Source organism: Miscanthus floridulus, chromosome 12, assembly GCF_019320115.1.
Source record: "Miscanthus floridulus cultivar M001 chromosome 12, ASM1932011v1, whole genome shotgun sequence".
Classification (NCBI taxonomy): Eukaryota; Viridiplantae; Streptophyta; class Magnoliopsida; order Poales; family Poaceae; genus Miscanthus; species Miscanthus floridulus.
The window spans coordinates 63,746,983-63,887,454 of record NC_089591.1 but is presented as its reverse complement, the minus strand read 5'-3'; the positions used below and the strand labels follow the sequence as shown (position 1 = coordinate 63,887,454).

General features: G+C 46.5%; 13 protein-coding genes and 9 pseudogenes across 27 annotated transcripts; 6 read left to right on the top strand and 16 right to left on the bottom strand.

Moving 5' to 3' along the window:
* Positions 1-34,141: 34,141 nt before the first annotated feature.
* On the bottom strand, positions 34,142-34,845 carry LOC136498359 (14 kDa proline-rich protein DC2.15-like; annotated as a pseudogene).
* Positions 34,846-37,860: 3,015 nt separating this feature from the next.
* LOC136496000 (uncharacterized) lies at positions 37,861-38,544 on the bottom strand (annotated as a pseudogene).
* A 1,791-nt stretch (positions 38,545-40,335) lies between these two features.
* LOC136497694 (14 kDa proline-rich protein DC2.15-like) lies at positions 40,336-41,083 on the bottom strand. Its single transcript, XM_066493543.1, has one exon. It carries the CDS (start codon positions 41,020-41,022, stop codon positions 40,636-40,638), a length of 387 nt encoding a protein of 128 aa, XP_066349640.1. The 5' UTR covers positions 41,023-41,083; the 3' UTR covers positions 40,336-40,635.
* A 3,808-nt stretch (positions 41,084-44,891) lies between these two features.
* LOC136497198 (14 kDa proline-rich protein DC2.15-like) lies at positions 44,892-45,622 on the bottom strand. The gene has a single exon (XM_066492980.1). The coding sequence runs from the start codon at positions 45,544-45,546 to the stop codon at positions 45,157-45,159; it is 390 nt and encodes a 129-aa protein (XP_066349077.1). The 5' UTR covers positions 45,547-45,622; the 3' UTR covers positions 44,892-45,156.
* A 1,827-nt stretch (positions 45,623-47,449) lies between these two features.
* On the top strand, positions 47,450-48,438 carry LOC136497197 (uncharacterized). Its single transcript, XM_066492979.1, has one exon. It carries the CDS (start codon positions 47,505-47,507, stop codon positions 48,306-48,308), a length of 804 nt encoding a protein of 267 aa, XP_066349076.1. The 5' UTR covers positions 47,450-47,504; the 3' UTR covers positions 48,309-48,438.
* Positions 48,439-53,151: 4,713 nt separating this feature from the next.
* LOC136498383 (14 kDa proline-rich protein DC2.15-like) lies at positions 53,152-53,623 on the bottom strand (annotated as a pseudogene).
* A 2,784-nt stretch (positions 53,624-56,407) lies between these two features.
* On the bottom strand, positions 56,408-57,161 carry LOC136497556 (14 kDa proline-rich protein DC2.15-like). Its single transcript, XM_066493395.1, has one exon. The coding sequence runs from the start codon at positions 57,092-57,094 to the stop codon at positions 56,708-56,710; it is 387 nt and encodes a 128-aa protein (XP_066349492.1). The 5' UTR covers positions 57,095-57,161; the 3' UTR covers positions 56,408-56,707.
* A 3,748-nt stretch (positions 57,162-60,909) lies between these two features.
* On the bottom strand, positions 60,910-61,647 carry LOC136496792 (14 kDa proline-rich protein DC2.15-like). The gene has a single exon (XM_066492551.1). It carries the CDS (start codon positions 61,561-61,563, stop codon positions 61,174-61,176), a length of 390 nt encoding a protein of 129 aa, XP_066348648.1. The 5' UTR covers positions 61,564-61,647; the 3' UTR covers positions 60,910-61,173.
* Positions 61,648-63,573: 1,926 nt separating this feature from the next.
* On the top strand, positions 63,574-64,339 carry LOC136495999 (uncharacterized; annotated as a pseudogene).
* Positions 64,340-69,212: 4,873 nt separating this feature from the next.
* On the bottom strand, positions 69,213-69,615 carry LOC136496791 (14 kDa proline-rich protein DC2.15-like; annotated as a pseudogene).
* An 18,552-nt stretch (positions 69,616-88,167) lies between these two features.
* LOC136496936 (14 kDa proline-rich protein DC2.15-like) lies at positions 88,168-88,580 on the bottom strand. The gene has a single exon (XM_066492716.1). It carries the CDS (start codon positions 88,578-88,580, stop codon positions 88,194-88,196), a length of 387 nt encoding a protein of 128 aa, XP_066348813.1. The 3' UTR covers positions 88,168-88,193.
* A 6,920-nt stretch (positions 88,581-95,500) lies between these two features.
* Positions 95,501-96,189, bottom strand: LOC136496933 (14 kDa proline-rich protein DC2.15-like; annotated as a pseudogene).
* A 3,817-nt stretch (positions 96,190-100,006) lies between these two features.
* Positions 100,007-100,734, bottom strand: LOC136496935 (14 kDa proline-rich protein DC2.15-like). The gene has a single exon (XM_066492715.1). The coding sequence runs from the start codon at positions 100,648-100,650 to the stop codon at positions 100,261-100,263; it is 390 nt and encodes a 129-aa protein (XP_066348812.1). The 5' UTR covers positions 100,651-100,734; the 3' UTR covers positions 100,007-100,260.
* Positions 100,735-102,380: 1,646 nt separating this feature from the next.
* On the bottom strand, positions 102,381-103,119 carry LOC136496934 (14 kDa proline-rich protein DC2.15-like). The gene has a single exon (XM_066492714.1). The coding sequence runs from the start codon at positions 103,033-103,035 to the stop codon at positions 102,646-102,648; it is 390 nt and encodes a 129-aa protein (XP_066348811.1). The 5' UTR covers positions 103,036-103,119; the 3' UTR covers positions 102,381-102,645.
* A 1,733-nt stretch (positions 103,120-104,852) lies between these two features.
* LOC136496932 (uncharacterized) lies at positions 104,853-105,973 on the top strand (annotated as a pseudogene).
* Positions 105,974-106,473: 500 nt separating this feature from the next.
* Positions 106,474-109,611, bottom strand: LOC136496931 (vesicle-associated protein 1-3-like). Of its 5 annotated transcripts, XM_066492713.1 has the most exons (9): positions 109,409-109,607; positions 109,188-109,320; positions 109,037-109,107; positions 108,860-108,941; positions 108,658-108,773; positions 108,411-108,575; positions 108,277-108,324; positions 107,278-107,361; positions 106,474-106,822 (listed from the first exon to the last, which is right to left on the bottom strand). In XM_066492713.1, exons 2-9 carry the CDS (start codon positions 109,234-109,236, stop codon positions 106,703-106,705), a joined length of 735 nt encoding a protein of 244 aa, XP_066348810.1. In that variant the 5' UTR covers positions 109,237-109,320; positions 109,409-109,607; the 3' UTR covers positions 106,474-106,702. The 5 variants fall into 5 exon arrangements, 3 of the variants coding, with proteins under 3 accessions (XP_066348810.1, XP_066348809.1, XP_066348807.1); XM_066492712.1 differs by having other exon boundaries at positions 108,453-108,575; positions 109,188-109,610; XM_066492710.1 differs by having other exon boundaries at positions 109,188-109,607.
* A 1,321-nt stretch (positions 109,612-110,932) lies between these two features.
* LOC136497710 (putative glucuronosyltransferase PGSIP8) lies at positions 110,933-115,453 on the top strand (annotated as a pseudogene).
* A 2,364-nt stretch (positions 115,454-117,817) lies between these two features.
* Positions 117,818-118,556, bottom strand: LOC136496929 (14 kDa proline-rich protein DC2.15-like). The gene has a single exon (XM_066492708.1). It carries the CDS (start codon positions 118,470-118,472, stop codon positions 118,083-118,085), a length of 390 nt encoding a protein of 129 aa, XP_066348805.1. The 5' UTR covers positions 118,473-118,556; the 3' UTR covers positions 117,818-118,082.
* Positions 118,557-120,288: 1,732 nt separating this feature from the next.
* On the top strand, positions 120,289-121,411 carry LOC136496926 (uncharacterized). The gene has a single exon (XM_066492707.1). The coding sequence runs from the start codon at positions 120,441-120,443 to the stop codon at positions 121,239-121,241; it is 801 nt and encodes a 266-aa protein (XP_066348804.1). The 5' UTR covers positions 120,289-120,440; the 3' UTR covers positions 121,242-121,411.
* A 507-nt stretch (positions 121,412-121,918) lies between these two features.
* LOC136496927 (vesicle-associated protein 1-3-like) lies at positions 121,919-125,048 on the bottom strand (annotated as a pseudogene).
* A 1,197-nt stretch (positions 125,049-126,245) lies between these two features.
* Positions 126,246-130,954, top strand: LOC136496925 (putative glucuronosyltransferase PGSIP8). Its single transcript, XM_066492706.1, has 5 exons — positions 126,246-126,785; positions 128,552-128,807; positions 129,132-129,333; positions 129,411-129,558; positions 129,986-130,954. Exons 1-5 carry the CDS (start codon positions 126,526-126,528, stop codon positions 130,554-130,556), a joined length of 1,437 nt encoding a protein of 478 aa, XP_066348803.1. The 5' UTR covers positions 126,246-126,525; the 3' UTR covers positions 130,557-130,954.
* Positions 130,955-134,839: 3,885 nt separating this feature from the next.
* On the bottom strand, positions 134,840-137,695 carry LOC136497451 (uncharacterized). Of its 11 annotated transcripts, XR_010769319.1 has the most exons (6): positions 137,540-137,695; positions 137,205-137,444; positions 136,937-137,088; positions 136,755-136,820; positions 136,550-136,631; positions 134,840-136,061 (listed from the first exon to the last, which is right to left on the bottom strand). XR_010769319.1 is itself a non-coding variant. In XM_066493248.1 (5 exons), exons 2-4 carry the CDS (start codon positions 137,375-137,377, stop codon positions 136,759-136,761), a joined length of 387 nt encoding a protein of 128 aa, XP_066349345.1. In that variant the 5' UTR covers positions 137,378-137,444; positions 137,540-137,695; the 3' UTR covers positions 134,840-136,631; positions 136,755-136,758. The 11 variants fall into 11 exon arrangements, 4 of the variants coding, with proteins under 4 accessions (XP_066349345.1, XP_066349344.1, XP_066349348.1 ...); XR_010769323.1 differs by having other exon boundaries at positions 134,840-135,142; positions 135,307-135,358; positions 135,464-137,088; XR_010769324.1 differs by having other exon boundaries at positions 134,840-135,358; positions 135,464-135,529; positions 135,893-137,088.
* Positions 137,696-140,472: the final 2,777 nt, after the last annotated feature.

The window sequence follows — 140,472 nt, the reverse complement described above, 5'->3', positions numbered from 1 at the left end:
GCATGTGAGGGCGATTAGATGAGTGATCCGGATTTCTTCCACGAATATTTGAGTCGTACTTGAGAAATAAGTTTCAATGTAGAACAGCACTAGTGGCCAAGATTGCTGCATTGGTCGATGCATGTTGATGTTTGTTCTCGCTTGATGGTTGATCATTTATTCAGTTAAGCAACTTGTCATATGGGTTGGCTGCTTGTTTCTTGTAACATGCTCAAGTGCCAAAGAAATGTTTTAGAATGCTTTACGCCTGTCCCTTTACTATTAGTGATACGGGGTCAGCATCTAATTGTCTTCAGTTCGAGCACATAGGCCTGAATCTGCTTGAGAAGCGTGCCAGCAACGACGGTGGGTGCTGCTCTTCTTTTGAGGGTAATTTTGCTCTTTTTGTTTGAACGTTGGTATGCCGCATCAGCAAGAAATGTCCATGTGGCTAGTATGGACCTGCGGTGCACCACTTAACAAGTTTAGGGACCTATAAATGCATTTTCAAAGTTTGTGGATCTAAGTGACACACCCTTACAAGTTTGAGGAACGCTGATGCATTTAACTCTTAAAATTAATTGTCAGTGTCTTGTTATGTGATTCATCTAGACAACATTTTTCATGATTGCTAAACCGTAAAGTTATATAGTTATAACTCATGCATGCATATAAACTTTGTCTACATGATGTATGCCTTTCTTTGAGATAGATTTATATATATTCATAGTACTAGAAGTGAGTACTGATAAACATATATGTTTACTTATTCTCTTTTCATAATAGTAGATATTGATAATATATAAGTAAATTTGAGGGTATTTTTATTTTATTTATTTTCTAATGACAGAGGTGGGTAAGATAGATGCTACTTTAATGGGTTATTTAGACTACCTATTATAATAATAAGAATTGGTAATTTAAATGCAAATGTAAGGGGGTATTCTAGAGTATCTTTCATAAGATAGAGTTGGATAATTATATTCAAATTTACGGGGTTTACTTTAGATTATGGTTCATAATGGCACTTGTGGTAATTTAGTTGCATATTTATGATATCTAACCTAGTTTGGATTTGGCCTATAGTGGCGTAAGTGTCTGTTAACGTGAGATTGTAGTCCCACCATGGTTGTTGATGGCTGGTTAGAGAAACAAATAAAGCGTCTGGAGTCTATACCATCGACTATGGGTTAACCCTTATACATGAAGCAAACATAAAACTATAAGCGAATCAGTGGAAGTGCGTGATTCACTAAACGTGTAGAGTGGATCCAAACCCTTTTTATTCTAGAGTTCTACAATATTTACATGTTTATTATTATTACTTTAATGTCTTTTGTAATGGCATAGGTGATAGATTATATGTAGATTTATGGGGGCACTATATTTTTTGTAGTAAATTACACTGTCGGACACTAGACTGTTACACCATTCTTGTCTAGGTCCTCAACTATTTATATAAGTACTACAATCCCGATTCAAAACAACTATGCTAGGGCCCATTGTTGATGTGGTGCTCTAGGGTGGAAGCGATACATGAGTCTGCACCTAATAATTATATGCACAGTCTCTAAACTGGTATGTGATTTTCCACATAGGTCCCAAAATATAAAACTGTATATCTGGGTTGGATCCTTAATCTATTTAAATGTCATAATCCTGGTCAAAAGAAGCCCATCTAAGCTCATTTGTCGTTGCCTGGCTTTCTAGGAGAGTCTGCGGATATCATCAACTTCTCACCTAGGTGGGAATCACAAAAATTTTATATTATTAGAGAAAGTTTGATGAGCTTTGCTATAAGCCAATTGTCGGGGACCTAATGCTGGGGTACCCAATGAGATGGAGCTAATTACCATCAAGCGTTGATGCTCCCGAACAGGCAAGAATGCAACTACACTTCTCGCCCTGCGCCTCGTCCGGCCCCTAAGGGCTGGCTCCGCCTCGCCCGGCGGCTGAGGGCCGGCTGGCTGCGCCTCGCCCCGACCATAAGGGTTGTGTCTACCTAGCCCGACGGCTGAGGGCAGGCTGCGCCTCGCCCGGCCCCTAAGGGCTGGCTCCGCCTCGCCCGACGACTGAGGGGTGGCTCCGCCTCGCCCGACGGCTGGCTCCGCCTCACACGATGGCTGGGGGTTGGCTTCGCCTCGATCGACATTCCGGGGATGGCTCTACCTCGCTTGACGTCTGCACCCTGCCCCTTCATGATGATGAGCACAAGGTAAGACGGGACACTCTGGTCAACCATAGTTCCGAGGACCATGGCCTGCGCACCTACGAGAAGGTACCATCAGGATACGACGGGACGGGCATTTTAAGCCCTCCCAGGCATGGCAGAGCCCGAATAGTGTTGTAGGCGCCGGCTTTTTCCCCTACAGTGTTGTAGGCACCATTAACTCCCATACGATAAGGCTCCCCCCGCATGCCTCTGGCCATCGACACTGTTGTGGGCGCTCGTATTTAGCGTACCAGGCGAACATGGTGAAACCACTTGCATGCCTCCAGGTATCAACAGTGTGACGGGTGCCGACGTCTGCCATACCCGAAGAAGACAACACAACCTCCCACGTGCATCTGACATCCAACAGTGTTGTGGGCACCTACCATTGACCTGTACCCGCCGGCATGGGCGACAAGGCTTAGAAGCATACGGATTTTCTCCCTCTCACTTGTAAGGGCCATCCCCTTCATCTATAAAAGGAGATGCACTCTCTTCAAACTGGTAGATTTATTAGATGAATCAATTCCACACAACATATAGCCAAGCAGCAACCGAGCTCTTGGCATCCTTTTGACCTTTCCATCAGAGACTTGGGACCTATTTCTCTCTCGACCGTTTGTACCCCCTACTATGAACCTTTTTCGGCACTAATGACACGAGCAGCAGCAAACTAGATGTAGGGACATTCTGCCCGAACCAGTATAAACCTTGTGTCCTTTAGTACACCATCCGAGCCTAATACGCAACAATATAAATTTACTAGTTGGTGTTTGTTCAAAACACGGACAGTTGGCGCGCCAGGTAGGGGCCTTTGCGCGTTCCAAATCAGGCCTCGGATGGCTAACCATGCAATCAGCTAGGTCCTGGGCGCACACATGTGTTTCGGTGACCTGGACTTCATTGTCTTGGTGTTAGGAGAGTTGGCGTTGGCCCACGCCGCCATCCAATCTCTCCCCTCCATTGGCTTCAACTACGGGAGGGTTGGGGGTTAGACCGACGTCTCCCTTAGACCTAGCTGTCTAGGGGGGACCCACGCCGCCTCACCCTCTCTCTGGAACACTCCGCACGGAGCACCCCAACGATGCTTCCATTTGGTCTTTGCAACGCCGTGGCGACCGTTAGCCACCTTGTGGCACAGCGCACGATCCCATCCCCTATGAACAACGAGTTCGTGGGGATGATTGAAAGCATCACAGAATCCCTCCACGGCCTCCTCACGGAGGGGCCAGGGTTGGACTCTAGCTCTGACTCCAGCAGGGGGAGCCATCACCCCTCCCGGGAATGTTTCATGATGGGTACCCCCAAGGGACACGTCGAAAGCGTCTCCACGAAGGAGGCCACCCCGGCAGACAACCTCGGCGGCGAAACCGAAGGGGAGACAGTGGCCCCACCTCGCATAGGGGTAGAGCAACTAAGAGCCCAAAAGTGGGAGATCGATGAGGCTGGACAACAGCTTGTGTGGGAATACGCGGAGGTCGATCAGGAGATCAAATGCTGTGGAGACGGGGCGCGCGCATGCGACGTGGTCCATGATGTGAATCGAAGGATCATCGCCGATGATGAACCCCTTCCTCACTTCGCTCAGGCAAGCCAGAACATCACCGCCGCAATGGCCTTGCTCCATGGCCTTCCAGAGGCTACGACGCCCGAGGATCGTCGGGCCCACCACGAGATTCGCACGCTGCTCGAGCGTGCGATGGCACAGCAGACGGAAAGCTCGTTCTCTCGGCGATGCGAGCTCGACACCAGCCAGCGCACGCACTTGGTGTGCCCCACCAGGGATGCATCAGTCCACCAGGCACCACAAGGCGGTAGGCAGCGCGCTGCAATCCCGATACATCAATGTCTCGGCCGCAACCGCGACGCACGCAGCTCCCTCGACGCCCGTAGACGCACCTACAGTGACCCGAGAGAAGGAGCCCATCATGGCTATCATCCTCATCATGGCGGATGCTACGACAGTGGCGAGGACCGGTGCCCAAGGCCTGGCCTACCAGGCCTTCAGTCGGCACATCCTCAACGCTGCTTTCCCGCCAAGGTACCGACCACCTACCGATATCCCTAAGTACTCTGGGAGACAAACCCCAGACTTTGGCTCGAAGACTATCGGCTTGCCTGTCAAGCCGGTGGTGCGGATAATGATGACTTCATTATCCGCAACCTTCCACTGTTCTTGGCCGATTCGGCACGAGCGTGGTTAGAACACCTGCCGTCCAACGCAATATAAAGTTGGGCGAATTTGAAAGAGATCTTTGTGTGAAATTTCTAGGGCACATGCAAGTGCCCTGGGAACTCATGGGGCCTCAAGAACTGCTGTCAGAATGCCGGAGAGACCCTCCGCGGGTACATCCGACGCTTCTCCCGTTAGTGCAACAAACTCCCTAACATCGCCGACACCGACGTGATAAGAGCCTTCCTGTCTGGGACGACCTACGAGTCCTTGGTTCACAAGCTGGGACGCAGGGGCCCGCGAACTGTAACACCCCTGGTGTTACGAGCTCGTTGAGCACCGTGATTTAGGCCTAAGAAAAATTTCCAAAATGATTTTCTCGGATTTTAAAATTTCACTTATGTTTAAAAATGTCTGATAGCAAATAAAAGGGCGAATAACTTGTTTATTTGATTAAGCATGAAGAATGATTTTTATAAACAAAAATTGTTGAAAGTAAAATTTGCTAAATGATAAAACCGTAGAGCTTTAGTTATGCTTGTAAATGCTTAAAGTTGTTTTAGAAAATGATTTCTAAAAGCTAAAATAATATAAAATATAAATAGGAAAAATCATATCATTAGCAGGATATGAGCATCGTGAATATGATGGTATGCTTGTTCGAGTGTCAATGTGATGTTTGTTAGTTTAAAAATAATAATGAAAGTACCGCTGGCCATTCAGCTCACCTACCTCGCCGGTACGACACGCGTGTTATGTGATTGGACTGAGCTTGCTGGCCGACAGCTACTGCTTGCTGCTACTGTCGGCCTGTGGCTCGCGTGCACCTGCGCCACTGTTCTTCCTTGGGAAAAATTGATTCCAGCTGCTGGCATGCTGCATTGTTTTGTTGACACGAATTTTGGGCTCTATTCAATATATATGAAAATATTTATTCCATATCAGATAAATAATATAGAGGGATAAATGATGTCTATGGTCAAATGTCATCTAAATATCAAGTACACAAATAATAAAATAAGATGGCCAAAAAGAAAAAGAAAATTTATATGATATAATATTTGGCTATGAAATGTAATCCAGCTAAATATACACGGCAAGCAAGGATGTATGCAAATGTACACTCCCATGTGTTGTGTAAATAAAATACTGCATATGTCACGCGGTGAGTATGATTATTAAAAGAAAAAGGTTAAAAATAAATACAGGAACTCGTGCATTCATGTCCATCCATAAATGCATGGTTCAGAGTGATGTTTAGCCAGGAAATAAGGGCGTGATTGGTTACCCGAACCGAGCCATCATTTGGCCCATCCCGCATCCTTTGGTGCATTCGGCTGTGTTTGGTTGTCCTACTCGCATGTTTTCCCTGCTTCCTCCCATGCAGATTCACTTCTCCATCCCGGACGCCGCTGTCTTCTCGATCCCCACTTTCCTCTCGGTGCTTGGCGGGAACCTTCGCGCCGAGCGCGGGAGATAAGGCCGTCCGGGCCATAAAGCGCGCGCGCGGGTCTCGGCTAGGGTTACCACCCTCACTCTTCGCCTCTCCTTCTGCCATTGCTCCGGTGCGAACTCCTGTCTTGCTCCCCCTCGACCTCGGTAGCCCTACCGAGGCGACCCTTGTCGGTGGATTTCTCTCGGTCCTCCGGCGCTTGGACGGTATATATGCCACCTGTGCTCTTCCCCTCCTCTTCTTCACTGTCGTTTTTTTGTTGATTTGTTGGTGGATTTTGCTTGAAATACCAAGAAATTAGGGTTCTTGGTTTGACATCCTCAGATCTATACGATGCTATACCTGATTTACCTATTCCTAGCTCAGATTTGTACATGATGCTTCATTTTTGGTTTATACCTCATGTTTTGTGTAGATCTTGTACATACTGATGCCTATTTTGTTGTACACACTGAGCAAAGTGCCTAGAGGTCAATGATGTTGATTGGTTAACAGTATACGCTGGAGGAGCACCCTTTGGTGTGGCAGCCGCGTCTTTCATTGTTCATTTTGTCTGATTTTTTGCTTGCTAAGCACTACATACCCATGTTGCATGCTCGCTTTCTAATGTTGCCCTCCATCCTGTTGTGGTAGACATGGCGTTTGAAGCTAGGTGAAGGGCTACTGCTGCTGTGGTTGTTGCAGTGGCGGCTTGGTTTTTCATGTGGTTTAGGAGGAGAGTTGAAGATTCGCGCTCAGTCACCTATGGTCCCTTGGCTGAGAGGGACATACAGAGGATGAACAACCTTAGATACATCTATGAATCTGATGATGTACACTGTGTCAACCTTCTTAGAATGAGGAGGGCCCTTTTTTCCAACTTTGTGACCTTTTCTGTAGTAGAGAGCTTGTCACTGACAGCATACATGCATCTGTTGAAGAACAAGTAGCCATGTTCTTGCATGTTGTTGGTCACAATGAGAGGTTTAGGATGGTTGACCTTACCTTCAGGAGGTCCACAGAGACAATTAGTAGGTTCTTCCAGAAGGTGTTATATGCGGTAGGAGAGCTGAGAAATGAATTGATTGTCCCTCCTGCTACCTATGTCCATCCTAGGATCCTTGGTAGCAGAAGGTGGTACCCCTATTTCAAGGTTGGTATCCATAACTTGTCATACATAGGTCTCATGCATTATTAGTTTAGTGTCAATGTTCACTTGCACTTATGTTTTTTTTCAATTAGGACTGCATAGGAGCAATTGATGGTACTCATGTATTAGCTAGAGTGCCTGTGAAGATGCAAGCTGCCTTTAGAGGCAGGAAGCTCTAAAGAATAGATTCAGGATATTGGACAACAAACCTTTCCACCCATACAAGACCTAAGTTAAGCTTGTTCTAGCCTATTGTATTCTTCACAATTGGATCCTCAGGCATGGGCAGGACGAGCATGTGCCTGCTGAATCCACATGGACACCTAACATCAATGATAATGCCTCACAACCAAATCATGTCCCTGACAATGGTACCTAAGCACAATAGAGGGAGACATGGGCTGCACAGATGTGGCAAAACAGGGGGGAATTCTAGGGTGTAGGGGCATGGTGTGTGTACTGTTTAGTAGCATTGGAGAAACTTGTATTTTTACTGAGACCTATGGCACTTTGCAATGATGTAGTACCTATTCCTTTTCTGCCTATTTGATCTGTTCAACTTGTATTTCATACCATGCAATTTGTTTTCCTTACGTACTAGTTGTGGATAGGAAATGGACAATGTGCCTGACCAGGTTGTTAACATTGGTGGTGAGGACAATGCTTGTGTTTTCTCATGTCTTTCATCAAACCGTGGGATACATACATTTCCAAGCAACTGTTGTAGGCATGTCTACTAGATGGCTGGGATGGACGTGTCCCACGGTTCCATGGGAGTCATGAACTTGCCTTAGCAATTTGTGTTCTTATTTGCCACCTGGGATGATTGCAGTTTTTTACTGAGGCTGATACAATTGTGAGATCCTTTTCATGCCTATAAAGATAATAGTGCCAGTTTGAGTAATGGATTATGCACATTGATGACCTTGGACTTGTGAGGTACTGGAGCATTGTTTATTCTATCTTTTGCTTATGCTTCTCATGGCTGTCATCAAACCATGTGAGACATCCATGCCCAAGCAACAGCTGGACAATTCTGATAATCTGATGGCTGGGCTGGATGCCTCTCATGGTTTCATGCCTGTCATGATCTTGGTTTTCTACTTTCTGTTTGAGGTTTGTTGCTGTCTATGTTTCTTAAGCTCCAAGTTCAAGGTCAAATGAAAAGGCAATTAAATCTGAGGCAAATCGATTGAACTACCCCTCATCTTATCAACATCTTATACTTACTTTTATGTGTTTTTTAAGGGGCAAATGGCTTGGTATGTTGTGTACCATGGCAGAGTTCTTGGGGTATATGCAACCTGGGCTAGATGCAATGTCCAGGTAACTAGTTTTAAAAACAACAGCTACAAGAGCTTCCCTAACAAAGAAGAGGCAGAAGCATCATACTTAGAGTTCATGGGTAGTGAAGATGATAAAGTTTTTGTCAATCCTCCACCAAAGGTGCTCAGGAAGAAACCGGTGTTATTTGTTGTGGCTGTGGTGCAGTCTTTTCTGTTGCTGGTGCTCCTGTGGTTCATTATTGCTTGTTGCTATAACTATCTGTGATGCTCAAAATGCCATGGCTTTGTATGTTACCTATCGGGGAAAGGAGCCTAGGGTCTATGCCCTAAAATGCCTCCTTGTAGTGCTTCGGGCAACAAATGAAGCCCTAAAATACCTTGGTTACTGGCTATTGCTTTGGTTCGGTCATTTATTTTGATGATGCTTGAGTTCTTCATTGCTAAGCATTGTTGTAGGTGCATCTAATTGTTTCATATTGCCTGTGATGGTTTCAAAATGCCATGAAGACGTGTGGAGACAATGACCTTGTGAGGAACTATGACTTTTGGGCAACCAGTCACGCCCTTGTTCATGATTTGCTGGGAGTACTATTGTCATGTTTATGTCATTAGAAGCTCCAAGGTCATTGTCAATGCCAAGCTTGTTGAACTGAGGCGAAATTATCTATGTTTCCTTCTATTCTTCTTCATTCTACAATACCTGGTGGTAACCACACCAAAATGGTACACGGGTGCTCACACCCTAGGCCGTGCACCCAACCAAACACAAACGCTACCACCACTTCATACAGCAAAATGATCAATGGGGGCAACCAAACAGAATCATTGTCATCTAGGACAGCTAAGCTAAAGCAAACCAAACAATGGTGGATGAATGCTTTGATGCCGGCTCGGAAGAGCCTGGACAGGGCCACCATCCCGGACCGTCGACCTCGGAGCAACCAATCATGCCCTAAGTGAACGCCATTGTACTGCATGCCTGTGTTCGCTATAGTTGCCGCAGCGCCTATGCCCCTACATGCACTGTCCACGTTGTTGCCCACGCGCGCTCTGCACCCCAGCGCATTTGTTTGCCTACGCCCTATCCTTCTCTCCCATGTTGCGTCGCGTCTGATATTTTTATATGAGCGCCAGTCAAGCTAGTATTTTACAGCACCACCAAGCATTCAAGCAGCAGCAGGTCCTTTTTCTTTCCTCGCTCTCTCTCACGCGCTAGCTTTTCCTTGGCTCTGTCCGCTCTCCCTCTCTTGCTGCCAGTCACGCCTGAGCCACCGCGGCTTCACCTGTTCCCCTGCGTGCGCGAGCCCTATGGTCCCGCACTAGATCCAAGCTCCTGCTTGCCTTCCCTGCCGTGCTACCCCACCATCACAGCGTCCCGCGTGCGACTCCCTCCCTGCTCCTTCGTCGCTGCGCAGCCACCCAAGCTGCTACCTTAGTCGCCGGTGCACGCAATGCCCTCTGCTCCGCAGAAATCACCATGGCCGCGCCCGCCATCGTAGTGTATCGTGTATACCGTCGCCCTACCCCTATGGATGCGCTGGACCAAAGCCCATGGCGCCGACCCCTCCTCTACTCACCATGCTGCATCCCATAGTGCCCCCGCCATGGCTGCGTCCACCGGTGCTGGCCTTTCCCCCGCTTGCCTTGAGCCACGGGTAGCTCTGCCTCACCACATCGCCACACGAAAGACCATGCCGAGGGTAGCCTCTTGGCCACACCTTTCTCTCAGGCTGAGCCTCTCCTGCGCAGCCGCCGCCGTGCTGCGTGTCCCGTGTGGCCTCACCGTGCCCGCTGCTCCGGGCGTTAGCTAGACCTCAGCCATTTCCGTCGCATAGCCACCGCATGTGCGAGCGCGCCCGAGCCCCGCGTCGACCCTACACCACCACCTCACCGCTGGCGCGCCCTCACCCTGGTGCCGCCCGGTTCCTCTGCGTCGGTGCTCTATTTTTGGAGAGGGAGAAGGGTATGGATCCAAGCAGAAACTTTGTACAGGGTCTTTACTGTGAAATACGTGACTCAATTAAATAGTACTATGGACCTAGGGTTGAATAGAGAAGAGCGTAGGGTCATTTTTGCAAAAAAAAAATAGTCAGGCTGAATTGGGCAGGCCGCCGTGCCTGGGCCACTTGTGCCGCGTGCTGGGCTGGCCTGCTCCCATGCATGGGCTGGCCGCTCATCCGCCTAGTGCCGTGTTGGGCACTGGGCCACGCAACCCTATGGGCCGCTCGCGCAGCTACTGGGCCGCCGTGCCGCGTCGGGCCACACGTGCGTCTATGGGCCAAGCTTGGCTGCCCAGGCCGTGTCTTGTGGTGTTGTTTTGCTTTGATAATTCAGTGCTTTTCAAACGTTGAAAATGAAGTGTAGAAAAATCATAAAAATACCAAACCAGTTTTATTGTGTCTCTAAAATCATGATCTACCTGTTAGTATATTTTGTTCACATAGTCTGATAATATTCTTAGAAGCTATATAATTAATTTAAGGTCAGTAATATGGTAAAAATATAAACTTATAGGAATTGTTATGATAAATTGGTAATAATGTTGAATCTGAAATTTTTACAGTAGGCTCCTAGCAATACTAGGTACTCACTGTAATTTTTGTAGCTCCAGAATAATTAGTTTGCTAGATGGATAATGATGCTCTATTTCGAATAATGATTAAAGTGATAGAATAAAATAAAGAAACAACTTGGGTTTGTATAACTAAAACATTGGTTGGGAAGTAACGCCTTATTCGACAACATGGATACGTAGACCAGTGTTAGAGCTATCTCGGTAGCTTGTGTGGCGTAATCGGATTTCTAAGCATTTTGGCTGTCGTTGATTATTTACATCTATGCATTTGCATCAATGCATATCATATAGGTCCGATGATGGATCAACAGATCAATGGAAGGATGATTGGGAATCCGAAGATAGTGTAATGGTATTCTCTCCTGGAAATGAAGCAATGGGCTTTCTATTCAGTTGATGGTGGATGATCTGAAGATCTAGATACTAACTTTTTAATATATCTTACCTAGGCAAGCACCGGTGCATAACCCCTACTTTTCTACAGTTTAAATTTTATTTGTGCATTAAGTTTTAAGGAATTGGATGAAACCCACTTGCATATATATCTTTATCCTATGAGTCTTACTAGTATGATAGGATCATGTAGAATGCAATGCTACAGGACTCCGGTAGAAGTCGAGTGATGGTTGTCACTCACGAGAGATAGAAAATATATTATTGGATTATTATCACTTGGAAAACATAAATGGTGGAAAGGAAAATAGTGATCGGGTAGGGATATGGTTTGGGTATTGGTGGGTGTAAGAGGTTGTGTCGCCGTGGACGCGGGGCATAGCTTAGTTACACTGCTTTCCCTATCTGTGTCGGTTAAGGACCGATCATCGCATAAGGCATCATGGGCAAGTCACAGATTTATTATCCTGAGCACATACTTGTGTATGGGTGCTTGGAAGACTTATTGCTCTCTTGTCGTGGGTTCTGGCTCTTTTCGGACCGACTGTCAGGGTTTCTTTTTGGTGGAGGAGGTCCTTGCACCGCACTGAGTCCGGGACTCAGGGGCGGGGGCTTAGAGTCCCAGTTTGGATGGGGACCAAGGACCCCAAGATAGGAGGGTGATGGGTTGGTCCTACTTGTGCCTGGGGTATAAGCAGGGCATGTGTTTTCAAGGTACCCAGCTGGGGGCATTGATTCATGAATCGCCAGGAGATCCGGTATGGCTTGTTTCATGTCTAGCACCATAGTAAGAACTAAAGATGAAAGATGGAAGATGGAAAAAGGAAATATGATCGCTTACCACTTGCTTGAAAGTAGCACAGGTGCTTACATGGAATGGTTAGTTAATGAACCAATGCGGCTATTAATAAAAATTGAATATAAGGACGCACGCTTAGTAATGCTTCCTGCAAATGCAAAACCCACAAGCCAGATAGCCTTGCATATCCTTGGAGTCTTTTCTTTTCTCCTATCGGGTAAGTCTTGCTGAGTATAATTGAGTACTTAGGGTTTTATTCCCCCTGTTATAAGTGACAGGTGGATGCTAGAGCTGACCCTTGTGTGTGGATACCTCCTGGTGGGATTAGTGAGGATTCCTTTACTCTACGATCATAGTTTTTATTTATAACTCTCACCAAATTCTTTTATAAAGGAAAGTTTCATAATCTATTGTCGTAGTTTATATATCAATGTTTCATCTTGCCATGAATAGATAATTATTTCCGCTATAATTCTGATCACATGTTTATATTCCGCTGTCACATTCAATAGTTCATAACTCTGATAACATGATTACATTCCACTGTTATAATAATAACTACTATACTCTAATGTTGTATTAAAAGTGATGTAAGAAATGATTAAGAATGATGTAAGCTTTATTCTCTCATTTGTGATCCTGATGTAAAAATGTGGATTTTCATGTTCTCCCCTGGGGTGTGCCCGACGGGGCTGAGTAATTTGGTGTTCCCCCTTGAGTGCTTGGTGTCTAATGGAAGACGAGCACTCCTGGGAGGCATTAGATAAGGCGGTTCTGTCACACGAACCACCAAGGAACTCCTGGACATCGCCACCAGCCACGCCTCAGGAGAAGAGGTGGTTGGAGCGATCTTCGATCGCCTCGAGGGCAAGGCAAGGCGGGACTAGGGTACCAGCAAAGGCACCTCCAATCATTCCGCCAAAAGGAAGAATAAAAACCAATGGCATGAGGACTCGCTCATGGCCACTGCTGACCGCAAGGGTGGTCAAAAGCCCACGGAGGGCCCTCCGAACCACTTCGAAAAACTACTCGAGGGGTCATGCCCGAACCATGCCTTTCCTGTTAAGCATCTGCTCAAGGACTATGGCCTCATGCGGCGGTTCTTATCTAGAGGCTCCAACAAAGGGGAGCAGGGGAAAGACCCTGCCCCCACTACGGATGACACCGAGGAGAAGGACGATGGCTTTCCAATGCTAGATGGCTGCCTTGTGATCTTTGGAGGATCAGTGGCCTATGACTCCAAATGCCGTCAGAAGGTCATGCATCACCAAGTCTACACTGCGCAACTGGCCACACCTCCCTTCCTCTGATGGTCGGAGTCCGCCATAACCTTCGATTGGACCGACCATCCGGATACCATCCCACATCCGGGGAGATATCTGCTTGCGGTCGACCCAATCGTAGGCCCAAAGTGACTCACCAAAGTACTGATGGATGAAGGCAGCGGCCTCAACATCATGTACGCCAAGATGCTCGACGAGATGGGCATCGACCGGACACGCCTTCTCCCAACCCGAGCACCTTTTCACGGCATCGTGCCCAGGAAGCAGGCCATGCCACTCGGGCAGATCGATCTACTTGTTACCTTTGGGGATCAGTTCAACTATAGGATTGAGACCCTCACCTTCGAGGGGGTTGGATTCCCTAGAACCTTCCACGCCATCCTAGGATGTCCATGCTATGAGAAGTTCATGGTCATCCTCAACTATACATACCTCAAGCTGAAGATGCCGAGCCCCCATGGGATCATCACCATCAGCACCTCCTTCCAACGCGACTACGAGCGCGACGTCAAGTGCTATGGCCACGCCATGGCAATCGTCGCCTCTAGGGAACTCGTCGCCCTCAAGGAGGAGGTTGCCGAAGAAGCCCCCGACATGAAGAAGTTGACTGGGTCGTTCGAATTGGTAGAGGGCTCCAAGGGGGTCCTCATAGATCCCAATAGCTCCAAGGGTAAAATGGTATGCATTGGTACCACGCTTTCCTCCAAATACGAAAGCATGCTCATCGACTTCCTCTGTGGCAATAAAGACATCTTTATGTGGAAACCCTTGGATATGCTAGGCATTCTAAGGGAGGTCGCTGAGCATACCTTGAAGATTCATCTAGGCTCTAGGCCAATGAAGCAACGCCTACGTTGCTTCGACAAGGAGAAACGTAGGGCCATCGGCGAGGAGATAGCCAAACTTTTGGCGGTCAGATTCATCAAGGAAGTATACCACCCATAGTGGTTAGCTAATCCCGTTCTTGTACGAAAGAAGAGTGGAAAATGGAGGATGTGCATTGACTACATGGGTCTCAACAAAGCATACCCAAAGGATCCATTCCCTTTGCCATGCATAGACCAAATAGTCGACTCTACCTTAGGGTGTGAAACCCTCTACTTCCTTGATGTGTACTCCAGCTACCATCAAATCACGATGAAAGAGTCCGACCAGCTCATGACATCTTTCATCACCCCCTTCGGATTGTTCTACTATGTCTCAATGTTGTTCGGTCTAAAGAACGCTGGGGCCACATACCAGCGATGTATGCTCAAATGCTTTGGGGACCTCATCGGGTGAACCGTTGAGGCCTACGTTGATGACATCATGGTTAAGTCCAAATAGGCTGACCATCTCACTGCCGATCTTGAGCAAACCTTTGTAAAACTCTGAGCAAATGGCATCAAACTCAATCCCAAGAAATGTGTTTTCGGGGTCCTGAGGGGCATGCTGCTCGGCTTCATCATCTTTGAGCATGGCATCAAAACCAACTCGTAGAAGATCTCAGCCATCACAGGGATGGGTGTGGCAGAACCACCCGAAATAGCACACTTACGGAGGCGCTCGTCTTCCACCAGACACTAAGCACCCCAAAAGCAAGCTACAGCGGGCGGTATCCATTGGGCACACCCTAAGGGAGAACCTGAAAGATCCACATTTTTCCCAAGGATCCAATAATGAGAACGAGTTACAATACTTGTCCACTTCATACATCAGAGTTTTCTTAAAAAGTACATTATTACAATACCAAATATCAGAGTGCGGAATGATACATAGCAGAATTTAAAAATATACATCTAGCGATAGGGACGAGGATCCATCTGAGCCCACCAAAAGCCACACAAGGTACTTCTCAAGCATCACCTGCAATAGGGGTAAATAAACGTTGAGTACACAATGTACTCGCAAGACTTATCCGACTAGTGGGAATAATTTCCCGACTCTAAGGAATATGATAAGCTTTAAGGTTCGCTAGTTTCTTTTGGCACAAAACAATACTAATAGTGAGTGCTTATTCATGTATTATTATAGCCATATTAAGTTATCATCTAGCCAGTCTATATCAGCACCTATTCTACTTTCAAGCAAAGGTGGAGCAATCAGTTCTAGTTCTTCTCCTTTTAACTTCCAGTTCTTCCTACGATGCTAAACCACAGACAAGTCATACCGGATCGCCCGGCGATTCGTGAATCAATATGCCTAGCTGGGTGCCCCAAAAACACACGCCCTGCTTGTACCCCAGGCATAAGCAAGACTAACCCATCACTCTCCTATCCCGAGTGTCCAGGTCCCCATCCAAACTTAGACTCCAAGCCCCCACTCCTGAGTCCTGGACTCAGTGGGATGCAAGGACCTCCACCATCTCTGCCTCCAATCAGTCGATCCGGAAAGAGCTGGATCCACGACAAGAGAGCAACAAGTCTTCCCTACGCCCATACCCAATTATGCGCTTGGGACAATAAATCTGTGACTTGCCTAGAGTCATATGCAATGACCGGTCCTTAATCGACACAGACAGAGAAAAAATGTAACTGAGCTATGCCCTGTTGGCCGCAGGACACAACCCTTTACACCCACCAATTCCCAAACCATATCCATGCTCGGTCACCATTTACCTTTCTACCATTTTATCATGAGTGATCATATTTTATCACCTATTTGCGAGTAACGGTAGGTTACTCACGCTACCAATATCCTGAGCATAGCAGCTACTCGACATGTACTAGTAGGATTCATGGGTAGATATATTTATGCATGTAGTTTCCATAAAATGCCTGTAACTTATATGCACATCACACATATATATTCAGTGATCATTAAAATAGGGGTTATGCACCGGGGCTTGCCTTGGGCAGGCGATGGGTCAGTAGGATCAGCACTAACAGGCTCCTGGGCTCCCTCCTGCATGAGGATCTCCTCCTCGTACTCCTCAATCACCTCGTTGTACTCCGGCTCACCGACGGGCACGAAGTCTACCAGCTCGTGATCTACATGCATGAGATGACGATGCAATGCTTAGGAATATAACAGTAGCAACTCTTAAAATAAAAGTACATCTATTTAACTACTAATCTAGTGCTATCGATCATGGTACTAAGCTACCTATTGTTATCGATAACAAGTTTGAAATATGACATTCATTATTACTATAGCAACTACAGGTATTCTTACTTCTAATACCGATTTACGCTACATATGATACAGCAAGGGTAATAGCTACCTTATTTAACAACCCATCTTAAAGCCACAAAATCTACAGCAAGTACATAATAATATAGTGAGCCTACTGTAAAAATTTTATAGCTATAGCTATCACCAATTTCTTACAAAAATTAATCTACATAATACTAAGCTCTCTTAGTTTGGATTTATGAGCCCATTACCATCACAGTAACAGCAATCTAACTGTACTATCAAGTAGATGGTATTTTTACGAACCTAACAAAATTAGTCTCACTATTTTTGGATCTCTACATAATTTACTATAATTTATCAAAGTTCAACTCATAACTAAAACAAATAAGCATTTATATTTTACTAGAAATTAAAGAAACTGAATTCTAACTCGTGGCCCAGCTCACGTGGCTTGGCCCACAACGGCATGGCACGCGCGCCAGCGAAGCGTAGCCCACGCGGGGGCACGACCCAGCCGGCCGACGGCCTGCGACAAGAGAGACCCGTGCACGACGGCAAACATGCAAAAACACCCCTGAGCTACTCTATTTTTACTGCGAGCTCTAAGACACTATTCCTCTAGTCTATGGTTTTACAGCTACGCCCTCCCTTTCTTCTTCTTCACCGCGGCGACGCCCCCCGGCACCCGTGCGTGCACTGGCGCGATGACACGGGCACCGGGCGGCCGCGTTGGCGTCACCCGACCCTCCATGTCCTACTAAGGGACTGATAGTTACCTCAATGACAACACGTAGCGACGGGAAGTGATACGGTGAACAGGGGCGTTGTCCTAAGCTCCCACCTCGGTGGTGGTTCTTTCCCTGCGATGGCAGGTGTGTTCCCATGAGCCACAGCAAAAACGGAGCAAACAAAATAGCTAGCGAGCTCAAGGAACTACCCACGGAGACCATTGAGATGTCGGTTCGGCCAGAGAAGGCCCGAGCCGAGCCGGCTGCGTGCGCATCGACGATGCGGCGGTGCACGGCGGTGGCATGTCCACGTCGGGGAAGGCGGGGCTGCTGTAAAGCTATGACTGAGGTGCGTGGGGCGCTCAGGAGGGTAAGACTAGGCTGGTGATGCAATGAATCGCCACTGGGTGCTCTGAGTAGGCGGCTTGCCCATGGTGGGCACCCGTCCGGTCTCAAGGACCCGGTGGAGCGGCGATTAGGAATTGAGGCACCGTGTAGCAGTACATGCAGCGCGGTGAGGTTGGTTGGGTGACCGGCTACCTAGCGGAGCCAAGGGTGCAACGAATTGGAGTATAATGCTACGGTCACGATGAATTGAAGGAAGGGGTCCGACCGGACATGGCGACAACAAAGATAGGGGAGCTTTGGCACGGCTTGGTTTGGCCCGACTGTGGACATCAACGCAAAATACAAGCACGCACAACTATGGGGAACATCGGGATGTGCTCCAGGCGGCTGTCTGCATGGCCAAACCCACACGCTGACAAAACTCGGTACGGTGCCACAGCAGATAGCACCGAACAAGAGAAACACAGCACAACGTGACGTTGAGGTGATGGTGGAGCAGGCGATCGTCTCACGCACGAGTAGCCATGGTGAGTCAATGGGAGCAGTGTCGGGCATGGCGACTGGCGGCATGCAGTGCAGGACCCGGTGCGCCTCCGACCAAAGCAGGGCAGGGCAGGACATGGTCGGTGACCTAGACGCAGCGCGCCAGCCACGGTGATGCGACCCACGTGCCAGCGAGTGGCAGCAAGCAGTAGTGTCAGGACCCTGCGTGCGATGTGCCTTCATGGCGGCAGTGAGGACGCGGCCGGCACTGGTAGCACGCGCTGGCAAGCCAACAACGGTGCTAGGCTAGCAGGGGTGGTGACCGCGCTCGGGGCTAAACCATGTGCCATTCACGCTTTTTAAAGTAGCCCAAAGACTCGAACCCGATGCCCCGAACGCCAAACCAGTTGTTTGATGCATAAGAGGGTATGTAGGCCTATCGACCAGAGTCATGACATCATGCCACTTCCTAAGCCAAACGTTCTACAAAAATTGCCAAAAGTGGCTTCGTCGACCCCTTTATAAACTTACGCAAAAAGACTTAACTTCGAACGGTTACTCATCGAATTCCAATTTAGACCTACTGGGTATGCTAGCTAACGAACCTCATCCACACATATATCATCGTCGCCTATGGAGTACGTACTACCAACTCTATCAAAGTTCGCATAAACATTCTATAGCATTTTCACTCGATAAAAATTCGCTTAGTATACTAAACAGTATTAAACGACATGAAATGTAACATTTGTTCCTTGTTTCAGATAAACATGTCAAGTGACGTATATTGATCTATACTCCAATTTACACATAAGTATAAACAAGTATGATGCTCATGCAGTGTTTTAACAAAACAGTATAATGTAACACCAAGGGTGTTACAATGGGCCCGATTCAGAACATAAAGGGGGTTCAGTGAATCACAGGGTGCCTCACCGCCCACAGCCGATTCATCTCACACCTCGGCAAATGAGGTCTCCCCCTTTTATCGACTCTTGAAGAAAGTCAACCGCTTCGAGTGGACATCCGAGGCCCAGGAGGCACTTGACATGGTCAAACTGCTTTTGACAAGGCCCCCGATCCTAGTTCCTCCAAGTGATGGAGAATCCCTCCTGCTATACATAGCGGCCACCATGCAAGTGGTCAGCGCCACCCTAGTGGTAGAGCAGGAGGAAGAGGGGCACGCCCTTAAGGTGTAGCGCCCTGTATACTTCATTAGTGAGGTACTATCCGACTCTAAGACCCGCTACTCCCAAATCCATAAGCTTCTATATGCTATCCTCATCACCAAGAGGAAGCTATGCCACTACTTTGAGCCACACCCCATGATAGTCGTTATGTCGTTCCCCTCGGCAAGGTCATCCAGAGCTAGGACGCCATGGGAAGAACCATGAAGTGGGCACTTGAGTTGATGGATCAAGGCATCACCGACGGTCAAGTCCTAGGTATTGGCTGACTTCATCGCGGAATGGAACGAGGTCCAAACACCACCGGCGGTCGTCGATCAAGAGTACTGGACGATGTACTTCGATGGGTCGCTGATGAAGAAGGGTGTCCACACAGGGCTGGTCTTCGTATCACCCCTCAGGGTTCGCATGAGGTACATGGCTCGTCTCTATTTTCCCTCATCCAATAATGTGGTTAAGTATGAAGTCCTCATCAACGGCCTATGAATCACCATCGAGTTGGGCATCCGACGCCTTAACATCCGAGGCAACTCCTAGCTAGTCATCAACCAAGTCATGAAGGAGTCGAGCTGTCACGATGCCAAGATGGCTGCATACTGCCAAGAAGTCTGATGGCTGGAGGACAAATTCAACAGCCATGAACTCAATCACATCCCAAGGTGCCTCAACGAGGCGGCCGATGCGCTTGCAAATGCGGCGTCCGATCAAGAGCCGGTGTCGACGGGTGTCTTTGCCAGCGACCAACATAAACCCTCAGTGCGCTATGAAGGGTCAGAATAGGCCAACGATTGCCCGCCTGATCTAGCCTCGGGGGCTCACCAACCGACAGCTCTGTTTTGCCCTAAGGTCACAGAGCTTGAAGAGGATCCAACGATAGAGCCCGACCCTCTGATCGACTAGAGAACGCTCTACCTCGACTACCTCCTCCGTGACACACTACCGACGAACAAGATGGAAGCTTGATGGCTCATATGCCATGCCAAGTCCTTCGTTCTTGTAGAGGGCAAACTCTACAAACGAAGACACATTGAGATCCTACAGCTCTGTATCCCCATCGAACAGGGGAAGCTAAACCCCATTGGGAGTAAGGTGATGTAACTCCACCTTGTAGTAGTCCAATAGCCCTTAGAGGAATTTGTGGCTGGGGATGGTGAATCCCCGCTCGTGAAAGTGAGCGAAGGATACGACATACCCTTCGGGCGGTGATGGCTCGTCCTCATTACCGTGCAGCTGCCACTCCTCAGCGGCGGGCAATGGACAAAGGAGGCCACAGCGAACGAGGCCCTCCAGGCACTGAGGGCTGATGTCAGATCTACACCATGGCTCCATTGAATGATTGGGAGGGGGGTGGATGCGAGCTTGACAATGGTTGCGATGTGGATGCAAGCTCGGCGGTGGCTGTGATGCAGGTACGGGAGGCTCAGGCGATTGGTGGTGGAGGTTGAAGATGCAAAGGCGAGGAGGCAAAGTATGGAACCCTGGGGGCAAACCCCTTGGTTTTGTAGGGGCAACGGATGCGGGAAGAGCAACCGCCCACCTAGGTCTCCGAGCCTACCACGATACACCACCATGTCATGTCACGGGATATGCACCCGTGATCCCTATTCTTTCCCACCAAAGTTGCGCTGGACATTTCGCCTTCCCAAGCAGACCATGACTCTTTTCCCACAGAGGGGATATGGGTCAAAAACATTTCTTTGGCCCACCCGGGTCTAGGAGTTTGAGAGCCGGCCTAATAGTTTCGATGGTCGTCCCAACGAGGGATGGGCCCGCGAACGGCCAAAACCCAGGTACACAAGCCTCAAAGGAGTCTTGATCCATAATCAAGTCTCAATCAGGCTGACCCTAGATGAATCTCCACGGACAGGATACCTGGGTTCCCTTTAAACTGTCCAGTTGACAAAAACCAAATTTCATAGCCATACCCGCCAAGGGTCCGAAATTACCCCCCTAGCGATTCTACCTGAATCACCCGGGGGCTACACCCGATGGGTGCGCTCGCGCGCACCCTCTGGCAAATCGAAATACCCCCCGGGCGATTCTACCCGAATCACCCAGGGGCTCGGGGGCTACACCCGTCGGGTGCGCTCGCGCGCACCCTCGGGCAAGTCAAATCACCCCCCGGGCGATTCTATCCGAATCACTCAGGGGCTCGGGGGCTACTATCGGGGACCTAATACTGGGGTACCCAATGAGATGGAGCTAATAACCATCAAGCGTTGATGCTCCCAAACAGGCAAGAACACAACTACACTTGCCCTGCGCCTCGCCCAGCCCCTAAGGATTGGCTCCGTCTCGCCCGACGGCTGAGGGCCGGCTGGTTACTCCTCGCTCGGCCCCTAAGGGCTGGCTCCACCTCGCCCAACAGCTGAGGGCCAGCTGGCTCTGCCTTACTCGATGGCTAAGGGCAGGCTGCGCCTCGCCCGACCCCTAAGGGCTAGCTCCGCCTCGCCCAATGGCTGAGGGCTGGCTCCGCCTCGCCCGACGTCTGCACCCTACCGCTTCATGATGACGAGCATAGGGTAAGATGGGACACTCTGGTCAGCCGCAGTACTGAGGACCATGCCCTGCGCACCTACGAGAAGGTACCGTCAGTATACGACGGGACGGGCGCTTTAAGCCCTCTCAGGCATGGCAGAGCCCGAATAGTGTTGTAGGCGTCGGCTTTTTCCCCTACAGTGTTGTAGGCGCCATTAACTCCCATACGATAAGGCTCCCTCGCATGCCTCTAGGCATCGACAGTGTTGTGAGCTCCGGTATTTACCGTACCAGGCGAACATGGTGAAACCCCTTTCATGCCTCCTGGTATCAACAGTGTGGCGGGCACCGACGTCTACCATACCCGAAGAAGACAATACAACCTCCTACGTGCATCTAACATCCAACAGTGTTGTAGGCGTCTACCATCGACATGTACCCACCGGCGTGGGCGATAAGGCTTAGAAGCATACGTATTTTCTCCCTCTCACTTGTAAGGGCCATCTCCTTCGTCTATAAAAGGGGATACGCTCTCTTCAAAAAGGTAGATTCATTAGACGGATCAATTCCGCACAACACACAGCCAAGCAGTAACCGAGCTCTTGGCATCCTTTCGACCTTTCCATCAGAGACTTGGGACATGTCCCTCTCTCGACCGTTTGTACCCCCTACTACGAACATTTTTCGGTACTAATAACACGAGCAGCAACAAACTAGACGTAGGGACATTCTGTCCGAACCAGTATAAACCTTATGTCCTTTAGTACACCATCCGAACATAACGCGCAACAATATAAATTTATTAGTTGGTGTTTGTTCGAAACACCGACACCAAACTAAATCAGCAATAGACTATTACTCCGTAATATATATAATAGACAAGTCATATAACAATGTTGTCTCTTCTCCTATTCTAAATATGATTTTTTTAATTTGTGAGGCCACCAACTCTTCCATTCCCTTCATGATGGAGCACGTGCTAGTGATGGGACGACTCAGCAATAATGCAAGCCAAGCTGACATGGGCATGTTGAGTTGGCTTCTTGGCAGTGTTGTGTTGTGCCTTCAGATGGCAATGGCAGCAACCGAAGTGGCTAGCTTTAAGGCCAACCAAACAGGCTCATGTCTTTTTTAAACGAACCCATAGGAAAGCTACCTGTTATATTAAAAAAGAGAAAGTTAAAGATGGCCATAATAGTACTGTGCAAGGCGATTTAGCAGGCCACATCCCCAATGAGCGCAATTATAAGCCAGTGACGTGGTTTTATTGTACTTACTCTTTGGGATTGCATGAGTAACTGTGAGCCATAGATTGTTGGCCTTTTGTATATGAACGTACTACGCATAGTGATATTAGCATTTTTTCATAGGAGTATTCTGAGATTTATATGGATGACAAAGAAAGGAGAAGACTGAGCTTAAGCTAAACAAAAACAATACCCTTTGCCTACTAGAGCTCTTGATACTGTTTTTGGTCGGTTGGAGATTGCACACAGATGAATCACTACCGGAAAAACGTCCTTTGCCGAGATCCGAGATTTTTGCCGAGAGCAAAAACGCGGGCTCTCGGCAAAGAAAATGTTTGCCGAGCGCGGCTCTCGGCAAACACCGGCCATCGGCAAGTGACAGGATTGCCGTGGGCCAGCACCTCGGCAAGCAACAGCTCTCGGCGAAGTGGGCCGTTTTGCCGAGAGCCGCGCTCGGCAAAAAATGCCCATCGGCAAAATGGTCCTTTGCCGTAGGCCGCGCTCTCGGCAAAATCAGGTCCTCGGCAAAACATTGCCGCGGGCCCATAGCCGTGACCTGCCCTGGCGGCGTCACCGCTTTGCCGAGAGCCCCTCCGTTACTGATCTCGGCAAAACTCTTTGCCGAGCGCCGCTCTCGGCAAATATTTGCCGAGAGCCCCTCCCAGGCTCTCGGCAAATGTGGTTTTTATATTTCATGTGCATGTGTTTCTCTTCTCCTAACTCTCTCCAATTAAATTATTTTTTCTTTCATATGCTCCAAACTTTTTTCTCTATAGACATACTACAGGTTGTACTCAATATTAAAATTTTGTGTATTTTTGCAAATTATTTGCTATATATAATTAATTAATTGTATTTCAAGGAGTTTTTTAATCGATTAAAATTTGAACAGCGATTGATTTAAACACGGGAAAAAATTAAGTAGAAAATGATATTCATGCTATTTATGCATTATTGAGGGCAAATAACATCTTATTGACGTTTTTTTCACCTTTTATTTTACGAATCGAAGACCACGAACATATGTCGCCCAACGATTTAAAAATTCTTAAAAAAGGAAATAAAGTCGGAAAATTGTGATATTTGCAATAAAGTCATGGTATCACACTTGGAGGCTGTGGTAAAAAATTAAAAATGTTTCGCACAAGTGGTTGTGTATGATTCTTACAATCTGAGACATCTCCAAATAAGTTTCATAAAGTTGAGAAGGATCCATTAGGATTTTCAAACAATGTCACGGTCGAATTAGTTTTGAAGTTCCAAACTTTTTGTATAGCCATTAGAGAGCATAAGTTGTAACACGGCAAAATTTCGTATTTTTCCGGAGCCGTTTGCTGTTTATTATTATTATTTTTGGATATTATTTGCCGAGAGCTTCAGGGGATTGCTCTCGGCAAAGGCTCTTTGCCGAGAGCAACTAGGCCCGCTCTCGGCGTAGATATCTTTTTTTACCTGGCCTGGATCAATGGTTTGCCGAGAGCTGGCTCCCGGTGAAGAGGTTTGCCGAGAGCTACTCTCGGGAAAGATTTAATTTTTTTTAGAAATATCATTTTTTGTTTGATTTGCCGAGAGCTACTCTCGGCAAATAATAATTTTTATTTTTTAATATTTTTTTGTGCAGTTAACTAGTTAAAAAATTTGAACGAAATTTGAAAAAAAAAACTTTACCGAGAGCCGGATCTGGGGGCTCTCGGCAAAGGGGAAGGTTTGCCGAGAGCCTCCCAGATCTGGCTCTCGGCAAAGTGGCTTCACCAATTAACCGTTTCGGCGCAGCCCCGCAAGCCCCGCAAGGTGAACCGTTTCGGCCGCAGCCCCGCCGCCGCCGCAGCCCGCCACGCCCGGCCGCGCGCGCTGCCGCCGCCGCCGCAGCCCGGCCAGCCCGCCCCATCCCACCACGTCCGCCCGCGCGCCAGCGGCGGCTGCCGGCCCGCCCCAGCCCCGCCACGCACGGCCGCCGACGTCTCGCCCCCGCACGCCAACGACGCAGTCATTCGTCCCGCCCCCGCAAGCAGAGGGGCGAGGAGGAGTGGCGCGCCGTCCTCTCCCCCAAGCAGAGGAGCGAGGAGGAGAGGCACCAACATCTTCAGCGTGGCTGCAGAGGATATAGGTCTGATCCACAGTACTCTCTCAGGCGAATGCTAGCTTCGTTAAAATTTCTTTGAAATTCCCTGTCAAAATTCAAGTCCCACACCAAGTTCCTCGTCTCACAGGCTGAGATGTATGTCCAAAATTCCATTTGCTTCCTTTTGAAGTGTCAAAACGGCAGTTCTAGAAATCATGTTGTGATAACCTTAACTTTAGGTCCACTACGCCTTTTGATCTGGATCTCGTGTATCACGGCTATCCTCTTGTACTAGAGTCTATATATACTATACTAGAAGCCGCTATTTGATTTAGGGAGCTTATAGAATAACCCCCTTCCCAAAATAAGTGTAAATATATGACATGATTAGTCTAATAATGCTTATTTGGTATCATAATATTAATATTTTCTTGTATATATTTGGTCAAATTTAAGGTTTGTTGGCTTCTCAAAACGTGAGATGTGTATTTTAGAACCAGGCATTATTGCTGCTGATATATGACCAGCACCGGTTGCGCTTTCATTCTTGAATTAGCTCTGATATGTCAATTCTTATCCTTTCTGAAACTACAGGTAGCGCGACAGACAGAATATATGTTTGATAGTGCCAACAGCTTCTTTGTATTGCCTACCCCAACCCCTGAGTAGTTCCTGGTCTTTAAACATATATATTCCTTCATTCCTTGTAATTTTTGTGTTATTTATTTCCAGGACCAAAATAGTATAGCTGAAAACCATACTAATTCACTTACATACCCCACTCAACTGTGTATTCGTCATAGCTAGGTAGGAGTACACTGTTTCTGTTCTTGGCGCCCTATCATTTTCGTTTAGTTCTGTCTTTTTTTCTTTTACCGATGTGAATCAGAATGAATATGTTATATGAAGTGCAAGGTACGCATAGGGATCAACCTATATTGATCTAGTGTACCATGCATGCATCTGCAGACCTAGTGTGCCACATTCATATGCCTGCATCAGATCAGAACGAATATAATGCCACTGCTGCTTCATATGCACTACCGGAAAAACGTCCTTTGCCGAGATCCGAGATTTTTGCCGAGAGCAAAAACGCGGGCTCTCGGCAAAGAAAACGTTTGCCGAGTGCATTAGTTAGAGTAGTAGTTGTAGTAGTGTTAGTAGTAGTTAGTAGTTATAGTAGTGGTATTAGTAGTGGTAATTAGTAGTAGTTAGTAGTTAGTAGTTGTAGTAGTGGTACTAGTAGTGGTAGTAGTAGTTAGTGTAGTAGTAGTAGTTAGAGTAGTAGTAGTTGATAATTAAGCTGCATGTGGTTCCTTGATATATATGTGGTTGTCGGCCATCGTGCCGTGGTTTTCTTTCAGGTTTGGAAACCTCACCGTTCAGGGGAGATGCTGCCGAATTTTTGAGTTGACGTTATTTTGCTTCTTTCTTTCTTTTTGCAGGAGCCGAGTCGGAGTACCCCGGTGTCCCCAGGTCTGCCCGCACCGCGTCGCCTCGCCACTGCACCGACCCGCCACGGCCCCTGCTAGCCTGACTTCACCGCCACCTAAGGTATAACCACTCTTTCTTTATCCTGGTCATGTATCTCCACGTAACCCAGTTAGGTGTCTCCCGTTCGAAAGAGATACGGTTAGAAATATATAGATCTTTGCATATCAATAACCGTATCTGTTTTCGAATTGTCCACGTTTTTTTGGACAGCCCGAGGATGCGCAGATGGTGTTAGTTTCCATGGTCTGCTCCGATCCGAGATAGAGTTTCGACAGTACCTTCCTGTTGTTCTCCGGATACACAATCTCCCTATCGAGACGTGTATTTGGAGAACAGCGGGGAGGTGCTGCCGAAATTATGTTTCGGATAGGACCAGACCATGGGAATTAACACCATCTACGCATCCTCGGGTGGGATTAGGACCTATCCTTACCTATTAGATGGTAGGAACGACGTGTAGATGCAAGTCCATGGTTATATTTAATACTTGGTGATATATATGTTAGAGGATGGATGACCGTGAGTGGATGTACTCGGGCCGCCGGAGCGCCCGTGAGATTACCAGAGAATGGGTCGACAAGACCGAGGCTTTCATCAAGCAAGTATTTGACCAGGCTCCCGAAGAGCGTGCCATTTTTTGTCCCTGCATCAACTGTAAGAACAGAAAGAGGTAGACAAAGGAGGTGATGACTTCACATCTGGCTAGGCATGGATTTACGAAAAACTATACCCAGTGGACCCACCACGGTGAAGCCGATCGTGTGAGAGAGGAGATGGTGAGACCACGTGTCAAGGATTACAATGCTGATGCCGGCGTAGCAGCTTGGTTAGATGACTTTCACGAAGCACACTTCGCTGACGGACGTAGGCAGCAGCAGCAGGAGGAGCTAGAGGCAAGCGCAAAGGCGTATTACGACATGTTGTCTGCGGCAGGGAAACCCCTTCATGGCCACACACAGATTTCAAAGCTTGATGGCATTTCACGCTTAATGGCCTTCAAGTCCCAGTTCAACCTCAGTCGAGAGAACTTTGATGAAATGTTGACAGTTATTGGCTCCATCCTTCCGGTCGGTCACCTTCTGCCATAGAACATGTACAAATCGCAGAAGGTCCTTCATGCACTTAAGATGCCGTATGAGCAGATACATGCTTGTCCGAAGGGCTGCGTCCTCTTTAGAAAAGCACACGCGAATGCAAAGTACTGTCCAAAGTGTAAATCCTCTAGGTATCTGGAGGTAGACTTTGGTGATGGTGAGAAGAGGCAGAGTTCGTACCCCATGAAAATCCTACGGTTCCTTCCATTCATACCGAGGATCCAATGGCTATTCATGACAGAGGAGTCCGCGAAATAGATGATATGGCACAAAAATGGAAAAAGATACAGTCCTGAGAAGATGGTACATCCAGTCGATGGTGAAGCATGGCATCACTTTGATAACATTCATCGTAACAAAAGTGGGGAGGCACGTAATGTGCGTGTTGCACTAGCAACAGATGGGTTCAATCCTTATGGAATGATGGCTGCCCCATACACTTGTTGGCCTGTGTTTGTTATCCCTCTCAATCTCCCCCTTGGCGTCTCCTTCCAACGATAGAATGTGTTCTTGTCGTTGATAATTCCAGAACACCCTGGGAATAACATGGGTGTGTTCATGGAGCCTTTGTTCGATGAACTGGTCCATGCTTGGGACCATGGTGTATGGACATACGATCGAGCTACAAAGACAAACTTCAAGCATGCATGTTTGGTATCAATACTCCATGCATGACTTCCTAGCATATGAGATATTCAGCGCTTGGTGTGTTCATGGGAAGTTTCCATGCCCCTTGTGCAAGGCAGCTCTGCAAGTTCAATTGGCTGCAGAAGGGCGGCAAATATTTCGTGTTCGACAAACATCGACAATTCCTCCCTGCTGAGCATCCATTCAGACGAGACATCAAGAACTTTACTAAAGGTGTCATGGTTATAGACCCCGCACCACAGATAATGACCGGTGCCGAGGTTCATGATCAGATAGATGCTCTCCGGATCAATGAAAAAGATGGTAGGTTCATGGGATATGGTGAGGAGCATATGTGGACTCATAAGTCGCCCTTGATGATGCTCCCCTATTATAATGACCTTCTTCTTCCACACAACATTGATGTAATGCACACCGAGAAGAATGTTGCCGAGGCAGCTTTGGGCAACGATCATGGACATTAAGGATAAGACAAAGGACAATGTAAAGGCGAGACTGGACCTGGCAACGATATGTGATAGACCAAAGCAACACATGCAACCTCCTAGAAGTGGCAAGAAATGGACAAGGCCTAAGGCCGATTACAGATTGAAAACTGGAACAAAAGAGAGAAGTATTAGAATGGTTCAAAACATTAATGTTCCCTGATGGGTATGCAGCGAATCTGAGGAGGGGAGTGAACTTATCTACCTTGCGAATCAACGGCCTGAAGAGTCATGACTATCACATATGGATTGAGTGTCTTCTTCCGGCGATGCTCCGAGGCTATGTCCCTGAGCATGTGTGGAAGACGCTAGCCGAGTTGAGCTATTTCTTCCGCCAGCTTTGTGCCAAGGAGTTATCTCGTAGCGTGGTTGCAGAATTGGAAAAAATAGCACCTGTGTTGCTCTGTAAGTTGGAGATGATCTTTCCACCCGGCTTCTTCAACCCGATGCAGCATTTGATTCTACACCTCCCGTATGAGGCACGAATGGGGGGGCCCGTGCAGGCCCGTTGGTGCTATCCAATCGAGAGATGTCTAAAGGTTCTTCGGAAGAAATGCAGAAACAAATGCAAAATCGAGGCTTCCATGGTGGAGGCATTCGTTCTAGAGGAGGTTACTAACTTCACACAAGCATACTATGGTGACAAGCTTCCTAGCAGTGCATAATCGACCCCCTCGTTACAATGCTGGTGAAAATGAATCAAAACTCAGCCTTTTCCAAGGGCAACTTGGAAGTGCGAGTGATGCGACCTCATTGTTGTTGAAAAACGAAGAGTGGCTCACAATCATTATATATGTGTTCACCAATCTTACCGAAATGGAGCCAGTACATGCAGTAAGTGGCTTCTTGCATGAACTTGTTAATTAAATATGCCGTCAACATTCTGCATCCAACCTCCTTGTTTCTCGTTGTTACAGGGAGTTTATTAATGAAGAACTAGGCATCTATCAAGGGAACCTACCCCGCAAGAACGTGACACCATTCTTCATCAGGGTGCGGGAAATGGAATCTCTGATTTTATTTCTTGGTTCAAACAAAAGGTACTATGCAATTTAGCTCGTTCGCCGATTGACATTCCCAGTTGCTTGTACATTCCAATTTAACGATCTATCCTCCTTGACATTGTAGAGCCAAACCGATTTGACTATGAATCCAGAGTTGAGACAGGTTGCCAATGGCTTTGAACATAGGGTCAAGTCATTTTCTGGTTATGATGTGAATGGATACCGATTTCACACAACAAGACACGAGCAGAGCCGGCCCAATCGAAGAACCACGAATTCCAGAGTTTTTACTGGCGGCCTTGATGGGGCCGAGTATTATGGAAGAATTGAAGAAATATACGAACTTAGGTTTCATGGTCGCAAACCTCTTAACCTTGTCGTATTCAAATGCCATTGGTTTGATCCTCAAGAAATGAGATGAAGTCCTTCCCTTGGGCTAGTAGAAATTCGATAGGATTCCATCTATGGCGGAAAGGATGTCTATATTGTGGCTCAACAGGCCACACAAGTTTATTATCTCCCCTACTCAGTGCCAAAGGGACCCTCGTCTTCAAGGGTTGGGATATTGTGCACAAGGTATCGCCGCACGGTAAAGCACCTTCCCCAAACACCGAAGACTACAACTTCGACCCAAACACATATGATGGAGAGTTCTATCAAGAAGAGAGCCTACAAGGGACTTTTGAGATTGACTTAACCAGGAGCTATGGAAATGGAAGTAGACAATGAAATGGATGTTGATGTGGACGAGGGGGATGAGGTGGAAAATGCGAAGGGACTTGGCGTTACTTGAAGGATTACATATTGGCAATGGCAATGATGACATAGTTGCTCCTTTGGAAAGTGTTGAACATTTCGACATGGCTGATAGTGATGATGAGAGCTATGATCCAGCTAATCCCGATGGGGATGATTATTTCTAATACATGTAATATTATGTTATTTTTTAATTATGCTTTATTTATTTTGCATCTCTTTATAATAATGTCTTGTTTATGATCCATCTAATCCGATCTTATTGTTTATGTCTTGTAGGTGATTGTGCAAAGATGGCGGGCCACAGAGCTTTGCGGGCGGTCAGGTCGCTTTACGACACGGGGGGTAGTACACCAGGGCCCTCAGGTGAAGCTGGGGGGTTGGCACCACCTCAGGGGAGGAGGAGGAGGGCGGCCGGGAGGAGGCCTAGGGCGCCACCGCCTCAGCCTGCAGCAGCAGCAGCACCAGAGCCCGAGGAGGAGCGGGAGGAAGAGCAGGTGGACGAGCAAGGCTCAGCAGGGAGAGGACGAGCTGTAGGCCGAGCAGGAGGCCGAGCAGCTGGACGAGCAGGAGGAGCGGGAGGACGAGCAGGAGGCCGAGGCAGGAGGTTCTAGTTCCACCAGGAACCTCGGGTGTCTACCAACGAGGTCCGGCGAGCCTACCTGAGCGGCCGATACCTGAGGCTCTACGCCCGGTCATTCGACCCGTTGGGCAAAAGTACATAACTTTTATATTTTTCGCTCCTACATATGATAGAATCACAATGGAAACTAACAGTTTTTTTCTTAATCACTTACGCAGGTCTTGGAAGGTCGTGGTCCCAGGTGCTCACAAAAGGTTGCCCAATGGCATCCTGGGTCTTCTCTGCAGGGAACACTTCCCAGGCTTGGTTCGCTACGCCGAAGCTCTGGAGCCGGCCTACACAGTACGAGCACTACGTCGCCGCCCCTAATGCGGAGGACGAGACGGGCCTGCACGTACGAAAGCGTGGCGGAGCGGGTTATGTGCGAGTTTTGGGTAAGTCTTCCTCCCACTACTTTGCTCAATACATTGCATTCGCTAGAGTTTCTTGAACCAGTGTATTGATACATCTTTTCTATATGCAGGACTTCTTCAAATGCGTCGAGGGCTACGAGGCGAGGGCGGCCAAGGCATCGGCCAAATCTTTTAGAGGTTCGCATCTCAGACATGCATTACGAGGCGCGGCTCTAGGCCATCATCGATTACTGTGCCGTCTACGAGCATCGGAAGGTAAAGAAAGAAGATGCAAGATTAATGCATCTGACCAAAGAGCAGTACCTGAAGGTAAATATACAACATCAATATTGATTTCTTCTGAGATTGGGTAGGCTTGAATTGTTCTTATATCTGTCAATGTACTTGATGTCGTACAGGTGCCTCCTGGCTGGTGCGCCAATAAAACGCGGGCCTGGCAGATGATGGTCGATAGGTGGGTGAGTGGCAATTGGGCGGATAACCACACCGTCCTCCGGGAACGACGTTTGCTGATGCCAGGTGTATCACACCACCAGGGCAACCTTAACATCCATGAATTTCGGGGCTAGATGGGTACGTGACTTGGTGTAGCTTCATTTATTCTTTCAGACGTTTATTCCTGCATGATTTATAATCGTCTTGTTGTTTTTCTCGCAGTCGTCTGCACATCAAAACCAGCCATGCGGAGAGCTCAAGTCATGGGTTCTAGGCCCACATAGGGCAAGGCGACAGACAACATCAACTGGAACCCAGACGACCCAGCCGAAGTCGTTCACCAACGAGAGCATCCCCGAGCGCATCAGTCAGTACACCGAGGCGGCAAGGGGAGTCCATGGGGCAGACTGGGATCCGCACACCGCGGACATTGATGGCGACATCGTCATGAGGGTGGGAGGAGGCAAGAAGCATAGGCGGTACCTCATCGGCAACAGCACGCTCGACCCGCACACCACTCCCACTCTCTCACTAGGTCCGGACAAGCAGCACGAGCGGTAGCGTGCCCATACGCCCAAGGCAGGACACTTCGACGCATCGTGTGGCAGCACTACAGGTTATTTCTGTTTTATTCGTCGTTCATTGGTTTTACATTCCTTCGAAATTGCTTGTAACAATGCGGTGAAAAATTATAGGCCCAGGTGCATGCGCTCGAGGAGCATAAGGCTAGGGTGGAGGAAGAGCGACAGAGGGAGCGGGAGGCCGAGCGACAGAGGTGGGAGGCCGAGCGAGGCGAGGTTTGACGCCTTGGCTCAGTACGTGGCAAGTCTTGGCGTCACGATGGGTCGTCCAGCGCCACTAGAGCTGTTCGCTCCTCCACCGCCTTACCCATACCCACCTTACTCATACGTGAGTTCAACTTCTCTAACAAAAGCTCTTTACTGTACATGTCGGCCATCGTGCCGTTGATGTGATGGGAGGCCTTCGTGCCATTGATATATATGTGTGCCGGCCATCGTGCCGTTGGTTTTCTTGCAGGTTTTGGAAACCCCACCGTGCAGGGGAGGTGCTGCCGAAATTTTGATGTGTCTAGGCTTAGATTACAATTTTATACCTAGTTCTGCAAATTTTGACTTGTCTACGCTTAGATTACAATTATATGCCTTAGTATTACTATAATTACTAATTTTTCTTCTCCTTTGTGCAGAATCAATCGGCGGGTTCGAATAATGTGCCTGAGCAGCCGTCGTCGGGAGGGTCGTGGCACCAACCGTATCCACAACTTCCGCCGCATCAGCAGCCGTCGGGAGGGTCGGGGTACCAGCCGTATCCACACCTTCCGCCGCAGCAGCAGCCGCCGTCGGGAGGGTGGGAGCCTTGGGGGTGAGCCTGTTGTTCTTCATCATGTATTAGCACTTTGTGACATGAACTTGTGTGAGATGAACTTAGCACTTTGAGATGGACATGTGTCGTTGGATTTGAGATGTTTAGATGGATTATAATGTGAGACATGTGATGTGGATGACATATTTGTGATATATGTGATGTGGATGATGTGTTATATTTGTGAAATATGTGTTGTTGAAGCTGGAAATATAAACAAAAATAAAAAAAAATGCTCTCTGGACTCTTTGCCGAGAGTAGGGCTCTCGGCAAATCTGCCTCTTTGCCGAGAGCCTACCTCTCGGCAAATCTGCCTCTTTGCCGAGAGCTTGGTGGTCGGCTCTCGGCAAACCTTTTTTTTGTTTGAAAACCACCTCGGCCGCAAATCTTTTTTTAACAATTCTTTGCCGACGGTCGCTCTCGGTAAAGAAGTTGTCACACCGTTAGCGGTCGTTTGGCCGTTACTAGGGCGCGCCAGTTTGCCGAGAGCTAGAGTTTGCCGAGAGCCTTGACATTACTCTCGGTAAATATTTTGCCGAGAGGGGCTCTCGGAAAAGAATCCTTTGCCGGTAGATGTTTTGCCGACGGCTCTTTGCCGAGAGCTGCTCTCGGCAAATAGTTTGCCGAGCATCAACTCGTCTTTGCCAAGAGCTTCGGGCTCTCGGCAAAGGCCGGGAGTCCGGTAGTGAATATTACCATGAATGCTAGTGATTCTACACCTCAAATATGGTTATGGATTATTGCCTCAATTAGTCGTGTTTTAATTTATGTAATATTTACAAATGTGTATGAAATATGCATCATAATAAAATCTGCTATTATATATATATATATATATATATATATATATATATATATATATATATATATATATATATATATATATATATATATATGCATATTTCCAACAAATATAAGCTTTATTCATCAAGCAGACTGCTGGATACAAATAAAAGAATAACAATCCAAATAGTTCTGGGACACTGTCCAAGCAAAGGACGAAGCACTTGCACAAAAGAAACACCCAAAAGCGGAAGCTGTTCATCAAGCCGGCTACATACGTACGTACTTCGCGTGTTCGCCGATGCACGTACTCACGCAGAGCTAGCTAGCACGCGCTTACGTAGCAGACGATAAGACACCAGCTGCCTGCACTAAGACAGTAAGACGAATGGCAAGCCAAAGAACACGCCGGCGGCCGGCCGGCATGCTCGCGGCTAGCTTAGAGGCATTTGAATCCGGTGGGCACGGTCTTGCCGTAGTGGTTGAGGATGAGGCTGAGGTCGACAGGCAGGTTGAGGTTGATGCCGAGGATGCTGCCCTTGATGGCGGTGCAGAGGCACAGTGCGGCCTCGAGGTCGACGAGCCCCTCTAGCAGCGGGCAGCATGGCTTCGTGGGCGGCACGCCCACCTTGGCCTTGATCAGGCCCAGAACATTGGCTTACACGCCCAGCTTGAGCGCGTCGCGGGGGCACTTGCCGGACGTGGCCGGCGTCGGGGTCGGCGTCGACAGGGTGGACGGGGTCGGCGTGGGGCAGTCGCCACTGCTGGCGCTGGCAATGGCGAACACGACTAGGTTCACGGCCAGGAACAGCGCGATCGAGTCCTTGCCTGCCATTGCTACGAGTACTGAAGCACTTGCTTGATCACTAGCAGCACGAAGCAGAGCGTGATTATGGTGTGCCTTCATAATAACTGATCGCTAAGCGCTTGTGATGGTTCGTAGTGGCGCTTGGCTGTTGCATTTATAGGACAACCATCAGTGCAGTGCCAATTAGTTGTTAGTGAGTTCACATTCCCGTGAGCATGTGCATGTGAGGGCGATTATTAAATGGGTGATCTGGATTTATTCCATGAATATTTGGGTGGTACTCCAGAAATCAAGTTTCATTCTAGAACAGCGCTAGTGGCCAAGATTGCTGCATTGGTGGATGCATGTTGATGTTTGTTCTAGCTTGATGGTTGATCATTTATTCAGTTTAGTAACTTGTCATATGGGTTGGCTGCTTGTATCTAGTGCCATGCTTTAGTGCTAAAGATCAGCAGAGGTGCCATGATGATTGACGCCCAAGTTGCTTGAAGAGTTGAAGTAGTTTTTTGTGGTACTTGACGGGATGTCGGGATCAACATCTATTCTGTTCAGTTCGAACATTCAAGTTCAGATTCAGAAGCTTGAATTTGCTTGAGAAGCGTTCCAGCAAACAACGATGGGTGTTGCTCCTATAAAATTTTGTTCTTTTTGTTTGAATGTTGGCTAGGTGATTCTCCTCTTGTTTATAAAAAAAAGTACTAATACATCCACCCGTACTTTTGCATAGGCTAGAAGCTTAAGAGACATAAGTGACGCGTAGAAGCTCATAGATAATTTAGTAGATACAACTAAACAAAACTGCTTATGTTTGTGTTCTTTCTGTATTCATTTTCTAACACAATGCTCGTATAGATACTCTATGGTTTGTATCCGGTTGTGATGGATTTACCAATTACTCAATACACTTTCCATGCATATTCATAGCCCTCCCTGCATTGCACATCTATGAGATACTAATATGTGTTTAATTGTGGCTCATGTGTCTTCAAAATGTCATTAATATTCTGAATTTTGGATTTAATATTTAAATCTTATTGATTGGTATAGTTTTTTTTGGACATTTTAAGTTAAAACTTTAGTATTTAATGTACCTTTTATTTAAACTTTTCTTTTCTATTTTATTCATAAGTTCAAAGTCATAGACTACATTTTTAGTTACTATATTAACATACACAGAAATTTTAGTGCTCTAGGTGATGAATTACCTTTACGATAATTATGTGTGTTAGTATTTTTGTAACAACAGAGTCCCTACAATTAAATGAATTGATAGATATGTGTATTCTCGTAATTACATAATTTGTCAATGTATAAATTTATCTCATCAACAACTTAATTACATAATTGTTTGTCCTAAATTAAAGTACTAATGTAAATTAAAATTAATTGTTAGTGACATGTTATGTGATTCATTTAGCAACATTTTTCATGATTGCTAAACCATAGAAATATATAGTTATCGCTCATACATGCATATATACTTTGTCTACATGTTGTTTGCCTTTCTTTGAGATAGTTTTTTTTTATATGTTTATAGTAGTAGAAGTGAGTATTGAGAAACGTATATATGTTTACTTATTGCCTTTTCATAATAGTAGATGTTGGTAATTTCATTTTATTTATTTTCTAATGTCAGAGGTGGGTAACTTAGATGTTTAGATACAAACGTAGTGGTTATTTTATATTATCTTCCATAAGATAGAACTGCAAAATTTTTATTCAAATTTAGAGGTTTACATTAGATCGGTTCATAATAGAACATGTGGTAATTAGTTGCATATTTATGACATTTGGACTAGTTTGGATTTGGCCTATAGTGGTTCAAATGCTTCTTAATGTGAGATTGTGGGTGTGTAGTTCTACCTTAGTTATTGATGGTCGATAAACATATAAAGCTTCTATAGTTCAAACCACAAACTCTAGATTAACGCTTTTACATGAAGCGAATACACAAGTGTAGTAAGTGGGCTGGTGGAAGTGTATGATTCACTCAGCGTTTAGAGTAGGTTTAAGCCTTTTGAACTCTAAAGTGTTACAATATTATCATGTTTCTTATTATACTCTAAAATGTCACACGAAGCCTCCATGACGAGAGCCTCGAGAGGTTGACACCAAGCTCAAAGACATCGTACGCCCACCACGATCATAAGGAGCAGCTAGCCAGCATGCCCATGGAAGCGCGTTGCTGCAGGATCTATGATGAGGATCGCAACATCTTCGATGCACTAAGTCATGATGGGGAGCTCCATGTAGGCGACATGGCGATGTGTGGAACGAAGCATAGTGAGGGATCGAGCCCTTCCAGCAGCTGAGGTAGATGGATATGCTCTGGACTAGCAGGATTGAAGCACTTCAGTAGATTAAGAACATAGATTTGCAATTTCATAGTTTGCGTACCTAGACGAGAATCACACGACAGTTTAGGGACTACACGTGCAACTATGAGCCGCAGAATGTTGACATCATTTATATGAACCTACTTATAATGTAGGGGCTCTTGCGTTTATACCCTGGTTTTGTATCGAAATTGTGATTTTGCCCCTACTTTTTTTACTTTGTGAATTTACCCCTACTGTGCCATTCACGAAGCATCAGTTTGCCCCTGCTCCGTCATCCACCTCTAACGGTGTTAAACTTTGTACAAAAGGACATGAATGCCCATGCGATTTTGCCCCTGTTTGTTATGCCTAATTGTGATTTTACCCTGATTTGGAATTAGACTTTTTTATTGTATGCCTAATTGCAATTATTTAAACTCAGATTTAATATTGATAAATATTCAAAATTTTGGCAACACCTTTACTATATTTTGCTAGCATCATGACAACAATACGAAGGATACTTCTTACCGAGCAATCATACCAAAAATAACGACGCAAAGGAAAATCCCTATGCTCCAATGTCGTCTAGGAGACTAAGATATCTCCTGCCTTCTAACTGTAGAATTATTCAGGATACCAAAAAACCACCATCCCTTCTGCGTTGGCATACTTCTGTTGATTCCACAGCTTGTAATTTTTGGCGATTTTTTAAATTTCAAACCTAATCCAAAAGAGGAGATACCCCGTGGACTCCCCTCGACACCCGAGAATCAAAGACATTGAACTCACATCTTCGCAGGGATCCAGGAGGACCTGGGCCGGCAAGGCTGGGAGGAGCATGGGGATCGCCTCTTTAGGCACCGACGATGCAAGCTCCCACGCCTTGTGCAGGTGAGCCTCGGCAACAGATGCAACCTTGAAAATTGCGTCTGGCAGTCTCTCGTCCATCCTGACCTCTGATCGGCCACCCTCCCGTGTGAGTAGGCCACATTCCTCAGCCACACTAGCTGGGATATAAGGCGGCGTGATCAGCGACGGTGGACTGTATCCCACCAGCCTGCAGGGTCATGTAAAGGATGGTGGACTGGGTGTCTTCCGCGTACCTCTCCAACTCAGCGCTCGTCTCGGGAATGGTGCCCTCGTCACGGTTGGCATCGTTTATCCTTGCCTCCACAGACCGCTTGAGCCAGTGCTTGCTCACCTTGTGGTCTGCAATGACCGAAGAGGGCGCCTGGGCAACGGGGTGCTCTACCAGCTTGTTGGCAAAGACCTTGTCGACGGTGTCCTTCCACCAGAGGAGGCGCATGAGGCCAGTCCGAGGGTCAGACACGACGTCCATGGCCTTTGCCGTCTCGACATTGAGGGCTGCCTGTAGGCTGCTGCTTGCTGCTGGCGTGCCACTCATGAGCCCTGCCTTCGTGTATCAGGAAGGAAGGTCCCTGCACGACACTGAAAAGGAAATGCAGAGTGTTAGATTAGATTCTATGTATACAACAGCTGAGATTGGTAAACGTAAACCGAACAAGGTATGCTAAGTTACTGATAAAGGAAATGAAGAGGCAACATGAATTGAAAAGGAACCCCTGCTTCAGTTTCAGGTGTTCATAGTGCTAAATATATTAACCAAATATAAAGTAGGGAATTCGCAGGGAATTAAACATGACGTGTGCACCGGTAAATTGCAATTGGTCTGGGACATCCAGTGCGATCAACAATGCAGACGCAGCATATCGAGTGGAAAGAAATGTGGCATCATAGATGGACAAACTAACTGCATTTTTCATTTAGAACGAAATGAACCGCTGCTGGCTGAATCGATGGTGACCCAGCAGTAGCAGGTGGGAGGGCGACTGAGGATGGGAGACCGCCTGGCGTGGTGGCGGCTAGGGAGGTCATTACCGGGCACTGGAGGGTCAGAACCCCGGTGACAGCGGCCGGCCGCCGGAGGCGCACCGCGCAGCGCATGGATCCGCATCCTCAGGCGAACTAAGACTAGCATGTAGAGAGATGCGGCGCGATCCAGTGTCTAACAGAAGCAGGGAAGAGCATAGCAACGGAAAGAGGGAGGGACCCTTCTCTGAAGGGAAGCGTACCTGTGCGTCGCCGGAGTACCGGAGACGGGCGGCGGCGCGGCGCCGATGGGGATCAGCTCTGCCCGTGTTGCTGTTCGGGCGGCGGAGCCCTCGCGGTAGCCGTCGAGCGCGGCAGTGGCCGGCGAGCGCACGGCGTGGGCGAGCCCTCGCGGCCTCCGGCGAGCGCACGGTGCGGGCGAGCCCTCACGGCTGCGCCTCGGCCCGCTCCGCGTCCATGTCGCCAGGCGCCCCGGCAGCCGCGGCCAAGCACCGCCGCCGCCCGCCCTGATGCCGCGACGCCCGCCCCCGCGTCCCGGGCCGCTCCGCGCCCACGTCGCCTCGATGCGGGGTTGCCGGAGCGCCATGACCGGCGGGCGAGGTCGCAAGGGCCACCGTCGTGCTGATGCGGGGTTGCCGGAGCGCCATGACCGGCGGGCGAGGTCGCCGGGGGCCGCCGTCGCGCGGGCGCGGGGTTGCTGGAGCGCCATGGCCGGCGGGCGCAGGGGCGCGCGGCCGCGACGGTGCTCGGCCGCCGGTCTTCTGTCCGCACCAGATAGCAACGAAGAGAACGAATAAGAACGGAGAGGAAGGGGGCATTTTAGTCATTTCGCATCTGATTTTATGTGTTTTATTTTTTTTAAAATCGTTTAATCAGCATCTAATTAACGGACATCCAAACCAGGGGCAAACGGCTCCTTCGATTCAAAATAACAGGGGTAAAATCACAAAGTTGAAAAAACAGGGGTAAAATCACAATTGAACTTCTGGACAGGGGCAAAAACACCGTTTTCCCTATAATGTAAGCGCACTGTGATGTTTTAGCATTTTTTTTCTTTGGAGTATTCCGATATTTATATCATAGGGAACAAAGGAGAAGCTAGGCTAAATAAAAGGATCACCTTCTATCTAGCTACTAGAGATTTTGAGAGTGTTTTTGGTCGGTTGGAAATTGCACACGGATATGAATATAGTGTCATGAATACTAGTAATTCTACGTCTCAAATGGTTATGGATTATTGCCTCAATTACTTATGTTTTATGTAGCATTTGCAAATGTGTATGAAAATGATATATGCCTCATAATAAAATATGATATTAGAGTAATATGCAAATATTTCGAACAATATAAGCTTTATTCATCAAGCATATTGCTGTATTCAAATAAAAGAATATAACAATCCAAATAGTTCAGTGACACTGTCCATGCAAAGGACGATCGAGGCACTTACATAAAAAGAAACACCCAAAAGCGAAAGCTGGTCATCAAACCGGCTACAACGTACTTCGCGTGTTCGCGCGGATGCACGTAGGCGCGGAGCTAGCTAGCAAGCACGTACGTACGTAGCAACCGATAAGAAGCCTGCACTAAGACAGTAAGAGACGAATGACAAGCAAAAGAAGACGCCGGCATGCTCTTGGCTAGCTTAGAGGCACTTGAATCCGGTGGGCACGGTCTTGCCGCAGTGGTTGAGGATGAGGCTGAGGTCGACGGGCAGGTTGAGGTTGATGCCGAGGATCCTGCCCTTGATGGCGGTGCAGAGGCACAGTGCGGCCTCGAGGTCGACGAGCCCCTCCAGCAGCGGGCAGCATGGCTCCGTGGGCGGCACGCCCACCTTGGCCTTGATCAGGCCCAGAATATTGGCGCACACGCCCAGCTTGAGCGCGTCGCGGGGGCACTTGCCGGACGAGGCCGGCGTCGGGGTCGGCGTCGAAGGGGTCGGCGTGGGGCAGTCTCCACCGCAGGCGCTGGCCATGGCGAACACCACCAGGTTCACGGTTAGGAACAACGCGATCGAGGCCTTGCCTGCCATTGCTACAGAGTACAGAAAGAAGAACTTGCTTGATCACTAGCGCGAAGCAGAGTGATTAAGATGTGCCTTAATAACAACTGATCGCTAAGCGCTTGTGATGGTTCGTGGTGGCGCTTGAGCGTTGCATTTATAGGAGAAATATCGGTGCACAGGACCGGTTTAGTTATTTAGTGAGTTTACATTCCCGTGAGCATGAATGCATGTGAGGGCGATTATTAGGTGGGTGATCTGTACTTGTTCCACGAATATTTTGGTGATACTCCAGAAATAAGTTTCAATGTAGAACAGCGGTAGTGGCCAGGATTGCTGCATTGGTCGATGCAAGTTGATATTTGTTCTCGCTTGATGGTTGATCATTTATTCAGTGTCATATGGGTTGCCTGCTTGTATCTAGTAACATGCTCAAGTGCTAAAGATCAGCAGAGAGGTACCACGGTGATGGACGCCCAAGTTGCTGAAGAGTTGAAGTAGTTTTTTGTGGTACTTGATGGGATCCAGGCACAGAGTTATGTATACAGCCGTGGGTACCGGTGCACCATAGTAACTTTTAAATTTCATTCCACCAGGAAATAACTTTAGATAAAATAAAATTGTATGTGGGAAAAGTGATTAAATTTTTTATAAAAGAAAAAATGATTTCTTATAAAAAATCGTTCTAACGATTATTGAAACTCAGCCCCCCTGGACGCTACACATGACGAGCAATCATCCATACTGGCTCTGTTCGCTTATCTTATAATTCGTCTTTTTCAACTTATTTTTTTAACCAGAACAGTATTTTTCTCTCACAACAAATCAGTCTAAACAGTGTTTCGGTTTATTTTTTCAGCGAAGCGAACGGAGCCACTGCCGTTGCTTCCGTCCTATGCCGCCGTCCCGCACGCTACACCACCGCTGCTCCTGTCTCGCGCCGGAGGTGCTCGTGTCCTGTGTGCAGTGTCGCCGCTTTTTCCATCTCACGTGCAGCGCCGTCCCTGCTTCAGTCCAGCGTGCAACGCCGACGTTCATATGGAGCAGTCCTACGCCGCCGCCTCCTAGGGTCCTGCTGTCGCGTTCTTCCGAGAAGTTGGCACCGTCGCATTCTTCCAATGCACTGACATGTTTACTAGCAATATAAAGTCGTCTACTGATAGAACAATTTTCAAAAATCGTTCCACAGAAAATGACCCTAGGTAAAATCACATATTTATAATCACCGGCATTAATTTAGATTTTTTGTGTTTTTTAAAAACAATTTTTGGCCAAACAATTTAATTGAAAACTCATATATAGTATTATTTTTGTAAAACATTTTGTGGCTGGGTTCCATGTATTATTTTTGTAATCTTAAGGGGCCGTTCGGTTGAAGGGGAACGGTCCCTGGAAATATTCCTGGCTGGATTCGTATTCTAATTTGAATAGACGTCGTCGACTGAAATTATTTCTGACCAGGTTTCAACTTAACCGAACTTGCCCTAAAAAAAGTGTATCAGCATGTCTCTTAGACGTTGGAGCAGCACTGCTCTTTCTCTCCAAAAAGGGAGACCCATAGCACATGCGGGAAGGGGCTCTCATCAAGCCATTGCTTGTCCCTTGGATGGCTGAGATGTTGCTACTGCTTAAGTTGTAGTAGTAACTACTACTGCACCCGATCCTGGTCCGCTCTAGCGTGGCAATGATATTACGAGTCTGCACCTAGTAATTACATGGAAAATTCTTAAACTATTATGCGATTCTTATCTCAGTCTCTCAAATAACTATGAGTTGTGGAATGTTGGCATCATTTATTCGAACCTACTTATAATATAAGCGCACCGCGATGTTTTAGTATTATTTCTTATGGTTATTTCGAGATTTTGAGAGTGTTTTTGGTCGGTTGGAGATTGCACATGGATGAATAGTATCATGAATGCTAGTAATTCTACGTCTCAACGTACAAATGGTTATGGATTATTGCCTCAGTTAATTATGTTTTATATAGTGTATTTGCAAACATGTATGAAAATGAAATACGACTCATAATAAAATCTGATATTAGAACAATATGCACATATTGGCCCTGTTCGCTGGTCTAAAACTTGGCTGAAATTGGCCCTCATATTTATTAAAAAAAGTACTAATACATCCACCCGTGCTTTTGCATAGGCTAGAAGCTTAAGAGACATAAGTGATGCGTGGAAGTTCATAGATAATTTAGTACATACAACTAAATAAAATTACTTATGTTTGAGTTCTTTATGTATTAACACAACGCTCATATACAAACTCCATGGTCCATATCCGGTAGTGATGGATTTACCCATTTTACTCTATATAGTTTCCATCCATATTCATAGTTCCCTCCGTTTGAATCGCACATCTATGAGTCTTCAATACATGTTTAATTGTGTCTCATTTGTCTTCAAGATATAATTAATCTAAATATCGGATTTCATATATGAATCTTATTGGTTGCTATTGTTTTGTTTTTAGATTTTGAGTTAAAACTTTAGTGTTTAATGTACATTTTATTTAAATTTTCCTTTTGTATTTTATTGAAAATATAATTTCAAAGTTATAGACTGCACTTTTAATTACTATATTGACATAAAAAGTCATATTAGTGCTCTAGGTGTTGAATTACCTTTCAAATAATCATGTGTGTTAGTATTTTTGCAACATTAGAGCGCTTATAATTAAATGAATTAGTAGATATGTTTATTCTCATAATTACACAATTTATTAATGTATAAATTTATCTAAAGCAACAACTTAATTACATAATCATTTGTCATAATTTATTAATATAATTTAAAATTAATTGTTAGGGTCATGTTATGTGATTCATTTATTAGGCAACATTTTTCATGACTACTAAACCATAGAAATATATAGTTATCGCTCATAGATGCATATATACTTTGTCTACATGTTGTGTTCATTTCTTTGAGATAGTTGTTTTTTTGTATATTTCTAGTAGTAGAAGTGAGAACTTAGAAACATATATATGTTTACTTATTCCCTTTTCATAATAGTAGATATTGATAATTTTATTTATTTGTTTTCTAATGTTAGAGGTAGGTAACTTATAAGCCAATTTAACGGATTACTTAGATGCAAATGTAGGCTTTATTTTAGATTATCTTCCATAAGATAGAACTAGATAATTTATATTCAGATTTAGGGGTTTACTTTAGATATATTCATAATGGAACATAGAGTAATTTAGTTCATATTGAGGACATCTGGACAAGTTTCGATTTGCCTATCCAAATGCTTGTTAATGTGACATTGAGGGTGGGTAGTCCCACCTTAGTTATTGATGGTCGGTTACATAAACATATAAAGCTTTAGAATTCATACCACTTACTCCGGATTAATGCTTTTACATGAAGCGAGCACAAAAGTGTAAGTGGGTTGGTGGAAGTATGTGGTTCACGCAGCGTGTAAAGTGAATCTAAGTCTTTTTGGACTCTAGAGTGTTACAATATTTACATGTTCATTATTATACTTAAGTTTTTTCTTTCATAATAATGTCATAGGTGGATAGTTTAGATGAAGATTTCTTGGGCTACTATATATATTGTCTTTAGTAATTACACCTTAGGTCACTAAATTATTACATCATTTTCATTAGGTCCATCAACTATGTAAGTACTAACATCCTAGTCCAAAATAACTATTTCAGAGATTTTGAGAGTGTTTTTGGTCGGTTGGAGATTGCACATGGATGAATAGTATCATGAATGCTAGTAATTCTACATCTCAACGTACAAATGGTTATGGATTATTGCCTCAGTTAATTATGTTTTATGTAGTGTATTTGCAAACGTGTATGAAAATGAAATACGACTCATAATAAAATCTGATATTAGAACAATATGCACATATTTCGAACAATATGAGCTTTATTCATCAGGCATATATATTGCTAGATATTACAAATAAAAGAATAACAATCAAAATAGTTCAGTGACACTGTCCATACAAAGGACGAGGCACTTACATAAAAAGAAACACCCCAAAAGCGAAAGCTGCTCATCAAACCGGCTACATACGTACGTACTTGGCGTGTTCGCGCCGACACGTACTCATGCAGAGCTAGCTTAGCAAGCAAAGACAGTAAGAGACGAATGACAAGCAAAAGAACACGCCGGCATGATGCTCTTGGCTAGCCTAGAGGCACTTGAATCCGGTGGGCACGGTCTTGCCGCAGTGGTTGAGGATGAGGCTGAGGTCGACGGGCAGGTTGAGGTTGATGCCGAGGATTTTGCCCTTGATGGCGGTGCAGAGGCAGAGTGCGGCCTCGAGGTCGACGAGCCCCTCCAGCAGCGGGCAGCATGGCTCCGTGGGCGGCACGCCCACCTTGGCCTTGATCAGGCCCAGAACATTGGCGCACACGCCCAGCTTGAGCGCGTCGCGGGGGCACTTGCCGGACGAGGCCGGCGTCGGGGTCGGCGTCGAAGGGGTTGGCGGCGTGGGGCAGTCGCCACCGCAGGCGCTGGCCATGGCGAACACCACCAGGTTCACGGCCAGGAACAGCGCGACCGACGCCTTGCCTGCCATTGCTGCACACAGCAGTGTGTGTCCTCTTGACCACAGGCACAGAGCAGAGTGAGCTTCGAGAGGAGCTAGCTCTTGATGGCTCGATTGCTAAGTGCTTGTGATGGTTGGAGACGGTGTTCGGGTGTGGTATTTATAGGTGGCCGCCGGAACGAAGCGCGACAATGATGCGATGATCAACTAGCTAGTTAGCATATGCATGTGAGGTTGAGATGATGGTGCGGGATGCCGATCTGGATGGGTTCAAACTAGCGAACAAGATTGCTGTAGTGGCGGACGCATGTTCCAGTTTGCGGACTCGATGTCTTTTTGTAACATGCCATAAGCCAAAATAATCTCGGTCCATAAGAAGGTCGTGGTGCCGATCGATAATGTCGTTGATGATCGGGGAGCGGAGTACAGCATTGAGAGGAATAAAAACCAGCGGAATCATATGACGCTACTACGCAAGACCAGCTTATCTGTGACTGTGAAGAAGAGAGAGGTGAGAAAAAGAAAAGCTCGATGCGATGGGCAGGGCCGCAGGGGTTGTGCGGGACCGTTATTACAACTTAAGCCCATATAAAGGCCCACTTCTCTGATCTCATTGGAAAATCCTTGATGGGCTAAAACCACACCGCTGGCATGGACGGCGGCCCGTGAAATCTGGACTACTATTTGATGCATCGTTCATCCTCCCTCATCGTTCATCAGGCAAGTCTGAGATCCACTCAAAAAAAAATTCAGGCAAGTCTGAGTAATCATTTTTTATGAGGTGGAAATGTTTTTAAGAAGAAAGGAGTTCTTTGTTAGAAAAAGGAATTCTTATTCCGGGCTCTACAAGAGTTTTATACACAACCATTTATTATTACAAAGTTCGAAACTCTAGCGAAAAAGAAGCTCTCAGAAAAGCAATCGTAGTCTCCCATAGTCAACGTACCAACTTTAAATTGGGATTTATCGGCCTCCTTCTAAAGACCAATTTAAGTAGTTTATCCCCACTAACGCTCTACAAAAAGTAATATTAAGCGTTGTAGTGCTGATTACATATGCAACTGTGATATATTTCTTTCTTCTAATATTATATAGAGATGGATACTAATCTTTAAGTGTGGCATTTCCAAACCATTTATCCTCCCAAAGCCTTACTGGTTCACCTGAGTGAAGGTTAAAGGTAGAAAACTGTAGAAATTGAAAGGAGTTCTAGGCTCAGATTTACTCTAGGTGATTCATATACTCTCTTTGTCCTAAAATAAATGGACATCTCATTTCTCGAGAAGTCAACTTTTTTAAAAAAATTAACTAAAAATATAGAAAGTAGTATTAATATTTGTATCTCCAAACAAATTTATTATAAAAATATATAATTTCATGCTCAATCTAATAATACTTATTATACATTAATTATGAAAGTTAGTATAATTTTGTATATATTTAGTCAAACTTAAAAAAGTTTGTCTCCTCGAGAAATGAGATGTGCATTTGCTTTGGGACATAGTGAGTAATTATTAAATGCCTATAAAATAAAAGAATAGAATTGTGCATTGTATTGAAAAGTGATTGTTTCGTTTACGTTTCCTTGCATTTTAGATTCCCGTAAATAACAAAACAAGGATGGCCTCAACAAAGAGAAAAGACAAAAAATGATGCATCGTTACTTGGCATCTGCAACCGTGCCCTCACACCACCTTCACATGGCGCGAAGCGATCAAATGAGATGAAGATATCAAACCCAGCGGTTACCCCCAGGCGCGCGCGCGCACTCGGACGTTCAGCGAAGCGTCGCGTCGCAACTCGCAACTCCTCGAAACCTCACCCGCCGCGGGGTGCCCGTGCTCAAAAAAAGCCCCACAAGGAAACCGCCGCGCTACTATACTGCACGGGCCGGCACTCGACCCTGGCGTTGCGACACCGCTCCGCTCGTGGCACTTGCGCGAAACCGCAACAGCGACAACGCGCCCACAAACCGGCGGCCCGCGCCCATGGACATGCCGCCGGCGACGCAGGGACGGCTGGTGAGCGCCGTGGTGGACCGGAATCTCGACGAGCTCTGCGCCTCCCTCGACGACGCGCTGTCGTCCAGGCAGCGGAGCCCCTACGCGGAGAAGCAGCTCCACGACAAGATCAAGGCGAAGACCGACTTCCTTCGGCCGCTCCTGGCCGCCGAGGCGGAGTGCCACGGCGGGGCCTGCCCGGTGCGCCTGGCCGAGGCCGAGGCGCGCTTCGCCGTCCTCAAGGCCACGTTCGATCAGTGGGCGCAGCGCGCAGTCGTCGCTGCACCTGAACCAGTCGAGGAGGAGGAGGAGGAGGAGGAGGTGGTGGGAGAGCCTGAGGAGGAGGAGGCCGACTGCTCGGGGTCCTCGCGGTCCACGTGCTCCTGCACCGACTCGTGCCAGGAGGCGACGGAGGGGGACGCCAAGCGCGATGACGTCGTGGAAGCACGCAACAAGGAGGAGGCGTCGGATGTCATCGCCGAGGACAACGACGCCGAGGACGAGACCGCGGAAACACGCAGGGAGCTGGCCACGGATAGTGTTGCCAAGAAGCGGGAGGCCATGGGAACTCGAGAGGAGAGGACGCTAGACGTCATTGCCAAGAAGCGCGACACCGATCGCGAGGCCGCGGCGGAGACGGGGAAGAGGGCCGTCCAGCGGCGATGGTGGAGGCAGAGTGCTGCTGCCTGGTGCGGTGCAGCCTGCGTGCTCGCGGTGGTCGCCGTCGGGTTGGCGGTGGAGTTGGCCGCGGTGGCTCACCGTAATGTCAATGTTTACGTTGTTCCGACGTAAAGAAGACAAAGAAAACTAGATCAGGCAAGTTTTATCTTAGTTCTTTAACTCTTCGCTGTTCGTGCCGAGGTGCTCTTGTACTCTTGTTTTGCTGCAAAACTTGCTTCGACGGCCCAGCCGATGGCTACTTACATTTCTGTGTGATTCGTGTCGCTATTGAGCACCACGTTCTCGGTTCTGTGGGGTACTTTCAGTAATCCAGTTCTGTTGACATGACGATAAGGATTACAGATTTACTGTGTCCCATTTTTATTTGGCTTTGACGTGACGAAATGATAGGTAGTAGTTCTATATCAAACATATCAATATGCCACAGACATGCAACGTCATCTTGTAGTGTTGATTCCACTCCATGTATGGAATGTTTACCTCACTCACAGGCTGTCTATGCTTGCCTGAAGAACATAGGAGTACTTGGGAATCCTGTTCTATGGCTTATCGGTGATGTATGATGCTCTGTACACTCCATTTCGGATTATTTTGACCCGTTAATATCTTTTACAATATCATCAACATAATTCAGAGACACTTTGAACACAAATCCCTTGATACAAGTTCAATGTTCTAAACTTGCATATTTTTTGAATAATTGTTCGTCAAAGTTTGTATAAGTCGACTTTTCCCTGTTTGAAATGTGATTGTCATTCCAAGTCCAAGATAGAGGAAATATCTGTTAAACTGACAGGCCATTGGAAAGTAGTACTGTTAGGAAATCCTGTGGGTTTATACAACTCTGAAGTCTGAACTGCAAGTTCCTGATGAAACCTTTCTATTTCTAGATAGATACGATACTGTGTGCTATTGAGAGTGAAGCTATACCCAAATGCGAATTGAATGAAGAAACAATTTCGGTGGAGAGTGCAATGGTGATAGTGGTTGTAGAAACATACATCTGCCTAAACCATGATGTCATTCATCACGACGCCAAGATGGCTGCGTACTGCCAAGAAGTCCGACGGCTGGAGGACAAATTCGACGGCCTTGAACTCAATCACATCCCAAGGCGCCTCAACGAGGCGGCCGATGCGCTTGCAAAAGCGGCGTCCGGTCGAGAGCCAGTGCCGACGGGTGTCTTTGCCAGCGACCAACACAAACCCTCAGTGCGCTATGAAGGGTCAGAACAAGCCAACGATTGCCCGCCTGATCCAGCCTCGGGGGCTGACCAACCGACGGCTCTGTTTTGCCCCGAGGTCACGGAGCTTGAAGAGGATCCAACGACAGAGCCCGACCCTCTGATCAATTGGAGAACGCTCTACCTCGACTACCTCCTCCGTGACACAGTGCCACGGACAAGACGGAAGCTCGACGGCTCGCAGCCGCGCCAAGTCCTTCGTTCTTGTAGAGGGCGAACTCTACAAACGAAGCCACATCGAGATCCTGCAGCTCTGTATCCCCGTCGAACAGGGGAAGTTGAACCCCATTGGGAGTAAGGTGTTGTAACTCCACCTTGTAGTAGTCCAGCAGCCCTCGGAGGAACTTGTGGGTGGGGATGGTGAATCCCCGCTCACGAAAGTGAGCGAAGGACACGACATACCCTTCGGGCGGCGATGGCTCGTCCTCATTACCGTGCAGCCACCACTCCTCGGCGGCGGTCAGCGAACAAAGGAGGCCACGGCGAATGAGGCCCTCTTGGCGCTGAGGGGTGATGTCAGATCTACACCATGGCTCCATTGAACGATTGGGAGGGGGGTGGATGCGAGCTTGACGGTTGCGATGCGGATGTGAGCTCGGCAGCGGCTGCGATGCAGGTACGGGAGGCTTAGGCGATTGGCGGCGGAGGTTGAAGATGCAAAGGCGAGGAGGCAAAGTATGGAACCCTAGGGGCGAACCCCTTAGTTTTATAGGGGCGACAGATGCGAGAAGAGCAACCGCCCACCTAGGTCTCCGAGCCTGCCACGATACACCACTACGTCACGTCGCGGGATATGCACCCGCGATCCCTATCCTTTCCCACCAAAGTCACGCTGGACATTTCGCCTTCCCAAGCAGACCAGGACACTTTTCCCACAGAGGGGATATGTATGGGTCAAAAAACATTTCTTCAGCCCGCCTGGGTCTGGGAGTTTGAGGGCTGGCCCAATAGTTTCGATGGTCGTCCCAACAAGGGATGGGCCCGCGAACGGCCAAAACCCAGGTACACGAGCCTCAACGGAGTCTCGATCCACAATCAAGTCTCAACCGGGCTGACCCTAGATGAATCCCCACGGACCACCAGGGTTCCCTTTAAACTGTCCAGTGGACAAAAACCAAATCTCACAGCCATACCCGCCAAGGGTCCGAAATTACCTCCCTAGCGATTCTACCTGAATCACCCGGGGGCTCGAGGGCTATACCCGACGGGTGCGCTCACGCGCACCCTCTGGCAAATCGAAATACCCCCCGGGCAATTCTACCCGAATCACCCAGGGGCTCGGGGGCTACACACGTCGGGTGCGCTCACGCGCACCCTCGGGTAAGTCAAATCACCCCCGGGCGATTCTATTCGAATCACTCGGAGGGGGGCTACTGTCGGGGACCTAATACTGAGGTACCCAATGAGATGGAGCTAATAACTATCAAGCGCTGATGCTCCCAAATAGGCAAGAACACAACTACACTTCTTGCCCTATGCCTCGCCCAGCCCCTAAGGGCTGGCTACGCCTCGCTCAACCCCTAAGGGCTGGCTCCACCTCGCCCAACAAACGGCTGAGGGTCGACTGGCTCTGCCTTACTCGACGGCTAAGGGCAGGCTGCGCCTCGCCCGGCCCCTAAGGGCTGGCTCTGCCTCGCCTGATGGCTAAGGGCAGGCTCCGCCTCACCCGACGGCTGAGGACAGGCTCCGCCTCGTCCGACGGCTGAGGGATAGCTCCGCCTCGATCGACATTCCGGGGCTGGCTCCGCCTCGTCCGACGTCTGCACCCTGCCGCTTCATGATGATGAGCACAGGGTAAGATGGGACACTCTGGTCAACCGCAGTACCGAGGACCATATCCTGCGCACCTGCGAGAAGGTACCATCAGGATACGACGGGATGGGCGCTTTAAGCCCTCCTAGGCATGGCAGAGCCTGAATAGTGTTGTAGGCATCGCCTTTTTCCCCTACAGTGTTGTAGGCGCCATTAACTCCCATATGATAAGACTCCCCCCACATGCCTCTAGGCATCGACAGTGTTGTGAGCTCCGGTATTTACAGTACCAGGCGAACATGGTGAAACCCTTGCATGCCTCCAGGTATCAACAGTGTGGCGGGCGTCGACGTCTGCCATACCCGAAGAAGACAACACAACCTCTCACGTGGATCTGACATCCAACAGTGTTGTGGGCGCCTACCATCGACCTGTACCCGTCGGCGTAGGTGATAAGGCTTAGAAGCATATGTATTTTCTCCCTCTCACTTGTAAGGGCCATCCCCTTTATCTATAAAAGGGGATGCGCTCTCTTCAAACAGGTAGATTCATTAGACGGATCAATTCCACACAACACACACCCAAGCAGCAACTGAGCTCTTGGCATTCTTTCGACCTTTCCATCAGACACTTGGGACCTGTCCTTCTCACGACCGTTTGTACCGCCTACTACGAACCTTTTTCGGTACTAATAACACGAGCAGCAGCAAACTGGACGTAGGGACATTCTGCCCGAACCAGTATAAACCTTGTGTCATTTAGTACACCATCCGAACCTAACGCGCAACAATATAAATTTACTAGTTGGTGTTTATTCGAAACACCGACACTAAACTAAATCAGCAATAAACTATTACTCCGTAATATATATAATAGACAAGTCATACAACAACGTTGTCTCTTCTCCTATTCTAAATATGATTTTTTTTAATTTGTGAGGCCACCAACTCTTCCATTCCCTTCATGAGCACGTGCTAGTGATGGGACGACCCATGACTCGAGCAATAATGCAAACCAAGCTGAGTTGTTCTCCTTATTTCTCTCTCTTCCAACTAGGATTGCTGACATGGGCCTGTTCAGTTGGCTTCTTGGCAGTGCTTTGTTGTGCCTTCATATGACAATGGCAGCAACCGAAGTGGCTAGCTTTAAAGCCAACCAAACAGGCTCATGTCTTTTTTTTAAACGAACTGATAGGAGAGCTAACTGTTATATTAAAAAAGAGAAAGCTAAAGATGGCCATAATAGTACTGTGCAAGGCGCTTTAGCAGGCCACATCCCCAATGAGCGCGATTATAAGCCAGTGACGTGGTTTTATTGTACTTACTCGTTGGGATTGCATGAGTAACTGTGAGCCATAGATTGTTGGCCTTTTGTATATGAACGTACTACGCATAGTGATATTAGCATTTTTTCATAGGAGTATTCTGAGATTTATATGGATGACGAAGAAAGGAGAAGACTGAGCTTAAGCTAAACAAAAACAATACCCTTTGCCTACTAGAGCTCTTGATACTGTTTTTGGTCGGTTGGAGATTGCACACGGATGAATATTACCATGAATGCTAGTGATTCTACGCCTCAAATATGGTTATGGATTATTGCCTCAATTAGTCGTGTTTTAATTTATGTAGTATTTGCAAATGTGTATGAAATATGCATCACAATAAAATCTGCTATTATATATAGTAATATATATATATATGCATATTTCCAACAAATATAAGCTTTATTCATCAAGCAGACTGCTGGATACAAATAAAAGTATAACAATCCAAATAGTTCTGGAACACTGTCCAAGCAAAGGACGAAGCACTTGCACAAAAGAAACACCCAAAAGCGGAAGCTGTTCATCAAACCGGCTACATACGTACGTACTTCGCGTGTTCGCCGATGCACGTACTCACGCAGAGCTAGCTAGCACGCGCTTACGTAGCAGACGATAAGGCACCAGCTGCCTGCACTAAGACAGTAAGACGAATGGCAAGCCAAAGAACACGCCGGCGGACGGCCGGCATACTCGCGGCTAGCTTAGAGGCATTTGAATCCGGTGGGCACGGTCTTGCCGTAGTGGTTCAGGACGAGGCTGAGGTCGACAGGCAGGTTGAGGTTGATGCCGAGGATGCTGCCCTTGATGGCGGTGCAGAGGCACAGTGCGGCCTCGAGGTCGACGAGCCCCTCTAGCAGCGGGCAGCATGGCTCCGTGGGCCGTGGGCGGCACGCCCACCTTGGCCTTGATCAGGCCCAGAACATTGGCTTACACGCCCAGCTTGAGCGCGTCGCGGGGGCACTTGCCGGACGTGGCCGGCGTCGGGGTCGGCGTCGACGGGGTGCACGGGGTCGGCGTGGGGCAGTCGCCACTGCTGGCGCTGACAATGGCGAACACGACTAGGTTCACGGCCAGGAACAGCGCGATCGAGGCCTTGCCTGCCATTGCTACGAGTACTAAAGCACTTGCTTGATCACTAGCAGCACGAAGCAGAGCGTGATTAAGGTGTGCCTTAATAATAACTGATCGCTAAGCGCTTGTGATGGTTCGTAGTGGCGCTTGGCTGTTGCATTTATAGGACAACCATCAGTGCAGTGCCAATTAGTTGTTAGTGAGTTCACATTCCCGTGAGCATGTGCATGTGAGGGCGATTATTAAATGGGTGATCTGGATTTATTCCATGAATATTTGGGTGGTACTCCAGAAATAAAGTTTCATTCTAGAACAGCGCTAGTGGCCAAGATTGCTGCATTGGTGGATGCATGTTGATGTTTGTTCTAGCTTGATGGTTGATCATTTATTCAGTTTAGTAACTTGTCATATGGGTTGGCTGCTTGTATCTAGTGCCATGCTTTAGTGCTAAAGATCAGCAGAGGTGCCATGATGATTGACGCCCAAGTTGCTTGAAGAGTTGAAGTAGTTTTTTGTGGTACTTGACGGGATGTCGGGATCAACATCTATTCTGTTCAGTTCGAACATTCAAGTTCAGATTCAGAAGCTTGAATTTGCTTGAGAAGTGTTCCAGCAAACAACGACGGGTGTTGCTCCTATAAAATTTTGTTCTTTTTGTTTGAATGTTGGCTAGGTGATTCTCCTCTTGTTTATAAAAAAAAGTACTAATACATCCACCCGTACTTTTGTATAGGCTAGAAGCTTAAGAGACATAAGTGACGCGTAGAAGCTCATAGATAATTTAGTAGATACAACTAAACAAAACTGCTTATGTTTGTGTTCTTTCTGTATTCATTTTCTAACACAATGCTCATATAGATACTCTATGGTTTGTATCCGGTTGTGATGGATTTACCAATTACTCAATACACTTTCCATGCATATTCATAGCCCTCCCTGCATTGCACATCTACGAGATACTAATATGTGTTTAATTGTGGCACATGTGTCTTCAAAATGTCATTAATATTCTGAATTTTGGATTTAATATTTAAATCTTATTGATTGGTATAGTTTTTTTTGGACATTTTAAGTTAAAACTTTAGTATTTAATGTACCTTTTATTTAAACTTTTCTTTTCTATTTTATTCATAAGTTCAAAGTCATAGACTACATTTTTAGTTACTATATTAACATACACAGAAATTTTAGTGCTCTAGGTGATGAATTACCTTTACGATAATTATGTGTGTTAGTATTTTTGTAACAACAGAGTCCCCACAATTAAATGAATTGATAGATATGTGTATTCTCATAATTACATAATTTGTCAATGTATAAATTTATCTAATCAACAACTTAATTACATAATTGTTTGTCCTAAATTAAAGTACTAATGTAAATTAAAATTAATTGTTAGTGACATGTTATGTGATTCATTTAGCAACATTTTTCATGATTGCTAAACCATAGAAATATATAGTTATCGCTCATACATGCATATATATACTTTGTCTACATGTTGTTTGCCTTTCTTTGAGATAGTTTTTTTTATATGTTTATAGTAGTAGAAGTGAGTATTGAGAAACGTATATATGTTTACTTATTGCCTTTTCATAATAATAGATGTTGGTGATTTCAGTTTATTTATTTTCTAATGTCCGAGGTGAGTAACTTACATGTTTAGATACAAACGTAGTGGTTATTTTATATTATCTTCCATAAGATAGAACTGCACAATTTTTATTCAAATTTAGAGGTTTACATTAGATCGGTTCATAACAGAACATGTGGTAATTAGTTGCATATTTATGACATTTGGACTAGTTTGGATTTGGCCTATAGTGGTTCAAATGCTTCTTAATGTGAGATTGTGGGTGTGTAGTTCTACCTTAGTTATTGATGGTCGATAAACATATAAAGCTTCTATAGTTCAAACCACAAACTCTAGATTAACGCTTTTACATGAAGCGAATACACAAGTGTAGTAAGTGGGCTGGTGGAAGTGTATGATTCACTCAGCGTTTAGAGTAGGTTTAAGCCTTTTGAACTCTAAAGTGTTACAATATTATCATGTTTCTTATTATACTCTAAAATGTCACGAAGCCTCCATGACGAGAGCCTCGAGAGGTTGACACCAAGCTCAAAGACATCGTACGCCCACCACGATCATAAGGAGCAGCTAGCCAGCATGCCCATGGAAGCGCGTTGCTGCAGGATCTATGATGAGGATCGCAACATCTTCGATGCACTAAGTCATGATGGGGAGCTCCATGTAGGCGACATGGCGATGTGTGGAACGAAGCATAGTGAGGGATCGAGCCCTTCCAGCAGCTGAGGTAGATGGATATGCTCTGGACTAGCAGGATTGAAGAACTTCAGTAGATTAAGAACATAGATTTGCAATTTCATAGTTTGCGTACCTAGACGAGAATCACACGACAGTTTAGGGACTACACGTGCAACTATGAGCCGCAGAATGTTGACATCATTTATATGAACCTACTTATAATGTAAGCGCACTGTGATGTTTTAGCATTTTTTTTCTTTGGAGTATTCCGATATTTATATCATAGGGAACAAAGGAGAAGCTAGGCTAAATAAAAGGATCACCTTCTATCTAGCTACTAGAGATTTTGAGAGTGTTTTTGGTCGGTTGGAAATTGCACACGGATATGAATATAGTGTCATGAATACTAGTAATTCTACGTCTCAAATGGTTATGGATTATTGCCTCAATTACTTATGTTTTATGTAGCATTTGCAAATGTGTATGAAAATGATATATGCCTCATAATAAAATATGATATTAGAGTAATATGCAAATATTTCGAACAATATAAGCTTTATTCATCAAGCATATTGCTGTATTCAAATAAAAGAATATAACAATCCAAATAGTTCAGTGACACTGTCCATGCAAAGGACGATCGAGGCACTTACATAAAAAGAAACACCCAAAAGCGAAAGCTGGTCATCAAACCGGCTACAACGTACTTCGCGTGTTCGCGCGGATGCACGTAGGCGCGGAGCTAGCTAGCAAGCACGTACGTACGTAGCAACCGATAAGAAGCCTGCACTAAGACAGTAAGAGACGAATGACAAGCAAAAGAAGACGCCGGCATGCTCTTGGCTAGCTTAGAGGCACTTGAATCCGGTGGGCACGGTCTTGCCGCAGTGGTTGAGGATGAGGCTGAGGTCGACGGGCAGGTTGAGGTTGATGCCGAGGATCCTGCCCTTGATGGCGGTGCAGAGGCACAGTGCGGCCTCGAGGTCGACGAGCCCCTCCAGCAGCGGGCAGCATGGCTCCGTGGGCGGCACGCCCACCTTGGCCTTGATCAGGCCCAGAACATTGGCGCACACGCCCAGCTTGAGCGCGTCGCGGGGGCACTTGCCGGACGAGGCCGGCGTCGGGGTCGGCGTCGAAGGGGTCGGCGTGGGGCAGTCTCCACCGCAGGCGCTGGCCATGGCGAACACCACCAGGTTCACGGTTAGGAACAACGCGATCGAGGCCTTGCCTGCCATTGCTACAGAGTACAGAAAGAAGAACTTGCTTGATCACTAGCGCGAAGCAGAGTGATTAAGATGTGCCTTAATAACAACTGATCGCTAAGCGCTTGTGATGGTTCGTGGTGGCGCTTGAGCGTTGCATTTATAGGAGAAATATCGGTGCACAGGACCGGTTTAGTTATTTAGTGAGTTTACATTCCCGTGAGCATGAATGCATGTGAGGGCGATTATTAGGTGGGTGATCTGTACTTGTTCCACGAATATTTTGGTGATACTCCAGAAATAAGTTTCAATGTAGAACAGCGGTAGTGGCCAGGATTGCTGCATTGGTCGATGCAAGTTGATATTTGTTCTCGCTTGATGGTTGATCATTTATTCAGTGTCATATGGGTTGCCTGCTTGTATCTAGTAACATGCTCAAGTGCTAAAGATCAGCAGAGAGGTACCACGGTGATGGACGCCCAAGTTGCTGAAGAGTTGAAGTAGTTTTTTGTGGTACTTGATGGGATCCAGGCACAGAGCTATGTATACAGCCGTGGGTACCGGTGCACCATAGTAAAATTAACAAAAAAAACAATGATTATGATCAAATATTTTTACTACATATGTATCCCCACAGTAAAACTGAATGCACCCAAAAGGCAATTGCATCCCCCTCAAATTTGTTTTAGCTCCGCCACTGATTGGGATCAACATCTATTATGCTCAGTACGAGCATTCAAGTTAGAGGCTTGAATTTGCTTGAGAAGTGTGCCAACAAACAACAGTGGGTGTTGTCCTTCTTCTACTCCTATAAAATTTGCTCTTTTTGTTTAAATGTTGGCTTGGTGATTCCTCATATTTATATAAAAAAAATACTAATACATCCACCCGTGCTTTTGCATAGGCTAGAAGCTTAAGAGACATAAGTGATGCGTGGAAGTTCATAGATAATTTAGTACATACAACTAAATAAAATTACTTATGTTTGAGTTCTTTATGTATTAACACAACGCTCATATACAAACTCATCCGGTAGTGATGGATTTACCAATTTTACTCTATATAGTTTCCATCCAAATTCATAGTTCCCTCCGTTTGAATCGCACATCTATGAGTCTTCAATACATGTTTAATTGTGGCTCATTTGTCTTCAAGATATAATGAATCTAAATATTGGATTTCATATATGAATCTTATTGGTTGCTATTGTTTTGTTTTTAGATTTTGAGTTAAAACTTTAGTGTTTAATGTACATTTTATTTAAATTTTCCTTTTGTATTTTATTGAAAATATAAGTTCAAAGTCATAGACTGCACTTTTAATTACTATATTGACATAAAAAGTCATATTAGTGCTCTAGGTGTTTAATTACCTTTCAAATAATCATGTGTGTTAGTATTTTTGCAACAATAGAGCGCTTATAATTAAATGAATTAGTAGATATGTTTATTCTCATAATTACACAATTTATTAATGTATAAATTTATCTAAAGCAACAACTTAATTACATAATCATTTGTCATAATTTATTAATATAATTTAAAATTAATTGTTAGGGTCATGTTATGTGATTCATTTATTAGGCAACATTTTTCATGACTACTAAACCATAGAAATATATAGTTATCGCTCATAGATGCATATATACTTTGTCTACATGTTGTGTTCATTTCTTTGAGATAGTTGTTTTTTTGTATATTTCTAGTAGTAGAAGTGAGAACTGAGAAACATATATATGTTTACTTATTCCCTTTTCATAATAGTAGATATTGATAATTTTATTTTATTTATTTTCTAATGTTAGAGGTAGGTAACTTATAAGCCAATTTAACGGATTACTTAGATGCAAATGTAGGGTTTGTTTTAGATTATCTTCCATAAGATAGAACTAGATAATTTATATTCAAATTTAGAGGTTTACTTTAGATATATTCATAATGGAACATAGAGTAATTTAGTTCATATTGAGGACATCTGGAGTAGTTTCGATTTGCCTATCCAAATGCTTGTTAATGTGACATTGAGGGTGGGTAGTCCCACCTTAGTTATTGATGGTCGGTTACATAAACATATAAAGCTTTAGAGTTCATACCACTGACTCCGGATTAATGCTTCTACAAGAAACGAGCACAAAAGTGTAAGTGGGTTGGTGGAAGTATGTGGTTCACGCAGCGTGTAAAGTGAATCTAAGTCTTTTTGGACTCTAGAGTGTTACAATATTTACATGTTCATTATTATACTTAAGTTTTTCTTTCATAATAATGTCATAGGTGGATAGTTTAGATGAAGATTTCTTGGGCTACTATACATATTATCTTTAGTAATTACACCGTAGGTCACTAAATTATTACATCATTTTCATCTAGGTCCATCAACTATGTAAGTACTAACATCCTAGTCCAAAATAACTATGCCACGGCCCATGAGTTGATGTGGTGCTCTATAACTACTACCGCAACATAAGCATTAGCAGCATCTCAACCATGCAAGGGGCCAGCAATGGTGAGGATCAGAGCCTCTTTTCTCTTCCACTTTTTTTCTCCCCCATGTGCTCGGTATCCCTTTTTGGAGAGAAAGAGCGGTGCCGCTCCAAGAGACATGTGGATGAAGTTCTCTACACTTTTTTTTGTGAAGATTACAAAAATAATACAAAGTTGTCTAATGGTAGATTAACTTTTAAATTTCATTCCACCAGGAAAATAATTTTAGATAAAATAAAATTGTATGTGGGAAAGTGATTAAATTTTTTATAAAAGAAAAAATGATTTCTTATAAAAAATCGTTCTATAGACAAACGATTATTGAAACTCAGCCCCCCCTGGACGCTACACATGATGAGCAATCATCCATACCGGCCATGTTCGCTTATCTTATAATCCGTTTTTTTCAGCTTATTTTTTTTAGTCAGAATAGTCTTTTTCTCTCACAACAAATCGGTCGGAACAGTGTTTCGGCTTGTTTTTTTAGCGAAACGAACGGGGCCACTGCCATTGCTTCCGTCCTACGCCGCCGTCCCGCACGCTACACCGCCGCTGCTCCTGTCTCGCGCCGGAGCTGCTCGTGTCCTGTGTGCAGTGTCGCCGCTTTTTTCCATCTCACGTGCAGCGCCGTCCCTGCTTCAGTCCAGCGTGCAACGCCGACGTTCTACGCTGCCGCCTCCTAGGGTCCTACTGTCGCGTTCTTCCGAGAAGTTGGCACCGCCGCACTCTTCCGATGCACTGACATGTTTGCTAGCAATATAAAGTCTGATAGAACAATTTTCAAAAATCGTTCCACAAAAAATGACCCTAGGTAAAATCACATATTTATAATCACCGGCATTAATTTAGATTTTTTTTGTATGTTTGAAAAACATTTTTTGGCCAAACAATTTAACTAAAAACTCATATATAGTATTATTTTTGTAAAACATTTTGTGGCTGGGTTCCATGTATTATTTTGTAATCTTAAAAAAAAAAAGTGTATCAGCATGTCTCTTAGACGTTGGAGCAGCACTGCTCTTTCTCTCCAGAAAGGGAGACCGATAGCACATGCGGGAGAAAAATGGAAGAGAAAAGGGGCTCTCATCAAGCCATTGCTTGTCCCTTGGATGGCTGAGATGTTGCTACTGCTTATTTCGAGATTTTGAGAGTGTTTTTGGTCGGTTGGAGATTGCACATGGATGAATAGTATCATGAATGCTAGTAATTCTACGTCTCAACGTACAAATGGTTATGGATTATTACCTCAGTTAATTATGTTTTATGTAGTGTATTTGCAAACTAAACGTGTATGAAAATGAAATACGACTCATAATAAAATCTGATATTAGAACAATATGCACATATTTCGAACAATATGAGCTTTATTCGTCAGGCATATATATTGCTAGATATTACAAATAAAAGAATAACAATCAAAATAGTTCAGTGACACTGTCCATACAAAGGACGAGGCACTTACATAAAAAGAAACACCCCAAAAGCGAAAGCTGCTCATCAAACCGGCTACATACGTACGTACTTGGCGTGTTCGCGCCGACACGTACTCATGCAGAGCTAGCTTAGCAAGCAAAGACAGTAAGAGACGAATGACAAGCAAAAGAACACGCCGGCATGATGCTCTTGGCTAGCCTAGAGGCACTTGAATCCGGTGGGCACGGTCTTGCCGCAGTGGTTGAGGATGAGGCTGAGGTCGACGGGCAGGTTGAGGTTGATGCCGAGGATTTTGCCCTTGATGGCGGTGCAGAGGCAGAGTGCGGCCTCGAGGTCGACGAGCCCCTCCAGCAGCGGGCAGCATGGCTCCGTGGGCGGCACGCCCACCTTGGCCTTGATCAGGCCCAGAACATTGGCGCACACGCCCAGCTTGAGCGCGTCGCGGGGGCACTTGCCGGACGAGGCCGGCGTCGGGGTCGGCGTCGAAGGGGTCGGCGGCGTGGGGCAGTCGCCACCGCAGGCGCTGGCCATGGCGAACACCACCAGGTTCACGGCCAGGAACAGCGCGACCGACGCCTTGCCTGCCATTGCTGCACACAGCAGTGTGTGTCCTCTTGACCACAGGCACAGAGCAGAGTGAGCTTCGAGAGGAGCTAGCTCTTGATGGCTCGATTGCTAAGTGCTTGTGATGGTTGGAGACGGTGTTCGGGTGTGGTATTTATAGGTGGCCGCCGGAACGAAGCGCGACAATGATGCGATGATCAACTAGCTAGTTAGCATATGCATGTGAGGTTGAGATGATGGTGCGGGATGCCGATCTGATGGGTTCAAACTAGCGAACAAGATTGCTGTAGTGGCGGACGCATGTTCCAGTTTGCGGACTCGATGTCTTTTTGTAACATGCCATAAGCCAAAATAATCTCGGTCCATAAGAAGGTCGTGGTGCCGATCGATAATGTCGTTGATGATCGGGGAGCGGAGTACAGCATTGAGAGGAATAAAAACCAGCGGAATCATATGACGCTACTACGCAAGACCAGCTTATCTGTGACTGTGAAGAAGAGAGAGGTGAGAAAAGAAAAGCTCGATGCGATGGGCAGGGCCGCAGGGGTTGTGCGGGACCGTTATTACAACTTAAGCCCATATAAAGGCCCACTTCTCTGATCTCATTGGAAAATCCTTGATGGGCTAAAACCACACCGCTGGCGTGGACGGCGGCCCGTGAAATCTGGACTACTATTTGATGCATCGTTCATTCTCCCTCATCGTTCATCAGGCAAGTCTGAGATCCACTCAAAAAAAAAAAATTCAGGCAAGTCTGAGTAATCATTTTTTATGAGGTGGAAATGTTTTTAAGAAGAAAGGAGTTCTTTGTTAGAAAAAGGAATTCTTATTCCGGGCTCTGCAAGAGTTTTGTACACAACCATTTATTATTACAAAGTTCGAAACTCTAGCGAAAAAGAAGCTCTCAAAAAGCAACCGTAGTCTCCCATAGTCGACGTATCAACTTTAAATTGGGATTGATCGGCCTCCTTCTAAAGACCAATTTAAGTAGTTTATCCCCACTAACGCTCTGCAAAAAGTAATATTAAGCGCTGTAGTGCTGATTACATATGCAAGTGTGATATATTTCTTTCTTCTAATATTATATAGAGATGGATACTAATCTTTAAGTGTGGCATTTCCAAACCATTTATCCTCCCAAAGCCTTACTGGTTCACCTGAGTGAAGGTTAAAGGTAGAAAACTGTAGAAATTGAAAGGAGTTCTAGGCTCGATTTACTCTAGATGATTCATGTACTCTCTCTATATCCTAAAATAATGGACATATCGTTTCTTGAGAAGTCAAACTTTTTTAAAAAATTTGACTAAAATATAGAAAGTAGTATTAATATTTGTATCTCCAAACAATTATTATACAGTATATATTCCATGCTCAATCTAATGATATTTATTATACATTAATTATAAAAGTTAGTATAGTTTTGTATATATTTAGTCAAACTTAAAAAAGTTTGTCTCCTCGAGAAATGAGATGTGCATTTACTTTGGGACATAGTGAGTAATTATTAAATGCCTATAAAATAAAAGAATAGAATTACGCATTGTATTGAAAAGTGATTGTTTCGTTTACGTTTCCTTGCATTTTAGATTCCGGTAAATAACAAAACAAGGGTGGCCTCAACAAAGAGAAAAGACAAAAAAAATGATGCATCGTTCCAGGAAACATTCGCACTGGATCCTGCGCTAGAGTTGCAGTTACTTGGCATCTGCAACCGTGCCCTCACACCACCTTCACATGGCACGAAGCGATCAAATGAGATGAAGATATCAAACTTCAGCGAACGTCGCGTCGCAACTCGCAACTCCTCGAAACCTCACCCCCGCGGGTGCCCGTGCCTAAAAAAAGGCCCCACAAGGAAACCGCCGCGCTACTATACTGCACGGGCCGGTGCACTCGACCCTGTCGTTGCGACAACGCTTCCGCTCGTGGCACTTGCGCGAAAACCGCAACAGCGACAACGCGCCCACAAACCTGCCCGCGCCCATGGACATGCCGCCGGCGACGCAGGACGGCTGGTGAGCGCCGTGTTGGACCGGAATCCTCGACGAGCTCTGCGCCTCCCTCGACGACGCGCTGTCGTCCAGGCAGCGGAGCCCCTACGCGAGAAGCAGCTCCACGACAAGATCAAGCGAAGACCGACTTCCTTCGGCCGCTCCTGGCCGCCGAGGCGGAGTGCCACGGCGGGCCTGCCCGGTGCGCCTGGCCGAGGCCGAGGCGCGCTTCGCCGTCCTCAAGGCCACGTTCGATCAGTGGGCGCAGCGCAGTCGTCGCTGCACCTGAACCAGTCGAGTAGGAGAGGAGGAGGAGGTGGTGGTGGGAGAGCCTGAGGAGGAGGAGGCCGACTGCTCGGGTCCTCGCGGTCCACGTGCTCCTGCACCGACTCGTGCCAGGAGGCGACGGAGGGGACGCCAAGCGCGATGACGTCGTGGAAGCACGCAACAAGGAGGAGCGGCGGTCGGATGTCATCGCCGAGGCAACGACGCCGAGGACGAGACCGCGGAAACACGCAGGGAGCTGGCCACGGATAGTGTTGCCAAGAAGCGGGAGGCCATGGAACTCGAGAGGAGAGGGACGCTAGACGTCATTGCCAAGAAGCCGACACCGATCGCGAGGCCGCGGCGGAGACGGGGAAGAGGGCCGTCCAGCGGCGATGGTGGAGGCAGAGTGCTGCTGCCTGGTGCGGTGCAGCCTGCGTGCTCGCGGTGGTCGCCGTCGGGTTGGCGGTGGAGTTGGCCGCGGTGGCTCACCGTAATGTCAATGTTTACGTTGTTCCGACGTAAAGAAGACAAAGAAAACTAGATCAGGCAAGTTTATCTTAGTTCTTTAACTCTTCGCTGTTCGTGCCGAGGTGCTCTTGTACTCTTGTTTTGCTGCAAACTTGCTTCGACGGCCAGCCGATGGCTACTTACATTTCTGTGTGATTCGTGTCGCTATTGAGCACCACGTTCTCGGTTCTGTGGGGTACTTTCAGTAATCCAGTTCTGTTGACATGACGATAAGGATTACAGATTTACTGTGTCCCATTTTTATTTGGCTTTGACGTGACGAAATGATAGGTAGTAGTTCTATATCAAACATATCAATATGCACAGACATGCAACGTCATCTTGTAGTGTTGATTCCACTCCATGTATGGAATGTTTACCTCACTCACAGGCTGTCTATGCTTGCCTGAAGAACATAGGAGTACTTGGGAATCCTGTTCTATGGCTTATCGGTGATGTATGATGCTCTGTACACTCCATTTCGGATTATTTTGACCCGTTAATATCTTTTACAATCATCAAACATAATTCAGAGACACTTTGAACACAAATCCCTTGATACAAGTTCAATGTTCTAAACTTGCATATTTTTTGAATAATTGTTCGTCAAAGTTTGTATAAGTCGACTTTCTGTTTGAAATGTGATTGTCATTCCAAGTCCAAGATAGAGGAAATATCTGTTAAACTGACAGGCCATTGGAAAGTAGTACTGTTAGGAAATCCTGTGGGTTTATACAACTCTGAAGTCTGAACTGCAAGTTCCTGATGAAACCTTTCTATTTCTAGATAGATACGATACTGTGTGCTATTGAGAGTGAAGCTATACCCAAATGCGAATTGAATGAAGAAACAATTTCGGTGGAGAGTGCAATGGTGATAGTGGTTGTAGAACATACATCTGCCTAAACCATGATGTCATTCATCACGACGCCAAGATGCTGCGTACTGCCAAGAAGTCCGACGGCTGGAGGACAAATTCGACGGCCTTGAACTCAATCACATCCCAAGGCGCCTCAACGAGGCGGCCGATGCGCTTGCAAAAGCGGCGTCCGGTCGAGAGCCGGTGCCGACGGGTGTCTTTGCCAGCGACCAACACAAACCCTCGTGCGCTATGAAGGGTCAGAACAAGCCAACGATTGCCCGCCTGATCCAGCCTCGGGGGCTGACCAACCGACGGCTCTGTTTTGCCCTAGGTCACGGAGCTTGAAGAGGATCCAACGACAGAGCCGACCCTCTGATCAATTGGAGAACGCTCTACCTCGACTACCTCCTCCGTGACACAGTGCCACGGACAAGACGGAAGCTCGACGGCTCGCAGCCGCGCCAAGTCCTTCGTTCTTGTAGAGGGCGAACTCTACAAACGAAGCCACATCGAGATCCTGCAGCTCTGTATCCCCGTCGAACAGGGGAAGTTGAACCCCATTGGGAGTAAGGTGTTGTAACTCCACCTTGTAGTAGTCCAGCAGCCCTCGGAGGAACTTGTGGGTGGGGATGGTGAATCCCCGCTCACGAAAGTGAGCGAAGGACACGACATACCCTTCGGGCGGCGATGGCTCGTCCTCATTACCGTGCAGCCACCACTCCTCGGCGGCGGTCAGCGAACAAAGGAGGCCACGGCGAATGAGGCCCTCTTGGCGCTGAGGGTGATGTCAGATCTACACCATGGCTCCATTGAACGATTGGGAGGGGGGTGGATGCGAGCTTGACGGTTGCGATGCGGATGTGAGCTCGGCAGCGGCTGCGATGCAGGTACGGGAGGCTTAGGCGATTGGCGGCGGAGGTTGAAGATGCAAAGGCGAGGAGGCAAAGTATGGAACCCTAGGGGCGAACCCCTTAGTTTTATAGGGCGACAGATGCGAGAAGAGCAACCGCCCACCTAGGTCTCCGAGCCTGCCACGATACACCACTACGTCACGTCGCGGGATATGCACCCGCGATCCCTATCCTTTCCCACCAAAGTCACGCTGGACATTTCGCCTTCCCAAGCAGACCAGGACACTTTTCCCACAGAGGGGATATGTATGGTCAAAAAACATTTCTTCAGCCCGCCTGGGTCTGGGAGTTTGAGGGCTGGCCCAATAGTTTCGATGGTCGTCCCAACAAGGGATGGGCCCGCGAACGGCCAAAACCCAGGTACACGAGCCTCAACGGAGTCTCGATCCACAATCAAGTCTCAACCGGGCTGACCCTAGATGAATCCCCACGGACCACCAGGGTTCCCTTTAAACTGTCCAGTGGACAAAAACCAAATCTCACAGCCATACCCGCCAAGGGTCCGAAATTACCTCCCTAGCGATTCTACCTGAATCACCCGGGGGCTCGAGGGCTATACCCGACGGGTGCGCTCACGCGCACCCTCTGGCAAATCGAAATACCCCCCGGGCAATTCTACCCCCCGAATCACCCAGGGGCTCGGGGGCTACACACGTCGGGTGCGCTCACGCGCACCCTCGGGTAAGTCAAATCACCCCCGGGCGATTCTATTCGAATCACTCGGAGGGGGGCTACTGTCGGGGACCTAATACTGAGGTACCCAATGAGATGGAGCTAATAACTATCAAGCGCTGATGCTCCCAAATAGGCAAGAACACAACTACACTTCTTGCCCTATGCCTCGCCCAGCCCCTAAGGGCTGGCTACGCCTCGCTCAACCCCTAAGGGCTGGCTCCACCTCGCCCAACAAACGGCTGAGGGTCGACTGGCTCTGCCTTACTCGACGGCTAAGGGCAGGCTGCGCCTCGCCCGGCCCCTAAGGGCTGGCTCTGCCTCGCCTGATGGCTAAGGGCAGGCTCCGCCTCACCCGACGGCTGAGGACAGGCTCCGCCTCGTCCGAGACGGCTGAGGGATAGCTCCGCCTCGATCGACATTCCGGGCTGGCTCCGCCTCGTCCGACGTCTGCACCCTGCCGCTTCATGATGATGAGCACAGGGTAAGATGGGACACTCTGGTCAACCGCAGTACCGAGGACCATATCCTGCGCACCTGCGAGAAGGTACCATCAGGATACGACGGGATGGCGCTTTAAGCCCTCCTAGGCATGGCAGAGCCTAATGTGTTGTAGGCATCGCCTTTTCCCCTACAGTGTTGTAGGCGCCATTAACTCCCATATGATAAGACTCCCCCCACATGCCTCTAGGCATCGACAGTGTTGTGAGCTCCGGTATTTACAGTACCAGGCGAACATGGTGAAACCCTTGCATGCCTCCAGGTATCAACAGTGTGGCGGGCGTCGACGTCTGCCATACCCGAAGAAGACAACACAACCTCTCACGTGGATCTGACATCCAACAGTGTTGTGGCGCCTACCATCGACCTGTACCCGTCGGCGTAGGTGATAAGGCTTAGAAGCATATGTATTTTCTCCCTCTCACTTGTAAGGGCCATCCCCTTTATCTATAAAAGGGGATGCGCTCTCTTCAAACAGGTAGATTCATTAGACGGATCAATTCCACACACACACACCCAAGCAGCAACTGAGCTCTTGGCATTCTTTCGACCTTTCCATCAGACACTTGGGACCTGTCCTTCTCACGACCGTTTGTACCGCCTACTACGAACCTTTTTCGGTACTAATAACACGAGCAGCAGCGCAAACTGGACGTAGGGACATTCTGCCCGAACCAGTATAAACCTTGTGTCATTTAGTACCATCTCCGAACCTAACGCGCAACAATATAAATTTACTAGTTTTGGTGTTATTCGAAACACCGACACTAAACTAATCAGCAATAAACTATTACTCCGTAATATATAATAGACAAGTCATACAACAACGTTGTCTCTTCTCCTATTCTAAATATGATTTTTTTTAATTTTGAGGCCACCAACTCTTCCTTCCCTTCATGAGCACGTGCTAGTGATGGGACGACCCATGACTCGAGCAATAATGCAAACCAAGCTGAGTTGTTCTCCTTATTTCTCTCTCTTCCAACTAGGATTGCTGACATGGGCCTGTTCAGTTGGCTTCTTGGCAGTGCTTTGTTGTGCCTTCATATGACAATGGCAGCAACCGAAGTGGCTAGCTTTAAAGCCAACCAAACAGGCTCATGTCTTTTTTTTAAACGAACTGATAGGAGAGCTAACTGTTATATTAAAAAAGAGAAAGCTAAAGATGGCCATAATAGTACTGTGCAAGGCGCTTTAGCAGGCCACATCCCCAATGAGCGCGATTTATAAGCCAGTGACGTGGTTTTATTGTACTTACTCGTTGGGATTGCATGAGTAACTGTGAGCCATAATTGTTGGCCTTTTGTATATGAACGTACTACGCATAGTGATATTAGCATTTTTTCATAGGAGTATTCTGAGATTTATATGGATGACGAAGAAAGGAGAAGACTGAGCTTAAGCTAAACAAAAACAATACCCTTTGCCTACTAGAGCTCTTGATACTGTTTTTGGTCGGTTGGAGATGCACACGGATGAATATTACCATGAATGCTAGTGATTCTACGCCTCAAATATGGTTATGGATTATTGCCTCAATTAGTCGTGTTTTAATTTATGTAGTATTTGCAAATGTGTATGAAATATGCATCACAATAAAATCTGCTATTATATAGTAATATATATATATAGCATATTTCCAACAAATATAAGCTTTATTCATCAAGCAGACTGCTGGATACAAAAAAAGTATAACATCCAAATAGTTCTGGAACACTGTCCAAGCAAAGGACGAAGCACTTGCCACAAAAGAAACACCCAAAAGCAAAGGAAGTTCATCACAAAAACCGGCTACATACGTACGTACTTCGCGTGTTCGCGCCGATGCACGTACTCACGCAGAGCTAGCTAGCACGCGCTTACGTAGCAGACGATAAGGCACCAGCTGCCTGCACTAAGACAGTAAGACGAATGGCAAGCCAAAGAACACGCCGGCGGACGGCCGGCATACTCGCGGCTAGCTTAGAGGCATTTGAATCCGGTGGGCACGGTCTTGCCGTAGTGGTTCAGGACGAGGCTGAGGTCGACAGGCAGGTTGAGGTTGATGCCGAGGATGCTGCCCTTGATGGCGGTGCAGAGGCACAGTGCGGCCTCGAGGTCGACGAGCCCCTCTAGCAGCGGGCAGCATGGCTCCGTGGGCCGTGGGCGGCACGCCCACCTTGGCCTTGATCAGGCCCAGAACATTGGCTTACACGCCCAGCTTGAGCGCGTCGCGGGGGCACTTGCCGGACGTGGCCGGCGTCGGGGTCGGCGTCGACGGGGTGCACGGGGTCGGCGTGGGGCAGTCGCCACTGCTGGCGCTGACAATGGCGAACACGACTAGGTTCACGGCCAGGAACAGCGCGATCGAGGCCTTGCCTGCCATTGCTACGAGTACTAAAGCACTTGCTTGATCACTAGCAGCACGAAGCAGAGCGTGATTAAGGTGTGCCTTAATAATAACTGATCGCTAAGCGCTTGTGATGGTTCGTAGTGGCGCTTGGCTGTTGCATTTATAGGACAACCATCAGTGCAGTGCCAATTAGTTGTTAGTGAGTTCACATTCCCGTGAGCATGTGCATGTGAGGGCGATTATTAAATGGGTGATCTGGATTTATTCCATGAATATTTGGGTGGTACTCCAGAAATAAAGTTTCATTCTAGAACAGCGCTAGTGGCCAAGATTGCTGCATTGGTGGATGCATGTTGATGTTTGTTCTAGCTTGATGGTTGATCATTTATTCAGTTTAGTAACTTGTCATATGGGTTGGCTGCTTGTATCTAGTGCCATGCTTTAGTGCTAAAGATCAGCAGAGGTGCCATGATGATTGACGCCCAAGTTGCTTGAAGAGTTGAAGTAGTTTTTTGTGGTACTTGACGGGATGTCGGGATCAACATCTATTCTGTTCAGTTCGAACATTCAAGTTCAGATTCAGAAGCTTGAATTTGCTTGAGAAGTGTTCCAGCAAACAACGACGGGTGTTGCTCCTATAAAATTTTGTTCTTTTTGTTTGAATGTTGGCTAGGTGATTCTCCTCTTGTTTATAAAAAAAAGTACTAATACATCCACCCGTACTTTTGTATAGGCTAGAAGCTTAAGAGACATAAGTGACGCGTAGAAGCTCATAGATAATTTAGTAGATACAACTAAACAAAACTGCTTATGTTTGTGTTCTTTCTGTATTCATTTTCTAACACAATGCTCATATAGATACTCTATGGTTTGTATCCGGTTGTGATGGATTTACCAATTACTCAATACACTTTCCATGCATATTCATAGCCCTCCCTGCATTGCACATCTACGAGATACTAATATGTGTTTAATTGTGGCACATGTGTCTTCAAAATGTCATTAATATTCTGAATTTTGGATTTAATATTTAAATCTTATTGATTGGTATAGTTTTTTTTGGACATTTTAAGTTAAAACTTTAGTATTTAATGTACCTTTTATTTAAACTTTTCTTTCTATTTTATTCATAAGTTCAAAGTCATAGACTACATTTTTAGTTACTATATTAACATACACAGAAATTTTAGTGCTCTAGGTGATGAATTACCTTTACGATAATTATGTGTGTTAGTATTTTGTAACAACAGAGTCCCCACAATTAAATGAATTGATAGATATGTGTATTCTCATAATTACATAATTTGTCAATGTATAAATTTATCTAATCAACAACTTAATTACATAATTGTTTGTCCTAAATTAAAGTACTAATGTAAATTAAAATTAATTGTTAGTGACATGTTATGTGATTCATTTAGCAACATTTTTCATGATTGCTAAACCATAGAAATATAGTTATCGCTCATACATGCATATATATACTTTGTCTACATGTTGTTTGCCTTTCTTTGAGATAGTTTTTTTTATATGTTTATAGTAGTAGAAGTGAGTATTGAGAAACGTATATATGTTTACTTATTGCCTTTTCATAATAATAGATGTTGGTGATTTCAGTTTATTTATTTTCTAATGTCCGAGGTGAGTAACTTACATGTTTAGATACAAACGTAGTGGTTATTTTATATTATCTTCCATAAGATAGAACTGCACAATTTTTATTCAAATTTAGAGGTTTACATTAGATCGGTTCATAACAGAACATGTGGTAATTAGTTGCATATTTATGACATTTGGACTAGTTTGGATTTGGCCTATAGTGTGTGATGGATTTACCAATTACTCAATACACTTTCCATGCATATTCATAGCCCTCCCTGCATTGCACATCTACGAGATACTAATATGTGTTTAATTGTGGCACATGTGTCTTCAAAATGTCATTAATATTCTGAATTTTGGATTTAATATTTAAATCTTATTGATTGGTATAGTTTTTTTTGGACATTTTAAGTTAAAACTTTAGTATTTAATGTACCTTTTATTTAAACTTTTCTTTTCTATTTTATTCATAAGTTCAAAGTCATAGACTACATTTTTAGTTACTATATTAACATACACAGAAATTTTAGTGTTCTAGGTGATGAATTACCTTTACGATAATTATGTGTGTTAGTATTTTTGTAACAACAGAGTCCCTACAATTAAATGAATTGATAGATATGTGTATTCTCATAATTACATAATTTGTCAATGTATAAATTTATCTAATCAACAACTTAATTACATAATTGTTTGTCCTAAATTAAAGTACTAATGTAAATTAAAATTAATTGTTAGTGACATGTTATGTGATTCATTTAGCAACATTTTTCATGATTGCTAAACCATAGAAATATATAGTTATCGCTCATACATGCATATATATACTTTGTCTACATGTTGTTTGCCTTTCTTTGAGATAGTTTTTTTTATATGTTTATAGTAGTAGAAGTGGGTATTGAGAAACGTATATATGTTTACTTATTGCCTTTTCATAATAGTAGATGTTGGTGATTTCATTTTATTTATTTTCTAATGTTCGAGGTGGGTAACTTACATGTTTAGATACAAACGTAGTGGTTATTTTATATTATCTTCCATAAGATAGAACTGCACAATTTTTATTCAAATTTAGAGGTTTACATTAGATCGGTTCATAACAGAACATGTGGTAATTAGTTGCATATTTATGACATTTGGACTAGTTTGGATTTGGCCTATAGTGGTTCAAATGCTTCTTAATGTGAGATTGTGGGTGTGTAGTTCTACCTTAGTTATTGATGGTCGATAAACATATAAAGCTTCTACAGTTCAAACCACAAACTCTAGATTAACGCTTTTACATGAAGCGAATACACATGTCACTATTGGAAAACCGAGATTTGCCTAGTGTTTAATGGTTTGCCTAGTGCCAATCGTCGGACACTAGGCAAAGAGCTTGTTTGCCGAGTGTTAGACCCCGGAGCACTCGGCAAAATAAAGGCATTAGGCAAAATAACGATTTGCCGAGTGTCGACACTAGGCAAAGAAATCCACTCGGTAAATGACCATTTTGCCTAGTGTCAATACTAGGCATACCATCACACTTGGCAAAGGCTGTCGGAGGGCAACCGCCGTTACCATTTTGCCGAGTGTCTTCCGTTAACACTCGGCAAAATTAGAACTTTGCCTAGTGTCTCCGCCGTTAGGGTTTCTAAGCATCATATGTGACGATGTGCTCGAAATATTTTTTAAATTTTTATCATGGCACCCGCATGCGATATCTTGACTTGTCGACAAGTTTCATGAATTTCAGACTCCGTTTTCATTTAATAGAATTTAAAAACTATTTTCTCGCAAGTTCGTGGTCATGTCTCGACGTGAAGATGTGTGAAATTTTTGGTCTGTTTCTGGATACGACCTCAACTAACACTTACTAACATGAATATCATTTTTGCATTCATGAATTACCATTATTCGACACACTTGCAGTTCAAATTTGCATTTGTCGAAAAAATTCAAAGAAATTAAATAAACTAAAGAAATATAGCAAAATTTCATAAAATTGTGCCAACTTTCAACATGTAGTCTCATTTTATGTAGGGAGGCTCGATAAAAAGTTTGAAGACCAAAATTGAAAAAAAATAAATAAGTTTGCCTAGTGTGCTAGCTAGACACTAGGCAAACTGGCCTCTTTGCCTAGTGTCTCATGAGAGACACTAGGCAAACTTATTTTTTATAGTGTTTGCCTAGTGTTGGGTTATCGACACTAGGCAAACTTGCTGCCTCCTCTGGCTTCTGCTCCGAATCCAACAAAACGAATAATAGACACAGCTTCTACTCCGAAAAAAAACACACCTCGCCCCATCCTCTCTCGATCTCTCCCGAAACGGCGACGGCCAGGGCGACGGCGCCCCCCGGGCGGCGAGCGGACCTCCGCGGCGGCGCTGCGGGCAGGACGGCGGCGCGCGGCCGCGACCTGCACCCCGCTGGCCTCCTCTCCCTCTTCCCACCGGTTTCTCCCTCTCCCTCTCCCTCTCCATCTCCATCCCGACACGGACAGGCCAACGACGGCTGGCACAGGCGGGCGCGGCGGCTGCGGGCGCCCTCCTCCTCCTCCTTTCCCCCTCGCGACTGGGCCCCGGCGGTGTCCGCCGGCGTCGCTTGCCCCCGGCGCTGCCTCCTCCCTCTGCTCCGTGTGTGTTCATGTGTTGCAGGTGCTACAGGAAACCCTAGCAGCCTGTGCTAGGGGTCGCGGCGGCCCAGCTTCAGTCCCAACCCCCGGCGGCGGTGCCCTTCTCCAGTGTGGATGCGCTCCCAGCGACAGCAGCGGCGACTGGCAGGTTGTTGTCCCTCTGGCGACTGCGTGGGCGACGAGGTAACCTCCCATCTCCTCCATGTCTCTTGGCCTTCTTTTACTAATGTTTGTGTGGCGGGAGCCCCAAATTCTTGGTGCAGTTACCAATTTTTTGTGAGATTTTTCCTACATTCCTGGTACAAGTGATGCAAATCTGTTTCCAGAAGGCCACCTCCTTTCAATCACTCACAATGTTCCCCAAGTGCCGCATTGGTGAATACCCAGGCCTGTACAAACCATTTTAATTTATTCATGTATGTTCCTCAGGTATTAGATTTTCACTTTTAGACTAATGTATTAAATAAGTTAAGAAATATTGGATAGGTCAATGCTTACTACAGCAGATGACATGGCTTTCGTCCTTTCAAATTTGTGCCTGAATGTTCTCCTGTAGACACAGCCTCACATTTACCTTCGTCCCATATTGACCAGCATAGATGTTATACTTAAACATTTGCTACGGCAATACATGTTGTAGAATCATTTTACCTATTTATTGGTGTTCATCGATCTTCTCCATTTGCTAGAGTGGCAGGGAGCGGCAGTTTCTGAGCCCGACGGTGGAGCAGGCTGTGCGCCATGGTCTGCGTGACGCAAAGGACGATACACAATACAAATTTCTCTCAAATTGAATTTTATTCTTGTGTAGTGATTTCGGTTCAACACTAGGACTTCATTTCATAGGCCAATTTTGAGGACTAGTCATCAGGTGCGACAACATCAAGGTGTTTTTGTTCCCTTCTTTTTGTCATTCTTTTACCTGTTTGATAAAGTTTTAGTTCATAATTTATAGCATCCTCAACGAACTTGCTTCATTTTGTGAATTTGTATGATGCTGCTGGTTTTCTTAGATTATTTACTGAGTAGGAAGTATCCATCTAGACGAAGAAAAAAGTTCACTGGTCAACAGTACAGTTGATTCCATCAAGTTTTAGCTAAATTATTTTATTAATGCTTGCCCTAGGTTTCTCAGAATGATTTTTATTCTTGTGCAAGAATTTTGTTTTGAGACAACTTCATTCCATGGGTGCATTTTGAGGGCTATTAGCACGTGTAACTGCATCAAGGTGCTCCTGATCCATTGCTTTTATCATATTTCTTCTACCGTGTGCTAAAATTTTCATTCAGATTAAACCTTGAATTTTTAGTTTGATACAATTTATATGCACATTGTAAAATCTCAGAACAAGCCAACCACTTGGAAAAAAACATTATCTGGTCTGTAATAAACATCATGACCCTACTCAGGTACTTAGTTGGGTTGCATACTATATGTTAGCTTACTAATCGCTGGTACATATTTAGCTACACTATTAGAAGTTTGAGATCACACAAGTACCAGTAGTGCCATTTGTTGTTCTTTTACTGTCCTGCAAGGTTGAAAGTGATGCTTTGGTCATTTCCTTTAGGTTTCATGTTCAGTAATGTGCATGGAAGTTCTTTTGCTATTCACTCTTTTCATAAATTCACCTAGCATTTTAGTACTGTCCCATGGATGTGCTTCGTAGATTGATTATAATGGGAAGTATATCAGCTCCTGCAATATTAACCAATATGAAATCAGTGTATAAAAACAACACATGAGAGAAAAGCTTGGATATGGCTGCAGATGTTGTTATTTTTTCTATGTTTGAGGCGACCCTGTGTGGAGGTTTATTTTCTGCTGATGACATTATTGTCAATGCATTCTATGGCATGCTTCTCGGCAATTTCTTTCGGGTTTTTCTTTCTTTTAGACCTCACAGTACCTACACTGAAACTTGAGCGTACTTGTGGCACATTTGGACTTTTGGTATGAACATGTGATATATGTGAACATGTGGTTCTTATTTATGATTCATGTGATATATTTGTGGTGTTTGAATATGATTTATATTTGTGTCGCAAATGGAATAATCAAAAAAAAATTCAGCTTCTGGTTACTTTGCCTAGTGTCAGGGGTCTGACACTAGGCAAAGGGGCCACACGTGGCACACCTGGGACTGACACTAGGCAAAGTAGGCAGTTTGCCTAGTGTCGGAGGCCTGACACTAGGCAAAGCTTGGCATATTTGCCTAGTGTAGGTGGCCTGACACTAGGCAAAGCTTGACATATTTGCCTAGTGTCGGACGCCTGGCACTAGGCAAACCTTGCATACTTTGCCGAGTGTCAGACCTCCGACACTAGGCAAAACGTCCGTTACGATTTCTACCGTCAGTGGAATACTTTTGCCGAGTGGTGTCCTTGACACTAGGCAAACACTTTACCGAGTGTCCGAGGTTTCACACTCGGCAAAGTGCTCTTTGCCTAGTCCGCCTCTGCCGACCCTTATTTGCCTAGTGTGACACTAGGCAAACTGTTTGCCTAGTGTTTCTGGGCCTTTGCCTAGTGCCTGCGGCACTAGGCAAATCCCACGATTCCAGTAGTGAGTGTAGTAAGTAGGCTGGTGGAAGTGTATGGTTCACTCGGTGTTTAGAGTAGGTTTAAGCCTTTTGAACTCTAAAGTGTTACAATATTAGCATGTTTATTATTATACTCTAAAATGTCACGAAGCCTCCATGACGAGAGCCTCGAGAGGTTGACACCAAGCTCAAAGACATCGTACGCCCACCACGATCATAAGGAGCAGCTAGCCAGCATGCCCATGTCTCGGTGTTTTGGAACCGGGGGTCCCTCAACCAACGAGTGAATTTGTGCTGTGTGCCCCTAATCCCGGATGGTAATGCAAAGAGACACAAGGTTTATACTGGTTCAGGCAATCGAGGCCCTACGTCCAGTCTGAGAGATCGATCTTATGTTCCTTGCACCAGAGTGCTCGTAGTAGGGGATTACAAGCTAGGTGAGAGAGGGAGCTAGCCCTAGGTCTCGGCGAGGGTGGTGCGGGCTGCTTGAGGCGTTGTTCTCAAGCAGCGTAGAAGTGTGTCGTTCTATCGGTGTGTTCGTCTCCCTTTTTTTTCTCCCCCTACGAGGCCCAAGTCCTCTCCTTTTATAGTTGAAGGGAGGACGAAGGTAGTACATGTATCACTATGCGACGTAGTGTCAATAGAAGTGGCACGTCCGAACCCTGTGGCCCGTTCTGGTGGCGGCGTGGCCGTAGGAGCGATCCGTCCTTGGAATACTGGAGCGGCGTGGTTGTCCCATCAGGCCCTGTGCGTCGTGGGAGCCCCGGGAATGTCTCAGAGCGGATGTGACGGCGAATGTGCAAGCCCTAGTGGACAGATTGTGCGCGAGGCCGAGGCCTGGTTGGTGCCGAGGCTTGTACTGCGGTGGGGGTCTCGGCGGGCACGAACCCCGAGATTGCCGAGGCCCCGGTGTACAGTGCCGAGGCCTTGAGCGGGCGGCGGGTCGCGGGTGCAGCGTTAGGACACAGTGGCTGGTAACCCCCGTCACGCTCTGTCCTAGGTGCTGATCGTGGACACAGTGCCAGGACACAGTTGCCGGTAACCCCCGCCGTGCCCTGTCCCAGCCGGTATGGCGCTGATGCGACTTCGGGTCGCATCGGCCATTCTGTGACGTTGAGCCGCTGTCCGGCGGAGATTGCGGGAGTGGTTGAAAGTATTAATGAGACATGACGCGCTGTCGGGAGGGTCGACCGAGGCGGGGGGCGACGGACCACGGACAAGCCAGCCCCGAGCGACACAGAGAATGAGGCCTCGCGCGAGACGGAGGTCAGGCCCCTCGCCGAGGCCTCGCGCGAGAGGCCTCGCGTGATACGGAGAACGCGCTTCCCACCGAGGCCTTCCGTGGAGAGCCTCGGGTGGGGCGGAGATGGCATTTCTTGCCGAGGCCTTCCCTGGGGAGCCTTGCGCGGAGCGGAGTTGGCGTCAGGATGCCGAGACCTCCTGCTCTATAAATGGGGGCGGCGTGTCCGAGCCCTGTAGCCGGCCACTGTTGTGGTATGGTCGATGGAGTGGCCTCGTCCTTGTCGTGCAGAGGTGACGCGCCGGTCATACTTGATCTTGTGCGTTGTGGGGCTCCAGTACAGCTTGATGCAGGATATGGCGGGTGACGTGCTGGTCATCGTGCGCTGACATCGTAGGGAGCTGTGGCTCTGCAGATGGCGAGGCCGAGCCATCGTGGGGGGTTCGGCGGACATGGATCCTCAGGCTGCCGAGCCCCTAAAGCATACTGCCGAGGCATTGGGGGAATTATTGATCCTGGGTGCTGATTCCGAGGCCACAGTATCTTAGACGTGGCTCCCCACGCTGCTGAAAGGTCCTAATGGCTAGAGGGGGGGTGAATAGCCTAATAAAATTTCTACAACAACACTTAACAAAAGGTTAGACAATTATGAGGCGAAGCAAGTGTTGCGCTGGCCTACTCAAAATGCAAGCCTCCTACCACAATTCTAGTTTAGATAGTGTCTATTCACACAATAGCAAAGACACTATCCTATGTTCGTGTGCTCTCAAAGACTAACTAAAGAGCCACACCAACCAAGCAAGCAAGCTCTCACAACTAGCTACACTAAAGAGCTTGTTAACTAGTTTGCGGTAAAGTAAAGAGAGTGATTAGGATAGTTATACCGCCGTGTAGATGAAGAACCAATCAATCACAAAGATGAATAACAATGAAGACCAATCACCTCGGAATCAATGATGAAGACAATGATTTTTACCGAGGTTCACTTGCTTGCCGGCAAGCTAGTCCTCGTTGTGGCGATTCACTCACTTGGAGGTTCACGCGCTAATTGGCTTCACACGCCAAACCCTCAATAGGGTGCCGCACAACCAACACAAGATGAGGATCACACAAGCCACGAGCAATTTACTAAAGTACCTTTTGGCGCTCCGCCGGGGAAAGGTCAAGAACCCCTCACAATCACCACGATCGGAGCCGGAGACAATCACCACCTCCGCTCGACGATCCTCGCTGCTCCAAGCCGTCTAGGTGGCGGCAACCACCAAGAGTAACAAGAGAAATCCGCAGCGAAACACGAACACCAAGTGCCTCTAGATGCAATCACTCAAGCAATGCACTTGGATCACTCCCAATCTCACTATGATGATGAATCAATGATGTGGATGAGTGGGAGTGCTTTGGCTAGGCTCACAAGGTTGCTATGTCAATGAAAATGTGCAAGAGCTGTCCCTTGAGCCGGCCATGGGGCTATAAATAGAGCCCCCATCAAATAGAGCCGTTATAGCCCTTCACTGGGCAAAACGCGTTCTGACCGGACGCTCCAGTCGTGTTGACCGGACGCTGGACCCCAGCGTCCGGTCGCTCGCAGACGACCACGTGTCCTGATTCCAACGGTCACTTGACCTGACCGGACGCTCCGGTATAAACTGACCGGACGCTGAAGCCCCAGCGTCCGGTCGTTTCCAGTAAGCTCCCCGAGGCATGTTTTTCCGACCGGACGCGTCCGGTCCACCTTGACCGGACGCAGACCAGCGTCCGGTGCTCAACCCTATCCACTGTGCCGTCTGACAGCTCGACCGGACGCAGCCTTTCAGCGTCCGGTCGCTGAGTGACCCAGCGTCCGGTCAGTAGACCGACGCCAGCATCATTTCGACCAACTCCATTTCAACTCTAACTTCTTCACCCTTGCTCAAATGTGCCAACCACCAAGAATTTTGCATCCGGCGCAATAGAAAATAAACATTTCATTTTTCCAAACCCATCTCAACCCTGCAAACACCTTGCGCACATGTGTTAGCATATTTTCACAAATGTTATCAAGGGTGTTAGCACTCCACTAGATCCTAAATGCATATGCAATGAGTTAGAGCATCTAGTGGCACTTTGATAACCGCATTCCGATACGAGTTTCACCCCTCTTAATAGTACGGCTATCAAACATAAGTGTGATCACACTCTCTAAGTGTCTTGATCACTAAAACAAAATAGCTCCTATGGTTTATACCTTTGCCTTGAGCTTTTTGTTTTTCTCTTTCTTCATTTCAAGTTTAAGCCCTTGATCATCGCCATGCCATCACCATTGTCATGCTATGATCTTCATTAGCTTCTTCTACTTGAAGTGTGCTACCTATGTCATGAGCACTTGATAAACTAGGTTAGCACTTAGGGTTTCATCAATTCACCAAAACCAAACTAGAGCTTTCAGCTGCGTTGTTCTCGGAGCAGGAGTTGGCAGCACAGTGAGGCATGGGCGTCAACCATGTGCTTTAGTGGTTAGCACAGTGGCAGGTAACCTCTGCCCAGTCCTGCCTCCTGTCCCGTCGGCCATTCTGCTGTACTGTGCCGAGCGTGCGGCCGATGTCAGGGGCAGCAGTTGGCTGAGTTAATGTGACATGACGTTTTGTCAGAGGGGCGGGTGAAGGAAGAGGCAGCGGAGTGCTGCCGAGCCCGCCTCGCGCGAGACGGAGAGTTGGCGGCTCGACCGAGGCCCTTGGTGGGGGGTCGCTCGAGGCCAGCGGTGAGGGGGCCTCGGGCGAGTCGGAGAATCGGTCGAGGCCAGCGGTGTTTAGCTGGTTTTGACCTTTACGAAGTCTAAGCAGCCATTTTTTGGTTCTTGCTTAGGGTACCCCTTCTCACTGTATCCGACAGTAGCCCCCGAGCCTTAGGGGGAGTGGAGGTACTCCCCCTGAGGTTCTGACGAGAATTGGCTCTTGATAGTTCCTGTTGGGATGGTGTTTTGTACTTGAGGTTTCGGTGGGTGCGCGCGAGCGCACCCGCCGGGTGTAGCCCCCGAGGCCCTGGAGGGGCTTTTTTCTCTCTCGAGCGAGGGGTTTTCATTGTGTTCGCCGGGCCCGTGGGTGCGAGTTCGGATCGCAGGGCCTCGACGATGCTGCGGAAAGAGCCCCTTAGCCTCCGCCCGGAGCGAGAGGGCCGTCAGGGGTTCCCTGGCTTTTTGTACGACCCTCGTGCTTCCTTTTCGCTCAGAAGGAGGGGTGGAAGATGCCGTGCTACCCTCGGTGGGCGCGAGCGACGGCATTTCCGGTGAGCTGTTATCGGGTAAGTCCGAGTGGAGGCCCATACCCCGTTCGCTGGGGGTCGGCTAGCGGTCCGGAGACGCGCTCCAAGAGTACCGGCGGGTTTCTCTAGTGGGTGCCGAGGCCGTTCGCTGGGCCTCGGTGGCTCGGTGCCTCCCTACGGTGGGATCCCATTCGGAGACCTCCCTGCCGGTCTTGGACACGACACAGGGCGCGCTCGTATAGGCTCGCCCGTAGCCGTCCCTGACTCTTTTGCCCTGGGGCAGCTATCGAAACCCCTGGGGGCCCAGCCTTCGAACCCCTGGACCGTAACGGGCTCTGGTCGCTTGTCTTTATCTTGGGTGCAGGAAGAGCCCCCGAGCCTCCGCACGGAGCGAGAGGGTGGTCAGGGGTCCTCCCGACTTTTTTGTCCGTCCCCCGCACGTCCTTTTCGCTCAGACGGGGGGCTGTTTGCCGAGCCCACTCGCGTGCGAGCCTGAGCCGCTGGGTCTCGGCAAAGTTGCAGGAGGAGCCCCCGAGTCTCTCGCACGGAGCGAGAGAGCGGTCAGAGGTCCCCCTGGCTTTTGGTTCGCCCCTCGCGCGTGAGGGTCTGTCCGCCGAGCCCCCCTCGGGTGCGAGCCTAGGTCGCGGGGTCTCGGCGTCTTTCGCAGAAGAAGCTCCCTAGCCTCTGCACGGAGCAAGAGGACCGTCGGGAGATCTTCTGGCTTTTTGAACGACCCTCGCGCTTCCTTTTCGCTCGGAAGGAGGGTTTGTTTTGCCGAGCCCCCTCGTGTGCGAGCCCAAGTCGCTGGGCCTCGGCAATGGTTTGCAGGAAGAATCCCTTAGCCTCTGCGTGGAGCAAGAGGGCCGTCGGGGATTCTCTTGACTTTTTATTCGACCCTTGCGCTTCCTTTTCGCTCGGAAGGAGGGGTGGGACATGCCGCGCTACCCTCGGTGGGCGCGAGCGATGGCATTTCCGGTGAGCTGTTATCGGGTAAGTTCGAGTGGAGGCCCGTACCCCGTTCGCTGGGGGTCAGCTAGCAGTCCGGAGACGCGCTCCAAGAGTACCGGAGGGTTTCTCTAGTGGGTGCCGAGGCCGTTCGCTGGGCCTCGGTGGCTCGGTGCCTCCCTACGGTGGGATCCCATTCGGAGACCTCTCTGCCGGTCTCGGACACGACACAGGGCGTCCCAAGCGTTTCGCTTGCTTGGGCCTCGGCCTCGTATAGGCTCGCCCGTATAGTCCTCGGCCTCGGGGACGGCGGGATCGACGGGGACGAGCTTGACGGCCTCCGCAGGCTCGAAGGTCCCGACACGTCGCTTGGCGTCAGGAACCTCGCTTCCAAGCTGGTCGAGATCGGCGATGAGGGTCTCGGCCTCCACAACGGCCTCGGCGTACTCGATGCACTCGATGTCGCAGTCGTATGCATGCTCGTACATGGACTCGACGGTGATGATGCCGTTGGGGCCTGGCATCTTGAGCTTGAGGTAGGTGTAATTGGGGACCGCCATGAACTTGGCGTAGCACGGGCGCCCCAAGATGGCGTGGTAAGCCCCCTTGAATCCAACCACCTCGAAGGTGAGGACCTCCTTGCGGTAGTTGGAGGGAGTGCCAAAGCAGACGGGTAAGTCGATGCGCCCGAGGGGTCGTGTGCGCTTTCCTGGCACGACGCCGTGGAAGGGTGCGGAACCGCCTCGGAGCCGTGACTGGTCGAGCTCCAGGAGCTCCAGAGTGTTGACGTAGAGGATGTTGAGGCCGCTGCCTCCGTCCATGAGCACTTTGGTGAGCCGGGTGTTGCCGACGATTGGGTCGACGACAAGCGGGTACTGCCCGGGGTTTGGAACATAATCGGGGTGGACATCTCGATCGAAGGTGATTGCCTCCCGAGACCAATCGAGGTACTGGGGGGTGGCCACCTTGACCGAGAAGACCTCCCGGCGTTCCCTCTTTCGCTGGCGCGCCGTGAGGCATGCCGAGGGTCCGCCAAAGATCATGAAGGCATTGTGTACCTCGGGGAACCCATCATCTTTATTGCCGTCCCTTTCGCCGGCGCCCCTTTTCCTGGCCTCATTGTCGTCGGGGAGCCCAAGCCTGGCGTAGTAACGTCGGAGCATGGTGCACTCCTCGAGAGCATGCTTCACCGGACCTTGATGGTAAGGACAGGGCTTCTTCAGCATGTCGTCAAATAGCCCGGGGCCCCGGGGGCCTCGGGGATTCCTGCGATCTGTCGCGACGACATGGACGGCCTCGAAGACCTCCTGCTTCCCTGGGCGACCCTTCTTCTTTTTCTTGGGGACGCGGGCGGGCGAGGCCTCGGGGGCCTCATCCTTCTGCTTCCCCTTGGCGTCGTTGTTGGGGAAGATGGCCCCAACCGCCTCTTCGCCCGAGGCGAAGTTGGTGGCGATGTCGAGGAGTGCGGCCGCTGTGGTTGGTACGTTCCGGCCCAATTCTCGGACCAGGTCCCGGCAGGAGGTGCCAGAGAGGAATGCTTGGACGATTTCCGAGTCACCGACATGGGGCAACTCGGTGCATTTCTTGGAGAAGCGCCGGATGAAATCTCGAAGAGATTCGTCCGGCTTCTGGCGGCAACCTTTGAGGTCCCAGGAGTTCCCGGGGCGCACATAGGTGCCCTGGAAATTCCCGACGAAGACCCTCACCAAGTCGTGCCAGTCGTGGATCTGTGCGGGAGGAAGGTGTTCGAGCCAGGCTCGCGCTGAGTCTGATAAGAACAAAGGGAGGTTGCGGATGATGAGCAGGTCATCTTCCGCACCGCCTAGCTGACAAGCCAGGCGATAATCGGCCAGCCATAGCTCGGGGTTCGTCTCGCCGCTATACTTTGTGAGGTTGGCAGGTTGCCGGAATCGGGCTGGGAAGTGAGCGTTGTGAATGGCTCTACTAAAGACCCGAGGGCCTGGTGGCTCGAGAGAAGGACTGCGGTCCTCTTCACTGTCGTAGCGACCGCCTCGGTGTGGGTGGTAGCCCCGGGCGGCTCCGTCGCCGCGGCGCCGTCGCCTGCCAACTACTTCGTGGTCGCCTTGTGCCTCGTGTTGGTCTCCAGGTCGATCACGCACCGAGGGGGCCCCGTTGGCCGCCGGCGCGCGAGCGGGCTCGGGACGGACCGAGGCATCCTGGCCTCGACGAGGTCGCGCCGTGGGTTGCTCCGAAGTGCCTCCGCGCCGGCGGGAGGCGGAACTTTCGGCCTGCTGTACCGCAGCGGTCTCGAGGAGGTCGTGGAGCTCTTCGTGGACCCATCGCCCCTCGGTGGTGGAGGGCTCAGGCATTGCTCGGACCAGCATCACAGCCGCTGCGACATTCTGGCTAGCCCGATTAAAGATTGGGGGTGGCTCTCCCCCCTCGTTGTCGTTGATGCGGTGATGGACGTCGCGGGCCCTCCCTCGAGCTCCTCCGCCCTCACCGCACCCTTGCTGCTCCTGCTCGAGAGTGTCCCGAAGCTGTTGTAGAAGGAGTTGGTCTTGTTCGACCTTGGCTTGAAGCTCGTGGAGCTGCTCCAGGTATGGGCGTCGATGCCCCCCGCGGATGGGGTTCTCGTTTCGCGCCGCCGGGGCTACGAGACACGGAGGCATGGCATCGCCCGCCCTTGCCTGGGGCGGGGGATGGTTGCCTGTCCCTTCATCTTCTTCGCCCGCCCATGGCATCCCGAGCCCGACGTGGAAGCACTCGCGAGATGGATCGTAAGTCCCTTCATCGTTGGAGTCGGAATAGCCGAGGCAGTAGTCGCTTGCGACCAAGAATTGGCGCAAAGCCCCGGGGTTGTGGAGTTCGGAGAAATCCACCCCGGGCCATGCCTCGTCCTCGTCCGAGGAGTCGAAGTGGGTGCTCAGGTCGAGAGCGAAGCGCTGGCGGCGTTCCGAGGGGTGCTCGTGAGCGGCAGTGTAGGCGTAGGCATAAGAGGCGGCGGCATCCCGCAACCCAAAGGGGCATGGGGACGGTGCCATCTCCATATTCTGCCCCGCCGGGGTCGACTCCTCAGGGAGTGGTGGAGTGGAACCAGACGACTGGGCGTCGCCGCGAGCCACCGGCGATTTTCCTTTGTCCAGGCTCAGGCCAGACAGGTCCCCAGCCAGGGACCTCGTACCAACAGCTGGTCGTAGGATGTCGGCGGGGAGTGGCGTGCCGCCCTGGGTTCGCGTAGCGTCGGGGTGGCATTCCTCACGTCGTGCCTGGCGAGCGCGGTGAGAGCGGCTGCCCGGGCGCCGCCTGCGCCTGGGCTGCCGGGGCGTGACCTCATCGTCGGACGGTGGGGCTCGAGGGGCGAGGAGCACCATGTCATACTCATGCCCCAGAGACATGAACTCTAGGCTCCCGAACCAAACTATGGTGCCGAGACGCAATGGTCGTATGGGGTCTGCCATCCGGGTCCTGCTGGGACGATGAAGCTAACACGCAGCGTCCCCTACCTGGCGCGCCAACTGTCGGTGTTTTGGAACCGGGGGTCCCTCAACCAACGAGTGAATTTGTGCTACGTGCCCCTAATCCCGGATGGTAATGCAAAGAGACACAAGGTTTATACTGGTTCAGGCAATCGAGGCCCTACGTCCAGTCTGAGAGATCGATCTTATGTTCCTTGCACCGGAGTGCTCGTAGTAGGGGATTACAAGCTAGGTGAGAGAGGGAGCTAGCCCCAGGTCTCGGCGAGGGTGGTGCGGGCTGCTTGAGGCGTTGTTCTCAAGCAGCGTAGAAGTGTGTCGTTCTATCAGTGTGTTCGTCTCCCTTTTTTTTCTCCCCCTACGAGGCCCAAGTCCTCTCCTTTTATAGTTGAAGGGAGGACGAAGGTAGTACATGTATCACTATGCGACGTAGTGTCAATAGAAGTGGCACGTCTGAACCCTGTGGCCCGTTCTGGTGGCGGCGTGGCCGTAGGAGCGATCCGTCCTTGGAATACTGGAGCGGCGTGGTTGTCCCATCAGGCCCTGTGCGTCGTGGGAGCCCCGGGAATGTCTCGGAGCGGATGTGACGGCGAATGTGCAAGCCCTGGTGGACAGATTGTGCGCGAGGCCGAGGCCTGGTTGGTGCCGAGGCTTGTACTGCGGTGGGGGTCTCAGCGGGCATGAACCCCGAGATTGCCGAGGCCCCGGTGTACAGTGCCGAGGCCTTGAGCGGGCGGCGGGTCGCGGGTGCAGCGTTAGGACACAGTGGCTGGTAACCCCCGTCACGCTCTGTCCCAGGTGCTGATCGTGGACACAGTGCCGGGACACAGTTGCCGGTAACCCCCGCCGTGCCCTGTCCCAGCCGGTACGGCGCTGATGCGACTTCGGGTCGCATCGGCCATTCTGTGACGTTGAGCCGCTGTCCGGCGGAGATTGCGGGAGTGGTTGAAAGTATTAATGAGACGTGACGCGCTGTCGGGAGGGTCGGCCGAGGCGGGGGGCGACGGACCACGGACAAGCCGGCCCCGAGCGACACAGAGAATGAGGCCTCGCGCGAGACGGAGGTCAGGCCCCTCGCCGAGGCCTCGCGCGAGAGGCCTCGCGTGATACGGAGAACGCGCTTCCCGCCGAGGCCTTCCGTGGAGAGCCTCGGGCGGGGCGGAGACGGCGTTTCTTGCCGAGGCCTTCCCTGGGGAGCCTCGCGCGGAGCGGAGTTGGCGTCAGGATGCCGAGACCTCCTGCTCTATAAATGGGGGCGGCGTGTCCGAGCCCTGTAGCCGGCCACTGTTGTGGTATGGTCGATGGAGTGGCCTCGTCCTTGTCGTGCAGAGGTGACGCGCCGGTCATACTTGATCTTGTGCGTCGTGGGGCTCCAGTACAGCTTGATGCAGGATATGGCGGGTGACGTGCTGGTCATCGTGCGCTGACGTCGTAGGGAGCTGTGGCTCTGCAGATGGCGAGGCCGAGCCATCGTGGGGGGTTCGGCGGACATGGATCCTCAGGCTGCCGAGCCCCTGAAGCATACTGCCGAGGCATTGGGGGGAATTATTGATCCTGGGTGCTGATTCCGAGGCCACAGTATCTCAGACGTGGCTCCCCACGCTGCGTTGTTCTCGGAGCAGGAGTTGGCAGCATAGTGAGGCATGGGCGTCAACCATGTGCTTTAGTGGTTAGCACAGTGGCGGGTAACCTCTGCCCAGTCCTGCCTCCTGTCCCGTCGGCCATTCTGCTGTACTGTGCCGAGCGTGCGGCCGATGTCAGGGGCAGCAGTTGGCTGAGTTAATGTGACACGACGTTTGGTCAGAGGGGCGGGTGAAGGAAGAGGCAGCGGAGTGCTGCCGAGCCCGCCTCGCGCGAGACGGAGAGTTGGCGGCCCGGCCGAGGCCCTTGGTGGGGGGTCGCTCGAGGCCAGCGGTGAGGGGGCCTCGGGCGAGTCGGAGAATCGGCCGAGGCCAGCGGTGTTTAGCTGGTTTTGACCTTTACGAAGTCTAAGCAGCCGTTTTTTGGTTCTTGCTTAGGGTACCCCTTCTCACTGTATCCGACACCATGGAAGCGCGTTGCTGCAGGATCTATGATGAGGATCGCAACATCTTCGATGCACTAAGTCATGATGGGGAGCTCCATGTAGGCGACATGGCGATGTGTGGAACGAAGCATAGTGAGGGATCGAGCCCTTCCAGCAGCTGAGGAGGTAGATGGATATGCTCTGGACTAGCAGGATTGAAGCACTTCAGTAGATTAAGAACATAGATTTGCAATTTCATAGTTTGCGTACCAAGGCGAGAATCACACGACAGTTTAGGGACTACACGTGCAACTATGAGCCGCAGAATGTTGACATCATTTATATGAACCTACTTATAATGTAAGCGCACTGTGATGTTTTAGCATTTTTTTCTTTGGAGTATTCCGATATTTATATCATAGGGAACAAAGGAGAAGCTAGGCTAAATAAAAGGATCACCTTCTATCTAGCTACTAGAGATTTTGAGAGTGTTTTTGGTCGGTTGGAAATTGCACACGGATATGAATATAGTGTCATGAATACTAGTAATTCTACGTCTCAAATGGTTATGGATTATTGTCTCAATTACTTATGTTTTATGTAGCATTTGCAGATGTGTATGAAAATGATATATGCCTCATAATAAAATATGATATTAGAGTAATATGCAAATATTTCGAACAATATAAGCTTTATTCATCAAGCATATTGCTGTATTCAAATAAAAGAATATAACAATCCAAATAGTTCAGTGACACTGTCCATGCAAAGGACGATCGAGGCACTTACATAAAAAGAAACACCCAAAAGCGAAAGCTGGTCATCAAACCGGCTACAACGTACGTACTTCGCGTGTTCGCGCGGATGCACGTAGGCGCGGAGCTAGCTAGCAAGCACGTACGTACGTAGCAACCGATAAGAAGCGTGCACTAAGACAGTAAGCGACGAATGACAAGCAAAAGAAGACGCCGGCATGCTCTTGGCTAGCTTAGAGGCACTTGAATCCGGTGGGCACGGTCTTGCCGCAGTGGTTGAGGATGAGGCTGAGGTCGACGGGCAGGTTGAGGTTGATGCCGAGGATCCTGCCCTTGATGGCGGTGCAGAGGCACAGTGCGGCCTCGAGGTCGACGAGCCCCTCCAGCAGCGGGCAGCATGGCTCCGTGGGCGGCACGCCCACCTTGGCCTTGATCAGGCCCAGAACATTGGCGCACACGCCCAGCTTGAGCGCGTCGCGGGGGCACTTGCCGGACGAGGCCGGCGTCGGGGTCGGCGTCGAAGGGGTCGGCGTGGGGCAGTCTCCACCGCAGGCGCTGGCCATGGCGAACACCACCAGGTTCACGGTTAGGAACAACGCGATCGAGGCCTTGCCTGCCATTGCTACAGAGTACAGAAAGAAGAACTTGCTTGATCACTAGCGCGAAGCAGAGTGATTAATATGTGCCTTAATAACAACTGATCGCTAAGCGCTTGTGATGGTTCGTGGTGGCGCTTGAGCGTTGCATTTATAGGAGAAATATCGGTGCACAGGACCGGTTTAGTTATTTAGTGAGTTTACATTCCCGTGAGCATGAATGCATGTGAGGGCGATTATTAGGTGGGTGATCTGTACTTGTTCCACGAATATTTTGGTGATACTCCAGAAATAAGTTTCAATGTAGAACAGCGGTAGTGGCCAGGATTGCTGCATTGGTCGATGCAAGTTGATATTTGTTCTCGCTTGATGGTTGATCATTTATTCAGTGTCATATGGGTTGCCTGCTTGTATCTAGTAACATGCTCAAGTTCTAAAGATCAGCAGAGAGGTACCACGGTGATGGACGCCCAAGTTGCTGAAGAGTTGAAGTAGTTTTTTGTGGTACTTGATGGGATCCAGGCACAGAGCTATGTATATACAGCCGTGGGTACCGGTGCACCATAGTAACTTTTAAATTTCATTCCACCAGGAAATAACTTTAGATAAAATAAAATTGTATGTGGGAAAAGTGATTAAATTTTTTATAAAAGAAAAAATGATTTCTTATAAAAAATCGTTCTAACGATTATTGAAACTCAGCCCCCCTGGACGCTACATATGACGAGCAATCATCCATACTGGCCCTGTTCGCTTATCTTATAATTCGTCTTTTTCAACTTATTTTTTTAATCAGAACAGTATTTTTCTCTCACAACAAATCAGTCTAAACAGTGTTTCGGTTTATTTTTTCAGCGAAGCGAACGGAGCCACTGCCGTTGCTTCCATCCTATGCCGCCGTCCCGCACGCTACACCACCGCTGCTCCTGTCTCGCGCCGGAGGTGCTTGTGTCCTGTGTGCAGTGTCGCCGCTTTTTCCATCTCACGTGCAGCGCCGTCCCTGCTTCAGTCCAGCGTGCAACGCCGACGTTCATATGGAGCAGTCCTACGCCGCCGCCTCCTAGGGTCCTGCTGTCGCGTTCTTCCGAGAAGTTGGCACCGCCGCATTCTTCCAATGCACTGACATGTTTACTAGCAATATAAAGTCGTCTACTGATAGAACAATTTTCAAAAATCGTTCCACAGAAAATGACCCTAGGTAAAATCACATATTTATAATCACCGGCATTAATTTAGATTTTTTGTGTTTTTTAAAAACAATTTTTGGCCAAACAATTTAATTGAAAACTCATATATAGTATTATTTTTGTAAAACATTTTGTGGCTGGGTTCCATGTATTATTTTTGTAATCTTAAGGGGCCGTTCGGTTGAAGGGGAACGGTCCCTGGAAATATTCCTGGCTGGATTCGTATTCTAATTTGAATAGACGTCGTCAACTGAAATTATTTCTGACCAGGTTTCAACTTAACCGAACATGCCCTAAAAAAAGTGTATCAGCATGTCTCTTAGACGTTGGAGCAGCACTGCTCTTTCTCTCCAAAAAGGGAGACCCATAGCACATGCGGGAAGGGGCTCTCATCAAGCCATTGCTTGTCCCTTGGATGGCTGAGATGTTGCTACTGCTTAAGTTGTAGTAGTAACTACTACTGCAGCCGATCCTGGTCCGCTCTAGCGTGGCAATGATATTACGAGTCTGCACCTAGTAATTACATGGAAAATTCTTAAACTATTATGCGATTCTTATCTCAGTCTCTCAAATAACTATGAGTTGTGGAATGTTGGCATCATTTATTCGAACCTACTTATAATATAAGCGCACCGCGATGTTTTAGTATTATTTCTTATGGTTATTTCGAGATTTTGAGAGTGTTTTTGGTCGGTTGGAGATTGCACATGGATGAATAGTATCATGAATGCTAGTAATTCTACGTCTCAACGTACAAATGGTTATGGATTATTGCCTCAGTTAATTATGTTTTATATAGTGTATTTGCAAACATGTATGAAAATGAAATACGACTCATAATAAAATATGATATTAGAACAATATGCACATATTGGCCCTGTTTGCTGGTCTAAAACTTGGCTAAAATTGGCCCTCATATTTATAAAAAAAAGTACTAATACATCCACCCGTGCTTTTGCATAGGCTAGAAGCTTAAGAGACATAAGTGATGCGTGGAAGTTCATAGATAATTTAGTACATACAACTAAATAAAATTACTTATGTTTGAGTTCTTTATGTTTTAACACAACGCTCATATACAAACTCATCCGGTAGTGATGGATTTACCAATTTTACTCTATATAGTTTCCATCCATATTCATAGTTCCCTCCGTTTGAATCGCACATCTATGAGTCTTCAATACATGTTTAATTGTGTCTCATTTGTCTTTAAGATATAATTAATCTAAATATTGGATTTCATATATGAATCTTATTGGTTGCTATTGTTTTGTTTTTAGATTTTGAGTTAAAACTTTAGTGTTTAATGTACATTTTATTTAAATTTTCCTTTTGTATTTTATTGAAAATATAATTTCAAAGTCATAGACTGCACTTTTAATTACTATATTGACATAAAAAGTCATATTAGTGCTCTAGGTGTTGAATTACCTTTCAAATAATCATGCGTGTTAGTATTTTTGCAACATTAGAGCGCTTATAATTAAATGAATTAGTAGATATGTTTATTCTCATAATTACACAATTTATTAATGTATAAATTTATCTAAAGCAACAACTTAATTACATAATCATTTGTCATAATTTATTAATATAATTTAAAATTAATTGTTAGGGTCATGTTATGTGATTCATTTATTAGGCAACATTTTTCATGACTACTAAACCATAGAAATATATAGTTATCGCTCATAGATGCATATATACTTTGTCTACATGTTGTGTTCATTTCTTTGAGATAGTTGTTTTTTTGTATATTTCTAGTAGTAGAAGTGAGAACTCAGAAACATATATATGTTTACTTATTCCCTTTTCATAATAGTAGATATTGATAATTTTATTTATTTGTTTTCTAATGTTAGAGGTAGGTAACTTATAAGCCAATTTAACGGATTACTTAGATGCAAATGTAGGCTTTATTTTAGATTATCTTCCATAAGATAGAACTAGATAATTTATATTCAGATTTAGGGGTTTACTTTAGATATATTCATAATGGAACATAGAGTAATTTAGTTCATATTGAGGACATCTGGACAAGTTTCGATTTGCCTATCCAAATGCTTGTTAATGTGACATTGAGGGTGGGTAGTCCCACCTTAGTTATTGATGGTCGGTTACATAAACATATAAAGCTTTAGAATTCATACCACTTACTCCGGATTAATGCTTTTACATGAAGCGAGCACAAAAGTGTAAGTGGGTTGGTGGAAGTATGTGGTTCACGCAGCGTGTAAAGTGAATCTAAGTCTTTTTGGACTCTAGAGTGTTACAATATTTACATGTTCATTATTATACTTAAGTTTTTTCTTTCATAATAATGTCATAGGTGGATAGTTTAGATGAAGATTTCTTGGGCTACTATATATATTGTCTTTAGTAATTACACCTTAGGTCACTAAATTATTACATCATTTTCATTAGGTCCATCAACTATGTAAGTACTAACATCCTAGTCCAAAATAACTATGCCACTACTGCAACATAAGCAGTAGCAGCATCTCAACCATCCAACGGGCCAGCAATGGTGAGGATCAGAGCATCTTTTCTCTTCCACTTTTTTTTCTCCCCCATGTGCTCGGTATCCCTTTTTGGAGAGAAACAGCGGTGCCGCTCCAAGAGACATGCGGATGAAGTTCTCTACACTTTTTTTTGTGAAGATTACAAAAATAATACAAAGTTGTCTAATGGTAGATTAACTTTTAAATTTCATTCCACCAGGAAATAACTTTAGATAAAATAAAATTGTATGTGGGAAAAGTGATTAAATTTTTTATAAAAGAAAAAATGATTTCTTATCAAAAATCATTCTATAGACAACGATTATTGAAACTCAGCCCCCCTGGACGCTACACATGACGAGCAATCATCCATACTGGCCTTGGCCTTGTTCGCTTATCTTATAATCCATCTTTTTCAGTTTATTTTTTTTAGCCAGAACAGTATTTTTCTCTCACAACAAATCAGCCAAAACAGTGTTTCGGCTTATTTTTTCAGCGAAGCGAACAGGCCACTGCCGTTGCTTCCGTCCTACGCCGCCGTCCCGCACGCTACACCGCCGCTGCTCCTGTCTCGCGCCGGAGCTGCTCGTGTCCTGTGTGCAGTGTCGTCGCTTTTTCCATCTCACGTGCAGCGCCGTCCCTGCTTCAGTCCAGCGTGCAACACCGACGTTCATATGGAGCAGTCTACGCCGCCGCCTCCTAGGGTCCTGCTGTCGCGTTCTTCCGAGAAGTTGGCACCGCCGCATTCTTCCAATACACTGACATGTTTGCTAGCAATATAAAGTCGTCTACTGGTAGAACAATTTTCAAAAATCGTTCCACAGAAAATGACCCTAGGTAAAATCACATATTTATAATCACCGGCATTAATTTAGATTTTTTTGTATTTTTGAAAAACATTTTTTGGCCAAACAATTTAATTGAAAACTCATATATAATATTATTTTTGTAAAACATTTTGTGGCTGGGTTCCATGTATTATTTTTGTAATCTTAAAAAAAAGTGTATCAGCATGTCTCTTAGACGTTGGAGCAGCACTGCTCTTTCTCTCCAAAAAGGGAGATCGATAGCACATGCGGGAGAAAAATGGAAGAGAAAAGAGGCTCTCATCAAGCCATTGCTTGTCCCTTGGATGGCTGAGATGTTGCTACTGCTTATTTCGAGATTTTGAGAGTATTTTTGGTCGGTTGGAGATTGCACATGGATGAATAGTATCATGAATGCTAGTAATTCTACGTCTCAACGTACAAATGGTTATGGATTATTACCTCAGTTAATTATGTTTTATGTAGTGTATTTGCAAACTAAACGTGTATGAAAATGAAATATGACTCATAATAAAATCTGATATTAGAACAATATGCACATATTTCGAACAATATGAGCTTTATTCATCAGGCATATATATTCATGTTCAGTAATGTGCATGGAAGTTCTTTTGCTATTCACTCTTTTCATAAATTCACCTAGCATTTTAGTACTGTCCCATGGATGTGCTTCGTAGATTGATTATAATGGGAAGTATATCAGCTCCTGCAATATTAACCAATATGAAATCAGTGTATAAAAACAACACATGAGAGAAAAGCTTGGATATGGCTGCAGATGTTATTTTTTCTGTGTTTGAGGCGACCCTGTGTGGAGGTTTATTTTCTGCTGATGACATTATTGTCAATGCATTCTATGGCATGCTTCTCGGCAATTTCTTTCGGGTTTTTCTTTCTTTTAGACCTCACAGTACCTACACTGAAACTTGAGCGTACTTGTGGCACATTTGGACTTTTGGTATGAACATGTGATATATGTGAAATGTGGTTCTTATTTATGATTCATATGATATATTTGTGGTGTTTGAATATGATTTATATTTGTGTCGCAAATGGAATAATAAAAAAAATTCAGCTTCTGGTTACTTTGCCTAGTGTCAGGGGTCTGACACTAGGCAAAGGGGCCACACGTGGCACACCTAGGACTGACACTAGGCAAAGTAGGCAGTTTGCCTAGTGTCGGAGGCTTGACACTAGGCAAAGCTTGGCATATTTGCCTAGTGTAGGTGGCCTGACACTAGGCAAAGCTTGACATATTTGCCTAGTGTCGGACGCCTAGCACTAGGCAAACCTTGCATACTTTGCCGAGTGTCAGACCTCCGACACTAGGCAAAACGTCCGTTATGATTTCTACCGTCAGTGGAATACTTTTGCCGAGTGGTGTCCTTGACACTAGGCAAACACTTTACCGAGTGTCCGAGGTTTGACACTCGGCAAAGTGCTCTTTGCCTAGTCCGCCTCTGCCGACCCTTGTTTGCCTAGTGTGACACTAGGCAAACTGTTTGCCTAGTGTTTCTGGGCCTTTGCCTAGTGCCTGCGGCACTAGGCAAATCCCGTGATTCCAGTAGTGAGTGTAGTAAGTGGGCTGGTGGAAGTGTATGGTTCACTCAGCGTTTAGAGTAGGTTTAAGCCTTTTGAACTCTAAAGTGTTACAATATTAGCATGTTTATTATTATACTCTAAAATGTCACGAAGCCTCCATGACGAGAGCCTCGAGAGGTTGACACCAAGCTCAAAGACATCGTACGCCCACCACGATCATTAGGAGCAGCTAGCCAGCATGCCCATGGAAGCGCGTTGCTGCAGGATCTATGATGAGGATCGCAACATCTTCGATGCACTAAGTCATGATGGGGAGCTCCATGTAGGCGACATGGCGATGTGTGGAACGAAGCATAGTGAGGGATCGAGCCCTTCCAGCAGCTGAGGAGGTAGATGGATATGCTCTGGACTAGCAGGATTGAAGCACTTCAGTAGATTAAGAACATAGATTTGCAATTTCATAGTTCGCGTACCTAGGCGAGAATCACACGACAGTTTAGGGACTACACGTGCAACTATGAGCCGCAGAATGTTGACATCATTTATATGAACCTACTTATAATGTAAGCGCACTGTGATGTTTTAGCATTTTTTTCTTTGGAGTATTCCGATATTTATATCATAGGGAACAAAGGAGAAGCTAGGCTAAATAAAAGGATCACCTTCTATCTAGCTACTAGAGATTTTGAGAGTGTTTTTGGTCGGTTGGAAATTGCACACGGATATGAATATAGTGTCATGAATACTAGTAATTCTACGTCTCAAATGGTTATGGATTATTGCCTCAATTACTTATGTTTTATGTAGCATTTGCAAATGTGTATGAAAATGATATATGCCTCATAATAAAATATGATATTAGAGTAATATGCAAATATTTCGAACAATATAAGCTTTATTCATCAAGCATATTGCTGTATTCAAATAAAAGAATATAACAATCCAAATAGTTCAGTGACACTGTCCATGCAAAGGACGATCGAGGCACTTACATAAAAAGAAACACCCAAAAGCGAAAGCTGGTCATCAAACCGGCTACAACGTACTTCGCGTGTTCGCGCGGATGCACGTAGGCGCGGAGCTAGCTAGCAAGCACGTACGTACGTAGCAACCGATAAGAAGCCTGCACTAAGACAGTAAGAGACGAATGACAAGCAAAAGAAGACGCCGGCATGCTCTTGGCTAGCTTAGAGGCACTTGAATCCGGTGGGCACGGTCTTGCCGCAGTGGTTGAGGATGAGGCTGAGGTCGACGGGCAGGTTGAGGTTGATGCCGAGGATCCTGCCCTTGATGGCGGTGCAGAGGCACAGTGCGGCCTCGAGGTCGACGAGCCCCTCCAGCAGCGGGCAGCATGGCTCCGTGGGCGGCACGCCCACCTTGGCCTTGATCAGGCCCAGAACATTGGCGCACACGCCCAGCTTGAGCGCGTCGCGGGGGCACTTGCCGGACGAGGCTGGCGTCGGGGTCGGCGTCGAAGGGGTCGGCGTGGGCAGTCTCCACCGCAGGCGCTGGCCATGGCGAACACCACCAGGTTCACGGCGAGGAACAACGCGATCGTCGAGGCCTTGTCTGCCATTGCTACAGAGTACAGAAAGAAGAACTTGCTTGATCACTAGCGCGAAGCAGAGTGATTAAGATGTGGCTTAATAACAACTGATCGTTAGGCGCTTGTGATGGTTCGTGGTGGCGCTTGAGCGTTGCATTTATAGGAGAAATATCGGTGCACAGGACCGGTTTAGTTGTTTAGTGAGTTTACATTCCCGTGAGCATGAATGCATGTGAGGGCGATTATTAGATGGGTGATCTGTACTTGTTCCACGAATATTTTGGTGATACTCCAGAAATAAGTTTCAATGTAGAACAGCGGTAGTGGCCAGGATTGCTGCATTGGTCGATGCAAGTTGATGTTTGTTCTCGCTTGATGGTTGATCATTTATTCAGTGTCATATGGGTTGGCTGCTTGTATCTAGTAACATGCTCAAGTGCTAAAGATCAGCAGAGAGGTACCACGGTGATGGACGCCCAAGTTGCTGAAGAGTTGAAGTAGTTTTTTGTGGTACTTGATGGGATCCAGGCACAGAGCTATGTATACAGCCGTGGGTACCGGTGCACCATAGTAAAATTAACAAAAAAAACAATGATTATGATCAAATATTTTTACTACATATGTATCCCCACAGTAAAACTGAATGCACCCAAAAGGCAATTGCATCCCCCTCAAATTTGTTTTAGCTCCGCCACTGATTGGGATCAACATCTATTATGCTCAGTACGAGCATTCAAGTTAGAGGCTTGAATTTGCTTGAGAAGTGTGCCAACAAACAACAGTGGGTGTTGTCCTTCTTCTACTCCTATAAAATTTGCTCTTTTTGTTTAAATGTTGGCTTGGTGATTCCTCATATTTATATAAAAAAATACTAATACATCCACCCGTGCTTTTGCATAGGCTAGAAGCTTAAGAGACATAAGTGATGAGTGGAAGTTCATAGATAATTTAGTACATACAACTAAATAAAATTACTTATGTTTGAGTTCTTTATGTATTAACACAACGCTCATATACAAACTCATCCGGTAGTGATGGATTTACCAATTTTACTCTATATAGTTTCCATCCAAATTCATAGTTCCCTCCGTTTGAATCGCACATCTATGAGTCTTCAATACATGTTTAATTGTGGCTCATTTGTCTTCAAGATATAATGAATCTAAATATTGGATTTCATATATGAATCTTATTGGTTGCTATTGTTTTGTTTTTAGATTTTGAGTTAAAACTTTAGTGTTTAATGTACATTTTATTTAAATTTTCCTTTTGTATTTTATTGAAAATATAAGTTCAAAGTCATAGACTGCACTTTTAATTACTATATTGACATAAAAAGTCATATTAGTGCTCTAGGTGTTTAATTACCTTTCAAATAATCATGTGTGTTAGTATTTTTGCAACAATAGAGCGCTTATAATTAAATGAATTAGTAGATATGTTTATTCTCATAATTACACAATTTATTAATGTATAAATTTATCTAAAGCAACAACTTAATTACATAATCATTTGTCATAATTTATTAATATAATTTAAAATTAATTGTTAGGGTCATGTTATGTGATTCATTTATTAGGCAACATTTTTCATGACTACTAAACCATAGAAATATATAGTTATCGCTCATAGATGCATATATACTTTGTCTACATGTTGTGTTCATTTCTTTGAGATAGTTGTTTTTTTGTATATTTCTAGTAGTAGAAGTGAGAACTGAGAAACATATATATGTTTACTTATTCCCTTTTCATAATAGTAGATATTGATAATTTTATTTTATTTATTTTCTAATGTTAGAGGTAGGTAACTTATAAGCCAATTTAACGGATTACTTAGATGCAAATGTAGGGTTTGTTTTAGATTATCTTCCATAAGATAGAACTAGATAATTTATATTCAAATTTAGAGGTTTACTTTAGATATATTCATAATGGAACATAAAGTAATTTAGTTCATATTGAGGACATCTGGAGTAGTTTCGATTTGCCTATCCAAATGCTTGTTAATGTGACATTGAGGGTGGGTAGTCCCACCTTAGTTATTGATGGTCGGTTACATAAACATATAAAGCTTTAGAGTTCATACCACTGACTCCTGCTTCTACATGAAACGAGCACAAAAGTGTAAGTGGGTTGGTGGAAGCATGTGGTTCACGCAGCGTGTAAAGTGAATCTAAGTCTTTTTGGACTCTAGAGTGTTACAATATTTACATGTTCATTATTATACTTAAGTTTTTCTTTCATAATAATGTCATAGGTGGATAGTTTAGATGAAGATTTCTTGGGCTACTATACATATTATCTTTAGTAATTACACCGTAGGTCACTAAATTATTACATCATTTTCATCTAGGTCCATCAACTATGTAAGTACTAACATCCTAGTCCAAAATAACTATGCCACGGCCCATGAGTTGATGTGGTGCTCTATAACTACTACCGCAACATAAGCATTAGCAGCATCTCAACCATGCAAGGGGCCAGCAATGGTGAGGATCAGAGCCTCTTTTCTCTTCCACTTTTTTTCTCCCCCATGTGCTCGGTATCCCTTTTTGGAGAGAAAGAGCGGTGCCGCTCCAAGAGACATGTGGATGAAGTTCTCTACACTTTTTTTTGTGAAGATTACAAAAATAATACAAAGTTGTCTAATGGTAGATTAACTTTAAATTTCATTCCATCAGGAAAATAATTTTAGATAAAATAAAATTGTATGTGGGAAAAGTGATTAAATTTTTTATAAAAGAAAAAATGATTTCTTATAAAAAATCGTTCTATAGACAAACGATTATTGAAACTCAGCCCCCCCTGGACGCTACACATGACGAGCAATCATCCATACCGGCCATGTTCGCTTATCTTATAATCCGTTTTTTTCAGCTTATTTTTTTTAGTCAGAATAGTCTTTTTCTCTCACAACAAATCGGTCGGAACAGTGTTTCGGCTTGTTTTTTTAGCGAAACGAACGGGGCCACTGCCATTGCTTCCGTCCTACGCCGCCGTCCCACACGCTACACCGCCGCTGCTCCTGTCTCGCGCCGGAGCTGCTCGTGTCCTGTGTGCAGTGTCGCCGCTTTTTCCATCTCACGTGCAGCGCCGTCCCTGCTTCAGTCCAGCGTGCAACGCCAACGTTCTACGCTGCCGCCTCCTAGGGTCCTACTGTCGCGTTCTTCCGAGAAGTTGGCACCGCCGCACTCTTCCGATGCACTGACATGTTTGCTAGCAATATAAAGTCTGATAGAACAATTTTCAAAAATCGTTCCACAAAAAATGACCCTAGGTAAAATCACATATTTATAATCACCGGCATTAATTTAGATTTTTTTGTATGTTTGAAAAACATTTTTTGGCCAAACAATTTAACTAAAAACTCATATATAGTATTATTTTTGTAAAACATTTTGTGGCTGGGTTCCATGCATGTATTATTTTGTAATCTTAAAAAAAAAGTGTATCAGCATGTCTCTTAGACGTTGGAGCAGCACTGCTCTTTCTCTCCAGAAAGGGAGACCGATAGCACATGCGGGAGAAAAATGGAAGAGAAAAGGGGCTCTCATAAAGCCATTGCTTGTCCCTTGGATGGCTGAGATGTTGCTACTGCTTATTTCGAGATTTTGAGAGTGTTTTTGGTCGGTTGGAGATTGCACATGGATGAATAGTATCATGAATGCTAGTAATTCTACGTCTCAACGTACAAATGGTTATGGATTATTACCTCAGTTAATTATGTTTTATGTAGTGTATTTGCAAACTAAACGTGTATGAAAATGAAATACGACTCATAATAAAATCTGATATTAGAACAATATGCACATATTTCGAACAATATGAGCTTTATTCGTCAGGCATATATATTGCTAGATATTACAAATAAAAGAATAACAATCAAAATAGTTCAGTGACATTGTCCATACAAAGGACGAGGCACTTACATAAAAAGAAACACCCCAAAAGCGAAAGCTGCTCATCAAACCGGCTACATACGTACGTACTTGGCGTGTTCGCGCCGACACGTACTCATGCAGAGCTAGCTTAGCAAGCAAAGACAGTAAGAGACGAATGAAAAGCAAAAGAACACGCCGGCATGATGCTCTTGGCTAGCCTAGAGGCACTTGAATCCGGTGGGCACGGTCTTGCCGCAGTGGTTGAGGATGAGGCTGAGGTCGACGGGCAGGTTGAGGTTGATGCCGAGGATTTTGCCCTTGATGGCGGTGCAGAGGCAGAGTGCGGCCTCGAGGTCGACGAGCCCCTCCAGCAGCGGGCAGCATGGCTCCGTGGGCGGCACGCCCACCTTGGCCTTGATCAGGCCCAGAACATTGGCGCACACGCCCAGCTTGAGCGCGTCGCGGGGGCACTTGCCGGACGAGGCCGGCGTCGGGGTCGGCGTCGAAGGGGTCGGCGGCGTGGGGCAGTCGCCACCGCAGGCGCTGGCCATGGCGAACACCACCAGGTTCACGGCCAGGAACAGCGCGACCGACGCCTTGCCTGCCATTGCTGCACACAGCAGTGTGTGTCCTCTTGACCACAGGCACAGAGCAGAGTGAGCTTCGAGAGGAGCTAGCTCTTGATGGCTCGATTGCTAAGTGCTTGTGATGGTTGGAGACGGTGTTCGGGTGTGGTATTTATAGGTGGCCGCCGGAACGAAGCGCGACAATGATGCGATGATCAACTAGCTAGTTAGCATATGCATGTGAGGTTGAGATGATGGTGCGGGATGCCGATCTGGATGGGTTCAAACTAGCGAACAAGATTGCTGTAGTGGCGGACGCATGTTCCAGTTTGCGGACTCGATGTCTTTTTGTAACATGCCATAAGCCAAAATAATCTCGGTCCATAAGAAGGTCGTGGTGCCGATCGATAATGTCGTTGATGATCGGGGAGCGGAGTACAGCATTGAGAGGAATGAAAACCAGCGGAATCATATGACGCTACTACGCAAGACCAGCTTATCTGTGACTGTGAAGAAGAGAGAGGTGAGAAAAAGAAAAGCTCGATGCGATGGGCAGGGCCGCAGGGGTTGTGCGGGACCGTTATTACAACTTAAGCCCATATAAAGGCCCACTTCTCTGATCTCATTGGAAAATCCTTGATGGGCTAAAACCACACCGCTGGCGTGGACGGCGGCCCGTGAAATCTGGACTACTATTTGATGCATCGTTCATTCTCCCTCATCGTTCATCAGGCAAGTCTGAGATCCACTCAAAAAAAAAAAAATTCAGGCAAGTCTGAGTAATCATTTTTTATGAGGTGGAAATGTTTTTAAGAAGAAAGGAGTTCTTTGTTAGAAAAAGGAATTCTTATTCCGGGCTCTGCAAGAGTTTTGTACACAACCATTTATTATTACAAAGTTCGAAACTCTAGCGAAAAAGAAGCTCTCAGAAAAGCAACCGTAGTCTCCCATAGTCGACGTATCAACTTTAAATTGGGATTGATCGGCCTCCTTCTAAAGACCAATTTAAGTAGTTTTATCCCCACTAACGCTCTGCAAAAAGTAATATTAAGCGCTGTAGTGCTGATTACATATGCAAGTGTGATATATTTCTTTCTTCTAATATTATATAGAGATGGATACTAATCTTAAGTGTGGCATTTCCAAACCATTTATCCTCCCAAAGCCTTACTGGTTCACCTGAGTGAAGGTTAAAGGTAGAAAACTGTAGAAATTGAAAGGAGTTCTAGGCTCGATTTACTCTAGATGATTCATGTACTCTCTCTATATCCTAAAATAAATGGACATATCGTTTCTTGAGAAGTCAAACTTTTTTAAAAAATTTGACTAAAAATATAGAAAGTAGTATTAATATTTGTATCTCCAAACAAATTTATTATACAAGTATATATTCCATGCTCAATCTAATGATATTTATTATACATTAATTATAAAAGTTAGTATAGTTTTGTATATATTTAGTCAAACTTAAAAAAGTTTGTCTCCTCGAGAAATGAGATGTGCATTTACTTTGGGACATAGTGAGTAATTATTAAATGCCTTATTTCAGAGATTTTGAGAGTGTTTTTGGTCGGTTGGAGATTGCACATGGATGAATAGTATCATGAATGCTAGTAATTCTACATCTCAACGTACAAATGGTTATGGATTATTGCCTCAGTTAATTATGTTTTATGTAGTGTATTTGCAAACGTGTATGAAAATGAAATACGACTCATAATAAAATCTGATATTAGAACAATATGCACATATTTCGAACAATATGAGCTTTATTCATCAGGCATATATATTGCTAGATATTACAAATAAAAGAATAACAATCAAAATAGTTCAGTGACACTGTCCATACAAAGGACGAGGCACTTACATAAAAAGAAACACCCCAAAAGCGAAAGCTGCTCATCAAACCGGCTACATACGTACGTACTTGGCGTGTTCGCGCCGACACGTACTCATGCAGAGCTAGCTTAGCAAGCAAAGACAGTAAGAGACGAATGACAAGCAAAAGAACACGCCGGCATGATGCTCTTGGCTAGCCTAGAGGCACTTGAATCCGGTGGGCACGGTCTTGCCGCAGTGGTTGAGGATGAGGCTGAGGTCGACGGGCAGGTTGAGGTTGATGCCGAGGATTTTGCCCTTGATGGCGGTGCAGAGGCAGAGTGCGGCCTCGAGGTCGACGAGCCCCTCCAGCAGCGGGCAGCATGGCTCCGTGGGCGGCACGCCCACCTTGGCCTTGATCAGGCCCAGAACATTGGCGCACACGCCCAGCTTGAGCGCGTCGCGGGGGCACTTGCCGGACGAGGCCGGCGTCGGGGTCGGCGTCGAAGGGGTCGGCGGCGTGGGGCAGTCGCCACCGCAGGCGCTGGCCATGGCGAACACCACCAGGTTCACGGCCAGGAACAGCGCGACCGACGCCTTGCCTGCCATTGCTGCACACAGCAGTGTGTGTCCTCTTGACCACAGGCACAGAGCAGAGTGAGCTTCGAGAGGAGCTAGCTCTTGATGGCTCGATTGCTAAGTGCTTGTGATGGTTGGAGACGGTGTTCGGGTGTGGTATTTATAGGTGGCCGCCGGAACGAAGCGCGACAATGATGCGATGATCAACTAGCTAGTTAGCATATGCATGTGAGGTTGAGATGATGGTGCGGGATGCCGATCTGGATGGGTTCAAACTAGCGAACAAGATTGCTGTAGTGGCGGACGCATGTTCCAGTTTGCGGACTCGATGTCTTTTTGTAACATGCCATAAGCCAAAATAATCTCGGTCCATAAGAAGGTCGTGGTGCCGATCGATAATGTCGTTGATGATCGGGGAGCGGAGTACAGCATTGAGAGGAATGAAAACCAGCGGAATCATATGACGCTACTACGCAAGACCAGCTTATCTGTGACTGTGAAGAAGAGAGAGGTGAGAAAAAGAAAAGCTCGATGCGATGGGCAGGGCCGCAGGGGTTGTGCGGGACCGTTATTACAACTTAAGCCCATATAAAGGCCCACTTCTCTGATCTCATTGGAAAATCCTTGATGGGCTAAAACCACACCGCTGGCGTGGACGGCGGCCCGTGAAATCTGGACTACTATTTGATGCATCGTTCATTCTCCCTCATCGTTCATCAGGCAAGTCTGAGATCCACTCAAAAAAAAAAAATTCAGGCAAGTCTGAGTAATCATTTTTTATGAGGTGGAAATGTTTTTAAGAAGAAAGGAGTTCTTTGTTAGAAAAAGGAATTCTTATTCCGGGCTCTGCAAGAGTTTTGTACACAACCATTTATTATTACAAAGTTCGAAACTCTAGCGAAAAAGAAGCTCTCAGAAAAGCAACCGTAGTCTCCCATAGTCGACGTATCAACTTTAAATTGGGATTGATCGGCCTCCTTCTAAAGGACCAATTTAAGTAGTTTATCCCCACTAACGCTCTGCAAAAAGTAATATTAAGCGCTGTAGTGCTGATTACATATGCAAGTGTGATATATTTCTTCTTCTAATATTATATAGAGATGGATACTAATCTTTAAGTGTGGCATTTCCAAACCATTTATCCTCCCAAAGCCTTACTGGTTCACCTGAGTGAAGGTTAAAGGTAGAAAACTGTAGAAATTGAAAGGAGTTCTAGGCTCGATTTACTCTAGATGATTCATGTACTCTCTCTATCCTAAAATAAATGGACATATCGTTTCTTGAGAAGTCAAACTTTTTTAAAAAATTTGACTAAAAATATAGAAAGTAGTATTAATATTTGTATCTCCAAACAAATTTATTATACAAGTATATATTCCATGCTCAATCTAATGATATTTATTATACATTAATTATAAAAGTTAGTATAGTTTTGTATATATTTAGTCAAACTTAAAAAAGTTTGTCTCCTCGAGAAATGAGATGTGCATTTACTTTGGGACATAGTGAGTAATTATTAAATGCCTATAAAATAAAAGAATAGAATTACGCATTGTATTGAAAAGTGATTGTTTCGTTTACGTTTCCTTGCATTTTAGATTCCGGTAAATAACAAAACAAGGGTGGCCTCAACAAAGAGAAAAGACAAAAAAAAAATGATGCATCGTTCCAGGAAACATTCGCACTGGATCCTGCGCTAGAGTTGCAGTTACTTGGCATCTGCAACCGTGCCCTCACACCACCTTCACATGGCACGAAGCGATCAAATGAGATGAAGATATCAAACGTTCAGCGAAGCGTCGCGTCGCAACTCGCAACTCCTCGAAACCTCACCCGCCGGCCGCGGGGTGCCCGTGCTCAAAAAAAGCCCCACAAGGAAACCGCCGCGCTACTATACTGCACGGGCACTCGACCCTGGCGTTGCGACACCGCTCCGCTCGTGGCACTTGCGCGAAACCGCAACAGCGACAACGCGCCCACAAACCGGCGGCCCGCGCCCATGGACATGCCGCCGGCGACGCAGGGACGGCTGGTGAGCGCCGTGGTGGACCGGAATCTCGACGAGCTCTGCGCCTCCCTCGACGACGCGCTGTCGTCCAGGCAGCGGAGCCCCTACGCGGAGAAGCAGCTCCACGACAAGATCAAGGCGAAGACCGACTTCCTTCGGCCGCTCCTGGCCGCCGAGGCGGAGTGCCACGGCGGGGCCTGCCCGGTGCGCCTGGCCGAGGCCGAGGCGCGCTTCGCCGTCCTCAAGGCCACGTTCGATCAGTGGGCGCAGCGCGCAGTCGTCGCTGCACCTGAACCAGTCGAGGAGGAGGAGGAGGAGGTGGTGGTGGGAGAGCCTGACGAGGAGGAGGCCGACTGCTCGGGGTCCTCGCGGTCCACGTGCTCCTGCACCGACTCGTGCCAGGAGGCGACGGAGGGGGACGCCAAGCGCGATGACGTCGTGGAAGCACGCAACAAGGAGGAGGCGTCGGATGTCATCGCCGAGGACAACGACGCCGAGGACGAGACCGCGGAAACACGCAGGGAGCTGGCCACGGATAGTGTTGCCAAGAAGCGGGAGGCCATGGGAACTCGAGAGGAGGGACGCTAGACGTCATTGCCAAGAAGCGCGACACCGATCGCGAGGGCCGCGGCGGAGACGGGGAAGAGGGCCGTCCAGCGGCGATGGTGGAGGCAGAGTGCTGCTGCCTGGTGCGGTGCAGCCTGCGTGCTCGCGGTGGTCGCCGTCGGGTTGGCGGTGGAGTTGGCCGCGGTGGCTCACCGTAATGTCAATGTTTACGTTGTTCCGACGTAAAGAAGACAAAGAAAACTAGATCAGGCAAGTGTTATCTTAGTTCTTTAACTCTTCGCGCTGTTCGTGCCGAGGTGCTCTTGTACTCTTGTTTTGCTGCAAAACTTGCTTCGACGGCCCAGCCGATGGCTACTTACATTTCTGTGTGATTCGTGTCGCTATTGAACACCACGTTCTCGGTTCTGTGGGGTATTTTCAGTAATCCAGTTCTGTTGACATGACGATAAGGATTACAGATTTACTGTGTCCCATTTTTATTTGGCTTTGACGTGACGAAATGATAGGTAGTAGTTCTATATCAAACATATCAATATGACACAGACATGCAACGTCATCTTGTAGTGTTGATTCCACTCCATGTATGGAATGTTTACCTCACTCACAGGCTGTCTATGCTTGCCTGAAGAACATAGGAGTACTTGGGAATCCTGTTCTATGGTTTATCGGTGATGTATGATGCTCTGTACACTCCATTTCGGATTATTTTGACCCGTTAATATCTTTTACTATATCATCAACATAATTCAGAGACACTTTGAACACAAATCCCTTGATACAAGTTCAATGTTCTAAACTTGCATATTTTTTGAATAATTGTTCGTCAAAGTTTGTATAAGTTGACTGTTCTCTTTGAAATGTGATTGTCATTCCAAGTCCAAGATAGAGGAAATATCTGTTAAACTGACAGGCCATTGGAAAGTAGTACTGTTAGGAAATCCTGTGGGGTTTATACAACTCTGAAGTCTGAACTGCAAGTTCCTGATGAAACCTTTCTATTTCTAGATAGATACGATACTGTGTGCTATTGAGAGTGAAGCTATACCCAAATGCGAATTGAATGAAGAAACAATTTCGGTGGAGAGTGCAATGGTGATAGTGGTTGTAGAAACATACATCTGCCTAAACCATGATGTCATTCATCAAGTGTCCAATGAACACAGATGACATGAAGACTAACACTACAAACATCAGTGAGAATCCTTCTTGTTGTTGAGATGATCTTGTTTCTTCAAGCAGTTCCTGAAACAAGAATGAGTTCAAATGTTCATGTATTTGTCAGTAAAATACTTGTAGCCAATCCTTACGAAAATTCAGGGCCATAGATTCCATGATATATATAAAAAAACTTTAGTAATATTATGTTCGTCAGCGTTCCAAAGTTATCAGCTTGCGTCAGGAGGTTGCTGTTATAATGCAGACATACATATAGTGTGGGCACCAGAATCAGTGCTAACTGTAAAGCACGTCATTTTCTGTTTGCATACCTGTACAGCATCTCACACAAACTTTTCTAGTTATGACAAACAACGCATTAGGAACATGTGACCAGGTATCGAATGCAAAATTGAAAATCAAAGATAATCCCTTCAAGGAGCCGAGATAACCAGTCCTCAACAACTGAATGGTTAACTTTGTTTGATAACAAACTTTGACGCTTAAGTTTTCAAACTATTTATCCGAAGGGAAAAATTTACCATTTTGTATTGAAGCTTCAGTTTTTCTTCTACTGCAATTGCGCATTCCTTCTCTTCATCCATCCTTGATTTTACAGCGGTAACCTGAACAAACACATACAGTAGAAAACAGAGTGAACTGATGGATTACCTACCTTGGTAATTGGTAATTTTCTTTATATAAAGGCAGTAATGCCATACTGGATTAATTGGCAAAACAAGAATCTACGCAGTTCAGGTGCACAGCTACTCATTAGGTATTTTGTTTTCATGATCATGCAGACGAGCTGTGTTACTGTGGGTGTATCATTTCATTAATAAGAAGAGAATAAATTCAAGGGAGAGGGCAGGAACACCCTCACCCCAGACACACACTAAGAGAAAAAGACCAGAATCACCACAAATAAGCTTTAAACAGCCGGCTTACTCTAAGGACAGAACTAATAATTTCAAGGTAAGTGACCTAACTACTCATTAGGCATCACAGTTCTGTAATGACAAGTGACAGTGACATTGTACCAAAATGAGCAAGTACATCCGTGACACTAAGAAATTCACAAATACTCCTCTGTCCCAAAATATCTATCGTTCTCACTTCCCGACAAATAACTTTGACTAATTTTAAATAAAAAATATTAATATTTATGATACATAATTAATATCATTAGATAGATCTTTAAATTTATTTTCATAATAAATTTATTTGAAGATACAAATGTTGCACGTATTTTTTACAAATTTAGTCAAATTTGTGGCACAGAAACAAAAAACGACAAATAATATAGGACAGAGGGAAGTAACTACTATACCGTGAAAATTACTGCAGTATAGTTGTCTCTATATGTTGTACCTGCTCGATTCTAGCTCTAGCCTATTGACATTCCTGGTTGGTCCTGCACGGTAGTGTCTTGCCAGCGGGCATGGCACAGCCGGATCTTGTCGATGTTGCGTAAATTTTCTCTTATATGGGTACACATCCGATCGCGAAGAAAAAAACTGCTATACCGAGAAAAGAGTTACCTCAGCACATGAAGGTTCTTCTCCAGATGCCCGTATATAAGTGGGTGTCTGCAAAAGAAACAAACTATAGCATTACATAATCCATGTCAGGTTTCCCTTTGTACAGTAGCATCAAACTCGGTAGCATTACATACAGCATTAAATACAAGTGATCTTTTCTCTTCACAGCCTATCACCTCTGACCGAGGGGATGAATCATCTTCCTCTTCTTCCTCTGGAACCGGTGATGGAGGATTAGCAGCAATGTACACCACGCGCAGCTTGAACTCCCCAATCACCCTACCTGGTGCTTTAACGAACTGCAAATCACAACATTAACATTTCACGCCAGCAGTAAATGATTAAACAATACATGAACTAAACTCCCATAAGAGAACGTACCAGTTCGGGCAGGAAGTCTTTCATCGTCGCCCCATCTCTCACTACAACACTTTGCACAAGGAACTTGTCCTTGCAGTGGTGATCAGATAGCATCTCCATTGGAGCCTGCATAGTAACTGCGCCAATTCCAACCCTTCATTGCCAATTTGAATCAGATTAACCAATTAATCGACTAATCGAGCACATGCTGCTCAGACAGCACCTGTGAGATTGCACGAGCTCCGGGGAAGAAGTATACCGCAGGCGTGCCTCACAGAGTATTTCCTTGGGTTCGTTGTTTTCACCTACGTATGGGGGCATCGAAGCCAATCATTCTCCCTCCCAATGCACCGCAGCAGCAGCAGCAGCTCGGAACAGCAACAAGGACAGGAAATTTCACCTTGAAGGCCACGTACTGGTCGGTCCTGTTCGTCAGCTCCATGCAGCAAGACCGCTGCTTCTTGACCTCATCTTCACATGGTAACAGGAATAAGAAGACTAGAATCAGCCAAGAAAAAGCATCATCAAGCAACTAGTTATGAAGAACTTACAGGGAATCTTGAGCTCGGAAGGATAGACCCGAAGCAGCTTACTGCTCATGGCGCTGAACGAAGAACAGGAAAGCAAGAGTGGCGGCAAAAAGATTCGATCTTCTCCTCCCTTTTCTCTGCAAGAACCAGTGAGCTGGAGAGCGCGAGAAGTGGTTGGTGGTGTGGTTCCTGGCTCTGGAAGCAAAGTACACACGATGACACGAACAAAGTGCAGTGGTGACCTGGATTCAGTGGAGGCGCAGCTCAGGGAACGGAGGAATAATAGCATTCGGATTAGAAATTTGGAGTGGGGTTTAGGAACTAGTTTACGAATCTTTCTAGCTGGTCCTCCATTGGTTTGTTAGACTGGCTTCGATCAGCAGGATGTGACCTTTTCGTTTTGGAGTTCTTTCTTTCACGAATTATTTGTGATATGGTGCTTTTTAACGAATTTTGTGAGACTAACTGATGACAATTAGTTGGAGTGAGCTTTTCAACAGTTTGCTCGGTAGCTGCAGCATGAAGTTTAATAGCCTATTTTCTTGGTTTCTTCTCCTTTCTTTAATAAAGCCTATCAGGCAGTGGTTGTGCAATCAAGTACCGGTGATATATCAGCCTCAAAAGCTTTTGCATCGAATCCAACTTCTTTCAGAGGCATGCTTTGATCCAGACTGGACCAACTAAAAGTTGTGCCTTGTTAATATAAATGAATTTTACCCATTGCCATGCAAATGAGTCTTTTGCTAAAAAGAGATGCACCTGGTCTTTCGTCTTGAAGATGAACACCAAGTTCATCATATGTGTATCACATCTAGAGCTCAAATGGAGAATTGCAGACGACGAACCTGCCCTAAACGAAACTCCCATCCCTCGTGAAGTCGCAGCTCTGCAGAAACAGGATGTTGCCGAGCACTTGCCGTGTCCACGGCAGCATTGGCACGACGGCACGCCGTTAGCATCTGGCAGGGAGGGTACTGAGAGCCAAGGCACCGCGGAGACGCCGAGGGCCATGAGCGGGCGGGGACACCGGCCAGTAGGGAGAGGGAACCAGTGACAGTAGTGGGGCATCCGGCGGCACCGCCGGCACATCGTGTGGTGGCGTGCGGGTATCTCTGCCGGGCCTCGGCGGACCATTGTATTTGGTTCTGAGATGGGCCTGCGAACCCAAAACTCGCACAAGATCTCGCCAATCACAAAGCCCATCCGGAAAAAGGAAACCCCAGCTTGGCCTTGCCCAGCCTCTCAGCCAACGTGACAAGCCCAACCCAGCCGCGCTGGTTGTGCATTCGCTGTGACAAGCCCAACCCCTAATCATTAGTCCCATCGTTATTACGCAAATTCAACTGGTGCTTCACGTGACTCACAATTATTAGCGGAAGTGCGCAGGCACAACCACCGTTCTACGCCGCCTAAGGCTCAGCCCTGTACAGCTAATTTATTATAAAAGAAAAATACTATACCATAGCTAAGTTGGTTTATAATGACATGTCGAAGTGAGACTAAAATTATATACACGGTCAGGCAGAGGCAGGTGGTGAGCTCTGAGCTGCTGACGGCTCACGCTCAGGCTCAGCTGTGCTGTGCTGTGCTGCTCAACCTGGTTAGGTCAGCTGGCCAGCCAGGCCCGTCTGATCGCTGGAAGCACCGCGTTCCTCGGGGTCTCGCCTCTCGCATCTTCTTCTACTGCTCCCTCCACTTTGACAAAAATATCCACCGCTCCGGAGGCACGGCGGCGGCTAGCGTGCGACACCTCCGGCGGCTGCACAGAGCCGTCGAGGCGTCGACCGAGCTCCGGCCGCCCGCGGATGCTCCGGAGCCCGGCGCGTTAAGGCCCAGGGGTCCACGCTCGTACCCAGATCTCGGGGTGGTGCTGGGAAGTGGGGTTCGTTCCGTCCCTGCCTTCCCTGGTGGGGATGGGGTGGTCCGCGGGGCTGTGGTGGCTCGTGGCGGCGGTGTCGGCGGCGGCGGCGGCGGCGGAGGGTGAGGTCGCGGCCGTCGCGGCGGCGCCGAGGCGGCACGCGTACGCGTCCATGATGTACATGGGCACGCCACGGGACTACGAGTTCTACGTCGCCACGCGCGTCATGATGCGGTCCCTGCGCCGGCTCAGCGCCGACGCCGACCGCGTCGTGATTGCGTCCCTCGACGTCCCGCCGCTCTGGGTCCAGGCGCTGTAAGCTCTCCCACCTCCTCCCGTCTTGCTCTTTAGCTCTTTGCGCGAGCGCGCCACTCGGCTCCCGCCCCGGGTGGCGCTTAATTGGATCGCTGGGCGTTCGGTAACGGACGCCCCTGCCGTTGTTTGATGCGTACTTTGCTGCGTTACGATCAGTTTGGGATGCGTTTGAAGTGCTCGGGGTTTTACTTGATGCCTGCTTAGTTCATTGAAGCAAAATTCGTGGTTATTTTTATGTTCGGTTGGGTCAAGTCACGCCCGCGCCGAACTTTGGTCCTTTTGGTTGTCTGGCTCAACACCTTGGACGCAAATTAATGGTTATTTTGATAGGTTGATGTTCCGGTGTATGATTATAAATTGTCTCCTTCCTTGTTCAGTTCAAGTTTCATTGTATTCGTCACATTTCCTTAAACATAAGGACCATCATGTGTTCCAGCCGTATTTAAAGTGATTCCTCTCTTTTCATGGATCAAACCGTGCTGCACTTCTCTACCGTACTATCTGAACTTCTCTAAAATAATGGGTCCCATACCTGAAAAGAAGGCATCACTCTCCCGGCCTACAGCGTGATGGCACTACTTGCCGGGCCCAACAGCACTGACGCAGTTTGTCCTTCTCCCCGAGCCTGGATACACCTCGCAGTATGATTGGATGATACAAATAAAATATACATGTTTTACAAAGTTGGCACCGTATCAACTACTTGCTCCCCGCTTCCAAAATTCTGGCATTGGCATCATTTGTTGCAGCGTGAGTGACTCCCGAACACTCTCTCTCATCTTCTAGCATCACTCTGGAACAACGCTGTGGAGGGCCTAACTAGCCGATACTTGTTACTGTTCTGACATGTACTTTGTGTCAAAGTGCGAGATGACTGTGTTCGTGCTCTGGCTGCATCTTTGCAAAATGGCCTCACAATTTCAACGGTCTCTTAGTGCTGAGGTCCCTTTCATGTTGACTTTAGTAGTAAGGCCATGAAGTTTGTTGAGGTGAGTACGTGCATGTGAGATATTTGTTGATAAGCTACGAGATTTTGAGCTGCGAATTTCCAGTCCTGGCCTTTGAATTTCATCGATTGCAACTGCGATGTTATATAAAATGATGTCTGCAATGGGCTACTGACTTGGCCTATCTACGATGTTTACTGAACAGTTGTGATATTTGACCTGCTTATTTCCACTGCCTCACGTTCTAGTAAGTAGTTAGCTGATGGGGACTGTGTGACTATAACAATATATCAGTTGGACTAGTATGTAAAATATGTCGTGTTGTCCAAACAGACACATGTGGATGTCGACTGGAGTTTGTTTTTCATTGTTCTTTCTTGCTAAATATCTGTCTGTGCTATGACTTATGACTCTGTCAGCTATTTTCAACAACTTATACCTTGAGTGGATGCTGTTTTTTTTTTTGGAATTTGTCTTTTTTGGGGGGTATCCTAGTGTTCCAACGTTTCTCTTTGTTTGTTAGAATATTAAACCTTCAATTGTTTGCTATATTGAGAATTTTTTAATTGTGAACTTTAAAGAACAGAAACTTAATTGCACTTTGCACATAATAAATTGATAAAACTTTACTGCTTTTCTGTATTACAAAACATGAGCACAAGTTGAGCTTATATACCCTTGGTGTGGGCATCAAGAAATAGCACTATAGCAGTACTCTATTTTATTGTTGGCTCTAAAAAAGTGCTGCTAATCATGAATGGACAATAGTGGTTGTATAGAGTGAAACACAAGATTAGGTAAAAGATATCAATATTTGTCTGTGTGAAGTAGCAAATATGAACGTGATGCCATCATGCCAATTTGTCCTGTGACACTGTTCTTTGAAACCATGCATGGAGCATCCCTTTTTCTTTCTGATGTGATGTTTTTTTGCTGGGTGTTTTACAATTTATGCTCCTATTTTAAGCATTGAACATACACTTACAGCGGCAAATATATGTGGGATGAAATGTTTTTCTTTTCCTGCAAAATTGGACTTGTTTACTTCAGTAGACATGTTCTTTCTTACAGGTTTTTGCCTCTGTTAGTAATTATATGCATTGAAACTCTTTCTTTAGGAAAGATGATGGTGTAACAGGTGGTCTCTGTGGAGAATTTGAAAAATCCTTACGAGAAACAAGAAAATTTCAACATGCGATTCAAGTTGACTTTAACAAGCTGTATGCATGGAGCTTGGTTTCGTATGAGCGAGTTGTTATGCTTGACTCTGACAACATTTTCCTCCAAAATACTGATGAGTTATTTCAGTGTGGTCAGTTCTGTGCTGTCTTCATCAATCCCTGCATCTTCCATACAGGTCTCTTTGTGCTTCAGGTAGAGCTACTTACTTTGCATGCATTCCATTTTCTGCCAAAAAAATTAACTCTTGCAGATCAGAAAATATGTTATTTCTGTCTTTGAAATGGTTATAAACAAACCTACATTGCAGCTAGCGACATTCTTTGATGTCCATTACTTCAGCATAGTGGAAACCTAACTGCCTTTGATAATTGATTCTTTGTTTATTCCTTGTTTAGTAATGAAAATTTGATCTTGTCACTACTTCCGGAACTCATTGCATTTTTTTACCTGAAATCTATTAGCCTTCCCAGGAGTTTGGTGTATTTTTTTTTGTTTCTAACTTTATTTTGTTTCCAGCCCTCAATGGACGTTTTTAAGAACATGCTACATGAGCTAGCGGTTGGACGTGAACACCCAGATGGTGCAGACCAAGGCTTCCTTGCTAGGTTATTTCCCAGACTTGCTTGATCAGCCAATGTTCCATCCACCAGCTAATGGTACAAAACTTCAGGGTACTTATCGCCTCCTCTAGGCTACCAGATGGACGCGTCTTACTATTGTGAGTGCTTGTACCAGTATGATTATTCCACATTCTCAAACATTTCTGTTGGTACAGACTAAACAGACTAGACTTTCAGATCTGAAGCTTCGCTGGAGTATTCCATGTGGACCGAACAGTGTGATTACATTTTCCGAGTGCTCCATGGTTTAAGCCATGGTACTGGTGGGTCTTGGCCAGTTTTACCTTTGGGGCTCTCTTGGCATGAACAACGTCGTGAAAACCTAGGGTGAGGGTCTATTTTACTTTCCTTTTTGTGATGCTTATTTCTATTGCATGCTCAAATTCTAACCTTAGTGGACTTCCTACAGAACCAGATAAGGATGTCCACATTATTATATCCTGACGTGGTTGGTAACATGTCACGAAGAAATGCATTCTATCTTCTTTAGAATAAAGATGCATTGGGGTCTTTTAGGATAAAGTTACATAAGGCAAGAAGTTGTCATGTTTCTTTTTTATCGTTGGTAATATAAAGTTCCAGAAAGTAGGGGATTCTTATAATTAAGGGTATAATATTACTCCTAAGTTGGGGGTTAGGGGGAGGTCATGCTGGTTAGGATGCTGATTTTTAGTTTCTGAAATGCAGAACCTATGTTTCGTTATAATATGTTAATGTTATGCAAAACAGGTATTCATCGGAGATACCAGTAGTATTAATTCAGGCTGTACTGTACATTGGAGTCATAGCAGTGACCCGACTGGCGCGGCCTAGCTTGTCCAAGATGTGCTACAACCGAAGAATGGAGAAAAACACTATGTTCTTGCTCTCCCTTCTGAGAGTAGTGGCAGCTTGGTCCATACTTGCTGCCTACACCATACCCTTCTTCATCATCCCAAGGACCGTCCATCCACTGCTTGGCTGGCCTCTCTACTTGCTTGGTTCTCTCTCTCTTCTTCCATTGTGATCAACGTTTTCCTCCTCCACCCGATGACCGTCCTCACAACATGGTTTGGATTCATCGGCGCGCTATTGGTGATGGCCTTCCCTTGGTATCTAAATGGTGTTGTCAGGGCATTGGCAGTGTTTGCCTATGCGTTCTGCTGCGCACCCTTGATCTGGGCATCTTTGGTCAAGACAATGAGCTCCTTGCATGTCCTGATCGAGAGGGATGCATTCAGGCTCGGAGAACCTAACCAGAACGCCGAGTTCACAAAGCTATACTGAGGTGGGCACGGCAGATACATATGATTGATTGATCACTTCTGTTGCTCAGTTTGAACAGCTAATCTACATTCACGTTGACAAATTCTGATGGCCAATTCAATTGTATCACGCAAATCTGCAGCCTGGGACAATAGTTGCTGTACCTTCTGGAAACCTCTGAGACTGTAAGGTGACATATACAGGGAAGGAGGGTAGAATTGTGCGGAAGCTGAAGAGGAACGGATCGGCTCAGTTTTTTAGTTAATTTTGCTTTCTTTTCCTCTGAAAGCAAGGCGATTTTTTGGCTTTGCTTGTAAATTGATATTGATCAGTTCCATCACCAAGATAAAATTTGAAAGTTCAGATGTACTGTTGAACAGTACTTTTGTGTTTTACCGTGGTATAATTGTTTGTAAATATAGCTTGGCTTCCCTGAACGTTTTTTTCTTTTTTTATTACAGTGACGGAGATACAATGCAGTGGTTATTGCCACGGCAAGTTAGACCGCACGCATTCGTGGCTGTCCGATTTCGCAGACAACGTCCGGATACGATGCTACAGTGATAAGGTGTGTAGATGGCTTTCGTGAACATGCTGATCTCACGACCGGGGACAGCTTTTTAATGTGCAGTGGCTATTGTCACTGCACCGGATCCGTCCTTATTACTGTGACGGAACGTTGAGTTCAATTGACTTGTACCTGACCTCGCTTGCATGTGTGAACCTTCAAACCATGTTGTAGGACGGTCATCGTGTGAGGAGGAAAACATTGACCACAGTGGAAGAAAGAGAGAAAGAACCGAGCAAGTTGAGAGGCCAGCCAAGCGTGGATTGCACGGTCCTTGGGATGATGATGAAGGGTATGGTGTACAGCAAGTATGGACCAAGCCTCTTCGTTTGACTGAGGCTTATCGTAAAGGATTTGTAAATTTTCAGCCGGAACAATATTTTCTCTCACACATCAGTCAGTAGTACTATCTTCACGAATCAGCAACGATACGAACAGCTAACCAACAGGCTGGTGGGGCCGAGCTCTCTGCCCTTTGGGCCCTCGATTGCCCAGGGAGGGGGGACGCGGATGCCATCAAGGGCAGGAGGCCGTCCGTACGGGCGTGGAAGGTAAAACATAAGTTGCGTCCCGTACTTCTACAGCTGTATTAATCTTATTATATAGATTTTACTAAGTAGTCGGAGAGACTCCACGGCACGGACTATACTACTCCTACTACAGTACAAAGCACAGAAAAAGCAAAGCTTTCCGCGATTCGCGACATGGCTGCACACGGACGCATCAGTCATCACCTGCACGTGGTGTTACCAACCGTGACTTCTTATCTTGATGAGGACGTTGGACTGGATGCTACACTCTACACTAAGGCCCTGTTTGGTTGAGCTGTGGCTGTGGGAAAAAAAAGCTCTGTGGGCTGTGAGCTGTGGAAAAGCTGCTGTGGCTGTGACTGTAGAAAAGCTAAAGCTGTTTGGTTAAACAAGTATAAAATATACCTTTTATCTTTATCTCTCTTGAAACACTATGGAAGAGCTTTTTATTCCACCAATTTCGAAAGCATAAAGCCAAAAGCCACAAAGCAAGGGTCAATCCACTTTCAAAAATGAACTACGGAAAAGCAGCTGCTTCTGAAAAAGCACCCTCCAAAAGCAAGCCCCTTTGGTTGGGCTTTTGACTTTTGGGGCCAAAAGCCAAAGCCAAAAGCCCAACCAAACTGGCCAACTGCTACTCCCTCCGTCCTAAAATAATATAATTCTAAAATAATAAGTTAAATGATTTAAAGTTTAACCAATTTTTTTTAAACATATTATATTTATCATATCAAATAAATACCATTAAATAAGTAGAAATATAATGTTTATAGTATCTTTATTTAGAGTCATACATGTTGATTATTTTTATGTAAACTTAAATTAAACTTATGATAGTTTTTCTTTGACCGATCCTAGAATTATTGTTTTTTTTAGGATGGAGATAGTACAAGTAGCAAATCTCAGGGAGAATGTTGTGAGTTTCATTGGCATTTAATAAGTTTTCACATAATATTTTTTATGACATAACAATGTTTCAGGAAGAGAAAGAATTAGAGTTTATGTAGATGAACTCTCATTGGCTTGGTTTTCAACTTTAGATGATCGTGGATTAAATGTCTATGAAACACCATAGACATACATTGAAGATGGTTGTTTCACATCTATGCTTTGTTGCATTCCGTCTGAATTTGGCAATTCTTGAAGGCAATGTTATATTTCAGAGATTTTGAGAGTGTTTTTGGTCGGTTGGAGATTGCACATGGATGAATAGTATCATGAATGCTAGTAATTCTACATCTCAACGTACAAATGGTTATGGATTATTGCCTCAGTTAATTATGTTTTATGTAGTGTATTTGCAAACGTGTATGAAAATGAAATACGACTCATAATAAAATCTGATATTAGAACAATATGCACATATTTCGAACAATATGAGCTTTATTCATCAGGCATATATATTGCTAGATATTACAAATAAAAGAATAACAATCAAAATAGTTCAGTGACACTGTCCATACAAAGGACGAGGCACTTACATAAAAAGAAACACCCCAAAAGCGAAAGCTGCTCATCAAACCGGCTACATACGTACGTACTTGGCGTGTTCGCGCCGACACGTACTCATGCAGAGCTAGCTTAGCAAGCAAAGACAGTAAGAGACGAATGACAAGCAAAAGAACACGCCGGCATGATGCTCTTGGCTAGCCTAGAGGCACTTGAATCCGGTGGGCACGGTCTTGCCGCAGTGGTTGAGGATGAGGCTGAGGTCGACGGGCAGGTTGAGGTTGATGCCGAGGATTTTGCCCTTGATGGCGGTGCAGAGGCAGAGTGCGGCCTCGAGGTCGACGAGCCCCTCCAGCAGCGGGCAGCATGGCTCCGTGGGCGGCACGCCCACCTTGGCCTTGATCAGGCCCAGAACATTGGCGCACACGCCCAGCTTGAGCGCGTCGCGGGGGCACTTGCCGGACGAGGCCGGCGTCGGGGTCGGCGTCGAAGGGGTCGGCGGCGTGGGGCAGTCGCCACCGCAGGCGCTGGCCATGGCGAACACCACCAGGTTCACGGCCAGGAACAGCGCGACCGACGCCTTGCCTGCCATTGCTGCACACAGCAGTGTGTGTCCTCTTGACCACAGGCACAGAGCAGAGTGAGCTTCGAGAGGAGCTAGCTCTTGATGGCTCGATTGCTAAGTGCTTGTGATGGTTGGAGACGGTGTTCGGGTGTGGTATTTATAGGTGGCCGCCGGAACGAAGCGCGACAATGATGCGATGATCAACTAGCTAGTTAGCATATGCATGTGAGGTTGAGATGATGGTGCGGGATGCCGATCTGGATGGGTTCAAACTAGCGAACAAGATTGCTGTAGTGGCGGACGCATGTTCCAGTTTGCGGACTCGATGTCTTTTTGTAACATGCCATAAGCCAAAATAATCTCGGTCCATAAGAAGGTCGTGGTGCCGATCGATAATGTCGTTGATGATCGGGGAGCGGAGTACAGCATTGAGAGGAATGAAAACCAGCGGAATCATATGACGCTACTACGCAAGACCAGCTTATCTGTGACTGTGAAGAAGAGAGAGGTGAGAAAAAGAAAAGCTCGATGCGATGGGCAGGGCCGCAGGGGTTGTGCGGGACCGTTATTACAACTTAAGCCCATATAAAGGCCCACTTCTCTGATCTCATTGGAAAATCCTTGATGGGCTAAAACCACACCGCTGGCGTGGACGGCGGCCCGTGAAATCTGGACTACTATTTGATGCATCGTTCATTCTCCCTCATCGTTCATCAGGCAAGTCTGAGATCCACTCAAAAAAAAAAAATTCAGGCAAGTCTGAGTAATCATTTTTTATGAGGTGGAAATGTTTTTAAGAAGAAAGGAGTTCTTTGTTAGAAAAAGGAATTCTTATTCCGGGCTCTGCAAGAGTTTTGTACACAACCATTTATTATTACAAAGTTCGAAACTCTAGCGAAAAAGAAGCTCTCAGAAAAGCAACCGTAGTCTCCCATAGTCGACGTATCAACTTTAAATTGGGATTGATCGGCCTCCTTCTAAAGACCAATTTAAGTAGTTTATCCCCACTAACGCTCTGCAAAAAGTAATATTAAGCGCTGTAGTGCTGATTACATATGCAAGTGTGATATATTTCTTTCTTCTAATATTATATAGAGATGGATACTAATCTTTAAGTGTGGCATTTCCAAACCATTTATCCTCCCAAAGCCTTACTGGTTCACCTGAGTGAAGGTTAAAGGTAGAAAACTGTAGAAATTGAAAGGAGTTCTAGGCTCGATTTACTCTAGATGATTCATGTACTCTCTCTATCCTAAAATAAATGGACATATCGTTTCTTGAGAAGTCAAACTTTTTTAAAAAATTTGACTAAAAATATAGAAAGTAGTATTAATATTTGTATCTCCAAACAAATTTATTATACAAGTATATATTCCATGCTCAATCTAATGATATTTATTATACATTAATTATAAAAGTTAGTATAGTTTTGTATATATTTAGTCAAACTTAAAAAAGTTTGTCTCCTCGAGAAATGAGATGTGCATTTACTTTGGGACATAGTGAGTAATTATTAAATGCCTATAAAATAAAAGAATAGAATTACGCATTGTATTGAAAAGTGATTGTTTCGTTTACGTTTCCTTGCATTTTAGATTCCGGTAAATAACAAAACAAGGGTGGCCTCAACAAAGAGAAAAGACAAAAAAAAATGATGCATCGTTCCAGGAAACATTCGCACTGGATCCTGCGCTAGAGTTGCAGTTACTTGGCATCTGCAACCGTGCCCTCACACCACCTTCACATGGCACGAAGCGATCAAATGAGATGAAGATATCAAACGTTCAGCGAAGCGTCGCGTCGCAACTCGCAACTCCTCGAAACCTCACCCGCCGGCCGCGGGGTGCCCGTGCTCAAAAAAAGCCCCACAAGGAAACCGCCGCGCTACTATACTGCACGGGCACTCGACCCTGGCGTTGCGACACCGCTCCGCTCGTGGCACTTGCGCGAAACCGCAACAGCGACAACGCGCCCACAAACCGGCGGCCCGCGCCCATGGACATGCCGCCGGCGACGCAGGGACGGCTGGTGAGCGCCGTGGTGGACCGGAATCTCGACGAGCTCTGCGCCTCCCTCGACGACGCGCTGTCGTCCAGGCAGCGGAGCCCCTACGCGGAGAAGCAGCTCCACGACAAGATCAAGGCGAAGACCGACTTCCTTCGGCCGCTCCTGGCCGCCGAGGCGGAGTGCCACGGCGGGGCCTGCCCGGTGCGCCTGGCCGAGGCCGAGGCGCGCTTCGCCGTCCTCAAGGCCACGTTCGATCAGTGGGCGCAGCGCGCAGTCGTCGCTGCACCTGAACCAGTCGAGGAGGAGGAGGAGGAGGTGGTGGTGGGAGAGCCTGACGAGGAGGAGGCCGACTGCTCGGGGTCCTCGCGGTCCACGTGCTCCTGCACCGACTCGTGCCAGGAGGCGACGGAGGGGGACGCCAAGCGCGATGACGTCGTGGAAGCACGCAACAAGGAGGAGGCGTCGGATGTCATCGCCGAGGACAACGACGCCGAGGACGAGACCGCGGAAACACGCAGGGAGCTGGCCACGGATAGTGTTGCCAAGAAGCGGGAGGCCATGGGAACTCGAGAGGAGGGGACGCTAGACGTCATTGCCAAGAAGCGCGACACCGATCGCGAGGCCGCGGCGGAGACGGGGAAGAGGGCCGTCCAGCGGCGATGGTGGAGGCAGAGTGCTGCTGCCTGGTGCGGTGCAGCCTGCGTGCTCGCGGTGGTCGCCGTCGGGTTGGCGGTGGAGTTGGCCGCGGTGGCTCACCGTAATGTCAATGTTTACGTTGTTCCGACGTAAAGAAGACAAAGAAAACTAGATCAGGCAAGTGTTATCTTAGTTCTTTAACTCTTCGCGCTGTTCGTGCCGAGGTGCTCTTGTACTCTTGTTTTGCTGCAAAACTTGCTTCGACGGCCCAGCCGATGGCTACTTACATTTCTGTGTGATTCGTGTCGCTATTGAACACCACGTTCTCGGTTCTGTGGGGTACTTTCAGTAATCCAGTTCTGTTGACATGACGATAAGGATTACAGATTTACTGTGTCCCATTTTTATTTGGCTTTGACGTGACGAAATGATAGGTAGTAGTTCTATATCAAACATATCAATATGACACAGACATGCAACGTCATCTTGTAGTGTTGATTCCACTCCATGTATGGAATGTTTACCTCACTCACAGGCTGTCTATGCTTGCCTGAAGAACATAGGAGTACTTGGGAATCCTGTTCTATGGTTTATCGGTGATGTATGATGCTCTGTACACTCCATTTCGGATTATTTTGACCCGTTAATATCTTTTACTATATCATCAACATAATTCAGAGACACTTTGAACACAAATCCCTTGATACAAGTTCAATGTTCTAAACTTGCATATTTTTTGAATAGTTGTTCGTCAAAGTTTGTATAAGTTGACTGTTCTCTTTTGAAATGTGATTGTCATTCCAAGTCCAAGATAGAGGAAATATCTGTTAAACTGACAGGCCATTGGAAAGTAGTACTGTTAGGAAATCCTGTGGGTTTATACAACTCTGAAGTCTGAACTGCAAGTTCCTGATGAAACCTTTCTATTTCTAGATAGATACGATACTGTGTGCTATTGAGAGTGAAGCTATACCCAAATGCGAATTGAATGAAGAAACAATTTCGGTGGAGAGTGCAATGGTGATAGTGGTTGTAGAAACATACATCTGCCTAAACCATGATGTCATTCATCAAGTGTCCAATGAACACAGATGACATGAAGACTAACACTACAAACATCAGTGAGAATCCTTCTTGTTGTTGAGATGATCTTGTTTCTTCAAGCAGTTCCTGAAACAAGAATGAGTTCAAATGTTCATGTATTTGTCAGTAAAATACTTGTAGCCAATCCTTACGAAAATTCAGGGCCATAGATTCCATGATATATATAAAAAAACTTTAGTAATATTATGTTCGTCAGCGTTCCAAAGTTATCAGCTTGCGTCAGGAGGTTGCTGTTATAATGCAGACATACATATAGTGTGGGCACCAGAATCAGTGCTAACTGTAAAGCACGTCATTTTCTGTTTGCATACCTGTACAGCATCTCACACAAACTTTTCTAGTTATGACAAACAACGCATTAGGAACATGTGACCAGGTATCGAATGCAAAATTGAAAATCAAAGATAATCCCTTCAAGGAGCCGAGATAACCAGTCCTCAACAACTGAATGGTTAACTTTGTTTGATAACAAACTTTGACGCTTAAGTTTTCAAACTATTTATCCGAAGGGAAAAATTTACCATTTTGTATTGAAGCTTCAGTTTTTCTTCTACTGCAATTGCAGCATTCCTTCTCTTCATCCATCCTTGATTTTACAGCGGTAACCTGAACAAACACATACAGTAGAAAACAGAGTGAACTGATGGATTACCTACCTTGGTAATTGGTAATTTTCTTTATATAAAGGCAGTAAGCCATACTGGATTAATTGGCAAAACAAGAATCTACGCAGTTCAGGTGCACAGCTACTCATTAGGTATTTTGTTTTCATGATCATGCAGACGAGCTGTGTTACTGTGGGTGTATCATTTCATTAATAAGAAGAGAATAAATTCAAGGGAGAGGGCAGGAACACCCTCACCCCAGACACACACTAAGAGAAAAAGACCAGAATCACCACAAATAAGCTTTAAACAGCCGGCTTACTCTAAGGACAGAACTAATAATTTCAAGGTAAGTGACCTAACTACTCATTAGGCATCACAGTTCTGTAATGACAAGTGACAGTGACATTGTACCAAAATGAGCAAGTACATCCGTGACACTAAGAAATTCACAAATACTCCTCTGTCCCAAAATATCTATCGTTCTCACTTCCCGACAAATAACTTTGACTAATTTTAAATAAAAAATATTAATATTTATGATACATAATTAATATCATTAGATAGATCTTTAAATTTATTTTCATAATAAATTTATTTGAAGATACAAATGTTGCACGTATTTTTTACAAATCTAGTCAAATTTGTGGCACGGAAACAAAAAACGACAAATAATATAGGACAGAGGGAGTAACTACTATACCGTGAAAATTACTGCAGTATAGTTGTCTCTATGTGTTGTACCTGCTCGATTCTAGCTCTAGCCTATTGACATTCCTGGTTGGTCCTGCACGGTAGTGTCTTGCCAGCGGGCATGGCACAGCCGGATCTTGTCGATGTTGCGTAAATTTTCTCTTATATGGGTACACATCCGATCGCGAAGAAAAAAACTGCTATACCGAGAAAAGAGTTACCTCAGCACATGAAGGTTCTTCTCCAGATGCCCGTATATAAGTGGGTGTCTGCAAAAGAAACAAACTATAGCATTACATAATCCATGTCAGGTTTCCCTTTGTACATTAGCATCAAACTCGGTAGCATTACATACAGCATTAAATACAAGTGATCTTTTCTCTTCACAGCCTATCACCTCTGACCGAGGGGATGAATCATCTTCCTCTTCTTCCTCTGGAACCGGTGATGGAGGATTAGCAGCAATGTACACCACGCGCAGCTTGAACTCCCCAATCACCCTACCTGGTGCTTTAACGAACTGCAAATCACAACATTAACATTTCACGCCAGCAGTAAATGATTAAACAATACATGAACTAAACTCCCATAAGAGAACGTACCAGTTCGGGCAGGAAGTCTTTCATCGTCGCCCCATCTCTCACTACAACACTTTGCACAAGGAACTTGTCCTTGCAGTGGTGATCAGATAGCATCTCCATTGGAGCCTGCATAGTAACTGCGCCAATTCCAACCCTTCATTGCCAATTTGAATCAGATTAACCAATTAATCGACTAATCGAGCACATGCTGCTCAGACAGCACCTGTGAGATTGCACGAGCTCCGGGGAAGAAGTATACCGCAGGCGTGCCTCACAGAGTATTTCCTTGGGTTCGTTGTTTTCACCTACGTATGGGGGCATCGAAGCCAATCATTCTCCCTCCCAATGCACCGCAGCAGCAGCAGCAGCTCGGAACAGCAACAAGGACAGGAAATTTCACCTTGAAGGCCACGTACTGGTCGGTCCTGTTCGTCAGCTCCATGCAGCAAGACCGCTGCTTCTTGACCTCATCTTCACATGGTAACAGGAATAAGAAGACTAGAATCAGCCAAGAAAAAGCATCATCAAGCAACTAGTTATGAAGAACTTACAGGGAATCTTGAGCTCGGAAGGGATAGACCCGAAGCAGCTTACTGCTCATGGCGCTGAACGAAGAACAGGAAAGCAAGAGTGGCGGCAAAAAGATTCGATCTTCTCCTCCCTTTTCTCTGCAAGAACCAGTGAGCTGGAGAGCGCGAGAAGTGGTTGGTGGTGTGGTTCCTGGCTCTGGAAGCAAAGTACACACGATGACACGAGAACAAAGTGCAGTGGTGACCTGGATTCAGTGGAGGCGCAGCTCAGGGAACGGAGGAATAATAGCATTCGGATTAGAACTTTGGAGTGGGGTTTAGGAACTAGTTTACGAATCTTTCTAGCTGGTCCTCCATTGGTTTTGTTAGACTGGCTTTGATCAGCAGGATGTGACCTTTTCGTTTTGGAGTTCTTTCTTTCACGAATTATTTGTGATATGGTGCTTTTTAACGAATTTTGTGAGACGAACTGATGACAATTAGTTGGAGTGAGCTTTTCAACAGTTTGCTCGGTAGCTGCAGCATGAAGTTTAATAGCCTATTTTCTTGGTTTCTTCTCCTTTCTTTAATAAAGCCTATCAGGCAGTGGTTGTGCAATCAAGTACCGGTGAGATATCAGCCTCAAAAGCTTTTGCATCGAATCCAACTTCTTTCAGAGGCATGCTTTGATCCAGACTGGACCAACTAAAAGTTGTGCCTTGTTAATATAAATGAATTTTACCCATTGCCATGCAAATGAGTCTTTTGCTAAAAAGAGATGCACCTGGTCTTTCGTCTTGAAGATGAACACCAAGTTCATCATATGTGTATCACATCTAGAGCTCAAATGGAGAATTGCAGACGACGAACCTGCCCTAAACGAAACTCCCATCCCTCGTGAAGTCGCAGCTCTGCAGAAACAGGATGTTGCCGAGCACTTGCCGTGTCCACGGCAGCATTGGCACGACGGCACGCCGTTAGCATCTGGCAGGGAGGGTACTGAGAGCCAAGGCACCGCGGAGACGCCGAGGGCCATGAGCGGGCGGGGACACCGGCCAGTAGGGAGAGGGAACCAGTGACAGTAGTGGGGCATCCGGCGGCACCGCCGGCACATCGTGTGGTGGCTTGCGGGTATCTCTGCTGGGCCTTGGCGGACCATTGTATTTGGTTCTGAGATGGGCCTGCGAACCCAAAAACTCGCACAAGATCTCGCCAATCACAAAGCCCATCCGGAAAAAGGAAACCCCAGCTTGGCCTGGCCCAGCCTCTCAGCCAACGTGACAAGCCCAACCCAGCCGCGCTGGTTGTGCATTCGCTGTGACAAGCCCAACCCCTAATCATTAGTCCCATCGTTATTACGCAAATTCAACTGGTGCTTCACGTGACTCACAATTATTAGCGGAAAGTGCGCAGGCACAACCACCGTTCTACGCCGCCTAAGGCTCAGCCCTGTACAGCTAATTTATTATAAAAGAAAAATACTATACCATAGTTAAGTTGGTTTATAATGACATGTCGAAGTGAGACTAAAATTATATACACGGTCAGGCAGAGGCAGGTGGTGAGCTCTGAGCTGCTGACGGCTCACGCTCAGGCTCAGCTCTGCTGTGCTGTGCTGTGCTGCTCAACCTGGTTAGGTCAGCTGGCCAGCCAGGCCCGTCTGATCGCTGGAAGCACCGCGTTCCTCGGGGTCTCGCCTCTCGCGTCTTCTTCTACTGCTCCCTCCACTTCGACAAAAATATCCACCGCTCCGGAGGCACGGCGGCGGCGAGCGTGCGACACCTCCGGCGGCTGCACAGAGCCGTCGAGGCGTCGACCGAGCTCCGGCCGCCCGCGGATGCTCCGGAGCCCGGCGCGGTAAGGCCCAGGGGTCCACGCTCGTACCCAGATCTCGGGGTGGTGCTGGGAAGTGGGGTTCGTTCCGTCCCTGCCTTCCCTGGTGGGGATGGGGTGGTCCGCGGGGCTGTGGTGGCTCGTGGCGGCGGTGTCGGCGGCGGCGGCGGCGGCGGAGGGTGAGGTCGCGGCCGTCGCGGCGGCGCCGAGGCGGCACGCGTACGCGTCCATGATGTACATGGGCACGCCACGGGACTACGAGTTCTACGTCGCCACGCGCGTCATGATGCGGTCCCTGCGCCGGCTCAGCGCCGACGCCGACCGCGTCGTGATTGCGTCCCTCGACGTCCCGCCGCTCTGGGTCCAGGCGCTGTAAGCTCTCCCACCTCCTCCCGTCTTGCTCTTTGGCTCTTTGCGCGAGCGCGCCACTCGGCTCCCGCCCCGGGTGGCGCTTAATTGGATCGCTGGGCGTTCGGTAACGGACGCCCCTGCCGTTGTTTGATGCGTACTTTGCTGCGTTACGATCAGTTTGGGATGCGTTTTGAAGTGCTCGGGGTTTTACTTGATGCCTGCTTAGTTCATTGAAGCAAAATTCGTGGTTATTTTCATGTTCGGTTGGGTCAAGTTCACGCCTGCGCCGAACTTTGGTCCTTTTGGTTGTCTGGCTCAACACCTTGGACGCAAATTAATGATTATTTTGATAGGTTGATGTTCCGGTGTATGATTATAAATTGTCTCCTTCCTTGTTCAGTTCGAGTTTCATTGTATTCGTCACATTTCCTTCAACATAAGGACCATCAGGTGTTCCAGCCGTATTTAAAGTGATTCCTCTCTTTTCATGGATCAAACCGTGCTGCACTTCTCTACCGTACTATCTGAACTTCTCTAACTAGCCGATACTTGTTACTGTTCTGACATGTACTTTGTGTCAAAGTGCGAGATGACTGTGTTCGTGCTCTGGCTGCATCTTTGCAAAATGGCCTCACAATTTCAACGGTCTCTTAGTGCTGAGGTCCCTTTCATGTTGACTTCAGTAGTAAGGCCATGAAGTTTGTTGAGGTGAGTACGTGCATGTGAGATATTTATTGATAAGCTACGAGATTTGAGCTGCGAATTTCCAGTCCTGGCCTTTGAATTTCATCGATTGCAACTGCGATGTTATATAAAATGATGTCTGCAATGGGCTACTGACTTGGCCTATCTACGATGTTTACTGAACAGTTGTGATATTTGACCTGCTTATTTCCACTGCCTCACGTTCTAGTAAGTAGTTTAGCTGATGGGGACTGTGTGACTATAACAATATATCAGTTGGACTAGTATGTAAAATATGTCGTGTTGTCCAAACAGCCACATGTGGATGTCGACTGGAGTTTGTTTTTCATTGTTTTTTCTTGCTAAATATCTGTCTGTGCTATGACTTATGACTCTGTCAGCTATTTTCAACAACTTATACCTTGAGTGGATGCTGTTTTTTTTTTGGAATTTGTCTTTTTTGGGGGGTATCCTAGTGTTCCAACGTTTCTCTTTGTTTGTTAGAATATTAAACCTTCAATTGTTTGCTATATTGAGAAATTTTTTAATTGTGAACTTTAAAGAACAGAAACTTAATTGCACTTTGCACATAATAAATTGATAAAACTTTACTGCTTTTCTGTATTACAAAACATGAGCACAAGTTGAGCTTATTATACCCTTGGTGTGGGCATCAAGAAATAGCACTATAGCAGTACTCTATTTTATTGTTGGCTCTAAAAAAGTGCTGCTAATCATGAATGGACAATAGTGGTTGTATAGAGTGAAACACAAGATTAGGTAAAAGATATCAATATTTGTCTGTGTGAAGTAGCAAATATGAACGTTGATGCCATCATGCCAATTTGTCCTGTGACACTGTTCTTTGAAACCATGCATGGAGCATCCCTTTTTCTTTTCTGATGTGATGTTTTTTGCTGGGTGTTTTACAATTTATGCTCCTATTTTAAGCATTGAACATACACTTACAGCGGACAATATATATTTGGGATGAAATGTTTTTCTTTTCCTGCAAAATTGGACTTGTTTACTTCAGTAACATGTTCTTTCTTACAGTTTTTGCCTCTGTTAGTAATATATATGCATTGAAACTCTTTCTTTAGGAAAGATGATGGTGTAAAGGTGGTCTCTGTGGAGAATTTGAAAAATCCTTATGAGAAACAAGAAAATTTCAACATGCGATTCAAGTTGACTTTAAACAAGCTGTATGCATGGAGCTTGGTTTCGTATGAGCGAGTTGTTATGCTTGACTCTGACAACATTTTCCTCCAAAATACTGATGAGTTATTTCAGTGTGGTCAGTTCTGTGCTGTCTTCATCAATCCCTGCATCTTCCATACAGGTCTCTTTGTGCTTCAGGTAGAGCTACTTACTTTGCATGCATTCCATTTTCTGCAAAAAAATTAACTCTTGCAGATCAGAAAATATGTTATTTCTGTCTTTGAAATGGTTATAAACAAACCTATATTGCAGCTAGCGACATTCTTTGATGTCCATTACTTCAGCATAGTGGAAACCTAACTGCCTTTTGATAATTGATTCTTTGTTATTCCTTGTTTAGTAATGAAAATTTGATCTTGTTCACTACTTCCTGGAACTCATTGCATTTTTTTACCTGAAATCTATTAGCCTTCCCAGGAGTTTGGTGTATTTTTTTTGTTTCTAACTTTATTTTGTTTCCAGCCCTCAATGGACGTTTTTAAGAACATGCTACATGAGCTAGCGGTTGGACGTGAAAACCCAGATGGTGCAGACCAAGGCTTCCTTGCTAGTTATTTCCCAGACTTGCTTGATCAGCCAATGTTCCATCCACCAGCTAATGGTACAAAACTTCAGGGTACTTATCGCCTCCCTCTAGGCTACCAGATGGACGCGTCTTACTATTGTGAGTGCTTGTACCAGTATGATTATTCCACATTCTCAAACATTCTGTTGGTACAGACTAACAGACTAGACTTTCAGATCTGAAGCTTCGCTGGAGTATTCCATGTGGACCGAACAGTGTGATTACATTTCCGAGTGCTCCATGGTTTAAGCCATGGTACTGGTGGTCTTGGCCAGTTTTACCTTTGGGGCTCTCTTGGCATGAACAACGTCGTGAAAACCTAGGGTGAGTGGTCTATTTTACTTTCCTTTTTGTGATGCTTATTTCTATTGCATGCTCAAATTCTAACCTTAGTGACTTCCTACAGAACCAGATAAGGATGTCCACATTATTATATCCTGACGTGGTTGGTAACATGTCACGAAGAAATGCATTCTATCTTCTTTAGAATAAAGATGCATAGGGGGAAAAAACATTACCATGCCTTTTTGTCTTTAGGATAAAGTTACATAAGGCAAGAAGTTGTCATGTTTCTTTTTTATCGTTGGTAATATAAAGTTCCAGAAAGTAGGGGATTCTTATAATTAAGGGTATAATATTACTCCTAAGTTGGGGGTTAGGGGGAGGTCATGCTGGTTAAGGATGCTGATTTTTAGTTTCTGAAATGCAGAACCTATGTTTCATTATAATATGTTAATGTTATGCAAAACAGGTATTCATCGGAGATACCAGTAGTATTAATTCAGGCTGTACTGTACATTGGAGTCATAGCAGTGACCCGACTGGCGCGGCCTAGCTTGTCCAAGATGTGCTACAACCGAAGAATGGAGAAAAACACTATGTTCTTGCTCTCCCTTCTGAGAGTAGTGGCAGCTTGGTCCATACTTGCTGCCTACACCATACCCTTCTTCATCATCCCAAGGACCGTCCATCCACTGCTTGGCTGGCCTCTCTACTTGCTTGGTTCTCTCTCTCTTTCTTCCATTGTGATCAACGTTTTCCTCCTCCACCCGATGACCGTCCTCACAACATGGTTTGGATTCATCGGCGTGCTATTGGTGATGGCCTTCCCTTGGTATCTAAATGGTGTTGTCAGGGCATTGGCAGTGTTTGCCTATGCGTTCTGCTGCGCACCCTTGATCTGGGCATCTTTGGTCAAGACAATGAGCTCCTTGCATGTCCTGATCGAGAGGGATGCATTCAGGCTCGGAGAACCTAACCAGAACGCCGAGTTCACAAAGCTAGTACTGAGGTGGGCACGGCAGATACATATGATTGATTGATCACTTCTGTTGCTCAGTTTGAACAGCTAATCTCCATTCACGTTGACAAATTCTGATGGCCAATTCAATTGTACAAGTAAATCTGCAGCCTGGGAGCAAGAGTTGCTGTACCTTCTGGAACCATCTGGAAACCTCTAGACGTGTAGGTGACATATACAGGGGAAAGGAGGGGTAGAATTGGTGCGGAACTGAAGAGGAACGGATCGGGCTCAGTTTTTAGTTAATTTTGATTTATTAGTTCCTCTGAAAAGCCAAGGCATTTTTGGCTTTGCTTGTAATTGATATGATCAGTTCCATCACCAATGAATAAAAGGGTTGAAAGTTCAGATGGTGTACTGTTGAAACAGTACTTTGTGTTTTACCGTGGTATAATTGTGTTGGATAATATAGCCTTGGCTTCCCCTGAACGGTTTTTCTTTTTATTACAGTGACGGAGATAAAATGCAGTGGTTATTGCCACTGCAAGTTAAGACCGCACGCATTCGTGGCTGTCCGATTTCGCAGACAACGGTCCGGATACGATGCTACAGTGATAAGAGGTGTGGTAGATGGCTTTCGTGAACAGTGCTGATCTTCACGACCGGGGACAGCTTTTTAATGTGCAGTGGCTATTGTCACTGCACCGGATCCGTCTTATTACTGTGACGGAACGTTGGAGTTCAATTGACGTGTACCTGACTCGCTGCATGTGTGAACCTTCAAACCATGTTGTGAGGACGGTCATCGGGTGGAGGAGGAAAACATTGACCACAGTGGAAGAAAGAGAGAAAGAACCGAGCAAGTAGAGAGGCCAGCCAAGCAGTGGATGCACGGTCCTTGGGATGATGATGAAGGGTATGGTGTAGCAGCAAGTATGGACCAAGCCTCTTCGTTTGACTGAGGCTTATCGTAAAGGATTGTAAATTTTCAGCCGGAACAATATTTTTCTCTCACACAAATCAGTCAGTAGTACTTCTTCACGAATCAGCAACGATACGAACAGCTAACCGAACAGGCTGGTGGAGGCCGAGCTCTCTGCCCTGTGGGCCCTCGATTGCCCAGGGGAGGGGGGACGCGGATGCCATCAAGGGCAGGGAGGCCGTCCGTACGGGCGTGGACAGGGTAACAGTAAGTTGCGTCCCGTACTTCTACAGCTGTATTAATCTTTAATAGATAGATTTACTAAGAGATACGGAGAGACTCACGGTCACGGACTATACTACTCCTACTACAGTACAAAGCACAGAAAAAGCAAAGCTTCCGCGATTCGCGAACATGGCTGCACGGGACGCATCAGTCATCACCTGCACGGGTGTGTTACACCGTGACTTCTTATCTTGATGAGGACGTTGGACTGGATGCGACACTCTACACTAAGGCCCTGTTTGGTTGAGCTGTGGCTGTGGGAAAAAGCTGCTGTGGGCTGTGAGCTGTGGAAAAGCTGCTGTGGGCTGTGAGCTGTAGAAAAGCTGAAAGCTGTTTGGTTAAACAAGTATAAAATATACCTTTTATCTTTATCTCTCTTGAAACAACTATGGAAGAGCTTTTTATCCACCAATTTCGAAAAGCAGAAAGCCAAAAGCCAAAAGCAGGGTCAATCCAGCTTTCAAAAATGAACTACGGAAAAGCAGCTGCTTCTGAAAAAGCACCCTCCAAAAGCAGCCCCTTTGGTTGGGCTTTTGACTTTTGGGGCCAAAAGCCAAAGCCAAAAGCCCAACCAAACAGGGCCTAAATGCTACTCCCTCCCGGTCCTAAAATAATATAATTCTAAAATAATACTAAGTTAAATGATTTAAAGTTTAACCAATTTTTTTAAACATATTAATATTTATCATATCAAATAAATACCATTAAATAAGTAGAAATATATGTTTATAGTATATTTATTTAGAGTCATACATGTTGATTATATTTTATGTAAACTTAATTAAACTTATGATAGTTTAACTTTGACCGGTCCTAGAATTATATGTTTTTTTAGGATGGAGATAGTACAAGTAGCCAATCTCAGGGAGAATGTTGTGAGTTTCATTTGTATTTAATAAGTTTTCACATAAATATTTTTTATGACATGACAATGTTTCAGGAAGAGAGAAGAATTAGAGTTTATGTAGATAAAACTCTCTTGGCTTGGTTTTCAACTTTAGATGAGTCGTGGATTAAATGCCTATGAAACACAGAAACACCAGAGAATCATACATTGAAGATGGTTGTTTCATCTATGCTTTGTTGCATTCCGTCTGATTTGGCATTCTTGAAGGCAATGTTATGATTATGAATGGTCTTATAATAGTGTTGGCAGTCAACGGTTTCAAAACATTATGGATTCGTATAGATGTTACTGCACTATCATATCATGCGCGCATATGTAAATAAGTAACCATAATGTTGCATCAGTTGATTAACAACTATAAATTGCATGTGACTTTTGGACTATCCAACATAATAGTAGCAACGCACATTTATCATATTACACATACGACTTTGTTCGTAGAATACCTTTGCCAGATTTAATATCTTTTTTTTTCTAAAATATTAATATAGGAGATAGGAAAAACAAAATTAAAAAATAGGGCAAATGTGCTGAACTAGATTGAAAAAAGATCCATCTAGTGACATGTGAGACCCATGTACCCGTGGACATAAATTTTTCTTGTTTTCTCTCCTCTCTCTATCTCTCCTGTCCCTCTATTTCCTCACAAGCCACGTCAGCCCCCTCGTAAACCACACATAAATGGGGATTGAAGTAATCTCCGGGGCTGTTCGGCTGGCCAGCCCACTCATGGGATACTGTTCATGTGAACAGTAATTCCAGACAGTACAGTATTTTCCTTTCTTTGAGTGAGAGGATAGATTCCAAGGTCCGGGGCTGTTCGGCTGGCCAGCCCACTCACGGGATTACTGTTCATGTGAACAGTAATTCCAGACAGTACAGTATTTTCCTTTCTTTGAGTGAGAGAGGATAGATTCCAAGGGATAAGGAAAAGAATTAGGTAAAGAGAACAAGAAAAGAAATCTACTGGAGTGTCTTTTTATCACATTTTTTCTCTATATGGCTATGTGCAATCCCCTGTATCTAGTTGGATTGAGAAAACAATTTTTCAGGTTTTAGGGAGTTATGATGTAGCAAATTTAAAGAATCTCATCCCTTTATGTGTGGAACCCACATGTGAGGGACTCAAGAAAATATTTATCCTATCTCTTCTGTCTCCTGTCAGGCTGTCACTCTCTCCTCGCTCACTCTGCCTTGAGCATACGCAAGCATGGTGGCGTGGCTGCCCTAGCGAGGTAGCCCGCCCGTTTGCCTCGACCTAGCGGCGATGGCCCAGCGCGAGGGCGGTGGCCCGGAGCGACAATGTTGGTTTGACGCGACAGTGACATCGTGCTCGCATACACGTGTGGCTCCTTCGGTGAGGCTGTCCAAACAGGCATGGGGAGGGAAAGTGCATGAGTTGCTCTTTTCTTTCTTTGGGGGGGGGGGGGGGGGGGGGTTGAGGGCTATTTTTTTTCCTTGACTGAGAACAATTTTAGGAAAAAGAGATTGGAAAGAGAATATGGTGAAAGTTATTTTTCATATATCTTTTAGGGCATGCCCAATGGAGGAACCCCGTTCGCTTGTCTTAAAAATGACTTGTTCGGCTTCTTTTTTCAACCGGAACAGTATTTTTCTCTCACAACAATTCAGCCGGAACAGTGTTTTTCAGCCAGTTTCAGCCAAGTTTCAGACCAGCGAACGGGGCCATGCCATATGTCTAGCCCAAGCAGGACCTGGTGAGTTAAGGGCAACAACATCGGTACATGCCCTCAATGCTGGCAGCCATCTACTGTTTACTCCTTGTCCCACTAAACAACAGGCTACCCCTTCTGGTCATCAACTCAACTGAAAAAAAGATCAAGATGGTTCCAAGCAACGGGGCGGTTTCGTTGCCCCAACACAGACGAGTCTTCTCTACGGTACTGTAGAGGGACTTGTATTGGCTGACAGACACAACTATAACAATCTGCGAGATCACTATTGGTTGTGAAGACGTGGAAAACGAGACCGTAAGGATCGTGTTTTTTTTCAACTAGCTGGTCCCCCGCGCTTCGCCGCGGGATGGATTTTATCTGGCTGTGTAGGCACGCCTACAATACATAGATCCTTCTTAAGAGGACAGAGTAGGTTGGCGTGTAACACATACGTATGGTCATAAAAGAACACATACAAATGGCCAAAGGAATAACAGTGAATCTGAGAATAGATACTTATCATATGGAAAAACAATACAGAAGTCACCTGTAACTAAACAACATGAAAAATGTAGGCCAATATATAACTATCTTATTTCTTGTTTTGTTTTCAGAGTACAGAAGGTGTCATAGTAAGTTCTCTGTTAATACAAATAATCAGTCTGTTCGCTTGATCGTATTTGACTTATAAGTCATGGTTTATCAGACAACGAACAGTATTTTTCTCTCACACAAAACCAGCCAACAGTACTTTCAATCATGGCTTATCAGCCAAACAAGCCGAAAAGAACAGGACGAATATCCTTTATCCAAGGATGAAGCACGACACCTCTATAAGTTAAAAGACCTTCGAAATCATTAGGCCAAATCAAAGTAGGCTGCATATATATATTGACATAAATGGACATCATTAGTAATCTTAAGTGAAAAAACTATGTGGCGTACTGTAATGTACATGATCATAGATACTGAAAGCATGTCATTAGTGCCACAGACTGGCTTCATGATCATTTTTGGAAATTTGGATAAGAAAATTCATTACTTGATCTCAGAGAGGAAGATGGGTCACCCAAAATTTACAATGCCAACCGTACCTGCATTCCCTTGACTAATCAGGTGCTGTGAGAAATATGTCACTGTAAATTAGGGAAAACGATAAAATTATAATTGAGGAGCATGATGATATAACATTCATTGACCTCAATATTCATAAGCTCTTCTGCAGCTAGTAAATAATCTTGAGCATTTAAGCATGAGATCCATCACTGTAACTTCAGCGAAGCAAACGAACATGCCCACATTGGCAGCCGACGTGGCCATGGCAAAGCAACATTGACATTATTAAATGGTAAATCATTGTCAGCACAAACTGTTGGTATGAGGCAAAAAATAAGAAATATTTGTGGACCAGACAGTATTGAGAGTATCTGGGAGACAGGAAAAAGGACAATGGTGATAGTAACCATTGTGTTCAGTCACATAACCTATCTTAATGTATCATCAACATTTGTGAATAAAAATTACACTATATAATGCATACGTAATAATAGAAAATAAAATCTTAATTAACAATAGCACATAGATAAATAGATACATATATATAGGAAGCTCATGAATATGACATTAACTGAGGTATGCACTGGAGGCTTAAAGGTAGGTTCAATTGATGATCAAAGTCCTTATCTCCTCCTTGTTGATCTTGAAGTATGAAACAAATTTTATACGACGTCTGGTCTTCCTTTTATTCAACCTCATACAAAATCTCATCAGCATCTTGCGTCATTCCTTCAGTTGTTACTGAAATTAAGCATTCGAAATTAATATATAAGAACCTAATCTAAGCATATCAACTGAAACAGGCACTATGAGGCAAAAAAGCCTAACAATAGCTGAATCAGTTTTTGCATCTTTTCATCTCAAGTCTGGTTGTGAATGGATAATTGGAAAAGGAAAACACAAGAATTCCCAAGTGCACTGAAGTGCTGGGTGCTGGCTGCAGATATGAATCTTCGCAGTACCCAAACTGGAGAATGGATGGATAGTCATGATAGCGTACACTAAACTTGACAGTGCAGCTATATAAAATTGATATGAATCGTCACAGCACCCAAATTGGAGAATCAATGAATACCCATGATGGCATACACCAAACCTGACAATGCAGCTATATAAAATGATAATGCTGTAGCTATACATTTAATTGGAAGAAAAGAAAGAGGTTTGAGCTGCAAGAACAAAGCATGATATTGAAAGGTACTGGTTACACAATCATCAAGTTACTGAACTCTTCTTTGAAGATCATGCCAGTACTTGTTAGCGGTTATGCCTGATAGACAGAGACTGTGAATCATCTGTACATTTAGCTCCCTGGAAAATCACAAAGAGATTGAAGTCACCTGAGTATGCCTCCATGGAGCCTGTTTGTACATAAGTGCGTAACACATTAAGTAATTAAAAGTAAAGTGGCCGCAATGGAGCCTGTGGTCACACATAATCAGCCTGTTCGCTTGCTCGTAAACGATCGTAAATATATGTCTGCAAGAGGCAACTGGCCAACTGCAACAGATGAAATTGTCAGCTTAAAGAAATCTGCACAGAAATCTTAAATCACCCAAATGGAACCAACGTAAAGAAAAAAAAACAAAGCTGAAAGTGGAGAGAAGATAACGCACCAGCGCGTTTGGCCATCAGCCCTGGCCAGTAGCTGCGGTGGCCCAGGTCGCTTGCAGCGTGCCTCTTGCTGTGCCTCCTCCCACCGCACACCCCCCGGAGGCACGCGGTTTCTGATCCAACTGACAGTGAGCAGCAAGAGGCAACTGGCCAACTGCAACAGATGAAATTGTCAGCTTAAAGAAATCTGCACAGAAATCTTAAATCACCCAAATGGAACCAACGTAAAGAAAAAAAAACAAAGCTGAAAGTGGAGAGAAGATAACGCACCAGCGCGTTTGGCCATCAGCCCTGGCCAGTAGCTGCGGTGGCCCAGGTCGCTTGCAGCGTGCCTCTTGCTGTGCCTCCTCCCACCGCACACCCCCCGGAGGCACGCGGTTTCTGATCCAACTGACAGTGAGCAGATTGAGTCGCGCTATACGCAGATCCCCGATGCGGCCCATGCACTCGTCACCTCCTGGATAAGCGGCGGTCGCTGGTTTCCTCGGTTTCCACAGGGTGGCGGAGGCGCTGAGAGGGGAGGGGAGAAGATGATGTGGAGGAGAAGAAGAACCAGAGAAAAGCGAATAACGACGGTAGACTGAAAGGGTGAGGAGATGGCGGACCTGGGTTTGCACCTGGCAGCGGAGGTGCTGTAGCACCCTCACCCTGGAGGCCGCTCCGTTTTGCCTCGCCGGGGGCCGCGCCGGAGACCGCCCCTGATGGGGTCGTGTGCTCCACGCCGGAGTGGAGGAGCCGAGTAGGAGATGGGAGATTTAACTTTTTACCATTATAATAAATGGCACCTCCTCAAATATTACTTTAACATATGTCAATATATTTTCGTCAGGTCAGAGAGAAAACAGCTATAAATTTACCACTCTTGCTTATGTGGCACATCAGCTCTTTATGCCAGCGTGGATTCAAGTCAACAGGGCGTGTAAAATGTCGCTCCTGCCCTTTTCCTCTCCACCCACGCAGCTAGCATTTTCGCCTCGTGCTCCTGGCGGCCGCGGCAACTCACGCGCCCAGCGTTGGCCACGCTGGTAGCCCTAGGCACCTGCAGCGTGGCACCTCATGGCCGCCGGCGGCGGTGCTTCGGCCAGGCGGCGGCGGCGGTGCTCCGGCCAGGCGGTGGCGCACTGTTGCTCGCGCCCTGGAGGTGCCCGCGCTCGTAGCCCAGAACGCGGCAGCTCGTGCCCGGTGAGCTTCGGATCAGTGGCTGCCTCCGCACCGGCGCTTGAGCTCGTCCACGAACTCGTCGAAGCTGCGCCGCGACGAGCCACCGGGCACCACGGCAGCCTCGAGTGAGCCCCTCAGCTTCTTCACTGCTCCCTGAGCTTGACACCGTCTTCCCCGCCCATCACCCCTTCGATCCACGCCTTCACCTCATTGGCGCGCACCACGCCGGCGCACCACTCCCGCACGATGAGGCGCCCGTTGGTGATCTGGTCCGTGAGCAGCGGGAAGTGCAGCATGGGCACGCCCGCCCACGCGCTCTCCAGGATGGAGTTCCAGCCGCAGTGCGTGAGGAAGCCGCCGACGGCGGCGTGGGAGAGCACCTCCACCTGGCAGCACCACTGGGACCACGAGCCCTCGCCCCACCGCGATGGACGTGGCCACGGCGCTGCGCGCGACCCCCGACGGGAAGGTGGGCGACCCCGCGGTGGTGGCAAAGCGCGAGCACCTGCGCGACCTGTGCCACGATGGCGGCCGCTAGGGGCTCCGGCAAGGGCGCGCTGCGGCGGAGGCCCAACCACTTGAGCAGGTCCAGGCCCATGCACAGGTCCATCACCGTGTGGGTCCACGCCTCGTCCTCGTACACCGCGTGCGCCTGCACCATGCCAGGGTTGCCCGCGCCGACGAGCTGCGCCAGCTTCGGCTCCAGCTCCGTGAGCTCGCGGTCGAGGTCGCCGACCAGCTGCGACCGGTCCACGGACTTGACGGCGAAGGCCTCGCCGGTGGCACAGGACGTGCAGCGGTGGACCACCCCGAAGCGGCCTTGACCGATCTCCGCGGTGGTACGAGAATGCCAGCTGCGTGGGTGGAGAGGAAAAGGGCAGGAGGGACATTTCACACGTCCTGTTGACTCGAATCCACGCTGGCATGAAGAGCTGGTGTGCCACGCAAGCAAAAGTGGTAAATTTGTAGTTGTTTTCTCTCTGGACCGACGAAAATGTATTGGCATCCGTTAAAGTGCTTTTTTGAGAAAGTGTCATTTGTTATAATGGTAAAAAGTTAAATCTGCCGTAGGAGATCTGTCGAGAGCACAGAGTTGCTGGAGGGAGTGGAGGAGGCGATGGGAAACCAAGGTTCTGGAGGCAACACACGGCCGTCGGCCGCGAGGGCCACGAGCCTACCTTGAGACGGAGGGTGGAGATGGAGCGATGGTGGCTGGATCGGACGGGTGTGGCACTGTAGACTGTAACAAAATACTGTTGGTAACGTGTCTGGGAAACTAAATATCTTCGACTGTTCGCTGAAGCTGAAATTTGATTTATATGGATGCTTATGCTAAAATGTTACGAAAGAAAAACGTTGTTTTATGGCTGAAAACATTTATGCTTATGGTGATGCTTATATGATTTGATAGAGATGTTTTAAGCAAAATAGTATTTCCTGAGGAAAAAAAAAGTTTTCAGTTTACTAGTAGTACGTACCGGGCAAAAGCGGGCATGCGGTTTTGTCCGCATCGGGGAGGAGCTGCGATTCTCTGGTCCGATGTGTCATTCTCGCCGAGCCTGCCGCGTGCGGACCGCCATCCGGCGCTCCCCAACGTTTAAAAAAGGATAAAGCTATCCTTTGCGCGTGTGAATCGTTTGCAACTGTCACACGTTTTTTTTTGGCCGTCCGATTTAATGTTTGGCTGATATACGTCGCCCGTCTCATTCTCCCTCTTCCATGCGACGTTTGCGGTTGCTTTTTTTTTTTTGGCTGACATGTGGGTCCCACATGTCAGCCATTTTTTTTGGAAATGCGCCATTATCTCTTTGAACCGTTTATTTTTCTTTCCCCATTTCATTTCGTCTCCCCCTCCCCCCCCACCCCCGTTTGGGAGGCAGAGGCGGAGGGGCTCTTCGCCTCGATTTGCCGTCGTTGGTGAGTTTTCGCTATGGTTTTTAACAGATGTTGTAGATCTCGTTGCTATTTACCTGATTGTGTTTGGATTTTCCCCGTTTTGATTCATTTTGTGTTCATCTTGTTTGTGGAGGCGGAGGCGGACGTTGAGGCCAAGGCCGAGGCCGAGGTGTAGCCGGAGGCGGAGGTGGAGTCTGGTGTGGACCCGAAAGCAGAGTCTGAGCTCGAGTCTTCTCCGTTGTCGATTTCTCTCGTCGGTGAGTTTTTGGATTCAGTTTTTGATTAGATGTTGCAGATCCGGTTTCTGTTGATATGATTTTTGCTCCTGTGTTGTGTATGCTGATGCTTAGGCTTAGGTTTAGGCCATCACAGCGCAGCGCTGGTAGTAGGCCACACCGCATCGCCGCCCGCCCGTTCGCACCGCATGCACGCGCACAGGACGACCACCACCCGCGCGCACCGTGCCCGCTGCGCTGGCTAG

Bases quoted from the DNA above. Each gene is read 5' to 3' on its own strand.
- LOC136497694 (XM_066493543.1), bottom strand. From the start codon at position 41,022: ATGGCAGGCAAGGCCTCGATCGCGTTGTTCCTAACCGTGAACCTGGTG.
- LOC136497198 (XM_066492980.1), bottom strand. From the start codon at position 45,546: ATGGCAGGCAAGGCGTCGGTCGCGCTGTTCCTGGCCGTGAACCTGGTG.
- LOC136497197 (XM_066492979.1), top strand. From the start codon at position 47,505: ATGGACATGCCGCCGGCGACGCAGGGACGGCTGGTGAGCGCCGTGGTG.
- LOC136497556 (XM_066493395.1), bottom strand. From the start codon at position 57,094: ATGGCAGGCAAGGCCTCGATCGCGTTGTTCCTAACCGTGAACCTGGTG.
- LOC136496792 (XM_066492551.1), bottom strand. From the start codon at position 61,563: ATGGCAGGCAAGGCGTCGGTCGCGCTGTTCCTGGCCGTGAACCTGGTG.
- LOC136496936 (XM_066492716.1), bottom strand. From the start codon at position 88,580: ATGGCAGGCAAGGCCTCGATCGCGTTGTTCCTAACCGTGAACCTGGTG.
- LOC136496935 (XM_066492715.1), bottom strand. From the start codon at position 100,650: ATGGCAGGCAAGGCGTCGGTCGCGCTGTTCCTGGCCGTGAACCTGGTG.
- LOC136496934 (XM_066492714.1), bottom strand. From the start codon at position 103,035: ATGGCAGGCAAGGCGTCGGTCGCGCTGTTCCTGGCCGTGAACCTGGTG.
- LOC136496931 (XM_066492710.1), bottom strand. From the start codon at position 109,455: ATGCTATTATTCCTCCGTTCCCTGAGCTGCGCCTCCACTGAATCCAGG. The intron at 108,576-108,657 runs GTACGTTCTCTT...TGTGATTTGCAG, and splicing joins AAGACTTCCTGCCCGAACTG to TTCGTTAAAGCACCAGGTAG. The intron at 107,362-108,276 runs GTAACTCTTTTC...GTGTTTGTTCAG, and splicing joins AAGAACCTTCATGTGCTGAG to GTTACCGCTGTAAAATCAAG.
- LOC136496929 (XM_066492708.1), bottom strand. From the start codon at position 118,472: ATGGCAGGCAAGGCGTCGGTCGCGCTGTTCCTGGCCGTGAACCTGGTG.
- LOC136496926 (XM_066492707.1), top strand. From the start codon at position 120,441: ATGGACATGCCGCCGGCGACGCAGGGACGGCTGGTGAGCGCCGTGGTG.
- LOC136496925 (XM_066492706.1), top strand. From the start codon at position 126,526: ATGGGGTGGTCCGCGGGGCTGTGGTGGCTCGTGGCGGCGGTGTCGGCG. The intron at 129,334-129,410 runs GTGAGTGCTTGT...CTAGACTTTCAG, and splicing joins GATGGACGCGTCTTACTATT to ATCTGAAGCTTCGCTGGAGT. The intron at 129,559-129,985 runs GTGAGTGGTCTA...TATGCAAAACAG, and splicing joins CAACGTCGTGAAAACCTAGG to GTATTCATCGGAGATACCAG.
- LOC136497451 (XM_066493247.1), bottom strand. From the start codon at position 137,377: ATGGGCCGCATCGGGGATCTGCGTATAGCGCGACTCAATCTGCTCACT. The intron at 137,089-137,204 runs GTGCGTTATCTT...CATCTGTTGCAG, and splicing joins GCTGATGGCCAAACGCGCTG to TTGGCCAGTTGCCTCTTGCT. The intron at 136,821-136,936 runs GTGCGTTATCTT...CATCTGTTGCAG, and splicing joins GCTGATGGCCAAACGCGCTG to TTGGCCAGTTGCCTCTTGCA.